General features: G+C 48.2%; 1 protein-coding gene across 3 annotated transcripts; it reads left to right on the top strand.

Annotated features, from left to right (window-relative positions):
- The first annotated feature begins 61,389 nt into the window (after window positions 1–61,389).
- On the top strand, window positions 61,390–126,260 carry NECTIN1 (nectin cell adhesion molecule 1). 3 transcript variants are annotated; one of them, XM_016139407.2, is made up of 7 exons: window positions 61,390–61,484; window positions 61,582–62,345; window positions 110,694–111,044; window positions 111,605–111,907; window positions 112,332–112,449; window positions 113,935–114,086; window positions 122,054–126,260. In XM_016139407.2, exons 2-7 carry the CDS (start codon window positions 62,267–62,269, stop codon window positions 122,599–122,601), a joined length of 1,551 nt encoding a protein of 516 aa, XP_015994893.1. In that variant the 5' UTR covers window positions 61,390–61,484; window positions 61,582–62,266; the 3' UTR covers window positions 122,602–126,260. The 3 variants fall into 3 exon arrangements, with proteins under 3 accessions (XP_015994893.1, XP_015994892.1, XP_036076824.1); XM_016139406.2 differs by having other exon boundaries at window positions 61,394–62,345; XM_036220931.1 differs by lacking the exons at window positions 61,390–61,484; window positions 61,582–62,345 and adding an exon at window positions 65,290–65,454.
- Window positions 126,261–144,179: the final 17,919 nt, after the last annotated feature.

The following is a 144,179-nucleotide window of genomic DNA, read 5'->3' as shown; positions in this document are numbered from 1 at the left end:
ACCAGAATCAGGGCATGCTGACTTTCCACCCAGAGCATTATGAACAGAGGGAAGAGAGATCTTTCCAAGCAGCAGCCATTTTGACTAGTCACAGTTCATCAGCTGTGCAGTGGAGAGGTCCCTGGGGCTGCTACAGCCAGCAAAGACTTCCTGGACAAGGTGCCCTCTGGAACTCCTGGCTCTTCCATTTATGTCTTGTCTCCCCTTCTCTATGTCTCTCTTCAGCCCACCCTGTGAGCAGCCCAACAGAGGGAGAGTGGACAGCACTTGGTGCTGGCAGATTCTACCCAGGGCTGGGGCATTCCAGGTCCCAGCCTATCCACTCCTGTACACCTCAGTCTTACATGTGTTGTCAAGCAGAAAGCTGTGTGCTGCAATATAAGAGGCGAGGTCTTTATGGTACTTACTATGTAACCTCAGAAAAGACACTAGACATCTCTGAGCCTCTGTTCCTTATCTGTGAATGAAATAGAGATGTAATGATTGCCCTGTTGCATTGTTATAAGAATTAGAGATAGTGCATGTAAAGAACCTGGAATACCCCAGGCCCTCCATAAATAGTTTTTATTATTATCGTTGTTGTAACTTTCAGGGGAGAAGGGGAGAAAGCACCATGTGCTCCCAACCAGGCAACCAGTGTGGAGAGAGAGGCCTTCAGGGATGAAACCTTTCAGAGAAGACAGGACACCTCATTCACTCAGGTAAACCCTCCATCAGCACTGGGCCTTGTGCTTCTGCCCAGCTTCCTCCAGCATAGCCTAACATGAAGAATGGAAAGTTAACCTGGCCAGGGACTGTGAAATGGGGAGAGTCTGAGAAGTGGGCTGGTCCCTAAAATTCCTTTTCCATTTGTCTTGATCTAAGCCATAGAACATGATGGCTGAGAGAGTCCTCAGAAACCACTCAGTTCCATGTCCCCCTCCTCATTTAACAGAGGAGGAAACTGAGACCCAGAGAGGAACAGTGTCTTGTCTAAGGTCACCCAATGGTTGAGACCAGAGCCCCTGGCCCCTGGTTCTGTGTTCTGTCCACCACTCAAAGCTAGCTGCCATCCTGATCCCACCCAGGGGCATACCACTGCCTCCTTACCCACTTCCTTAGAAGCCTGGATATTTCTAATATAAAAGACTACCTGTTTACAAGTGAGACCTCTGGGAGGAGACAGAGTGAATCAGGAAACAGAACAGGACAAAGGCATCTTCACCCAAGAGCTGCAGTACAGGAAGGGTGCCTGATCCCCTTTCCCCAGGCCCTGAATCACCCTCCAATTCAGAAACACAGCCAGGCTTCCTGACTTGCCCCACACAGAAGCCATCACCAAGGGATTCAGGAGGCAGGTGTGTCTAAGTGCAACAGATGCCTGGTGAGTCTCAGGGGCTATAGGACGGGTAGATACTCATACCAGGAGGGATGAAGATGGACTATGGAAACACAACCCTGAGACAGATACCCTCAGACAGTACGCAGTAAAAGAGAGGGTCTTAGAGTCCAGCATGTCTCACCCTCAGCCCAGGAAGGCTCTAGGCTTCTCTTCTCCTAGTACTGGCTCATTTCCAGCTGCCCTGGCACCAGAGGGAATGTCTGAATCAGCCTCAGGTAGGCCTTCAGATGGTCATCTGAATCCTGGGCCCAGGCACAGCACAAGTCTAGTCAGAATTCCAAGCAGGGCCTCCCAACCTCTTCCTTGGCGAGGTGCACTTAGAAAATGACAACTTGGTCCCCTCGTAAAGGCAAATGAACAAAGACCTGCCAGCTCACCCTGGGAGGAGGCTACTGAGGGCATCAGCATAAGAAGGCCTGTGACCTACCCCCACACCTTTGGGGAGCCTTGGTGTGAGGTGAGTTTTAGTCCTGCCTCTGCCACTGACTCTCTGTGATGACCAAGTCACCTCTCTGTGTCTGTTTGGACCAAACAGGTGAATTTTAAACTTTTTTTAGAATTGGAACTCTTTTATTTTCTAAAAAAGATGATTGTATTAGATTCCTAACCATAACAAATTACTACAAAGTAGGTGATAACAACAGAAATGTATTCCTCATAGTTTCTGAGACCAGAAATACAAAATCAGGGTATCAGCAGACCAGTGCTCTCTCCTAGGGGAGAATCCTTCCTGATTTCCTCCTGTTTCTGGTGGCTCCAGGCTTTTCTTGGCTTGGTGCGATGTAACTCCATCTTCTGCCACCATCTTCAAATGGCCTTTTCCATGTCTTTTCTCACTCTGTATGTCTCTTATAAAGACACTAGTGATTGAATTTAGGGCCCTCCCAGATAATCCAGGATGATTTCACCTCAAAGTACTTTAGCTTGATCTTTTTTCCAAATAAGGTCACATTCATAGGTTCTGGTAACTAGGACATGGGCACATCTTTTAGGGGGCCACCCATTCAAATCCAACACATAATCTTATTGAAAATTCTATTATATTATTCAGTGTGCTAAGGAAGGGAGTTAGAAACAATGGTGAAACTTGGAGAAACTTGGAGCATTAACCCCTTGCCTTCCTCTCCCACTTCCTCTCTTCCTTCCTCACCTCGCCCCTCCCCTCCACCCTCCTATCCACCCCTCCCCCCAAAGAAACACTATATATCCAGATCTCCTCTGCCTGCCATTTGGCTGTACCCCTTCTGTGGCTTCACTCTCCACACAGCTCCACCTACTGCAGTCTAGGGTCCTCTCCTGACACTAGCCACCACACAGTTCCTGGGCTGGTTGGTAGCCCTCCCTGCACCCACCATAGAGCTGAGGTAGCTAATGTCCTGATGCCTGAATTTCAAATCCTGGCCTTGCATCTGCCTCTTGAGCAGCAGGAGGTGTGATGAGATAGGGAAGGGTGAAGTCCAGGTACAGGAGGTACTCATGGGCGTGGCAGAAGCATGACTAGGAACAGTGGGTGTGAGATGCTGGAGAAGGGGAGGGAGTCTGGAAGCAGTCCTTGACCCAGGCCAGACCTCCAGCCAGTGGGCAAGAGAGGCTCAGCCTTGGGGGATGAAGAGGGGTTCCTTGGTAGTATCTCTGCCAGAAGCATCAGGCACAGAGATGATCCCACAGCATCTCCTGTCCAGACTACTATAATGCTTGTATAACCTTGAATAGGTAATTTCACCTCCCAGAACCTCACTTTTCTCATCTGTAAAATAAAGATATAAACAATACTTTTATCAAAGGATTGTATAGGGACCCAAATAAGATAAAGACTATAAAGACCATTCTGAAAATCCATCTGGAGGTAACAGTAGACAAGGGAGAGCAAGCCACCTCTCCTACTACAGCTGACCTCTGGACAAAGCACAAGGGTCCCAGAGCAGGCACAAGTAGAGCCTGGGGACACATATGGCAAGCTGCTGGGAGGAGGTAGGTCTGGGCCAGGGCAGAAAGGAAGGGTTGGGCAGGGAGCGACAGAGGAGAGAGTGGAGATGAATGTCAGTTAGTGATTGGAGCGCTCTCCAAAGACAACAGCCCAGGTGCCCTGCTGTTGGCAGTTGGACTTCCTCACCCAACAGCCAGAATGTTCAGGGCAGGACATTCGCCATCCCCTCTGCTCCTGCTATTGTCCCTAGCTCAGGGTTGGCATATAGGCTGAGCCCACTTGACAGAGGCTGGATAGGCACTGAGCTGATGCTCACCCAGAAGGTGCTAATTGAGCTGATTAATTGAGCCAATTACCTCAGCCTCCTAGGAGGGCTGGGAGTGGGCCTGGCTGCTGGGAACCAGGTGTGAGGTTGCAAGATGGGCTGAGAGAGGAAGCCAGGCTCCAGAGGGGTGGAGGCTGTGCTCTGCACTCCCAGGCCTGCCAGCCTACAGGGGCACAGGATGGATGATCAGTGATTCCCATTCCAACAAGGTGAGGTCGGGCTCCTGGGCAGGTCCAGGAGAGAGCCAGCAGAAGGGAAGGTGGGGCTGGAACTGATTTAGGAACCCCAGGACAGAAAAGAGACACATTGAGCAAATGAACAATTCCATAGAGAAATGAATTATTCTTTCTTGCCCCACCGTCTTCTAATTCTGGAGTGTTGAATGGAAATGAGAGCGAATGTGAAATACAAACCATCACCACCAGGCATTTAGAATGGTGCAGAAACAGTGCAAAACTCCTTCCATCTTTTATTTCAGCCAATCTTCACAGCCACCTGGGAGGCAGGCACCATTCTTATTGCCAGTTTACAGATGAGGAAAATGAGGCTCAGGGGCTGCCACCAGGCTGAGGTCACACAGCAGACAGGTGCAGAAAGCAGGATTCAAACCTGAGTCTTCCAAGCTACCAAAGCTCTGTGGTATACACCCTGAGATGTGTGTGTGGGTCAAGGGGGTTTGGGAGTCAATGAGTGTGAGTCTGAATGTGAGTTCACACAAGTGTGCCAACAGGAGGGAATGCAACACCTGAGTATAAGAATGTGAAGATGGAGTGACTGTGAGCTGTCCTGGCTCACATGTATGTATGCCAGGGCAGGGACTGTGGGAGCGTGTCTGCCCAAAGGTGTGCACCTCAGAGAATGCTGTTCCTCTCACCTGGGACCACTGTTTCCACCACGATGGTTCCCACCAACATCCTGGCTTGCCTAAACTCATGAAATAACTTCACATTTCCACACTCACTGCCTTCCAAGTCTGTTTGCATACAGAAGCCAGAGAACTTAAAAAAAAAAAAAAAAAAAACACAGATCTAATCATAACCTATTTTTGTCTTATTTTGTTTCTGTAAATGGTATGTCTCTTTATTTGGGTAATAGATATTATACTAAGGGCAAAAAAAAAGTGCTTTTTTCAAAAATCGATTTTATTGATATATGGTTTAGATAAAACAAGTATTTTAGGTAATGAATTTTGACAAATATATACACCTATTGTAACCACCACAATCATATTTCCATCATCTCAGAAAATTCCTTCATACCCCTATTCAGTCAACACCCCATACTCCCTACCAGATATCTCCCACCCCGAGCAATCACTGATCTGATTTTTATCACTGCAAATTCATTTTACCTATTCTAGAATTTCACATAAATGGAATCATATAGTATGTACATTTCATATCTGGCTTCTTTCACTTAAAGTAACATTTTTGGAATTCACCCATGTTCCTGAGTTTATAATGCGTATGTCAGTGGTTTGTTCTTTCCGTTACTCTATAGCGTTCCATTGTGTATGGCTATGCCACCATCTACCAGTTAATGGGTATTTGGGTTGCTTCCAGTTTGGGAGCCATTATGAATAAAGCTGCTTTAGCACACAAGTCATTTTGTGTACATGCATTTTTATTTCTTTTGGATAAATATTGCAATTGAAAGAGAATTGCTGGATATCAAAGTATATATTTTAACGTTATAAGAAACTGTAAAACCAATTGTTAGGATGAATTTTAGAATTCTTTAGCCTAACCAACCCCCTTCCCATGCCCTGGCCCTTCCTTCCTTTTCAGCCCCATCTTTCCTCCCTTTCTCCTTGCTTACCGTATGTAAACCACACTCTTTCTTGCTGTTCTTTTAAAAAGCCAAGCTTCTTCTTACCACAGAACCTTTGCATGTGCTGGTTCCTCTCCCCAGAGTGTTTTTCTCACTCTTCTGTTCTTCAGGTCTCATCTTAAGCCCCCTCAGAGGGGGCTTTCTAACCATCCTCCACCCCATCAATATGTAGCACACCCCATGCCTTCTCAAAGCTTTCTATACTTTTTTTCTTTATAACATACATCATGGTATTAATTATATATGATTATGTGGATGTTGTATAATTTTGTGTTTAACATTCCTCTCCTTCACTAGGCCCTATGAGTGCAGGAACCATGCCCCTCATCTCCTGTGTGCCTAGCACAGTACCTGGCACATAGGAGCTGCTCAATAGATACTTAGGAGATTAAATGAAGGATGCTGAGCCCATGTTCCACAAGCCTAGAATGGGGTTTGCGGGCCCTGCTGAGGAACCTGGGAGCCCACCCTTCCAGAGAAGCCCAGGCAGCCAGATCCAATGACTGGGCGGAATAGGGAGGGAGGGAGGCTGGGAAGGCAAGAGAGGAAAGAGAATGACTCATTTTCTGAGACACAGTGTGAAGGGAGAGGAAAGTGCAATTCAGTAGTATCTTGACCTTTCCTTTGTTTGGGGACAAATATTCCAGCCCCAGTGAGAAGGAGTAGCAATTAGGTGCTACCAGATCCAAGGAAAAACACTTCCCTGGGCCTGTGAGCAATAAATAACTCAGAGAAAAGGCCTATTCCCCACTGCTCTTTGCCCCTGTCATTGTTCCTTCATCTCTGAGTTCCCCAGCAGTGGCTATCCCCACCCCATCCCATAAGTTCTATGCAGTTCTGAGGCTGGGAGAGAAAAACACCCTGAAGAGAATGATTTCCTTCCAGGACAATGCAAAAACAAAGGAAACTTTCTTTTCCAAAGGCAAAGGGCCAGAATAGCCCAGATCAGGTGACATGGACTCACTGACCCAAGCCCAAAAAACCACGATGAGGCCAAAGGTAGGGCCTGAGAAAACCTCACCAGGGGAAATTTTTCAGAAGTCCTTTTTCATATATGTGGCAGTCAGGCCCACAAAGCAGAGAGAGGGTGGGCACAGGAGCAAATCTTGACCAAGGGAGGGCTCACCAAGGGATGGCACTTGTCTGGAAGGGATGAACTGAGGCAGCATAAACATCTTAGCTCTGGGAAGTGAGGCCTGACTAACTGAAGCAATTCACCTGTATCTAAACAAGAAACCTGGAGGGGAGGGGCAGGCTCTCAGCCTGATGGAAAAATAACCCATTGTCTCTGAAGGACCACAGTGCTAATGGATGTGGACCTCCCTCCAGTCATCACCCTTAGCTGATCTATAGCAAATCCGCCTTTTAACTTCTCACTGACCAGATCTCCCTCTGTGGTTCTATAACTTTTTCTCCTTCACATGGGGCTTGGCTTGTAGTTCCTGAGAGGATCTGAGTCAATTTGCTACCCAGATTCCTTGCTCTCACCCTCTAGTACATACCCAAGACAAAGCCCATTGGACTAGGTCATGCTGCAAAGGAGGGAATCAGTTTCTTGATCCTCTGAGCTGCCAGAAACTCTGAGGAGCAGCTGAACAGATGGATGAGGCAGTGACAGAGACTCTGGAGCTAGAGCTCAGGGCTACTCATGGATCTTGCCATTCCTCTGGCTTCTTCACTGCATAGTCATTCACATCAGGGCCAGGATTAAGAATGATGGCAATGAGGAATGTGAAAGTGCTGACTTCAGGAAAGGTGGTTCTCCTCATTGAACCTTCGTTTCCAAATCCCCAATGGGAACAGAAAGACCAACATCAGTAGTACTATGTCAGGATTAAATAAGGTAAGAACTCCCTCCCCCCCCCCAAAAAAATTGTAGTTCATATTATGAATAAACCTTAAATTTTATCATAGTTTGTTTTTAATTCTCACATTTATAATGTGTTTTATTACTTATGAAACACTTCCACATTTATGATCTCATTTAGTCCTTATAACAATCTTAAAAATACATAGGGCCAATTTTACAGATGAGATAGTAGAAGCCCAAAAGAGTAAAAAAATATGCGATTTCCACAGGACTTCATGAGTATGTAAAACCAGTTGTTCCAACTGAAGGAAAGGGTTTGAGGTGAACACAGCTGAGAGTCTTAGGACAATGCTTGTGCCTGGGAGATGGGGGTGAGGCTGCAGCTGCTATTGGGGTTAAAACAAAAAAGTTTTCCCCAAAGAACTTTGTGAGGGAGGTTCACAGGAACAGAGAGGAGAACACTGATTGGAGGGGAAAGTAGTAACACTAGTCCATCCTCCCATCCTCCTAGGTGGGAGGGCCTTGTAAAAAAGATGAGTGTTGGGAGGACCCAAGGGTAATCTTTGGCATTGGATTTTCCCAAAGCAGAAATTGAAAAGTGAATTAAAATCCTTCCTGCAAAATGAGAGAAACAAACAGGTACAGGGTGCATTAGTTATCTACTGCTATGTAACAAATAATTCTAAAACATAGTGACTTAAACAAAGAAATATTTATTATTTCACAGTTTGTGCAGCTTAGGAATTTGAGAAAAGCTTGGTGGAGCAGTTCTGGCTAAAGTTCCCTCACATGGTTACAGTCAAAATGTTGGCCAGGGTACACGCATCTGAAGCCTTGACTAGGGCCAGAGATCCACTTGCAAGGTGGCTCACTCATGTGGCTGTGGGCAGGAGGCCTCACTTCCTCTCTACACAGGCTTCTTACAGGGCTGTTTGAATGTCTCAATGACATGGCAGCTGCTTCCCTAGAGCCAGGAAAAATCCACAATACTTTTTATGACCTAGTCTCAGGAGTCACACACCATCACTTCTACCTTATTCTATTTGTTAGAAGTGAATTTCTAAGTCACTCAAGGGAGGAGAATTGGGCTCCACCATTTAAAGAAAGCATCAAAGAATTTATGGACATATTTTAAGCCACCACAATGATTAAATAGCTTCAGATAGGCAGAGTATATTCAGAACAGACCCAGGAGAGAATGTACAGATCAGGACAGTGTGCTGGAGGCCCTCCCAGCAGCACCAGAAAGGCCCCCACGCCTTAACCAGAGTCCCTGACTCCTGCCCTCACTACTGCAACAACTTGGGCTACCCTCGATCATGGGACCAGGCACCCCAAGGCAGTAGCTGAGATAGAGGAAGGAGAAAGTTGTCAGGGTATGGTGGAGGCTGCTTTCAACTCAAGCTTGAGCATATGCAGGAAGGAGAAATTAGGGTTCTTGATCCTGAGAAAGAAGATTCCTACCAAGAAAGGCTCCTGGTGGCTGGCTAACTTGGCTCAAATTTAAAAGCAGAGCCTAGCAGCTTTTTTTAAACAGAGTACTCTTAAACAAGCAGAGCTTCAATGAGAAGCCTGCTCTAACCTACCTGCCTCCCTCACTGAACACTGCCTGCCTGTGCTGTTTCTGCAGCTTGAGCCAGCCCTTATAGAGTTCCTAGAATCCTATTTCAACCAATAAAATTGAGGTTTTCCCCATCTAACTGGAGCTGCACAGCTACATCCCCATTAGCATCTTCACCAACAAATTGGAGTAGCTCCATTTCGATGAATCAGGACAGTGTTTTTTGGACCAATCAAACGATGAGGATTTGGAGTCCTCATTTACATGAGGACGGACAAATCAGGGCCCAGAGGCAGGGACTTATCTCTATATAAGTCAGCTCCTTTCCAGGGAAGAGGGGAGACTGTGTTTCTCTGGAGCAAATCAGACTGGAGCAGAGGAGGGAAGAGTGAGTGGAGCAGACCTGAGCAAGCAGAGCTGCTTTGCCCCAGGGCCACCTCGCAGTCACGCTGTTTCTAATTGAGGGGTGAGCTGCTCCACAGCCGTGCTGTTCCACAGCCACACTGTATCATGATTGAGCTGTTGGCACTAAATAAAGTTTTTTTCTTCACTGCACCTCAAATTGGGGATTCCTATTGGCAATGAATTGGCACCAATGACAAATGATTGACAGGGTGCTGCACACTCCTGGTCCTGTGCTGCCCTATCTGCATTTAAGGGGAAGAGGGCTCCATCCCTGCTCTGCATGGGTTACAGGAACATGTCTGGGTATACCCTCGACCACACTCATGGGTCTGGAAAAGAAACTGTCTTTCACTGGATCTTGGATGGCCTAGGGGCAAAACTCAAGTTGTAGAGGTTAAGGCCGCCTTGCCCAGCTTCACTGAACAACCAAAGTGACTCCATCTTAGGTATAAGACTCCATCTTAAGCACAGGCCAGTTCCCAGAAAAGCCGCAGATAGCGAGACGATCATCCCACCCTAGACTCAGCCAATCAGAGCAACTATGGAAAGTAACTCTCCAAATTCCCCGCCTTGTTCCTTGGCGCCATCACCCAGCCAATCCTGCTAAGCGACAAGTTCGTTGTACCAATCCTGTAACACCAAGACATCACTCCCCATGCTTAACGATTTTTCCCTTCAAATACTCCTGAAGCCCCATGTTCGGGACCGCCTCCTACTCACTGCTGCGTCAGTGTGCGGACTGCGGTCCGGACTCGAGTCTGAAATAAACTCCCTCTTGCTCTTGCATCGGTGTCGGCTTTTTGGTGGTTCGTGGAGATACAAGTCGGGGCATAACATCACTTTCTAACAAAACTACTCACTCATTATCCTGAGAAGATAACACCAGTTACCACCTACCCCTGCCTGCTGGCCCTATACAGTTGGATCAAAAGTAGACACCTGACCCCATAAGAGACAAGTCATTGGCTGACCAACAACCATTCAGATACTCTCTCAAGATTTGAGCATGGAGGGGTCCAGAGCCTGGGAGTCATTCTGGGGCTTGGCCAGGAGTTGGAGGTCAGGCAGTCAGAGCAGTCTTAGGGAGGCTAAAGCAGCTATTTTAGAACAATATGTTGAAGAGCAACCAAAGAAAGCTGATCAGCAGAATAAGGCAGGAAAATAGAGCACAGAGAGCAACAGGAATGAGACGTAGCATGGCATTAAAACAAGCGGGCAGGAAGGGTAGTTTTCTGGGTTCCAAGGTACCTCTCAGCTCTCCCGAGACCTGGATGTTCTTCTGGCTGCAGGTTCCAAGAGGCAGTCTTGCATCCTTATAATAAATTGCCAGTTCCTGAAGCAAGCCCGAGTGGTTTCTTTCTAGGTGGTCAGACAATCCTGCCTAAAACCTGAAGGAAGTGGAGGAGATAGGGGGACCATGGTCTCTTTTTGTAACACCACCAGGAAGAACCTTTCAGTAAGAGTATTATATTCATACACACACCCTTTAAGTTCAGTGAATCCTGAGAAACCAATGTGACACTTAACTCTTGCATTGATGTTTTCTTCCAGCACCACCATCACCATCCCTCCTTCCTCTCTTTGTGGCTGGGTTCTAGCAGCAACAAGAAATAAGTCTGACACCATGGTAGATGATTCTCCCTCTCAATTGCTCTGGGAAAAGGTGACCAGGAAAGATAATGTGTTTACAGAAAGGGCAGCCTCAGTAAGCTGGCAATGGCATTGGCCTGGGCAGTGATGCTAACAGCCAATGTGAATGAGAGGGGAAGCAGAGAGCTGGATGGAGAGTATAACACTGCTCCATTTGTTTGTGGGCTCCTCTGGCCCTATGAGATTGTCACTTGGCTTTAAAGCAATGTGAATTCCTACAACAGAAACCACACCTATCTTCCAATGTAAGTTCAGTAGAATGGATTTTGAATTATTTGTCAGTTCATTCAACAAACATTTGTTGAGTAACTTCTATATGCTAAGCCCTGAACTGTGTACAAACTTGAAACCAATGCAACCCCTCTCCTTGGAGGACTCACAATCCATAGCTGTGATGAGATATGGGGAGCACTCATTAAATGATATACAGGGAAGGGCCTTAGTAACTTACGGAGAAGACGGGTCAGGCCTTGAAGTATGAGCAGGATTTCACATGAGAAAGAAGGACATTCTAGATGAGTGAATGGAGGAGGCAGCAGGCCTTGAAGTATGAGCAGGATTTCACATGAGAGAGAAGGACATTCTAGATGAGTGAATGGAGGAGGCAGAGTGTAGGGGTGTGGGGAACACTTGACAAGGATCCAGAAGGCCTGGGTTGTAGTCTTCATTCTGTCATTAACTCAGAAAATCTTCTTTCCCTCTCTAAGCCTCAGTTTCCAATCCGTCAATGAGGGAGACTGACTTAGTAGCTTTGGTATTTGACAGTCTATGGTGGCAGGTGCTGGGAGGAGGGGAAGGTAGGGGAGTGGAGTGTTTGCACCGTTTGATAACATTCAGTGGCTTCCCAAAAAGTTTACCTAGGCCAGATGGGCAACTGCCCCTAGACCAGGCCTGGGAGCCCCATCTGGTAATACTTGGTCTCATCCTTCTCTCTGTGAATGCATTGTTAATCCAACAAGGGAAGGATCCTCGGTGCCAACCCCTCAGACAAGGATCCAGGAATGAAGTTGCAGCCTGACCCATACCAAATACCTTGGCAAGGTCAGAGTGCCCTCAGGAAGAACATCCTTGTTTCCAAACATTCAGTGAAGTCATCACATGAGTGCAAAAGCGAGACACCAGTAGGCTGCTTTATCACATTCCAACCTGGAAAGCAGGCTCCCAAGACAGGCTTTACTGTTCTGTTACAAAGCTCACTTCTCAGCAAATGGGCCAATAAACTTTGTGATTATGTTAATCTGAAATGGTTTGGCTGACTGACCACAAAGGCAAGATGATCCTGGGACTTGTACCAGGATCAGAGAATAGCCCAGCATGACTGGTACTGAAGATGCCTTGGAAGGAAATAAGACTAGAGCAATCCATCAAGGTCAGATCATGGAGGATCTTATATACTGGGCTGAGGAGTTAGGTTTCAGAGCAGAGGAGTGGCTGATGCCAGATGAGTTTAGTAAAATATCCTGACAGAAATGAGTGCTAGGAAGGAGCTCCCAGCAGCTAAGAGAACAGCTCAGATTTCTGCTCCAGGCAGAGTGAGAATGAAAGGAAGCAGATGCATGCAAATGGGAGAGATTATGCAGGAATGGGCACCCACAGGACTTAGCCATTGAAGTGGGAAGCCAAGAGGGAGGAAAGGAGAAGAGTCCTGGGAAAGTTCCAGCCTCCCTCCCCAGCACAGATCCAGCAAGTCACACCCAGAATCACAAAACACCATAAGACTGTGTCTACACAGCACAATATACCAATGACTCGAAGCATTCAGAAAGCCCCCAGATGCCATCGGGTTTCCACATATCTGAAAAACCATTCTGCTTTTTTATGTAGATGATTGCAAAGGACATAAGACCTCTATTCTCTAAGGTCCCCCCAAAGTACTCTGCAGAAAGGCAGCAAAGATGCTGGCCAAGGTGCTGGGCAAAGGGAGAGCCTAGCCCCCAGCTCTCATCCAAAGCCAGAGCTGTATTTTTAGCACTGCAATCAAGAACAGGGCACACCTCTGGATGGGTTCGGGCAGTCTAGGCCAAGCAGGACTGTTAAAAATGGAACAGCACACACTGCAATCAGTTGTGGCAGGAGAAGGACAGCCAGTGGAGCAGCAGCTGTGGCATCTGAAGCTATTGGCCCTCGAGGTGGCAGAGAGGACCCTGGCAGGGAAACGGGGGAGCAGCCTTTCAAAGCATGCTGTCCCATACCAAGATGCCCCAAAGTGCTGCTTCTGTGGCTGCTCTTTACTGCTCCAGAAGCCCCTCTAGTAGCACCCACACCCTGCCCTGCCCAGGCCAAATCAAGGGGCCTGGGGTTCCTCCAGTCAAAAGGGGATACCAGCTGGTGCTGGCCTGGGCTGGAGGACAGTGAGCACAAAGACAGCTGGACAAAGTAGGATGTAAAAGGCCTATCCTGCCTGCTGAAGTGGGTGACTGACTGCTGCTACCTTTGTTGCCCACCACTTCCCTGCACTAAGAACACCCTCCCAAGATGTGTCCCTTCCAGGATGGGAGATACAGTAGGCAGCCTGGGTGTGCAAATGTACCATGCTGAAACCCAAAAATCCTGGGTTTTGAGTCATTTGTATCACTCTGTAACAGTTCTAGGGCCTCCCAAAAGGGCCTCCCTTCTCTGGCCTTCACAGCTTTATCTATAAAATGACAAGGCTGAAATAGAGAACAGACATCACAGATTCTCTGAGCCAGAGGCAGGCTAGGTGCACAGTGATGGGTGCTTCAGAAGCCCTGGTCACACACACTCTCCCCTCCATCCCAGAGCATAGGACTCTTGACTACAGTAGAGCTTGGCCCCACAGGAAGAACTGCTTAGGGCTCCCTTCCAGAACAGAAGTTCCAGACACTCTCCAGAAAATGGGCTAAACTGGGATGGTTCTGGCATCATTATTCTGCCCAGCTGAGAGCTGAGAAGACTCTGTGGGAGATGAGGAGAGGACAAAGAAATAGGTAGGGAACCCAGGACATCCAAGTTACCAAAGTAGAAGGGACTCTGAAAGCCATGCTGCCTCACACCCCCATTTGACAAACACAGTAGCTAAAGTAAGTAAGAGGCAGTGACCCAGCTGACATGTGTCTGTATGGTGACACACATGGACATCTGGAGGCAGGGGCCAAGTCAGCTTTCTTAGACCTTCCCCTGGATCCTGGTCCTTCAACAGCACCTTCCATCAGGGTCTCCATAACCCCAATTCACTCCACTTGAGACCTCAGTCTCACATATGGGCTGTGAAGCTTTACAGCCATCTGACAGCCTGCATGTGGGAGGGTGGGGGCTGTCGTGTTTATTGAATCCGTGGAGGAGCAGAAATCTGAGCTGACCTGCCTCAGAACCATGTTCAGCTGGCAGACATCTTAGTAGGATACTTCGCTGCCTGTTCCTGAAATCTTTCTGACCCCCAAGGGGACAGATTCAGGCCCGACCAGCTAGGTGCCTCACGTGAGAAGGCACTTTGATATGTCATTCCTTCCATCCCCCTGCCCCACTCCCCTGGCCACAACAATGGCAAGTCAGTGCCTCCTTAACAAAATGCCCTGGACAGATGTGCTCCATAGCTGGTTGGCCTTGCAGATGTGCAACAGCTGGATGAGTCCCTGATAAGCTTGGGAAGTACCCTGCTGCCTTCCCCACCATGGCCAAGCTGAGCACATGCTCCTGGAGCTAGTGACAGAAGGAAATACTCCTGTTCCCCCAACTGTTTCTGGCTGCCCTTCAGGCATTATGCCCTCTCACCTGGAAAGTGGGCACCCATACCCAGGGTGTGTAGCCTAGAGCACCCCAAGGCTAGCATATGGCAGAGCCATGTATTACATCACCATGGTGTGGGCTGATGGTACATCTCATGTCTCCTCAGCACCTCAGAAGGTAGAATGAGAATCTTACATCTGACAGCCTCAGGCCCCACAGACTGCTGAAGGCTCAGTTGAACTCCTAGCACTACAGGTGGCTGGACTGAGGTAGTGGGGAAAAGGTGATTGACTTTCTCACTGCTGCTGCTGTTGCTCGACCTAAAAGATCCAGCAATGCCTGCCTCCCAGAGAAGCAAAGGAAGAGCAGAGCCTCTCCTCTACACCAGGGTGGCCTGCTAGGCAGCAGTGGGTTTGACCACTGCCCTCTCTCACTCTGGGGAGACTCTCTGCTAAAGTCTCAAAGCCCCAAGAGAGGGGCTGGTTGGGACTCGGCAGAAGGTGGAAAGAAGAAAACTGCATGAAGGAAAGGAGCAAGAGGAAGGGCATCTCTCCAAAACAGCTAAGGGAAGAATCACTTTTACTAGAAGGCAGGAAGAGTGTCCATACTTCAAGCCAAGGATGTATTTACAGCTGAAAATAAAACAGACCCTGGGAGGGCCAGAGCAACAAAAAGGGGTGGAAGGATAAAGTGAGAAAGTTGGAAATGCTTGCCCAGCTCCTCTTTTCTACAGCAATGTATAAACTACACGTACTCTCACTTTGTCTCATTATTGTCCCCACTAATAGAAAGAAAGTATTTCTGCTTGATTGATGAGAAAACTGAGGCTCAGAGAAGTTGAGTGTCTGGGCCACCATCACACAGCTAACACTCAGACCCAGAAGGAAACCCCATTCCTAGTGTGAACATGAAACTATCTATCCCCCACAGTCCCTGAGTTCATACTATATATTCCCCAACCATCCTTGAACAGTGACCGCCCACAGTCCAGGCTCATAGACAGAAGAGTAAGCAGTCTCATGTGGTTCCTGTGGGTTAAAGATTGCACCTTCATTGGGACTCTTTCCCTGTAGTGAAATGTCAACCCCTTGGGCTGCTAGTCCCCAGTGTGAAGGCAACTTGGAAAGTCTATAGGTCTAAGACAGAAGGAGGAAATCCTGGGTCACATCTGGGAGGCACCCCCTAAAATAAACTTCATCAATGTATTATCTTTCTAGGACAATGCCAGTGGGAAGACCCAGTTGCTTGGCCTGATGTCACCTGATCCCTACCCCACCTATAAAATGAGGGGACCAGACTAGGAGATCCTTGAGGTCCATCTCAGCTCTGGCTCTATGATTCTGGAAAGGAAGAAATGCTAGTCAGTGACTCCATCCCCAACCTCTCCCTCTATCACTCTCTCTTGCTCTCTCTATCCATTTGAGCATCTCTCAGTGTCGGCCTCTGAGACCAGTGTTCCTCTCCATATATTTCTCAAAGACTCTCTGTCTTCCTCTGCATCTCCCTGCTTATGTCCGCCTTCCTCTAGTGGTGTCACTCCAACTGAAGGTCCTGTGTAGGGAAACCCTTCCTGGACTTGAGGAAGGGAGCATCCACAATCCTGTGACATTGGCTAATGAATAATAACCAGCTCAGAAGAGGAGATAAAGCTGGTAACTGGAGCTGTGCAGAAACAGTGGTAGAGAGAAGAGCCCTCAGGGAGCTCCCTTTTTAATGGCAGGGACAAAGGCCATCTGGAAAACAAAGAAGGAGCTCAGACTGATGTCAGGCCCAGGAGCAAGGCCCAGTCTCTGGGAAGAGGAAAGGTAGACAAGCAGAGGGGACAAATGTGCCTGCTGTAAAGACTTGGAGGAGACCAGGAATGCTAACGAGTACACTTGAGGGCCACCTATCCCTGGAACAAGATCCACGAGTAATGTACAGCCTTTTAGCAAAGGCTTCTGGCAAGGGCCAAGGAAAGATTCAGACCACCAAGGCCAAAGGGAAGTGTAAGAGCCAGGTCTATTTTCTCAGCATCACACCATCCCAGAGTTCTCTCCCTGTCAGAAACAGTGAGCACAGTTGGATTATATGCTCCTGAGCAGAAAGGCACCATCCATATGGCCAACATAAGGACCCAAATCCTGAAAAGATCTGAATAGTTTGGGGCAGTAGGTTCCACTTCCCACGGTAGCAAACAGAGGGGAAAGGGACAGTTCTGTTCTCAGAGTTTGGCTGTACAAGTACAGAATGGGGTAGAAGTCATTTCTTAGCAGTGTATGGAAAACAGACTCAGGGTTTAGCTGAAAACCAGCTTGAAATGAGATGAGAATATGATGAGACCACTGAAATGTCTAAATGTATGTATCGTGGGTTGGGCGGCATTAATAGAACAATAGCCAGAAGGAGTGAGGCCAGGGTCCAGTGCTCCTGAAGTTCTGTGCTCAGTACTGGGTCTTATATCATAAAGGGGACACTGACAAACAAGGCACCTCCAAAGGACAATAAGAGAGGAGGGAGGAGAGGTGAAGCCATATCATCTATTTAATTTCACAAATGCTTATATAAAGCTGTATCTCAGCACTCTTTTAAGTCCCAGCACAACTCCTTATAGCCTCATGATGACCCTGTGAGGCAGGCACTATTATCAGCCCGCTTGTGGGGATGAGAAAACTCAAGCACAAAGAGCTTAATTAACTTGCTCAAGGTCATCCCCAGGTTAGTTGTGCAGTCAGGTATCTCACCCAGGAGATATGGCTCCAGAATTTATGCTCCTGACCCCTATACTTTGCCACCTCCCTCACATGAAATGCTGTGAATGAAGAGGGAGTCTTTATCCTACACAAGAGACTGGAGAGCAGCAAGTAGGCAACAGCATTGCCTGTCATGCAGGATCAGTGCTAGGCAACTCAAGACAGCAGCAAGGGCATCAGGAAATGTAGAAAGGGGAAGAATCCAGCTCTGTAGAAGGAAAGATGGATCCTCCTCACTCTTGCTTCCACTTCATGCTGTTTCCAGGGCTCCCATGCTCTCCCACTGTCCAAGTCCTCTAGGGCACTTGTGCCAACTCCTAATTTTTTTTAGAGATTTCCTGTGTATCTTTTTATTTCTACAACTGTACTATATATACTCTTTTGAAGCCAGAGATAGCATTTTATGTCTCTTTGGATCTTTCCATTGTCACTTCCTCTCTAGGTACTTGATGAAATCATGGAATCTCATAGTGGGAAGTGACTCCCTGAGGTTCTCCTGCTCAACTTCTCACTCATGAAGAATTACCCTTTGTGCTGTCCAGCTGCAAGAGTACATTAGCCTTGGTCACCTCCAGTAATGGAGAGATCAGTACCACTCAAGGCACCTGCCTACTCCAGCTGTGGGTGCACAATTCCATTAGAATGACAGCTTCTTAATATTCTAAGTCAGCTTGTTGGGGGTGGGGAGGAAAAGGTGATGCAAAGTAGAATGTGTGGCCATATAGGCTGAAATCTTTTATGCAAAAGAAAATATAGCACCTTTTACTTGTGGGGAACCTGAGACAGCAGGTTAGAAGCTTCTGATGCTATAGAGAGGAAGCCAAAATGACCCCCACTAGTTACAAGGGCAGGTGACAGAAACACAGAGAACCAGTTCCAGGTGATAGAAAGTTACAGAGTGAGGAACAGGCAAGATAGAGGAGGAACCCAAGATTCTGGCTCTCAGGGGCTTTCTAACCTGTTGACACCCAAACAAAAGGCCAAGGGTGATGCTTTGTGCTCATCGTACTCAGGCGACCTGTTCTCAGCATTAAAAGCTGTTTAAACACACTGTTCACCCTACCTGGGACTACTAAGCACTGGAAATCTGACTAGTGTGAAATGAGATTCACTCAAAATATAAAACATACCATGGGTTTTTGAAAATAAAACTGTGAAATATCTCAATATTTTTTAATATTAAGCACATGTTGAAATGATGTTATTGTGTTACATAAAATATAGTATGAAATTTTTTAAAAACTGTCTAAGCTATGGCACCCCAACATGGACCTGAGATACATATACATAAAGAATAAAATTCTTATCCCTGTTAAGGGGTCCAGAGAGTCAGGGCCTCGGGAGTTTAGGAGAGAGAAAGCTCTCTGCAGTGTGAGGTCAGGTCAGGGAGAGGTGTGCTGGCAGCCTTGGGAAAAGCCTGGAAGGACAGGTTGGATGTGGACAAATACCAAAAGGAGAGTACACACTGTGCAGAGAAGTGGGGCACATGAGGGGGACTGGTGTGGTTAGGGAAGGAGGTTTCTGGTGAGGGCAGTAGAAAGTGAATCAGGGAGGGAAGATATCTCTCCATAGAGGCCTACCCAAGGTCCTGTCTCTGCTTCCATCAAGCTCCCAATCCATACTTCACTCTCTGCAGTCTCTTTCCTCAAATTCCATCAATAATTAATCATCAAAGAGCACCTACCATGTGCCAGTCATTCTGTTAGGTGTCAAGGGCATAACAGTGAACAAGATCTGCTTGATTTCTAGCCTCGAGGAGCTTATACTTGGGTAGTCAAATAGACAGAATATGACAATGCTTGTTCACTGACCTCCTCAAACCCAGTTCCAGCAACTGCAGTCTTGACAGCATATCCATGAGTCCTCCCCAAAGGAACAGCTCTACCTCATGTTCACTGACCAGTCCTAGGCAGTCTTCTGAGAGTCCAGTCATGAAACCCCAGTTTGCCTACTAGCTTGGGGGCCCAGATATGGATATATTGGAAACTCTGAGTAGGCACCCATGACTACATGGCCCACAGGCCCAGTGGGGGCACCAAAAGCCATGACAGGCCATGTCGTGAATCCTGTCCATGATGCTGAAGCCACTGAGAGTGCTGGCTTCTCCAAAAGGGGCAAATACTGCTCAGACTTGCAAGACCTGAGTTCTTAGTTATGTCTCCTCTGATCTAATTTCTCTCTCAGCCAACAGAGGCAGGAAAAGCATGCTGGGGCTTCCTAAATTGGACTCTTTCACCCATTTGTATGAATCTTTGGGTCTCATACAAAAACCTAACCCACTGTCATATCCCACATCAGAAACAAGGTTTGGAGTTCTTCATGCATATTAGTACTAAAGCCTTAAACAGTCTGCAGCCCTCCTTCACCCCACCTCACCACCCACACACAAATGGACAAACTGAAAAAGACTAAGGAAACAGTCAATTGTATGGAGATCCTTTGTATAAGAGGCTCTGTCACATCCCAGGCCCTGTCAGTAGGCTGGCAGCCCATTGTAGTCATTGTGAAAACAAGGCCCAATCACTTAAGGAAGGTGAAGGTACTCAGATGTGGGTGTTGGGAGAGACCATCCTCACACCTTAAATTTCCTTTACTAAAGACCTTTACCCTCTTTACCCTTTGCCCTGTAGCTCTGAACCTCTCAGTGACCACGCCCCTGTTTCCAGAGGAGAATTAAAGTGCAGCAGGAGCTGGACACAAAAGCAAACTCTAGAATGAGAATCAGGAGAGGCAAATTTTGTGTGACCTTGAGCAGGTCATTTTTCCTCTGGGTCTCCATCTCAGCCTTCTAGGGAAGTGAATGATTGCTAAGGCCACTGACAGCCTTGACACTGAAGGCTCTGGGGTTACATGGGTTTGTCCTCTAGAGCCTGGCACACTAACAACATATACATCAGAGCCAACAGTAGCAACATATATGCCAAAGGATAGAAAATGTGTCTGCAGAAAATCAGCCTGGCATTGCTCTCTGTGGGAACATGGTAAGAACATGGCCTTCCCCTGCATCCCAGGATCACTGAAGCATCTTTGTATGTACATTCTTAATGATAACAAATGAAAGGCCCTAGCACAGTGCCTGCCCATAGTATCTACTTCAGAAGGGCCCAATTGTCCTCTTTTCCTTTCCTCTCTCATGCCTTGAATGTGTTTTTTTTTTTTTCCTTAGAGGATGGTAAAGACAGCGAGAACTGGAAATAGGAAGGGAAAGAACAAGGTCAGGGAAGCTGGGAAAGTGGGAGGACCACAGCTGCTAACATTAATCACCTTCTTTAGCAACCTACATCTTGTGAATCAGCATCTGTGATACTGATAAAGGTTGCTGAAGGGATGCAGGTGACACAGTCACAGGCAGGATGTGAGTGTATGGGGGAAGAGGAGGCAAGGTTGATTCCTGCTTTCAGGGTTTAATCTCAGTTGGATACACACACATATACACACATGTGCACATGAATATTGCCATTCCACAGGCTGCAGAGCCACTCCTCCTGCTGTCACCCCATCTGTGCTCAGGCTACAGCCCCCTCTGTCTACTCCACATAGCCAAGCAGGACAAAGAAAGGCAACTGCTATTTAATATCTTACACATTAAAAATTCTATAAAGCCAGTCCCATTAGTGGGGCAGGGACTGTGTGATGAGGCAAACTGATCTAGTGGGAAGTACATGAGATTGTCTAGGACACATCTTCCCTTTCTCAGTCCTCACACAGGACATGCTTGTTGAATGAGGGGCATTGGTTGGACCCCTGTAAACCTTGCTACCAACTAGCCATGTGAACTCACACAACTCTCATCTCCCTAGGCCTCAGTCCCATAATCTGTGCAATGACTGAGTTGACTTACAAGATCTCCAAAGCCCCAGCTGGCTCCCACAGTCTGTGATTTTCTGATTCTATAAGCTATTTGCAAGTCCCAGCAGATGGCCAATAGCAGTAGTCATTGGTTGAGCTAGTTCCCACCAATTTTCTGTAAGAAATGAGCACAGACAGCAAATGCTCTTTTTGGTTCTTATCCATGCAACAGCCACTGTTTATAATTAAAATTCTGATTTATCAATTGTTTCCATTATAAGCAAGAAAGAGTAGAGTAGAACAGAACAGAATGACAGGTGAGCTCTTTACATACAACTCTTATGTTCTGTACCCACAACTCCCTCTTATCTGTAAACATCCAAATCTCAATATCTCTCTCCGCCCCCCCTCTTTCCCTCTCTCCCTCTCTGTTAAATATTGTAATGGGCAGAATTCCGAGGTGGTCTCAAGATTCTTGTCTTCTGAATCTACCCTGTATAATTCTCCTCCCGTTAGTGTGGGTAGGCTCATGAATAGGATGAAGTGGGTGAGGTCATTAAGGTCTACGATCAGTTTATTTTGAGTTAATTAAAAGAAATGTTATCCTGGGTGGGCCTGACTTAATTAAGTGAAATTCCGTAAAAGAGAGACTGGCCCTTCCTGGGGAGAGAGAGAGTCTCTTGGTGACCGGAAAGAAGTAAGCTGCCATGATGTGAGTGAGCTGATGAGAGCGCTCTAGGGCAGGAAATTGAGCAGCATGTTGAAGCCAAGAGGGGCCTTTGAATGACAGCCAGCAGGAAATTGAGACTTTAGTCCTCAACTGCAAAGAACTGAATTCTGCCAACACCACATGAGCTTGGAAGAGGATCCCTAGAAAAGGAACACACACCAGCAAACACCTAGACTTCAGCTTTGTGAAACCCTTAGCAAAAGATCCAGTTAGGCTGTACTTGTATTCTTGACCCACAGAAACTGACAGATGATAAAATGTATGTTGTTTTAAGCTGGTAAGTTTGTGGCAATTTGTTACCCAGCACTAGAAAAGAAATACAAATATGGAACCAGATGTAATATTATGCAATAGCACCTCCTAATAGGATTTTGCCTGTTTCCCACTCTAATTCCAAGCACAAGTGACTTGCCTTCTTTGTTGTTTGGGAATTGACCAAAACCCTTCCCCCTGACATCAGTTGCTGAGACTAAGCCATAAAGATAAATAGCTCCTCCATCTTCTCCCACAAGAAGGCAATGACATCTGTCCAGTCTTGTGCCAACACAGGATGGCAGAGACCACTCCAGGGAACAAGTGCCCTTCTATTTCTCCCAGCCAATCTGGTAATGGCATGCAAATGACTCTATTAGCTTCCAGACCAATTGACAGCCAAGCCTTGCTTTATGTAAAATGCCTCCAGAAGGGTATCCACTCCCACCTCCATAACACCTTAGCAGCCAGTGTAGATGTCTGCTCTCTGCCCTTCCTCCCTCTGTCTTCTCCCTCCTGTCCTTCCCTCTGCATGCCCCCATGGAACACCAGCCCTCACTGCCTCTGCCTGTCACTTCTACCTTACTACAACAGAAGCTTCATCCAATGCGACACCAGAGGGCACGGGGACAGGGAATCAAGCTGAGGCTTTGGAATGTGCCATACCAAGGCCTAGGGAATAAATATGGAGCGCAGGCCCTATCCCCTCATCCAAGCACCTCTCAACCCCCTTTCATTCCACTACATATACTCTACTCCTTCCTTGATCCACACAAGTCGAAGTTGATCCAGGAGAACTTCCAGAGATACATAAACCCTGTGGCCAGTCCAAAGGCCTAGAGTCTCTTCATCACCCCACATTCCTCCCCGGAATATGCCAAAAAGGCAGCTATCCCCAACTCCCTGAGCAGAGCTTTCCCTAATAAGTTGTTCAGGACTTCTATTTCCCTGTCTTCCTTCCCATCCATCCTGGTCCCAACATCCCCATGGACCAGGCAGGAAGTTAAGAATTGGGCTAGATGGGGCAGTGAGGTTTCTAGGACCTTATCCAAGGAGAGCTTGAAAGACTTTCATGGTTTATCCTTTTATTAAAAGCAAGGAATAGCACTAGCCCTCTTTGTGGGCACTTGAAAAACACAGGAGTAGAGGAGAAAGGATTTGGCTCATTAATAAGCCACTGGCCTTGAAAAAAGGACTTGCTGGGATTGATTTAGTGCTCAGGATTTACAACCATCCCCTCCAGTGCTTCTAAATCCATCCACACCAAGTACCCCATCCTTCTCTGAACAGAGCAGATCTTTCAATTCTCTTGCATTTACACAGAGCCTTTTGCAGTGTGGTCTTTTGATGATGCACACCAGAATATCCAAGTGAGTTTGATAAAGGTACATTCCTGACCCATTTAATAAGTTATCCAAGTGAGGCTCCTGCACACTGAAGTTTGAGACTCACTAATTGAGACTATCTAATTTCTCTATAGGCATTACTCTGACACTTTGCTACCAAGTGTCAAATACTTGGTATTTGTACCAAATACTTATCCAGAGAGAAAACCATGTAAGAGCAAGGTCATTTGTATGATCCACTTATCAGGTTACATGGTACTTACAAGGCAGTTGACTTAACTCCTCTAAGATTCAGTTTCACAAGTATAAAATGCTGCAGCTTTCTTATAAAGATTAAAATAACATCTATTCATTCCACAATTATTAACTGAGCTCATACTCAATCTTTATCCACAGACAACTTAATTATCTATGCAGAAAAGCCAATAGAATCTACAAAAAAAAGGAGTTAGAGCTAATAAATGAGTTTAGCAAGGTTGCAGGATACAAGCTCAATATACAAAATCAATTGTATTTCTATATAACATCATTGATCATTTGGAAATTAACCTTTAAAATGCTTTTTGCAATAGCATTATAAAATACAAAATATTTAGAGATAAATCTAACCAAAAATGTATGAGACTGATACACATAAAATTACAAACTATTACTGTATTATTGAGAGAAAGTAAAGAAAACCTACATAAATGCAGAAATATACCCTGCTAATAGACTGAAAGAGATAATATTGTTAAGATCTCAATTCAATGCAATCCCAATCAAAATCACAGCAGGGTTTTTTAATACAAAAATTGGTGTGCCAGTTCTAAAATTTATGTGGAAATGTAAAAGACCTAGAAGAGCCAAAACAACTTTGAAAAGGAACAAAATTGGAAGGGCTCAGACTACCTGACTTCAAGTCTCATTATAAAGCTACAGTAACTAAGATACTGTGGTATTGGCATCTAGACAGGCAAATAGATCATGAAACAAATAGAAAGACTTGAAATAGACTCACACACATCTGGTCAATTGAAGTTTTACAAAAGTGTAGAGGCAGTTCAGTGGAGAAAGGAGAGTTTTGCAACAACAGGTGCTTGAACAAAGGGATAGCATATGCAGAGAGGGGGAGTGAGGGAGAAAGAGAGAAAGAGAAAGAATAAGAGAAGAATTATATCTATACCTCATACTTAATACTCAAGATGCAAAATTATTCTGTAAAATAATGCAAAATACAAAAATTAATTCAAAATAGATCACAGACCTAAATGCAAAACTTAAAACTAAACAACATCTAAGAGAAAACCTTTCTAACCATGGCTTAGGCAAAGATGTCTCAAATATAATACCAAAAGCATGATCCATAAGATAAAAAAATGATAAATTTGACCAGCAAGTTAATAACTTCTGTTCTTTGAAAGACACTAAAAGAATGAAAAAAGACAAAGACCGAGAAAAAAATATTTATGAATCACATAACTGATAAAGGACTTGTATCCAGAATATAAAAAGTATATCTCATAACTCAATAATAAAACAAACAACCCAATTTAAAAGGGGTAGTATAAATTATTTAAACAGTTCCCAAAGAAGATCTACAAATGGCAAAGAAAAGATGCTTAACATTATTAACCATCAGAGAAATGCGAATTAAAACCACAATGAGAAACCACTACATAGCTATTAGAGTAGCTAAAAAATAAAAATACTGACCCTACCAATTTTTGCCAAGGATATGGAGGAACTGGAATTCTCATACACTATTTCTGGGAATGTAAAATTTTATAATCGCTTTGGAAAACATTTTGAACAGTTTCTTAAAAAGTTAAATATGATCCAGCCTTTCCATACAATGAAATGCTACTTAGCAATGTAAAGCAATAAGCTATTGATACATATGACATGGATAAATCTCCAAATAATTATGCTGAGTGAAAAAAAAAAACAGACTCTGAAAAAAAAAGAGAGTGTGTTCTTTCAAATGAAATTCTAGAAAATGTAAACAAATTTATAGTAACAGAAAGCAAGTCAGGGGATGGGAAGAGATAGGTGGGAAGGGCAGGAGACAGGAATTACAAAGGTGCATGAAGAAACGTTTTGGGGTGATGAATATATTTACTATCTTGATTACGATGATGATTTCACAGGTATATGCATATGTCAAAATTTATTCAACTGAACATTTTAAATATGTGCAGTTTATTAATAAAGCTGTTTTTTTTAAATACAGTGGTAGGATAGAGTGTCTCATGGCTACTCTAATAATCAGGGAAGGTCTCTCTAAGGAAATGACATTAAGCTGAGATCCAGTTGACAGGAGAAAGCAGCTAAGTGGAAGTCTGGAAGAACATTGTAGGCAGAGGAAAAAGCACGTGCAAAGGCCTCAGGAGACAAGAAGGAGACTGGCATGTTTGAGGAACAGACTCATTCACTGTTGGTGGACCAGCACAAAGTGAGATTAGAGAAGGAAGAAGACCCCAGATCAGGAAGAGCTTAGTAGCCAGGAAGGGATTTAGGTTTTATTCTAAGTAAATTAGAAGTCATTGGATAGATCCTAAAAAAAAAAAAAAGAGTGACATGATCTGACCCTTGTATTTTTAAGTCATTCTTTTTTGTACCAAGGGCACATATTACCTCTAAAAAAATAAAATATATATTTAGAACAAAATTATTTTTCTTTTTTTCCAGCGTTATTAAAAAATAATAGACAATTAGTTGCTCTATTTACATTGAACAATTTGATGAATTTTCAATTAGAGTTGGCATACAATATATATTAGTTTCAGTTGTATAGCATAGTAATTAAAGATTTATATAACTCACAAAGTGATCACCCCACTAAATCTAGTATCCCTCTTCCCCTTACATATTTATTACACCATTATTAACTATTTTCCTTATGCTACACTTTATATCTCCATGTCTATCTTGTAACTATCCATTTGTACTTCTTAATCCCCTTGCCCTTTTTCACCATCTCCCCCAATCCTCCTCCCATCTGGTAGCCCTCAAAATATTTTCTGTGTCTATGAGTTTATTTCCATTTTTGCTGTTGTTGTTTATTTTGTTCTTTAGATTCCACACGTATGTGAAATCATGCAATATTTGTCTTTCTCTATTTGACTTATTTCATTCAGCACAATACCCTCTAAGTCCATCAACCCAATATCTTTTCCCATCCCCTTCATTTTAGTCTGTGCATGTCTTTTAATCTGAAGTGAGCTTCTTACAGGTAGCATATGTAGGGGTCTCGTTTTCTTATCCATTCTATCTTTTGGACAGAGCATTTAATTTTTTTCCATTTGAGGTACTTGATAGAAATGTAGTTATTACCATTCTTTATTCATATTTTTGATACTTGTTTTTTCTTCTTAAAGAAGTCCCTCCAACATTTTCTGTAATATTAGTTTGGTGTTGATAAATTCCTTTAGCTTATTTTTATTTGGGAAGCTCTTTATTGGTCCTTCAATCTAAATGATAGCTGCACTGGATAAAGTAGTCTTGAATGTAGATCCTGGGTTTTCACCACATTGAATATTTTGTGCCAAGCTCTTCTGTCCTGCATAGTTTCTTTTGAGAAATCAGCTACCAGTCTTATGGGTGCTCCCTTGTAGGTAGCTAATTGCTTTTCTCTTGCTGCTTTTAAGATTCTCTCTTTGTATTTAACCTTTGGCATTTTAATTATAATGTGTCTTGGTGTGGGCCTCTTTGGGCTCCTCTTTCTTAGGATTAGGACTCTCTGAGCTGTCTGGGATTGTATGTCTATTTCCTTCACCAGGTTAGAGAAGTTTTCCATCATGATTTCTTCAAATAGCTCTTCAACTTCTTGTTTTCCTTCAGGTACCCCATGACATGGATATTTTTACATTTAACTGTGTCCCATGGCTCCTTAAATAATTACTGCAGTCTTGGATTTTTTCCCCTTGCTGTTCTGATTGTGTCCTTGACTTCACCATGCTCTATATCAGTGGTTCTATCCTCTTCTTTATCCACTCTGTTTATTCCCTCCGATATCCACTGTATCTCAGATTATGTGTTCTTCATTTCTGACTGGTTCCCTTTTATAATTTCTATTTCCATTTTTATGTTTTTTATCTCTTTGTTCTCACTGAATTCATCTACACTTCCCCTAAGTTCATTGAGCATCTTTATAACCAGTGTTTTGAACTCTGCATCTATTAGATTGCTTGACTTCATTATTCTTGGATCTCTGTTCTGTTCTCTCATATGGTTTCTGCTTCTTTGTCTTCCCATTTTGGCTGCATTTCTGTATCCGTTTCTATTTATTAAGCAAAGCTCTTAAGTCTCCCAGTCTTATTAGTGTGGTTTTGTGTAGTAGGTGTCCAGTGGCACAGTCCTGAGAGGGGTTCAGCTGCAGGCCAAGCTTAGCCCCAACCTGTGCCCTCCAGGGACACCTGTTAAGATTTAGTAAGCAATCCATAGATGCTGTGTTTATAGTTGCCTCAAGAAACCACACTAGAAACCAAGACCAGCTGCCACCAGTGTGAATCTTGGTGCTGTTCAGAAAGGAGCACCGGACTAGCCAAGGACACACCTAGATGTGGCTTAGGGGGGGGGCCACAAATTAGGAGAAGCAGAGTTTCAGGGAATCCTGTAGCAGAGCGACCTCTGTTATCCAGTGTGATGATGTCTCAGGTATGGTGGCACTGCATCTACACATTGGAAGGTAGCTCTCTCATCTCTACCTCTCTCAACTGTCCTTTCCCTGGACAGTCCAGGGCATCCAGTATGAACACTGGCATCACTCTAGCTTATCTACCTGTGGTTGGTTATGCATCTGCTTCTCTCCCTCTGGCCAAAGATCTCTTTTCACTACCCCAGCACCTAGTACACTGCCTGGCACAAGGCAAGCATGCGATAAACGTTCATTGAATAAATAAGTGAAAGAATGAATGGAAAAATCACTAATTAATTCATGAAGTAGAGCAAGGGAAAGATTTCAACCTGCCTTAACCTCAGTGTCAGATTTTCTCCTCTACCCTCTGCCCCACTGCACCCCCAGATACTACCCCTGACTTCATCAGCCTTCCTGCTCTCACTACCCAGAAGAGGCAACCACATGGCCAAGCTGCAGGGCAGTCATTGCTGGCTGACTCCAGCCAGCAAGGACCTGACTTAGTTTGGACCTGGCCGAGGTTTACGACTATAGTGAAAGGAGGTCCTGAGACAGGCTTAGTGTGCTGGGCTCTGAGGCTGGATTCAGCTTTGAATATCAGGAATTTGGTAGAGTGCTATCCAGGAGGATATCTAAGAACGAGTGGAGGAAAGGTCGAGATAGGCTTTTTGGAGATTCTGCTCTTTTCCTGGGAGCCTAGCAATTGGTTTCCTTTCGTGGGTACCCTGGACTGTGGGCACCAAGCCCTGTCTCCCCCTGCCCTGTTGGGAGGTGCAAGGAATATTGGGAAGGAACAGAGGATGGGAAGGACTCTCCCTGGACAGTCCAGGGCATCCTAGACATTGATTTGCTTATTAATTCAAGCATTTTACAAACACCAATGTGGGCCAGCACAGAGCTATTGCTGAGGGTCCTGAGGTGATTAAGATATTGTCTCAACACCCAGTTGTTCACTGTCAAGAGTCAGGGAGGAATAGCAAATGACCAAAATATAAGCAGATAATATGAGCAGATAATAGTTACAATGGAAACTGTGTGGCATTTCATGTGCCAGGAGAGACCTCACAGTGAGATAGATCTTCAGAAGAGACATGAAGGATGAGTCGAATCTTTCTAGATGGTGAAGGAGTAACAAACAGTCAATCCTACAGTGGGTCAGCATGCGCCAAGGTCCAAAATGAGAGCGAGTGTGGTATGTCTGGGGCTGTGCTGGTTCACGCAGCCAGGGCACAGCCTTAGCATAGGGGCTAGGGAGAAGGAAGGTGTCAGAGGGCAGCAAGGCTGAACTATGATGAGCCATGAGTGCAATGCTCAATAGTTCAATATGATCCTGTTAGCAGTGGGGAGCTATTGAAGGATATGGAGCAGGGAGGAGATACGGTCAGCATTTAGGGTGTCAGCACCCTAGTGGATACAGTGGGGACACCATGGGGAATAAGGCTGTAGGCAGTCAGGGCCTTGGGAAGACTAGTGTCTGGGTGGGCAAAGAGGAAGTATGGAGTAATAGAGCTGGAAAGGCTCAGGCCAGGCCCTGAGGATTAATTAGGAAGGCTTTGGGAGGATAGAAAGGGACACAGATAGCTTCTGTGCTCTGGGGCTTAGCTTGTGCCCAGCTCATGCTCTCTATCCACTCCCCCACTCTTGATTCCTCATGCTGAGTACCCCACAGAACCATGTGCCCCCTCCAAAAAGTATTCTTCCTCTAAAGAGTAGGCATGTTTCCTTTCTGTTATGCCTTGCTATTCACCCTGCCATCCTCAAACAAATGCTGTGTACAAAGGGAGTAGAGGAGAGCTACAGAGACAAAGTTGAAGATATACAAGGCAGAAAGGGTACCACGCTGGTGTGTCAGGGGCTCCCTAGGTCACCATCAGCCTAACAGGGTCTTCTCTTTTGGGAGGCAAGGCCTGAGATTCTTCCACATTAAAATCTACCCCTGCATCCAGGGTCTGCTGGGCACCACCTCTGAGCCAAGCATCACCTATAGAGAGAGACTGATGAGTCCTTGAAGCCTGGACTCTCTCCAACAAACTAGGAAACAGGAGCCTGGCCCTTTGGGGAGCCCAGATGGAACTGTTGAAGGGTCAAGTCTTCCTGCCCCCAGTTGAACACAAAGTTCCTAGGAAGTGGCATCTTCCAAAAGTCAAGCACTCAGGAGACCCTAACTGCATCCTCAGGGGTCAGGAATGCCACTGAGTATGGCATCCAGCAGGGGAAAAGGGAGAGCAGGCCAGGCAGCTGATCTCTTGGCCAGAAGGAGTAGGTCCTAAGTGCCTGCTTAATGCAGTATGACATCCAGGCCCCCATGGCAGCAGAAGTATTCTTCATGATAACTGAATCTGACATTTCCTCCCTGGCACCCATGGCATGCACTTTCCCCAGCCATCTCTAGCCCCAGACCCAGGAGGTCTGGACAAGTCAAGGAAGGGCCCCCAAGCTCCACTGCTGTCACAGCAGGTTTCCATTGCAGGAACAGGCCTGTCCCTACACCAGCACAAGGAGGAAGGATAAGGGGATTCTCCTAAGGCTGTGAGTCAACCATGGCAAAGGGAAGGGCAACGGAGGAGTGAGAGAGAAGCTAGGAAAGACAGATTCATTGGTACAACTGAGGCAGGTGAAGAAAGACAATTTGGTGTAATAGAAAGAGCCTGGAAGTCAGAAATCCAGATCTCATCCCAACTCTATTTGGGCAAGTCACTTAACTTCCCAGAACCTCAGTATCTTCATGTATAAAAGCGGGGAATCACATCCCTACTACATAGGGTTCTTGTGGAAAAGAAAGTGGATATGATTGGAGAATTCATTTAAAAGAAAATGCTAAACAAAGATCAGTCAAAGATATGGAGAGATGAAGCTAGAGCCTGTGGCAGTACGAGTGGGGGGGGGGGGTGGGAGGCGGTGTGGTATGTGGTTGGGCTAGGCAGAAAAACCCAATTCTCCCTCCTGGTGAACAGAGGCAATGGTGAGGCCAGTGCTGAGACTGCTGTGTGGGTCTGGCTCCAACTTCTGCCCTGGGGAATGGTCGCAGAATCAAGACTGGGGATTTGCTAACTCCAAGCCTTAATAAACTGTCCCTTCCCACAGTCTTTATCAGCCTTCACAACTGAAGGAGCAGGCAGAGATTAGGCAGGGGGTATCCAAAGACCACAGGTACCCCATCACTGAGCCCACTCACCCTGGGTCTTTCTGATAGGCAGCTTTACAATCTGCTTTGATCCTCAAGAACAAAACCATCCTTCTTACAGAACCCACCCTCTGAGTTAAATTGTATCAGGTGGAACTAAGCAACAAAGCTAAGCACCTATAATATGTCCAGTAATAACAGTAACAACAGTTACTAGCATTTGCACAGCCACTGTAGAATTTACAAAGCACCTCCACCTCTAATTATCTCTTTTAATTCTTACTGCAATCCCAGGAAATAGGTGTTCAGGTGAAGAAACTAAGGCTCAGAGGGTTAAACTACTTGCCTAAGCTCACTGCTGTGCAGCAACAAAGCCAAGCTCTGAGCTCTCTCTTGTCCAACCAGAGCGCTACCCAGCCAACATCACCTGAGCACCTGCTAGATGCAGGCATTGTGGAGACAGATAATGACACAAGAATCAGTGCAACATGGACCCTCAAGGACAGAGACAAGAACTATTGGATGCAGAATCACATTATTTCAAACCATGAAAGAACTTTTGTGGTATCTAACTCAGGCTCTGCACTTCATAGATGAGGAGAGCTAGATGCAGACAGGGGATTCTAGACCAGGGGTCAGCAAACATTTTCTGTAAAACATCAGAGAGTAAAGATTTTAATCTTTGCAGCCACATGTCTCTACAGCATATTATTCTTGGATTATTATTTTCACAATCCACTCCTTTAAAAATGTAGAAACCATTCTTAGCCTGAGGCCTACACAAAGGCAGCTAGCCACAGGTAGGGTTGGGCCACAAGCTATAGTTTTCTATCCCTGTTCTAGGGGACCATGCAGGCAGTTTCTTCCTGAGCTGGGGTTCATTCAACCAACCAACCAATTTATTGAGCAGCTGCTATGTTCTAAGCACTGTGCCAAGAGCTGGAGCCTTCAGGAAATGATGTCACATCGTCCATGCCCTTGGGTTTCCTACAGTTGGTAGGCAAGAGACAAGAAAGGAAATAATGTCACCTCAACATGTGATGGGAGGCTATGCAGGGTAGGATACCCAGGACATGGAGAAGCCAGCTCTTCTTGGGATCTCCTGTGTGCTGCCCCTCCTTGTGACAGACATCACAGTATATTGTAATCATAATTTACTTCTCCATGCCCCCAAGTCTGTATGTTACATGGGAGCAATGACCTATGTCCACTGTTCACTACACCATCTACGCACCTAAGACAAGGCCTGACAGTGGTAATATGTGCAAGCAATATGTGCAGGATAAATGAATAACAGTAACTATGGAGCTCTGAGTGCTAGGGTAGAGTAGCTAATAAGGCCTACTAGAGGAATTTGGGGGAACTGACGCATTATTCACCCTGTCCCTCTCAGTTGCTGAATGAAGTGGGCTGACTGAGCCTAGAAATACTGCCCCAGGCATCATAAGCATTCTGCCCCTTTCTCTCTATACCCCTCTCCAGTTGTTTCCCAACCCTGGCCCTCAGCTGACTCACAGCAGCTGTTAATCGCACCCTAGTCAAGCATGCTTAATTAAGCCCCAGTTACCCACAGCTTCCTAACAAGAGGAAAAGACGGGCCTCTGGTCATGTCAGGCCCCAAGAGGTGTGGGATCTGGTGGGGAAATGCATACAAGTGACAGACAATAAGGCATTCACTGAGAACCTGCAGCAGAAATGGTGATGATGATGATGATGATGATGATGATAGTGCAGATTTACAGAGCACCTACTGGATGCCAGGCATGGCTTTAACACTTTCCGTGTATTAACTTAAGCTACCTTGTAACAAACTGATGTAATAATAGTAGATACTATTATTACATCCATTTACAGGTGAGGAAATTGAGCTGAGGCTACATGACTTGGCCAAGGTCACACAGCTAGTAAATAACAGACTTGAAAGAACTTTGCTTTTCCTGTTGCATGGCCACAGGATAAGAAGTATTTAGGGAGAAGAAGGGCTGCCAGTGGCCTGGACTCCTCCAGATAGTAAGGCCACCTCGACTCACACACAGGGATACAATTCCATTTTTAACTCAACCCATATTTATCATACACCTGCTATGTGCCAGGCTCTGGATACACAAGTTAAAGAGACAGAGTCCCTTTCATAGGGAGCTTGCAGATCAGGACATGAGCCAACATGTCCACTGTGAGAGTAGCACTATAAATACAGCAATAAATACACATCCTGGTGCTGGGCTGGGGCAGGAGTAGAAAAGTAGAATTTATTGAATACCTACTAGTACAAGACACCAAGGATAGCAAACTCTTTACCTTTCCTTCATAATCCATAATTAAATATTTATTGGTGTGCTCCATTACTGTTATGTTATGGTGTGATTGATTCTTTTACACTAGACCACATACTCCATGACACGAACCAAGTATCTCGGGGTCTGGCGCAGCACTGAGCATAAAGTTAGTGCTCAATAAGCATTCTTAAATAAATGTATGAGTGAAACATAGTTCCTGCCATCAAAGAACTAGTGGTTCAGCAGGAACAGGGCGGGGATAAAGACGTGAACAGGTGGTTGCAATACAGTGTGATAAGCACAACAGGAACAAGAAGACAACGTGTGCATGGAAGCAGGAAGAAGGGACCCACCTGGAGCAAGAAAGCTGGGACAGGTGTTCTACCAGAGGGAGGTGCTGAAACCAGGTCTTGAAGAAAGAGCAAAAATTTTCCCAGGGAGATGGGAGGGTGCTCAGAGCTCACAGCACAGCTTTGGAAAAGGCACAGAGCTATGACCCACCAGCTGTGTTGAAGAAACTCTAAGTGGCTTCATTAGGCTGAATTATTGGTAGTGTGTGAGTATGGACGGAGACGAGATACAGCTGGAAGGGATACTGGACCAGATCCCACAGAGCCTTGACTGCCATGCCAAGGACATTGAACCTCATTCTTTAAGCAATAATGAGTTATGGCGGGGTTTTAAGCAGAGTGGTATGTGGTTTGACTTATGTTTTAGAAAATGGCTCTAGCAGGGATGTGGAGAATACATTGGAAGAAGGTGAACTTGGGGGCAGACAGACCAGTCAGAGACTGGTGAAGGACTGTGAGTGTTTAAAGTGAGAAGAAACAGTGAGGATGGGCAGGTAGGCAAAAAGAGGCATGAAAGTGAGACCAAATGCACAGAACTGAGTGACCCTTTGTGAAAGAGCAAAGAGGTCACTTAATTCTTAGAGTCTCAGTCTCCTCCTTAAAATGAAGATAGCAGAGTCCTTGTGAGCCTTCACAAAGACAAGGACTAGAAGGGCCACACAGGGTCAGGCAGGCAGTAGATGGCTTTTTCCTCTTTGCACCTTGCTGTTCCTTTGTGCTTGTGTTATACTCTCGCTCATGCAGCACAGTCAGGCTCAGAAAGAATAAACAATACTGGGCTAGGCGGAAGATGGTTCCTGGGCTACAGCAGCACCTGCATGCCAGAAGCATGGACCTTGGGGGTGAGGTGGGGTGTTCTGCCCAGAACAAGACTGCCACATCTGTAGGACTCCAGGTCCCAGGCAGATCAAACCTGCTCAGATCTGTTGCTCATACAGTCTTCTTTCTGAAGAACATAAGCAGAACATTCATTCATTTATCCCACTGAGTCTACTGAGAAAACAGAAACCACTCTATGCCTTTGAGCAGAAGGATTTAAATCAGAGGTTTGGTTGTACAGGTGACAGAAGAGGTAGGACAATTCAGAGATTCGCAACAGCAGGAAGCAGCCACCTTCCTGGGGCTGCAGAGAGGAGGTAGTGTTCCAGGAGCTCAGGAGCTGAGGCTACCAGACTGAAGCTGAAAACACTGCGGATCTGCCAGAGGGAGCTTAGCTATGCAGGAAGGGGCTCTTCAGCAGGAGCCAGAGGAGATCTAGGTGCTGCAGAAACCTGGCTAGAAACAGAGAGAGGGAGAAATATCCTGGGTTTCCCCACGCTTTACCTTCTTCCTATTACTCTGATTGGCTGAACATATTCGGAAGCCTGTAGGCAAGGGAGCCTGGGAAATGTAGTCCCAAATGCCACAAAACAGGGCAGAGGAAGGCAGGACATAGATCTGGGAGCAACAGACAAATAACAGCACATTCATTCAGTCTTTCATTCTCATTCAGTAAACATTTATTGAGCACTTAGATGCCAGAGAGATAAGGACAAACAATAATTTTAAGTCTTGTCCTCACTGAGCTTAAAGTCCAGCAGTACCTGGACTGAACCTCTCAATTCCTATCCCCCAGCCAGCCATGGGCACCTACTCAACTAGCCTTGGGGGAGGGAGTTGGTGCAGAGCCTCTGGGGGGCCCTGGACAGTTTCCAGTGTGCCGAGAGGATGGAGCCAGGCTCTGCTTGGGCTGTGGATTTGGAGGAACAAGGAGCTCAGCCAGCTCTGCCTCCTCCCCAGCTGAAAGCTCACAGCTCAAAATGAAATGTCTCCAAAGAAGGAAAAAAACCCTTAAATCTCTCTGTTTGTCTTTGGAGACTGGGAAGAGAGGATCTAATGAACATGAAACATGCGGGCTGCTCAGAAGTTGTCTTTGAAACTGCCCAGACCGGTTTTGTCAAGGAGCAACAAGGCCTTTCAAAGCTGCCTAGCTCCAGACTTCCTCTCTTCCTTCATAGGTAGCAGGCAATGGCTAGTTACCTGGAGATGTTAAATACACCCTAACTCATTGGAGAAGTCCCAGGCTTCTGGAGAACTGGTAGCAGGGCTGGTGCATGAGTACTTGCACTCCTTTACCTACCCATCCATCCCCCAGCCTGTGTCACCCTGCCAGCCTGGGCCCTCTGAGATCTCCTCCTCAATGCCTAGCTTGCCCTCCCCACTCCCTCACACAGGTCTATGCTCAAACACTGCTGTTTTCTCAAGTCTTATCTTCTGGAATCTGCCTCTTCCATAGTACCAGCTACACCCCAAGTCTCTGCCTTCAATGGGGCCTTTATACACTACCCTCTTCATGTATAGGCTAGGGACTGCCTTCAGTGGCCGCCACTCAGTGCAGAGACTTTCTGCCTGAAAATGGTCCCAACCTAGCCTGCTAAGTGTTCATGCCAGTCCAGGGGAAGCAGGGGAACCAGGGCAGGAACACTCGACACTTCACACATAGACTCTTACAGACAGGTGATCTGGCCTTGAAACAAAGCCTGACAATAATACCACTATCTGAGACCTTGGGTAAACACATCCCATTCTAGGCCTTAGTTCCTCATATGTAAAGCAAGGGGGTTGTACTACCCCAGAGCTTCTCAACCTGTAGCTTGCATCAGAGTCATCTGGAGAACCTAAGCATAGATTGCTGGGCCCACCCGCAGAGTTCTGATTCAACAGGTCTGGGGTGGGGCCTGAGAATCTACATTTCTAACAAGTCTGCAGGCAATACTATGGCTTCTCATCCAGGCACCATACTGGAGAAGCAATAGGCCAGATGGATGGATTTTAAGCTTTATTTGCCAAAGCACTGAGGGGCTGCAGGAAGCTCACTCACTCAAGGGGCAAGTAGGAGTGGCAATGGGGAACCAGGGGATGCTGAGTAGGTGGCCACCAGTCCCCACCCATCTTAGTTGGGCTTTAATTAATTTTATTTGTTTGTATGTCCAAGTAAGAGTTGGTCAGAACCAAGGTCCCATGCTCCAGTGAAATGTTTGGAAATCTGTCAACTAGACTAGCACTCAAAGTTATCCCTGCCAGTTCTGACATTCCAGGGTCCTGAGCTCATTCCATACCCCTTCTTGGGCTTCTACCTCCCTTTTCTTCTTTATAGTCAAGAAGGGGGTGGTAGGGAGAAGCAAGAACAAGCCTGAGGAGTCAGGTCTTTTATCATAGGGAATGAGTACAGAAGCTCGTGAGTTCCTGAGTCATTGTCATGTGGAGGCACATTTCAATCCAGAGATGTACCTCAAAATGGTGTGGAATGTGTGTGTCTGTGTGTGCATGCACACACGCACATACACCCTCTCTAGTTGCCGCCCTCACCCTGAGAAGGAGTCTGAAGCCTAGATGAGTTGAAAAGTTCCTGGAAAACATAGAGTAGCTAAACTGCAGTTGGATGAGGTAAGGGGTGCTGCATGTGTGTGTGTGGACATTTGCATGTATGATGTCTGTACATACAAATACATAACAGAGAGAGAGATTTTAATTGGAACAGTCAGGGGTACAGATAGATTCTAAATAAAGTAAAAGTCTCCTAAAGATCATAAGTTCCAAACCTCTCAGATATCTGATGAGGAAACCAGAGTTCCTCTGGAGCTTGCACCAAGATTTCCTGACTCCTAGGTCCATGATCTGCTCCTGCTCCACCTGATGTCAAAGCCCCCGCCACATACCAATGACCAGCTGAAATCAATGAAATATCATAGCAAATGGGGAAAAAAATGTTCACAGAAAGAAATCTAAGACAAACAGATCCCTTCACAGTCCTGCCTGTCCCACCCACACAGCCATCCCCAGCCAGCTGTTCCTGGGTGCCACTTCCAGGAGTGGCCTGCCAGGCTGCAGCCAGGCTGAGAGAACATGCAAAAAAGCAGTGAGGAGAAAAACAAGAGGAGAAATAGCCTAGATCCTTTAAATATTAATGGGGTTCTCTAGGACCCTGAGTTGTACATGGGTTGAAGAGAAAGAAAGACCAGCAGACAAGAAGTTGAGAAGCAAAGAGATAGACTCTGTGTGTGTATGTGTGCATGCGTGTGTGTGTGTGTGCGCACGTGTGTAAAGGAGACAAACAACAGATTATCAGATTGTGGGTATGTTTGTACAAACCCAAGATAGGCCAATAGAGCATTATGCAGGCCAAGGGAAGAAACATACACACTTGAATGTGGATGGGGCTGGAAACAGGAAAATGACAGGAGGTAAAGTGCTGTCAGAGTAAGTAAGCCAGGGTGCAGCCATGTTTGCATCTGTGGTCAGGTATGTGACAGAGGACAACAGAGCATGTCTGTGTATGTGTGTAGTATGGGGTATGCCCCAGGGACCTGGAGAGAGAGTGAGGGCAGGCAAGCCATAGACTTTATTACAGTCAGCAACCCACAGGACAAGACACCCCTCACAGACATGCTTTCACACTTCTGGGGGCCAGGCAGCCACCTTCCCTTGTTCCCTTTCTTGAGCCCCCTTCTGAGAGCCTCCCTCAGCTGCTTTCAAGGTCCTCTCCTGTCTTCACCTCCCACATTCACCACTCCACCCCTCTGCAGGAGTTTCCTCCTTCCTCCCCAAGAGTTAATGTCCATGGAATATGCCAGTCTCCAGTCTCCATCCCTGGACAAGTCTCTCTGCTCTCTGCTCTCTGCTCTCAGTATGGCAACCACCAAATACCTGCCCACCCCACACCCGCTTCTGTCTCCAAGCAGTGCACTAAGTTCAGACCTTGAGTTATACAACCCATCATCATATTTTGTCTCTGCCTCATACTGTGTGACCTTGAGCAATACTTAGGCCTTTCTAAGCCCTAGTTTCTTCTGTTAAAAGAAAAAGAAAGAATAGAATTCTTGTGAGGATTAAATGAGATAACATATGTGAAGTCCCTGGCATTGTGCCCACCACAAAGGAGGTACTTTCCTTTCTAACCTTTTTAATTCATGTTCTCAGAGGTAAGTTTTTGTTTTAAAGCTCCAGGGGCTTCCCAAATAGCTCTATATTCTTGAAATCCTAAAGTGGAAGTGCCTTTAGGAGACACATGGACCAAGCTTCATCTCACCCCATTTTAAGTGAAGACATGAGACTTGTACACACATAACATGTATTAATAATAAAACTAAGAGCAGAACACTACCATTAGCCTTCAGCTTTCTGCCTTCAGCCAGAGCCAGAGGATATTCACAGAGATATTCTTGGAAGGTTTGTTCCACATTGGTTTGGAGGTGAGACTGAGCCCCGAGGTGTGGGCTGGGGCAGAGGTCAGAGAAGGACAGAGCCAGGCCTCCTTCCAGAACCCTGAACAATTCAGCTCTGACCCCAAACTTGCATTCCCACTTAACAAAGCCAAAGCTCTACAGAAAAACAATCCCATCTCCACTCTCCCCACTGCCACTTAGAAGGCAGTTTAGTGCCCTAGTGCATCATCTCTCTTACATGTCCCTTGAAGGTTAGCCCCCACCCATAGTAAGTGAACATAAAATTTCTCCCAACCACATGCCATACTCTCCCTGAAAGAAAGATCTCAAGTCATTGAAGGCTTTTGCATCACATAATACTTCTGTAGCACAGACGAGTGCCTATAAATCTGGCTCTTCATCTTGGCTCTGTGTCTTTCGCACACTCCAATCATGGCCAACAGAATCTACAGTGCTAAGGACTGCAGGACTATGCTGAAATATGCCCCTCCCTGGAGGACAAGAATCCCAGAGGAGGAGCTAAAGCTGACTGCCAAGAAGACAGCAGAAGTCATATTCCTTGTATTTTCTCACCACACACAATTGGAAGGCTCCTGGGAAAGCAGGCTAGTGCATGAGCAGGAGGTGACTGCAGCAGGGGGAGGTCTGGCTGCAAGAGAGAGCGGGACACGCCAGGCACCAAACAGTTGGGAAAAGAAATGCTGAAGGGGCGCAGGAATATCAAGCAGTAAGGGAACAGGGAACATAGCTGGGGGTCCAATGTGGCAGGAACCAGGGACCAGATGATTAGAAGCATTTCCAGGTTCCCCTTCCTCAAACCCTCCTGCAATGACAAAGCAAACCCCCCCACTCCCACCCAACCTTCAGGTGCTTCCAGAGTCACAGGAGGCCAGGAGGGAGGCAGGGACCAGCACAGAGAATTCAGGAATTCCTGTGCCCATGTGTTTCCTTAGTCCTAGAAAGAAGGAGCCAGGAACCACAACAAGTTAGAGAACACTTCAATACCTGATTGAGGAGGAGGAGTGCAATGAGAAAGAGACTTCCTCTTAAAGTCCTGTCCTCGGTTCCCTATTCCTCTCCAGATAAGCAGGGGCCAGTTGTATCCTGCTCATCTGTACCATGTCACCTAATATTTAGGAGTCATGTCATTCGCTCCCTCCTCAAAACTCATTTATCCAAATACATTATACATTATGAATATCTAATGTGGTTTATGCATTCATTTCTTTAGAGAGCCAGTATAGCATTGCAGTTAAAAGCAAGGACTCTGGTGCCAAACTGCCTGTTTTGAATCCCAACTCTAACTGCTGATGGCTGTGTGACCTTGGGCAAGTTACTTAACCTCTCTGTAGCTCAATTTCCACATCTGTAAAAAAGGGATAACATTAGTAACTACCTCATAGGACTATTGTGAGGGTTAAATGAGTTAATATATGTCAAAAGCCTAAAATACTGTCTAATACATAACAGAAGCTAAATAAGCTCTAGCCACTACTATTATTATTCGGTCATCAAGAAGTTATTGAGCACTGACGACATGCTAAGTACTGTTTCAAGTCCTAGGATCCCATGGTGAGCTATTCAGACATGGCCTATACTCTCAGGGAGCTTATATTTTAGTGGGGGAGACAAACATCCAATAATCACTTAAAAGTTACATATTTATAAATTATGATGAGCTAAAAAGGCAAGGAATAGAGAGTACTGAGAGTGTATAACATGGAACTTAACAGATTTGCAGGTCAGGGAAGGCTCTATGAGTATGATGTTTATCTCGCTCTTCCCCCACACCCTGCTGTGTCCGGCCACCCCGAGTGTGGTATTACCAGAAGCAGGTGCCCACCAGTGACAAAGTCCATCTGTGCCCTTCACAGGTCTGGCAGTGTGTCTACTTCCTCTCAGTATGAGAAGCCCAGGAAGGGCTCAGTTCCCACCATCTCCACTGCCACTACTACCACCCCACTTCTGGTCCTGCAGTAGCCTGGGAATAGAACCAGGAGTCCTGCTCTGAGTCTTTCCATTGTCCAATCAAGAGTGGACACTCTTCCTATGAAATTTTCTGGCATAATTTGGTTATTCTGAAAATTATGACTATTCATCGGAGTCCCACCTACTCCCTTAGAGACTGTCTTAAATCTGATCTCCAGTCAGGATGATAAAGCAATTGTATGTTAGGTAATTTACAGCTAACTTAGCAACTTTATTCAGTTGTTTCATTTAATCATCACAATAGCTTTAGGACATTGGCATTATCATTATTATTATACCTATTTTACATATAAAGAAACTGAGGCTCCAAAAGGTAAAGCCACTTTCCCAGATCTTTTGCCACCTACAGGTCACTTAGCTTATTAGTGGAACAGCTAGGACTCTAATCAACTTAGGTTTGCCTGACTCTAGACCCTGCAATCTTAAAACAACATAATATGTTTTTTTTAATAACCTGAATAATAAATAATTATAATAACTATACTGTATAACACTTTCTAGCTGGCAGGTACCATTTTAAACACTTTACATGTTTAAATTATTTACTCCCATAACAATCCTATGAGATAGATGTTATTGTTATTCTCCATTTACATGTGAGGAAACTGAGGCACAGAGAGGTTAAGCCATGAACCCAAGGCCAGTTAGATGAGTCACAAGGTAGAGATGCCATGATGAGTCATAGAATGGTAGAACTGGGAATGACCTTAGGATTAAAGGTAAAGGACCTGGAAAACTGGAGAATTATTTCTGTTTTTGTCCTTGCACCTATCGCACCATTCTGCCACCATCACCAACACACCATGGTTTGCATATCAAGAGTTTAGCCTCCTTTCCCCTAGAAAAAAAAAATAAGGAGATGGGTTCATTTAGGAGTTGCCCCTCGTGGGAAGCAGGAAGCTCTTTCAGCAGCTGAGTGATATAGGAGCACAGAAGAAGAGGCAAGAGCAAGGGCAGGCCAGTGGTGACTTGTCATTGTTTTTCTTCCTCCTCTGGCTCTGTGGGCTCCATCCTCCAGAGGTTTGTGCGAAGGACAGAGCAGAACATGAAGTGAAAGGAGCCCACAGTGTGAGGCTGAGGAGGCCCCACAGGCAGACTGGATGCTGACGTTAGTGATCCCTGGGTTTGGGAAAGCAGGACCAGTGGAGGGTTGGGGAGGGCACTGAGAATCCTGCAGAGGTGGTGCCCTCCCTCCTACTTAGAAGCATCTAGCAGAGGCCTTGTGCTGAGCTAGCATGTTTTTGCCTCCTAGCTGGACCACAAAATTGGAGGAAACATCCATAAAATTCCTGAGCCTCCTTGATGGCCAGAAGCCCTGCCAGGGGGGCTGCTGGTTCCCCCTCTATTTGGTCTTAATTTCTGTGATTTGCAGGTCCCAGGCTCACTAAGGGCCATTCCCCATTGTAATGGATGGACAGAAGAATCAGCCTGGTGAGTCAGTCCCCACAGGCTCTGGACTGATCAAACAGGGTCTTATGGGGTGCAGGGCAATCTAGACCTCCACCAAGGCCCATCCAGAGCCCTAGGTCCTAAACTCACAATAGCACAGTCCTTTCTCCCAGTTAACCTCTGCAGTTTAACCTTCCCATCCCTTCATAAAGAAATAGGACATGAAAAGAGAAAGACCTTAGTACAAGGGCTCAAGCTGGAGCTCTGTCACATCCTTCTGAAAGCCCCTCCCAGGGCCTGACACATAGTAGGTGCTCGATAAACACATATTGCTACACTGCTTTGCTGATCTAGAGAAACTTGGCCTTATACTACATGAAACTTGGACATTGTCTGCCTCCTGCTCTCTGATTCCACTTTTGTCACAGTGACTAAGGTACAATGCTATAGGGTCAGGTTGCTTCAATTTAAATCCCAAATAGAGCCTGCCCACCTCTCCTTGGCTTCCAGAAAAACTTTGCCTCGAGTTTTCCTTATCAGTGACACTTCCATCCTCCCTGGATACTGGAGGGGGTAGGGCTCAAAAATCTGTCTTCACTAAATCTTGCACTTTTCAAGAGCCAATGAGGCTCAAATTGGTAGCCTCTCATAGTCCTTACTATTGGCAAGGTAATCTTGGGTAAGATATTTGGCTTCTCTGTGCCTGTTTTCTTATCTTTAAAAAGAGGGAAATAAGACTACATACCTCACTGGTCTATTAGATGAAAAAATTCAAGTATGAATGGTGTTGAGAAAACTGGATAGATATGTGCAAAAAAAAAAAAAGATGGAGTTAGACTACTTTCTTTGACCATACAAAAATAAATTCAAAATGGATTAAAGATTTAAATGCAAGACCTGAAACCGTAAAACTCCTAAAGAAAACATAGGCAATAAACTCTCTGACATTGCTTTTAGTAATATTTTTTTGTATATGTCTCCTCAGGCAAAGACAATAAAAGCAAAAATAAATAGGACTACATCAAACTAAAAGGCTTTTGTACCCCAAAGGAAACTATCAACAAAGCTAAAAGGCAAACTAATGAATGGAAGGAGATATTTACAAATGATACATCTGATAAAGTGTTAATATTTAAAATATATAAAGAAATCATACAGCTCAAAAAAAATCCAATTGAAAAATGGTCAGAGGACATAAATAGACATTTCTCCAAAAAGAACATACAGATGGCCAACAGACACATTAAAAGATACTCAACATCACTAATCATCAGGGAAATGCAAATCAAAACCACAATGAGATATCACTTCACACCTGTCAGAATGGCTATCATCAATAAATCAACAAACAACAAGGACATGGAGAAATGGGAACCCTTGTGCACTATTGGTGGAATTATAAATTGGTGCTATGGAAAACAGTATGAAGATTCCTCCAATAGTTAAAATAGAACTATCATATGACCCAGGAATTCTAACTCTGGGTTTTTATCTGAAGAAATCAAAACTTTAATTCAAAAAGCTATGTTCATTACAGCATTATGTACAACAGCCAAGATATGAAAGCAACCTAAGTGTCCATTGATAGACAAATGCATAAAGATGTGGTGCATATATAAAATAGAATATTATTCAGCCATAAAAAGAATGAAATCTTGCCATTTGCAGCAACATGGATGGAACTATTATGCTAACTGAAATAAGTCAGACAAAGACAAATACCATATGATTTCACTTATATGTGGAATCTAAAAAACAAATGAACAAATAAAACAGAAACAAATTCATAGATATAAAGAACAAATTGATGATCACCAGATGGGAGGGGTGTTGGGGGCTGAGCAAAAAAGTGATAGGGATTAAGAAGTACAAATTGCCAGTTATAGAATGCAGCACAGGAAATATAGTCAATAACATTGTAATAAGTACGTATATAGTGTCGGGGGGGGGTGGATACCAGATTTATTGGGGGGATCAGTTTCTAAGTTATACAAATGTCTAACCACTATGCTACATACCTGAAACCAAAATAATATTGCATGTCAACCATAATTGAAAAATAAAAACTATGTATATCTCAAAGAATAAACTGATAGTTGCCAGGTGGGAGGGGTAGTAGGGGGCTGGGTGGAAAAGGAGAAGGGATTAAGAAATACAAATTGGAAGTTACGAAATAATCACAGGGATGTAAAATACAGAATAAGGAATATAGTTAATAATATTGTAACAACTATGTATAGTGTCAGGAAGGTACTAGGCTTACCAGGAGGTTTATTTCATGAATTATATAAATGTCTAATCACTATTCTATATACCTGAAACTAATACAATAATGAATGTCAACTGTAATTTAAATTAATTTAATTTTTTTTTTAATTTTAAGAAAAAAAAAAGAAATCAAACCTTGGAAAAAATACATATGTATATCTAATTTTATATGTTCGAAAATGGAAATTTATTGTTTGCATTAAATATCGCCAAGTTAAAAAAAAAAGTTCAAGTTTGTTGTGGTAGCAAAATAATGGGCCTTAAAAAATGTCCATGCCCTAACCCCTAGGACCTGTGACTATGTTACCTTACATAGCAAAGGGACTTTGTAGATGTGTTTAAAGTATGGCCCTTGAGATGGAGAGATTGTCCTGGATTGTCTAGGTGGATTCAACCTAATTACATGAGTCCTTCAAAGCAGAGAACCTTTCCCAGCTGGATTACAGAGAGAGGTGACTACAGAAGACGCATCAGAGATACAATGTTGCTGGCTTCAAAAATGGAAGAAAAGGCCACAAGACAAGGAATGCAGGCCTCAGAAAGTTATAAAATAAATGTAAGGAGAAGGAATCACCCCTAGAATCACCAGAAAAAAATGCAGCCCCTCCTACACCTTGATTTTTAGCCCAGTGAGACCTTTGTCAGACTTCTAACCCACATAACTATGAGATAATAAATTTGTATTGCTTTAAACCACTAAGTGTGTGGTCAGTTGTCACAACAGCAATAAAAAACTATTACATAAATATAAGCACTTAGAATAGTGTCTGGCACATAGTAGGAGCTCAATAAACGTTAGCTCTTTAATAATAATAACATCATCATCATCATCATCATCATCATCATCATCATTGTCATAATACAGAGTAGAATATACAGACACACTGTTGCCTCCACCCCAGGGCAGCTGCCTCTCCAGAATGAGCTGCTCAGAGCATATATCTCACTTCACTGGATATTGGAGTCTGAGTGCAAGGCAGCCAGGGGGTGGAGAACATCCTCAAAACAAAATGTCACTTGGCACAGCCACCCTGCGAGCAAGAGACAGATGATCAGCTTCTCCGTAGTCCCTTTCTTTTAAAGAATAGGCATGGTGGGCACCTTGGGAGGGTGGGGTGTGCCTGTCTGGCCCAGGCAGAAGGGCATGCCTGTAGTTGTCACTGCAGAGACGACAGCTCCGGGGCTTAATCATGCTTCATTCCAAACCTACACCACTGAACTGCTGAGGAAACAGAGTGGCCAGGAAAAGCTTGGCCATTCTAATGGTTTGACATCCAAAACTTGTACCTGATATGCTGTGTGGGAATGAGCAGGACCTACAGTAGGAAGAACTTTGAGTTAGACAAGAGGTAACTTTCTCTGGTGAAAGAACATCAAATGCCAGATAATATAGGATTTACTGAGAAGATACAAAAGAATGAGAAGGGGTACCTCTTCTGAACAGCTATGTACTGGGCTGGGAGTGGAGAGGGAGATCAAACGATCTCCAGAGACCCAGCCTTTGATCAGCAGTAGGTCGCCTCACAGAATAAGCTCATCAGTGCCTGGTCCCACACCAGCTCATTTTCAGTCCCTCCCCTGACCAAGTGAAAGTGAAGCTTTTCTCCCATAGAAATTACCCAGCCTGCCCACCTCACCTTCCTTCCTTCCAGAAGTACTTTGCCCCCAGTTTTCCTCCTCAGTGACCCCACATCCTCCCTCAGAAATTTATCCCCACAATATCTTTTACTTCTCAAGAGCCAATAAGGCCCACACTGGTAGCCTCCCGTAGCCTCCCGTAGCCTCAGTTCTAAGGTAAAACCCTTTGCCTCAGACTAAGCCCAGTGTAAACACCAAACTATCTAACAGTGCCCTCAGATCTCCCCCATCTCAGATGACAAGGACCATATCCCTTTAGACCCGTGACAAGGGCACAATTAGATTTCAAGTTCCCCGAGAGCAGGGTTCATGCCTGTCTATTCACCAATGAGCCTGGCACAGATTAGGCCTCCAGAATCATTTGTTGAATAAGGGAACACCCTCTAAAAGAGTCTACAAGCCTTCTCAGAAGGCCCAGGAAAAATCCCAAGTCCTTCCCATCTTCCCCTAAATGGAAGTTTAGCAGAAAGAGCTGCTCCAAAGAGACCAGCTGCTCAGGAGTGACTGGAGACAGGAGTGAGCTAGACCTCCCAGGGGAGCCCTGACCTCAGCCCAAGGGCTCATTCCAAGTAGATCACCTACTGTCAGCTCAGACCTGCCTCCCTTCCTTCCCTATCCCCAACCTCCCTCTCTATCCCAGGTTGAGTCCTAAGCATATGTTTTCCCACTGCTCCCTGATTGACCAGCATTCTTGGGCAGTTCATGGACAGTAGAACCTCACCTTATTCCTCTCTCCATAGTCGTCACGCTTCATTCCCCCAACCCAACATCTCACTCTCTGATAAAGAAACTCTTCTTATCACACCGCACAACTTGGATTCCAACAACAAGGAGGCAGTCTGCATGGAGACCTTGCAGGTTCACTGTTTCTTGAGGTGCCCCTGCACAAATTAGAATACACACACACACACACACACACACACACACACACACACACACATAATATGCCTAGTGAGAAGTGCATAGGTTAGATTATCAGCCCCCATCCACCTCTTGGCCAAGTGTCTTTGCACAGTGCACAGTCTGCCCACCTGCACACAGCAGTCTTATTTGACAAACTTCAGGAAGTATACCCATTGAAGGGGCCTGATAAACCAACAAGGCTTAACCTCTCATTTTACAAATGAGGAAGTAGAGACCCAAAAGGGCAGGATTATTTATCAAGGTCACACACCAAGCTGGTGGCAGATCCAAGGCCAAAGATCCCATTGTCCTGACTTCAATCTAGTGTTTATTCCCTTGCCCTACTCTACCCTACTTACTCTTGAGGACAGATGACAAAGCCAGGATGGCAGGAGAGCTCCTGAAAGCCGCACCTGGAGAAGCCTTCTTGCACTGATCAGAAGTGAAAACCTTACCCCCAAACTCTGTCTAGACATAAAATTGAACATAAACACCCTGAACCATATACTGCCTAACCCTCGGCTGATGTAGAATGGAAATATAGATCTTCCCCATTTATTTCCCACCAACCAATCATATTTATCCTATGCTACATCACTATGAGTATGTCCCCTAGTGTCTATCTAGGCCAACACATCTGTCTTGGCCTGGAAACTCCCAAAGTATCTTGCTTCAGAACCTCTGAATACATAACTACTCAGAAGGTGACTTTAAATTCAGATGGTGAGGCAATGGTGATGGAAGAGGAGGGGAGGAAGGGGAGGGACAGGGGAAGGGAAAGGGGAGGAAGAGAAAGAAGAAAAGGGCAATTTCTGGTGTCCTAATTCCTTGTCCAGGGTTCCCAATTAATTACCTATAACACCACTGAGGTCTGCTTCCCAGAAAAAGTAGTGAAGATACACCCTCACACACACACATGCTCACTCTCTCACTCTCTGGGTACTGCCTGCAATATAACATGGTGACTAAGCTCAGGCAGAGTCAGAGCTCCTGGTTTTGAATCCTGGCTTTGCCACTTTTGGCTGTGAAATTTCAGGGACACACCTTAACTTCTGTGTGCTTCAGCTCTTCTCAATATAATGGACTAACAACAAACATGACTTTATAGAGTTTTATAAAGGTTATGCGATTGACTATATGGGCTACACCTAGTGCAGTGCCTGACTGATAGCAAGTACTCAGTAAACATTGGCTGTGACTATATCAAGGTGCTGTTTCTTGACACTTTGTCCTGGCTCTGCTTTTCTGTAGTGGCGGACAGGAGGAATGTCTAGGCTGCCCAGCACAGTTTCTAATTCAGTATTCCAATTGTCAGAGTAGATCCCAGAGTCCTGCCAGTAAACTGCCTTGGGAAGTAGTGAGCTCTCTGTCACCAAGAGCAAGTGAGCAGAATCCAGGTGTGCATTTGGCATGAATGTGGCAAAAGCAGGGTGGGAGTCAGGGATCTCTTCTCAAGTCCCTTCTAATCGCAAGACTGTGAATATGTGAATAAAACTACATCTCCCAGCACCCATGTGGGCACAAATGGGGACATACATACAAGGGCACGCTCTCCACAATGGCTTTGGGAATCAGGAAGGAGTGTTTTAAACCACGCAAGCTATCAGCCCCACCCAAACCCTCCCCTAGCACCCAGCAATTCCTGTGTACACATAGCCATCCAGGTGGCAAGCAGAAGCTTCAACGCAGGCACCAAGTGGAATTTCAAGTAGCCTGTTTCCTACCACTCCCAGCTGTCTTTTTATGAGAACCAACTGTCAGCCACCATCCCACCACCCTTACTTCAGCCTACCTGTAAGAAAAGAGTGGTACAGGAACCAGGACTGGGGCAAGGTAGTAGGGTGTTGGGTCTACCTCAGATGTAGGTGGACTGGTAGGAAACCTGGGGCAGTTCTGGTAGCCCTGGACTCTAAAGGGTCAGAGTGCCCGGAATTTGGATGCTGTGAGAGGTAAGGACTTCCCTATCACAGAAGCAATGACGCAGGAATTTGTAGAAAGCTCAGAAGTGCCACCTCTAGCCAAAGGTCAAATCCAACTACACCTCTAGGTGTAAGATAAGAGAGATTCAGGGAATCCTTGCTGCCAAAACTGTTCCTGCCCCCCACTTCTCCACCTCCCATCCCCCTTCACATAGACCCCTCATACTTCTTCCTCTGGCTGTTGTGAGTCACCTATTAGCTCTTCTATGAAGAGGACTAGGCACTGATAAACCAGAGCAGCAACATATTCAAACCTTCTCATCAGCCCGGAATGCATTACTACATATATTTGTCTTTGCAGCAGCTGTAACATCAGTTCTTCCTTCCTAACAATATTGGCCTTGCCTGGCATTTAAAAGGGCCCCTAAGTGCCACCAACATCTTTGCTGGGAGAGGAGACCACACACTGGGGCGGGTATATAGGCCAGCCTGTGATGAACCATTTGTTTCGGATTCACACAAAGGTGGATGCAAAACTTAGACGGCGGTGGCAGGCAAGGAGCTGGCCTGACGGAAGCAGAGCTTTTCCCTAGGACCAGTCCCAGTCCCATACCTCTGGGCCCCCCTCAGAGTGCTACCGGCTGCGGGGAGGTGGGGGGCAGCGTATCCATAAGCCCCCTTCAGCTTTCCTACCACAACTGGGCTACTCTTCCTCTTTGCGGCTGAGGAAGGATGAGAACTACACGAAGTATGTGTGGGGGAGGAGGGGGGCACCTCTTGGGTATTTGCTGCCATCAGGCCCAGGGCTCCCGGGAACCCGAGAGCAGTAACGCTCTCTCTGGAAGGTCTCCACACTCTCTGGACATAGACAGGGGCAGTGTCTTGGGCCTCCTGGACTCTGTAACGCCGAGCAGTCGCCAGTTGCAGTCCGGGGAAGACTGGGACGCGCTCTTACCCGGCCCCAGCCCGCTAGGTGGCGCTGAGCACTCGTGCACCTGCGGGCAGCCCCAGCAGCATGGAGGTGCCTAGGGCACCTGGAGGTGGGCTGGGCTGGGGTGGCAGGTGCCTAATAAAGGGCCAACAGAGGCAGGGGAGGGGGAGAGATAGAAGCAGCACTCCCTCCTTCAGTTATTCACCAACACTGAATTACAGGGCCTCAGCACTCCTTCACCTCCCTGAGTTATAGTCTCCTCTTCTGTAAAACGGGCTTAACATCCACTCTAGAGTGAAGATTGAGAAGTCATCAATCATGCCTGGCACATAGAACAGTTACATGTCCTTCTCTTGAAGGTCTAAATGCCCTCCCCGTCCTCGAGGAGCCCACACTTAGAGAGACAAGAGATATTCACAGGAAGAGTTAATCCAAGATAATCTACATAAAGGCCAAGTGAGAAGTACAGACAGTGCTCTGAGTTCAGGAACAACGTGAAATAAGACACCATAGTACTCTGAGGGGGCCAAGGAGGGGGAGTATCTTGACCATTCTACTCTAGACCAATCAGGCACTCAGCTAGGCTCTGAGCATTCAACTGTAAACAGGTTAACACAGCCCCTCTCCTCAGAGTGTTTTTAGACTAGCAAGGGAAAAACACATCAAGCAGATAACTACACAAATAATTAACTACAGCTGTCATAAGTGCACAGGTATATAAAGATTTAGGGAGGAAGCTACATATACCCTGGGTCCTGCTGTAGTCCTAAGCCGGGTTGAAAGTGGGTAAATTTGCATTATAAAGAACATGAGCCTACTTCCTCTGGGTGCAAAGGAGACCTAAGAAAGTGTTGCTAACATTCAAAGCACAGTGGAGGCTAGGGTGACCTTTTTCCTCCAGGTAAACTAGAAAAGAACCAACATTTACTGGGCGCTTAGTTCTATGCACCAGGCATGGTTGATGTCTTCTCAATCTTCACTCTGTGGAGTGGATGTTAAACCTGGTTTACAAAAGAGGAGACTAAGGCTCAGTGAGGTGAAAGGACAGGCCCAAGGTGCAAAGAACATTCAGATAGAGCTAGGACTGGAATCCGTAACTGGAATCCAAGCTCCACACCTCTTCTGCTATAATACGCTGCCTCTGGGGCCATGTCTGGATTTCCTGCTGAGGGCCAAAGCATGGAGTATAGGGGAGGAGAGAGATAAAGAAAGGGGCAAGCAGGCTAAGAAGTTGCCAGATTGGGGCCCTCATTATCACCTTCTGTTCATCACAGTCAGCCCTTTCTCAGCATGTCCTGACCAAGCCACCAAACGCTTAACATTCTGCTCAGTTTCCACTGTGCTCCAACTCCAAATGTTTATCAACACATGTTATAATGTAATCAGCTCCTGGGAAAACACATGCCAGGTAATGGATGCTGACAAGAGTGTCAAACAGATGTCCCCAGCCTAGACAGAGAAGAGAGGAAGTGCATGGAGTTGGGCAGATCCCAGATGGGACATGACACCCCCACCCCAGGACCTCAGGATCAGCTTCTGAGGCTGGGCAATCCTAAAGGAAATTGGAATATTTTTTCCCCTCCAAAGCCATCATTTGGTCCTTTCATCTGATGAGAGTTACAAATGAAGCTTTATGAGATTTCTAATGATGGCAGTTTCCCTTTATCAGCCTCCAATTCCCACTTCTCAGCCAGGGTTGACTCCGGGACATGTTTTGACCAGGAGAATCCAAAAAAGCAGGCCCCTGTCCTGGTTCCTGCTTTCCATAGTAAGAGCTAGAAGTTGTCAAACAGGCATAAGGGCTATGGGACATTCACACAGAGAAAGAAGATCTGGGTTCCAGGCTGCCTCCCAGATGGTGTATTTACCCTCTCTGGCTTCTCCTTTTTCAACCGTAAACCTGGGGTAAAAATGCCTGCTCCACTCACCTACTTCACTAGGCTGCTATGAGGATCAAATGAGATTACGAGCCTGAAAGCCCTTTGAAAAATATCAAGCAATCACCTAACCTTTTTTTGCTATTATTATTATTATTACTATTGTGATTGTGTGTAGGTGCAACTGGGAGAGTAAATTATGGCAATCTATGTCTATGAGAGTGAGCTTATTGGTGTACATGGGAGTATATGTACCAGTTTCATGGAAGGATGGAGTTCTTGTGATTGCACCTGTCTTTAAAGGATAGTATGGGCAATGTATGTGTCTATGAGTATATTGGTACATGTACACACATTTGAGTGTCTTAATACAATATATTAAACTATAATAATCCTATGTGCCAGGCATTTTGCTAAACACTTAATGTAGGCATATGGTCCAGCTTGGGTGTACAGTATCTATATAGAACATTTGCAACATATGCATGTGTGCCGAATGAATGTAAGAAAATGTATGCCTATTCTTCTCATAGAGGTAGCAGGGAATCTCTCCATGTGCTTGCCTGAGTTTCGATGAAAGTGTGAACATAAATGTCAGTGAATCTGAGTGTGTGCACACATTCATGTGTGTGCACGTGTATGCATGTGGGTGTACACCCACCTCCTTATAGCTGGGCCAACTGATGTAAATTGTTATTTATCAGCTGCCTGGGCTTTGTGAGCTCCCAGCATGCCCTGAGCCCATTGCCATACAGCTATCAAGCCCACACACACACTGTAGTGACAGCTGCATGCTTGGCAGAGGGGTGCCACTCTGCTCTCTGGAGCCACAGTCTGTGCCAGGAAGCAGGGCCCCTGCCAGGGAGAAGGTACAGATTGACTACATCAGTCATAATGCCACAGGAGTGCCCAGTAGATGGGCCAGCTTCAGAGGCCCTGGGAGCAGGACAGAGCTGGCACCTTCAGGTCCAGAGGACTTGGCCATAATAGGCTAAACCCTGTTCCTGGTCTAGGAGCACCACCTCAGCACAGTAGAGTGGCCAGGTGTGAAACATCTTTGTCTCTTCGCTGCCCTCAGGATTAAGTCCAAAGTCCCTAACCACGTGCAAGGCCTACATAACCTGGGCACACACCTCCCCAGCCACCTCTCCACCACAACCACCACCACTCTCTTCTTATTGCACCAAACAGACTGAACTACTCTTAGTTTTTGATACACACAGCCTCCTGAGCCTTCTTGCTGCTTTTCCCGCTGCCTGATTTCTCCACATGACATCCCTTGGGGCTCAACTCACCTCTTCAGAAATGCTTTCCTGACCCTTCCTGACCTCTGAGGTTAAAGAAGAGTCCCCACACACCTGAAGCTCCTATAGGCCCCTAGATTTCACTACTGTCCTAGTTCCTGGTAGATCCTTTCTTCTCTATTAGACTTTGGCCCCAGGAAGGAAGGGAGCATGTCTCAGTAGTTCATGGCTTTATCCCAATGCCTGACATGGTGTCTGGTCAAAGGTGGTCCATAAAAATTCATTGAATATATTATTGTTAAAAGCTTGTTGTGAGAGAGTAGTTAAACTCTCCATATTTAAATCATGGTGTGCATCTGAACAGGCTCTTCTCTCAGATCTCAAGGCTGGGAAGAACAACCACTTCCCCCACTCACTCTCCTCTGTCCCATGTCACCAAAGTAATCATCAACCCCGACAGATGTGAAAATGGTAGAGTTTACAAAGCGCTTTTACAAAGGTCCTGGGAGTCACCAATACCATTTTACAAGAGGAAACTAGGCACACAGAAAAGTTAAAGTAGCTCATTAATAGAATGACCAACTCATTCTAGTTTGTCCAGAATCTTCCCAGTTTCAGCACTAAAAGTCCCATGTCCTGGGAACCCTCAGTTCCAGGCCAACCAGGACAGTTGGTTGCCATTCTTTTCCATAGTTAGTAATGGCAGACCCAAGACACAAACCTCGGACTCCTGACTTCAAATCACATATGCTCTCCTTTGCTCAATGGCCTCCTGAACTTTCTCAAAATTCAATGACCTGCGTAGGTAGGCATTGTCTACCCTTTGGGTGTCACCTCTGGGCCATTTGGCACCCTCCTTGAGTACAATTCCCCAGAAGCATGAGCTCAAGGAATATGAGGTATTCAAATTAACCTAAGTCAAATATAATTCAGAGGTTCATTTATAGAGGAAAAGCACTTTACATAATATAGGAAAAAATTAAATCTATTATTAAAGTAACTTTATAATGATGATATTAAATTTCGACATAAAAAACTTCACCCACAAATTGTTTTCATTTCTCTATATTGCCTTGAATTTTTCTCTTTATAGGTGCTTTTTTCCCTACAGAATTGTAATGCAGTGTATGCATCATGCTTGTTCTTCTTTGCACTTCACATTATAAAAATCTGGTTTATATTTTTGTCATTCTGGATCTCTACATCACTAACATCCCTCATTAGCCCAGGTCACAGGGGGTCTAGATTCAGGGCTACCTGCTTCCCAAAGGACAAAGGATTCCCTCCTCAACAGGGATTGCTAACTCAGGGCCCCAGCCAGTATTCTGTAGGTTGCCATGTAAACACTATCTTGCACGTGTGTGCTGTTTGCAGGGCAGAGGAACAAAGCTTTCATCAGATCCTGAACAGGTCTGAGGCCCCCTAGAGAAGGACATGCAGACTTATCTCCGTACTCCCAGGGCTACTTTCTCTACTGGGCTTGGGCTGACCCAGGAACTCTGTTCCTCCCTTACAATAAATTCCACTTCTTGGCCTCTATATGGCTCTCAAAAAAAAATCCAGTTTGTCTAGATGAGTAGTCCATCCTGATAATTATTCAGACCACAACACCCCCTTGTCCTGGATCTAAAAGCACCATCTAAAGAAAGAGTGTGTGGGAAGTTGAGTGCCTTCTTCCTCTCTCTCAGTTCTTTTCCCTTTTGCCTCTTTCTATATTAGGCATGCTCCAGATGAAGCCCTACCCAGCCTTTTCCATCTCCTGGTCCAAGCTTCCTGGTCCACGTGGCTCCTCACTGAAAACTTCTTAGTACCACTGTTGAGTATTAAGTATTCCCACCCCAAATCAGGAATACTGCCTCCAGTCACATCCAAAATTCCTTAGGATTTTGGATATAGCAGTTCACAGGAATGTACTGAGGGCCTTCTGACCTGAGGCCAGGTGTAGACAAATTTACTTTCCAGAATCCCTTATTTTTGGAGAATTGGTGGTTCAAGATGGAACTGGGGCCTTTCTATCATTGCTTAGAGCTCCAGCTTCCAAAGCCAAGGAGATCCCTGGGACACCAAGGCCTGTAAGGGAGAGGGTAGTTGCCTGTTAGCCATTGCAGTACCACTTTGACATGGTAGATCATTGGACCTGAGGGGCAGCTGTGTTCAGCTACACCATTGTCCCCAAGGGCAATGGCAGCCATAGCAGTAGGGAGGCTCTCCAGTGATCTCTGTAAGAATAACAATAATTAAATGTTGCTAAGCACTGTGGGATACAGAGGCAACATCATAATCACCACAGCTACCAGATGATGATAACAGTAATTAGGTGCTGTGGTTTCCCAGCTACCCCAAGGAACACTGCTGGGATGAGGCTGGCCTGTCAGAGAAGGGGGTACCCATGCCAGTGGGTCCTCTCTGGAGCTGGTTAGGACTTTGGCCATACTTCTTCCATAGGATTCCTCTTCCTCCTTTCCTCCTTCCATGCCCTCAGCCTCAACTGACCCAGAATTGGGGACACAAAAGTGGATGATCCCCATTCAGCATACTACTCTAAAATATGTTCAAGTTTACCTTATCAAGAGATTTCAGGGGGTTGGGGAATCTTGAGGACTTAATAGGATTCTCCTCACATCAAAATGAGCTTTATTAGCCATGACACAGAGGGGCCTCAGATATGGCCTAGAGGGGAAGACATTATTGTATTGATTTGGGGACTTTTACAAGCACCACAGCTACCTCTCTAAAAGAGCCCATAGAAGCTGAGGAAGGCTCTGAGGACAGTTTTCTGAGGATGGCATCTTCAAAAGAGCTCATCTCTCTTTGGTCATTGCCCTCAACTGTGGGGTAGGTGAAAAAGGTGAGTCTAGTGCCTGTCCTTTGAATGGGCTGTCATTTCTGCAGTCATCCAGTCTCAGAGCCAGGAAGGAATGCGGAATTCATCTGGTTTGCTCTTCATACCAGGGCAAAAATCCCATCTACGGCATCCCTGATAAATGGACTTGGGACCTTACTCTGAAAAGGGGCATGAAGTTCATTCCATTGTCAGTTCCCTAAATAGCCTTCCCTAGACTAAATTAAAATCTACTTCCCCAACACACATGCCCATTGGTTCTCATCCTTCTTTATGAAGGCAGGCAGATTACACTAGTTCCTTCTTCCTTTGGATTTTGGAAGATTGCTAAGCATACCTCCTGTCCACCTTCTTTGGCTTTGAGATCTGAAGCTATCTTCTATCCTGTCTCTACAGGTAACTTCAACTCCTACTTCATGACTTCATTATTAATTCCCCCACTTTCCAACCCGAAACTTCCACCTTAACAGTTCTCTTGATCTTTTCTCTAGGCTCAAAAGATGAGTCCTCTCCTTTCTAAGGCTGACCACACTCCCACCCTAGTTTCACCATCCATGCCTCCTCCAGGGCCTGCTCCATGATGTACAGTCTTTCATATCTGACACTATTTCCCCATCTTTCACTGTCCAGTACCTCCTTTCCCTCTGCCTACAAGATGCTCAGTAGTTTTTGATTTTCCACCAAAAAAAGAAAAAATAAGCGCATTGGTCTATGTCGTGCTAACCCTCTCCAAGCTTCTGACCCATGTTGTTCATTTCATCCACTATCGAAACTCTCAAAAGCAGGGTGGACACTTGCTGCCTCTAATTTTTCACCTTCTGTTTGCTCCTTCTCCCACTTCAATCTGGGTTCTGCCCCTGTGTGGCCATCTCTTAAAGGCAGCTCTCTTAAAGGTCACTAATGTTCGTATACTGGTTCCAAAGATCCCTTCTGATCCTCACCTGCTTTCTGCAGTATCAGACACTGTTGGCAAGTTCCTCCTCCATTAAATTCTCTCCTCATTTGGCTTCCATGACAACCCTCTCTCCTCACTCCCCTTTTCCCTTACTGACCAATCCTCATCTGTCCGTCCTACCATGCTATGCCAAATTCATCTCCCGAAAGCTCCCAACAAGTGTTTCTCTGTTTAGAAACTGTCAATGGCTCACCACCGCCTGCAGAAAAAAAAATCATGGAGTTATAAAATAATGCAACTATATGCAATGCATAAAATATTATGCAATAATATGTCAGAAGGGTTCAAACATTTTTAAGCAGCAGAATCCATTAAAAAGAATCTTTCTCAGAAGCCCAATGTTTAAAGAGCATAAAAACAATGTATTCTTTAAATATGGATCCTATAGCAGTGAGGAGTGAGGAACCCAGGAAATTTTAAGGGCTCTCATAACACTATTGGGAAAACACTGAACCAATTAAATTCTTCAGTCTGCAGATGAGAAAACAGGCCCAGAGAGGAAACATGATTGGTAGAAAGTAGCACACCATTTGAGGTAGTCAATCAACACATTTCAGTAAGTGCCTACCTGAGTCTCAGGCCCATTCTAGGTGCTAGGGATAAAGCAGGAAACAAGATGGACGTGGTCCTGCCCTAGAGGGGCTGACAGCCCAGTGGGAAATGAATCAAGAATTAAGAATAACTACTGAAGTGGTTTCAAGTATGCAAAGGGAGCTGTGAACACATGTAAGATGAGACTCATTTGATCTGAAGGGCAGAGTGGGCCACCCTGGGGAAATGACACATGTAAACTGAGCTCTAAAGGATAGATAAGTAAGTAGCTGGCCAAAAATAGGGGGAAGAACATTGGTGCAGACAAAACAGGTTGGGTAAAGGTTGACATAGTTAGTTTGATGGCTGGAACCTCTGGAAAGCCCAGCAACTCCTTCTCAAAGCCCTGGGGCTGGATGAGACAAGTTGAAGAAGCAGGCAGCCCCATAAGCCTAGCTGAGGACACTGGCTTCAGAAGCTGGAAGGCCAAGAAAAGGTTCTCAGGTGTTAGACCCTAGTCATTGAATTAGAAGACAATCCACTGCTAAATGCAATGTGGAATCACGGATTGGATCCTGGAACATAAAACGGACATTAGTGGGAAAACAAGAAATATGAATAAGTTCTTTAGTTCAGTTCAATAGTGTTATATACCATGCGAATTTCTTAGTTTTGACAAATGTACCATAATTCTATAAGATGTTAACATTAGGGGAAGCTGGATGAAGGACAAACAGAAACTCTGTATCATCTTCTCATTTCTTCTGTAAATCAAAAACTATTTCAAAATAAAGAGTTTTAAAAATCCATATTCCTTCTGGTACCAAGGCAGAGAGAAGCAAAACTGGAGGTGGAGAAAGAGATTACAGTAATAATGATGACTAACACTTAAACTGTTCTTCCTGTATACCAGGCATTTTTCCAGACACTTAATGTGTTTAACTCATTCGATTCTCACAACTCCATGAGATTGGTGTTATTATTTCCCTTCATTATGCAGATGAAGAATCTAAGCACAGAGAGGTTAAGTCACTTGTCTAAGGACAACATAGCTACTGACTGGCAGTGCTGGGGCTGAAAGATTTGAATATCAGCTGTCTAGCTCCAGAGTCCCAAGTACCTGACCATTACATTTTATTCCCACCTCTCAGTGTGCATAGGCTATATTGCCTGTGGATGTTGCAAGAGGATATTGCAAGAATCTGGCAGAAATCATGAGCGCATGGACTAGGGTAATAATACTATAGAAATAATGCTATAGAAGTGAAGCAATATCGCTAGAATTAAAATATATATTAGAAGCAGAATCAACAGTGCTTGCCTTTGAACTAGAACATGGTGGTTGAAGAAGAGGGAGGAAGCAAGAAATGACTCCTGGACTTCCAGCTTAAGAGTAGAGACCAGAACCTAGTCTCATGCTTGGTCCTGTGCTTCCTCCTGCCAATGAAGGAATCCTAGACAGTTCAAAATCTGGCTGTCCCTTTATTTTACACATTCCCAGAATGCAAAACAAACTGGATCACCTGCTGTTCCCACACAGGCCCTGCCCTATCCCATCTCTATGTCCTTGTATAAGCTGTTCCCTCCACTGAAATTCTCTCCTCCATCTCTCTTGGTCCAAATTTGATCCACCCTTCAGGGCTCAGTCAAATGTCACCTTTTCCAGAGGCTTTCTCTGCCCTCCACAATGAGAAGCACTCACTCTCTCTTCTAGATGCTAGAATGGTTTGGCTCCCTTTGGCAGTGACCTTCCATCCTATAATAATATAGTTATTTCAGTAAGTCTTGGTCATTGCTCACTTTTGTATCCTTAGCACCTAGCACAGTAAATACACAAAAAGACTGAGTAAATCTACAAGCTCTATCTTATTTTCCTTTGCCTTCTTTCTGGTTCCTTTTTCTGTCCTCTGCAACCCAGTATGTACACACACACACACACACACACACACACACACACACACACACACACCACCTGGCACCTATGCTGGTGATTTGCATATTTTAAGGGCTTGTTTAAGGATGATGAGTTGGTACCATGCTATCTCATTAATTGCTTCCATCTTCTCCAATCCCCAGGCAGCCATGCCAACCCCCCAGACACAGCCTCTCTGAAAGCCCATTTACAAGCAGATCAAAGAAGCCTTACCCAAAGATGAAGAGGTGGGAGATCATGAGAAGGAAATGAGCAGGCATTGGTGCATCTGAAATTGCCCCCTCAAACCCATCCAGTCAGCTCCTACAACATGCCTGACAGAGTCTGAGACCTCAATGAATCCAATTCAGCCTTGGCCCTTAAAGTACTTAGAGACCAGTGGGGAGGTGCCTGGCTATCAGACTGGGCTACCACAAATCATGATAAGGTAGTCATTCCCCAGCATAAAAACCTCCTAGTGGCTGCTCAACATTCATGGATCTGCAGGACTCTCTTTTCCCCAAGTCTTAGGCTCAGGCTGCAACCAATAATTTTGGGGCCCTACTCACCCAAGTTGTTGCTGGCCTTTGTGCCTTTCATTCTGACAGAGCTACCTTAAACTAGTCTCCTTAATGACACCCCCCCCACCAGTATATCCCATAGATGTCTCACACAGATACCTCCATTTCCCCCACAAACTGAATGAGCACTTTTCTCTGAGACCTACCAAATCCTATGTGCACATCTCTGGGACACAACACATATTAGATGCTTGTTTATAACATCCGTTTCTATGTCTGTCACTCTCCCCAACCCCCCAACTAGACTGAGTGCCTTTAGGACAATGACTATGTCTCTGTATCTCCAAGCCTGGCACAATGTTTGGTACTAAGAATGCTGGGTTACATTTGTTAAAGGTAAGTTCATGAGTGTGGTAGTGAGTGACCCAGTGAGTGCTGAATTAGACTGCTTCAGCCAGAAACCAAGAGATGCTCCAGGGCCAGATCTCAAATATTGGGAAATTAGTGGCCTGCTTGCTCCCCCTCTGCTCCTCCCCTCCCAGAAACTAGAATTTAATTTTAGCAGGAAGGGCCACTTCCCCTTTGCTCCTGCCCGTGGGCAAAAGGTAGCAATGGGCAAAAGGCAGCAATAGGCAAAGGGAGCATCTCTAGTTAGGCATCTGGAGAGAGAACTCTCTCCTTAGTGGAAAATCCTGTCTGTCTGCCTCCTCCTGAGAGAGAAGATGGGGGTAAGAGGTCCAGGGGGAAGGAGGAGAGGGCAGGCTTTGGGCTGCCAAGGGCTCGGAGGGCCCAGCCACCTTGCCAGGAAGATGACCACACCAAATGTGGTGGGTGGTAAACGGGATGGGGCAGAGAGTGCCTGCCGTGCCACAGACACTGACTTGATGCGTCATTTTCGCGGGAATCCCGCAAATCACTCAACACAAAAGGTGCTGACAAAAGAAGCAGAGTTCCATTTCACACGCTATTTGGAGAAGGGAAGGGAGCTTCAGTTTTTAGAAAAGGAACCCCTGAAGGGAGCAGAGATGAGAAAAGACCAGAAACCTCAGTGGCCCTAGCTCACCCACTAATGCTCACCACCGACTTCTCTAGCAGCTTCCAGTAGGGCCGGCCTAGCTGCCTCTCCATTGAGCGCCCCAGATGCTGCAGAGACGGAACTCTGGCTACTCGGAGCTCTGCCACTGTCTGCTCTTGAACCCCTGAGCCTTACCCTTCTTTGGGTCTTTGTTTCCTCACCTGTAAAATGGGGCCAGGATTGTAGTAGAGGGCCTGTGGAAGCCCTTTCAGCTCGGACATTACTAGATCCAGAAGTCTGCACAGTGCAACACTCTTTCTTCCACAGCCCACCCCGCCCCCCGTCTTAACTCCACCCCCACCGAGCGGCATCTCCCCCGACGCCGGCCGCTAGAGGTCACTGCCTCCCTTTGTCAGCTGCGGAGGAGGGCAGGTAGCCCTCCCGCCCTCTGGCGGGCTGAAAGGCGACGGAAGGGGCACCTCCTCAGCCAGTGGGCCACAGAGCTGGACCCCGCCGCCGTCGCTTGGGGTCTAACTCCGCCTGAGGCCGGAAGGTGTGTGCGATTGGGCGGAGGCTGGGCCTGGCGCGGGCTGGGCCGCCGATTCAGGAGCGGGTTAACTCTGACCCCTCCCCTCTGCCTGACATCACAGGACGAGCTGGGGAGAGGCTGGTGCTCCGTGAGTGAGAGAAAGCGAGAGGAGCGAACGAGGCTACACTCGGCACCCGGGCAGCTAGCTCCACATTGTTGCCGACCCCGGGACGCGGCCGAGCGGTGGCGGCGCACCCAGCTGGCTCTCCTCGAGCAGAGCTTTCCGGCGGGAGTCGCCCGGGCAGTTGGCCGCTGAGCAGCGCGCCTACCTCCTGGGCCCCGAGCCCACCGCGCCGCCCGCCCGCCGCCTCGACTCGTCCCGCCACCCTCGGAGGACGGCCGGCCATGGACGCCTGCGAGTTGGAGCCGAGCGGGAGGGCGTGAGAGCGCCGGAGCTGGGAGCCCGCGCAGCGGCGCAGCGGGTCGCGCCGGGGGTGGGTCTCTCCCTCCAGCCTGCTCTGCGCGGAAAAGAGGGCAGACACCGGTGCCGGGCAGCAGAGCGGAGGAGAAGGGGGCATGACTCGGGCGACTTGTAGCGGGCATCTGCCCAACCTCTGAGCTGCCGGCGGCCCAGGGCCCGGATTGCGGCCGCGCGGAGCCTACCCGGCCCACCCCGCCCCGGCCCACGGCTGCGGCTGACCTGGATCCTCCGAGCGCTTGCCGGCCAGCAGTGATCTGCCTTCGTCTTCGGCTGGTATTGGGAGCACGAGGAGCGCTTTCTTCGCAGCCCCTCTCGCCGGACCCCGATGGCTCGGATGGGGCTTGCGAGTACCGCTGGACGCTGGTGGGGACTAGCTCTCAGCTTGACCGCATTCTTCCTTCCAGGTAAGAGCTTTCTGCCTTTGCCTTTTTATTTATTTTTATTTTTTCCATCCAATTCCTCCCCCGGGCTAGGAGCTGAATGGCGGGCACGTCTGGGTTGTAGGGAGTGAAAAGATCTAGAAAAGTTGGGTCACGGCTTAAGGAAGGGGGTGTGGGAGGTGGCACAGCGGAGAGATTGAGAAGCTGAACAGCCTGCCCTGCAGGGAAGCAATCTGATGCACGTCTCTGTGTAGCAAGAGAGCACTTTCTCCGCTGTTTCTCACAAAAATAATAATATGTAATAGCGTTCTATTTATTTAATAACCAGCTCTCAACTGAGGAAGCAGTTTGGAAACACTGCATGTTACATAAATGTAGAATAATCACCGTAATCACCGTCTCGGGGAATGAGACAACAGCCTCGGGGGGAGGGCGTCAGTCTTGGAACTGGTGGGCTGTGGGTTTGGAGAATGGCAGGGGGACTTCGTTTCTTTCTCAGGCCCTTTTGCCAGGCGGTTTCGGGCGATCGGGCCCCTCCCGTACCATGTCGCTTCAAAGCAGGCGCGCAAAGCCCGCTCCTGCAGCAGAGGCGGCTCGGCTCGTCGCTCACCTGACGTTCCTTTCCCGGAGGGTGAGGCCCGGCCGGCGCGGGAGTGCTACCTCCCTACCTTGGCGGGGCTGGGCTTCTTGGAACTCTGTTCTCAGTTTGGGGACTCTCTCCCGAGGAGGCGCCGCTGGCTTCGTGCCAGCCAGGTGACTGCATGACCCACTTTCCCGAGGGCGCCCTTCCTCGAAGTGCCAGCGGCCAAGGGGTTAACCTGCCACATGACCCCTGGGGTGGCCCGCGGTGGCCCCTGCGACGGGTGAGATGGGGACGGAGGCTGGGGCTGGCCCAGGCGTATTGTGCTGGGGAATGAACTGGAAAATGCGTTTAGGAGGCAAATCCGACCGAGTCCCCTTGCCTGGATTTAACCTTTTGTGTCCCTGGGGAAGCTTCCTGGCTCCCACGGTAGCTGATTTCACGGTGGCTGGTGACACCATCGCAGGTCGGGGTGAGGGCGGGGTTCCTCCAGCCCTCCGGTAAGAAACCTGAGACCACCTCCCACTCTAGCTAGGTAGGGGTTTGCGTTGGGGGTGGGGAGGAAGCTTGGCTGGAGCACGTGGTCGTGGCCTTAGGGTGAAAGAATAAGGGGTCAGAGTAGAGAGAGACCAGCTCCGCATGGGGCAAGAATGTTAGATCTACGGCGCTGGGGCAGCGATCCGGCGGCGATGCCTGTGATGCTGCAGGCTCGCTGGGCAGTTTGTTCCAAGGGGCCAGCTTGGCTGCAGAATTGCAGGACTGGAGTGCACTCCTGGAAGGCAAGAACCTGTCCTCATTCACGTCTAAACCTTGTCTGCCTCCAGGGTTCCGCAAATCTCGGGGAGTGGCCAAGGGTATGGAAAGCACTTTGAGGAAGCCTGCACTGTGGTGCCCCCGCCCCTGCAGCCTGTGGGGTGCTGCCCTGCTAGGTGTGTGGAGGAGGGGGCAAATTTCAGGGTACACAGTCCTCACTGCCCATTTCAAAGAGGCTTGACTGAGTCCCTCTGGCTGGATGGTCACCGTGAAATGGTGAAATCGACAGGTCTAGCACACTGGACCTCTTTGGAAGCCAACGGGAAATACTTCTGATTGGGTGGGGGACGGGGTCGGCTTCTGGGAACCTTTCAAATCTATATTGCCCACAGCCAGAACCCAGCTAAGGGAGAGCTCTCCTGGAGCTCTAGTTGGTCCAGCACATTAGGGGTTAAACTAATCCTGGGTCAGACAAAGTGGGGGAAGGTTTGAGGGAGGGGAAACAACTCACCCCCATTCTCTCTTCTTTTGGTTTTCCTTTTCATCCAGATTTGAGATATGTAGTGGTTAATTCCACCCAACTCAGGAAGTAAGGACAAGGAGATGACGATCTCACCTGGCTCTAGTGTGGACTCTCCCACTCATAAAAATCCAGATGGAGTGGGTGAGATGCTGAGAAGGATCCACAGCTCAGAAAGGCACTTAATAAGTGCTAGCTGGCTCCTAGATTGATCATAATTGTTATGACTGGGTAGCATCAGGAACTTCCAGAGTTCCTGGACCCACCAAGCTCCTGCACCCAGTAACTGTGCCCCTGGGTGCCTCTAAAGGAGGCAGGTGGATATTGTGGTGCCTTATCTGACACTTGGACAGAGGCTGGTAAGCCCAGAGTTGCCCCACCACCCCACCACCACCACCACCAGCAGCCTCCCTCCTGATTGCCAGGCTGATGCTCTTTTCTGGGTTCTCCTGGGCTGTGGCAAGGAGCATGGAGGGGTGAGGATCACACACATCAGGGGCTTCCTGACCCCTCAAACCCCCTTTCCCTACTGCATGGAGCTTGCAGTAGGGAAAGGGGGTTTGAGGGGTCAGGAAGCCCCTAATGTGTGTGATCGCCTGGACTTCAAAATACTCCTATTCTGGCCATCGAAGTGTAAACACAGAAGTATATTTTCAACAACACAGACTTTATTAGACAGGATGGTGAAGACCCACAGGCCTCTGAGATGACAGTCTCCCTCCCTCCTGTTAGCTCAGAGGAGAGGACCAGTAAGGCATAGGGGCTACATGCCACTGAGGGACAGGAAGAGCCCAGGGAGGAGGCGGAAAATCTGCCTTAGAAGCAAGTGCACTGAGCTGGTGTCCCACCTACACCACACCCTCCCTAATTGGCTTCCTCAAACCTTTTGTCTGGAAAGAGAACACACACCCCAGAAGAGCTGTCTAGTCAAAGCATACCCCTTCTCTGCAACCTTTGGTGGCTTCCTTCGAAACTTGAGTGTCAGGGCAGTTGGCTTATTTTCCTCTCCCCACTTCTCACAGACAGTTGTGTGCTCAGTCTTGCTGGGCAGGATGTTATGGCAAAAACAATTCTGTTGGCCTGGGGTTTGCAGCATGTATAAATGGGATTCTCAGTGCCTGTTTCAGAGTCAGTGCTGCGGAGTGTCTCAGAATCAGATTCAAGACCTAATAGTCAAGGCTGGAAGGGATGAGGAGATACTACAGAGCCTGGACCCAGCACCCCTAGCCGAGTGGCCTAAAAGACATCTCTGAGCCTCAACTTCTGCGCTTATGAAACAGGTAGCCCCTTCTTGCCTGATGCTGGCTAAGACTGTGATATCACTTCCCTTGTTGACCACTCAGCTCTGTACAGCGAACACAGTTTGTTGGCCGCTGTCTGCCTCAGGACTGTGTTGTATGTTGCCAGGATGGTTACGCAGGCCAGAAACCTTATGCTGATGGCTGAGCAAGTAGGCCAGGCTGAGGGGCAGAGGGTCAGCCACAGTTGCTGTGTTTATGATTCTGCCATTGTTTAGCAACTAATGTTCATTGTTTCAGAAAACACTCGAGGGATGCATAAGTGTCCCTTCATTTTTTTCTGATTCTTTCCTGGTTAACCTGGTAAATCGAATGGCTCCTACAGTAGGGGGGAGGGGGGAGGGAAGGACAGAGAGAGTGTCTGTTGTGTTCACCTGTTTTGCTGATTTTTTTTTCCCTTTGAATATTAGCAAGTATGCCAGGCTAGAATGGACACTAATCAGCTGTGGGGATTAGGCTATGATGTTTCCAACAGTCTCTGTATAGTCTCACCTTCAGTATAGAGTGGGTGCATGCACACACTTGCAAGGCTTTGTTTGCTTGTGTTACCAATACATCATTACGTACGTGCAGGCCCATGGGGACTAGGACAAGGAGGTGTATGCACTGTTCACTGTGGGTCACCATGGGACTGTGGCCATAAATATATATCAAATGTATATTCTCATAACCAAATTCCTGTGTCTTTCCAACTAGGATTTTGTAAGTGGCTTTGAGCCTTAATAATGCCCATGTTTATGTCAGCGTTGGTGAGGGTGGCTTTAGAAGGAGACTTAGGATATGCCATTAGCCAGCTCCTTCCATGATGGGCTTCCAGGTCATTAGGGAGTGGGAGGCCTGAGCACCGCTTTTCTTTTTGTGCTCTGCTCTTGGCTTGAGACTGAGCCTCTGCATCCTCACAGGGAGATGCTAACCTGGAGAGACTTTCCTCTCTTGTCAGCCTCCTTGACAAATGAACTGTGTTAGAACCTGGTGTTAACTGGAGCCTAGCTTGCCCCAAGGCTTCTCAGGACCCCTGAGTGGCTGGGAGGGACCTCGGGAGATAGGTTTTCAGCTACAAATTCGACATCTTTGCTTCCTTCACAAATACTCGGGAAAACCTTCATCTGAGGAGAAAGTGGCATAATCTGGGCATTTAAAAATGGATGTGAGTGTGGGCTTTGGTCTTCCATGGACAGCCCTGCAGAACCATATGTATGCCTAGGCGGGCAATCTACATGTGCCTGGAAGCATCCCTGGTCCCTGCAGCAGAAAATGGGGGCCCTTTTGTTGGAATGGGAAGTGGGAATGAGGGTCAAGGAGTGGGGAAGAGAGCCATCCTGAGAGCCCAGCACCCTGTGCCAAGTCCAGCTGGCAAGTGTTTCTTCTCCATGATGCCCAACCCCTCCATAGAGTCCAGGTCTGCAGAGCCAGCAGCAGATGTGCTGGCTGTGGCAGGAGGTAACTTAAGATCTGAGCTGAGATCACCTTGCAAAGGGAATGCCCTGAGCTGTAGATAACACCCCTTAGTTCAGTTAACGCTTTAGACTCTGGATTCTATTGTGTTGTTAGGGACAGGGAGATGGGGAAAGGGAAGAGATAGGAAAAAACACATCGAATCTTATATCTGATCCCCAACTCATTCCTCAATGAAAGATGAACTCAGTGCAACAGGAGAGACCCAAGAAGGACACAAAAACTTCCTGATAGCAGACTGGAGCCTCTTCAGGGCAATGGATAGGGTGGAGGAGGGGGCAATAGTTATGTACTCAGGGGTGCATGGCATCTGTTCCTTTCATAGTCTTCCAGGGTAGAGCAGCAGTGGACCTAGGCCCTCGTCAAAGGGAGCTCGGTTCCTCTCCCTACAACCTGGTGATTACCCCATCTTGGCTGCCCACTATAGTGAGACAGCAAAGTGAGGCCAGGTGGACTCTGTTTGAATCCCAGCTATACCAATATCTAGTTGAGTGAACTTGGTTAAGTCACTTTGTAGGCCTCCATAGTCCCATCTGTAAAATGAGTTTATTTTAATACGATTTCAAAAGAGATTTTTGAAGACTAGATCGACAGTAATGTATGAAAAGTGCTTAGCACATCACCAAACATGCAACAAATGTACAGTAAAGGGGTAGCTACTCTATTCCCTATGCTTTTTCTCTAAGTGGTCCTGGCCTCCTCTGTGTCTGCCAGTTAGGCAGTGCCAGCTTTGCACTCCCTTGAGAAAAAGCTGCTCAGCTGCCTGCTCACTGCTGACCTCACTTCTTGTCTTTAGTCAGGAGCTGTTTTAGGCAGTGAGCCCCTGTCCCCACCTGGAAATGATGGCAGAGGCTGCAGCAGCCCTGGGACTTGGTTGGCCTGGCTGGCTGCAGGCATCTACCCTGGTGGTCAGGTACTGCACGAGCAGCAGGTGTTGTGCAGCCTTTGTTCTGCGCATGTCACCAAGGGCTCTCCAGCACTCAGCTCACTCAGAGGCTGTGGCCCAGCTGGGTGCCATTGTATATCTAGAGGGCTCACTATGGCAGCAGCCTGGGGCAAGCAGGGAGGGCTGGGGACCAGCCCCTGCCTTCCCTCAAACTTCCATGTTTTGGGGAGGGGTAGGCAACAGGACTCTCTCTCCAGCAGTCTGTTGTACCATCTTACTCATTTCAAGGTGATATAGTCAGATAGGTAGAGAATCCTCCTGAGGTCACTTCCTGCTCACGAGCAGAAAGTCCTCTCACTTTCTCCTATTGCAGATTGAATCCTTTCACCAGTAATAATAAAAATGTTTGTGCCATTCCTTATAGCTCCTAGTTTTAGCTGACCCTCTCAGTGACTCCAGGTGAATGATATCGGTATTTCTTCCATTTCACAGAAGAGGAAGGTAAGACAGGTTTAGTAATTTGCCGACCATCTCATACCAATTTAACCAACTTGGGTGCTGGGTCTTCTGACTCTAAATCCAGTAGAGGAAATGAAATAGGCTGGGATGGACAGATACAGAACAGGTTGAGCCAGGTCATGATAAAACATGTCTGGTAAGATGGTCATTTACTTTGACAGCCACCACTACTCCCCCAACTCTCCATAACAAGCAAGAGCATGGGGGTTCCTTGGGGAAGTGGGCAAGTTGAAGAGATGTAGGTTGGAGGGTGGCCCAGCCAGAGCTGACCATGGAGCCCAGGTGGACAGAGTATAGAATGCCCAACAACAGAATGGCAGGGGGGCCAAAGGGGAAGTTTATCCTTCCAGAAGTTAGAACATCACTCTCTGGGGATCCGGCCTGAGACAAGAGCAGGGCCCCTGAGGTATGACCACAGAGCCCCAGGGCATAGGCTGGCACAGGCCCAGGGTGTATCCCTGGCTCAGGGGCAAAGAGCAGTGCTTAGAAAGCACTGTGGCCTGGATGGAGCAACAGAGAAGGAAAGAGGGATGCAGGCAAAGTCAACTCCCTTCCCTGGGCCACTCCCCACTCCCTCTGCTTTATGCAGACCCCAGTTTATGAGGAGTCTCATTACCAAGCCACAGACAATAAAACCCGCCTGGCCACTCTGGCCTGGATCTCATTAGAGAACATTAGTTCCACTGGCTGGTGGCTCCGTTGGGACACAGCTGCAGGCATGGCCCAGGCAGCAAAGCAGGCCAGTGGCCATGAGCACAAGAATGTCCCATCGGAAGTTTGAGTCTGATCTATGGGCTCGAATGGAGTCTTCCCTCTTTTCACCCTGACCCCACGGTCCTGGAATTCAAGCTTCAGAGCTGGAAACACAGGTCCCTCTATCCACTCGGACCCTCAGTTCTGCCCCTGCCTGAACACAACAAGGAACACAGCCTCCTCCAGGGCTGCTCATAGGAGTCCACCTTCTCTGGAAGGAGCTGGCTGAAAAGCTCAGCAAATCACCATTCCATGGAGGATCGCCTTTGAGTATAGGAGACAGCATGTCCACCCAAACCCACAGGTCTGGAGAGACTCTGAGAGAGACATGTTCTAGCAGCAGAGATGGAGTCTGGCCTCGATATTGATTCATCTTTCTATTCAAAAATTGGGGGTTCAAAATTGGGGGTCCAGTCCTATTCAAAAATTGGAAATGAAACTAGGGTCTATATAAAACAGAGGAAAGTAGAGGTGGCCCAGGAAAGGGAGTCGACTCTGCCTGCATCCCTCTTTCCCTCTCTGCTACTCCATCTAGTCCATAGTGCTTTCTGAGCACTGCTCTTTGCCCTGGGCCAGGCCTACATCCTAGGGTAGGCCTACACATGGAAGAATCCCATGGTGGATACATTATCCCTCTCCTGTAGATATAATTTCACAAGCTGGCAGACTTGGCAAGGGCTTCCTGGTCCTACCGCCTTTCTGGAGGTGTAACAACTTGCCCATAATCACTATAATGGAACCTTGGGTTCCATCTTGGGGTTCTTCCCACCAAAGACAATTATTTTTTCTTAGCAGATTCTGGTGCCTGTTGATAGCCAGGCAACTCTCTGCCTGTATCCTTCCCTCTCTGTTTTACCTTTCTTCTGCTGCAGTCCTGCATACCTGCTGGTCACCAAAATACCGCCAGGGTTCAGTGGACGTCACCACGAAAAAGCAAGGCAAGAACGAAGGAAAACTAGCCCCTTCTCAATGTCTCAGTGTTGGGGGAGGAAAGTAAATATCAGGCCCAAATAACTGGTTCTTAGCACACACAGGCTAACTTGGTGTACTCTCATGGAGGGATCATACAGACCAGCCCACATACACTTTGGCACATGAGCTGGTGTTCCAGCCAAATGGACCAGCAGAGATGGGAGCACTGATCTGCAGACACAAGTCTAACTCTGCTCTGGAAGAAAGGGGACTGGAGAGCTGTACTGGCCCCTGGCACTCCCCTGTGAGGCCCTTGTCTGCAGCTGGTCTGGAGTGCAAGTACCAAGTGGGATGAGTGAGGCAGCCTCCATGGGCTCCATTCTCTGACCCCTGAGCAGCACCCCACGTGCCCCCTCCCTTACTTCTAGTGTCTTGTGGGCAAATGCTGTCAGCTGCTAGGACATAGGAAGTAGAGGTGGTACCTCTGAGCCAAGTCAATCTTGCTGCCACTTGATGTGGCTCCCACTGCAGGAGGGGTTGGTAGCAACATCCTCATTTATGGGACTATATTGCAGCAGCCCCTGGCTCTCTTCTCTCCCTGATTCCCGGCTCTCTGGCTCCAATCTGCCCATACTATTTGTTGGATGAATATAAAGCACACCTAAAAAAGACACAGGCCCAGAAGTATTTGCTGGCTGCCCCTCCCTGACTCGTCTCCCACCACCCTCCCCAGCATGCCAGGCCTAGGTAGCCACACACCCCTCTATTCATGCCCCATGATTTCCTCCCTCAGTGCCTTTGCACGTGCCATTTTCCCCAAAGTTCTCCCTTATTTCTGTTATCTAAATACTGAGGTTACAAGCCAATTCTGGCATGAGCCTTCATGAACTCCCAGCTGGGGATAATACCTCTCATCCCAAAGCCCAACCCCCTTCCCCCATCCCAGCATCTCATCCATGCCACCCTGTGGAAATACAGTTCTGAATCTCCACAAGACAGAGCTCCAGAAGGAAAAGGTCCATTGCTGACAGGGCTTGGTATCCTCAGGACCTAGTATAGGGTCAGCCTATCATGGGCTAGTAGTAGTACATGCTAGGTGGTGATATGGTTGCTTATTTAGACAGTCGATAATGATAATAATATGGCAAACTTTTATCAAGAGTTCTTGGACAGTCACTTTTGTAAACACCTTACATATTATAACTTATTTAATCTTCATTAATGACTCATGTGGAAGATACTTCTGTTCTCCCTGTTTTTACATATGGAAAAACAAGGCCAAGACAGAGGTTAGATAACTTGCCCAGGGTCACACAGCTAGTAAGTGGCAGAGACAGGATTCAGATCTAGGAAGTCAGGTTCAGTGTCCATGATCATACCACTTAACTAAGCTGCCTCTCTTCTAAGTGGGCGATAGAGGAAGATGGCTTACTAAGCCTGGAGTAACATCAGATTACTTGCCTCCAGAATGCCCACCACTTTATTGCTTACCCTCCTAACTCCCTTTCACGGTGCAGATATAACCTGGTGCATCCCTGGGAGCACTGGGGAGTTATTAGTACTTATCATCAGAGAGTCTCAGCAGTCATTACTGCTGTTTTCTGTATACTACAGGTACCATCATCCTGTCAGTATATCTTGGGAGCATAAATACTGGAGGAAAATGTCTCAATATTATCACTCTTTCATCTCCTGAGTCTTTGGGCATCACTGATGCCATTTGGGGGCCTCCTACCATGTTTCACTGTGAGACTAGAGGCAGGTATAATAACTTTTCTCACAGAATCTGCCTGAAACTGCCCCCAGCAGATGTTCCCAGGCTGGCCCCAGATCCTGGGTGGGTCCATGGCTCAGTGAGGTAATCCTACGCCAGGGCCTGTTCTAAGTCTCTGGAAGGTCCCAGTCTCTCTTGCCCTCACCCAGAATCCAAAAAAAAAAAAAAAGGGCAAGAGAGAAGTCCCCCTCCCTGGGGAGGGGGCAGGGAGAGGATTTAGGGTGTCCACCAGTGCTATATCTACTTTGATCTTAAGGGATGAAAGGGCTAACGGCAGGTTCAGGTTCAGGGCGGGGAGCTGCCGACAGAGACATCTGCAGCCTTACAGCAGGGGTAGAGAACTGTCCCAGGAAAGAGGATCATGGAAGGAGAAAAATCAAAACTGTTTCCCAGTGTTGTGGCTGAGGACTGAGAGTGGACTCCAGATGGCCCTGCAGGTCACCACGTGGGCTCAGTTCTCACAAACTCCCTTGCTTAATTAGGAAGGTAACTCAGCTACAAAATAGTCATCTGATATGTTTCGACGCCAAAGAGAAATTCCTCCTAGACCCTCCGCTGTTCTAGATTATCCATGCTCCATTAGCTTGAATTACGGTGCAGCCTCTGTACCGTGCAGACACAGGCCAGAGCTCTGCAGTCGGCTCCTGGGGCCAGAATGTGCCCTGCACCTTGGAAGCAATAGGGGGAAGGAGGGCTTAAGACCCACCTGACCTCCATCCAAACCTAAAGATAGCCCAGTCAGCACAAAGAGACCAGCTTTATCCAGAGCCCAGCAGGACCTGCGGACACCCATGTTCTTGAGCTAAGTCACTTTCATTCCCTTCTCTGCCATTTGGGCCAGGCCTTCTTTAAGGGTTTTCAGGCAATAGCAGAGGCTTCTACAGCAGCTCCTGGGTGAAATTGCAGCAGAAGCAGGGACAGGCTTCTTTCTGATTATAAATAAGATCAGAGCTGAGCAGCCACATTGCACTGGATTATTTTATTATGATTGCCCACCTCCCCCCGCCCCCTTCCCCCACCAGAACTGTCCTGATCTCATTGGCCTAGATTGCTGCATCTCTCAGAATGATGGATGGGCCTCCTCTCCCTTCCCAGGCAGGATGGCTGGCCCTGCTACCAAGACACCCTCCTACCCAGCCCCTTTGCAGATTTATTTCTGTGTTTATGGTACCCAGAGAGTAATCAGTGTCCTGGGCCAGCTGAGCATTCTGATTATCCTCACTCGGTTGATGCATAGGTCTTTGGGAAACTTAGGCGATGGCCTCCTGGCCCCACTGTGCCTGCCCATACCAGGATCTAGCACCCTTTCCACCCTTGTTTCCTACTAGGAGTCACATAATGGGCTTTGGGGTTGAGGTCAATTCTGAAGGGGATAGTAATGGAGGAGGGGAGGCAGTGACAATCCTTGACACCCACCTCCTAGCACTGCTGCAGGGATGGCTGGTATAGGTTTCTGTGGCTCCTACTTCCTGGCAGGAAGCCTGGGGCAGGGTGCAGTGCTACCAGACAGCTTCTCTGGAGACCAGCCCTCCAGCTCTACTCAGAAGCAACTTTCCCAGGCAATGGTCCCATTCTCCTCTCCCATTCCCCATCTCTTTATTACACCTGTCCCTCAGCACCTGTGTACAGTTCATGCAGTAATGATAATTCGTGCTGGTTTATATGTTTCTTTACAAGTATTTTTATGTGTTCTGTGTTTGTATGAGAGAAGTTTATGGTTTCTATGTGTATGTGTGTGCAAATGAGGTCATATGCTGTGTGTGTGCACAAAGTCACATACTCTGTGTGTGGCGGTATACCTGCTCCTGATTAGACTCACCATCTTCTCCCCCATGGAGGTGGGGGGAATCTCACCCAGCTCCCTGGGGAGGGGGGAGACAGGCAATCAAAGATGATGACTATCTAAGACAGAGTCTGTACTGCCCCCAGCAGCCAGTTAGAAAATGGAGAAGGTCAATCTAAGATAATTGTTTTGTCTATAAGATCACAAACAACTGGTTTGACTATTTTTTCCCCAGAAAATTAACTGAACCCACTGGTTTTGGAGCCAATGCTCTTTACCTTTTGTTACTAACATGTGCCCACATATATAGCTATGTCTTATCTTCTCTAAACTTGAGTTCCCCTCACTATAAAATGGGAATGTGATAATTGGAGGTTTCAGGGGTAAATAATGCAAGTAGCATCATTAGCACAGTGCCTAATATGAGCAAGTCTTCATACCATTTGGCTGTTATTAGCTACTGTGTACCCAAGGACCCTGCATCTAGAGGTGGGTCAGTTCCCTGGGGCTGGGAAGCTGGGCCTGGGAGCCCTCGTGCAGTTCATGACCCACGTGCAGTTCATGACCCAGCATGCTGTGGGGGCGGGGGTGGGGGGTGTCCCTCACCTGGGCTCCTCTGACTTCTCCAGGGCGATCAACTTGGGCAGGATACATAAGAAGATCAAGCCCATGGGCTCCTGGAAAACCATCCCCATGCCCGGAGGGTCACCTGGGAAGGTACCTGGTGGCCCTTTAGAGCCATCCCATGTTCCCTCAACCAAGGAACACCAGGTTCAGGATTCTGGCTGCACTAAGTGCCCAGTGCCAGGCCTTGTGGGAAGCCCACTGCCCTGGTGTGGTGCAGTGGGAAAGGGCAGACAGTTTCAATCTTGCATTCACTTGACAGTTTGGGCCTCCCATGGGCCTGGCTCTGAGTGGGGAGCCTGGACTGAGCAGTAAACATGATGTCTCTGTCCTCATGGGATGGCATCGGTCCTCTGACAGAGCAGGTGACATCTGAGGGTGCTACCTCTTAATGGCCAAGGGCAGCGGTCTGGCTGGGAGTTGGAGGAAGAGATGGGGCCTTGTGGGATAATACCCCCATAAGCCTGTCACTCTTCCCAAAGCCCTTTGTGCTTGGACACTAAAGGGCAGGTGAGGCTAGGCAGGGGGCTGCATTGTCCTTTACCCTAAAGGTGGTTTAAATATCTGAGCCCACTTGTTTTCCTCCCAGCTGGGTCCCCAGCTGTGTGCACCTCCCTGCCCTGCAGGGAAAAGTGGGAGAGGATAGAAAGGATAAGTCAGAGAACCCTAGAGTCTCAGCATTGGCAGGCTAGTCAAATAGTGTAACACCAATTCATTTCTTAAAACACCTCAACCACTTCCCTACGATTTGATCATCCAGCTTTAACATTAATACCTCCAGTGACAGAGAACTCAACACCCTACATGGGAGCCTATACAGCTCTGACTGCCCCAAATTCTTCCTTGCACTGAGCTGAAATCTGTATCTCTGAAATCTGACCCATTAGTCATGTTTCTGTGCCCTTACATCGGATTTTGTACATGATGTCCTTCAGGCATTTAAAGATGGCCTCTGGCTGCCAGGGTCTTCTTTTCCATTAGCTCATTCAACCAAGTCTGACACACCTGGCCATCTCAAGTGCTCTCCGCAGAACTAGGAAGGGTTAGCTAGATCCCAGTCACAAGTGTGCTGCTCCAACATGGGCTGATGGGCCCAGGGATTTTGATCTAAGATTCCCTCGCTGCCACAACTGCCAGAGGATCCAGGGGGAGGCAGTGTGGGTTGGCTGCCTTCCCACTTCCTCACCTCCACCTTACCCCTTCCCAACCCTGTTTTCGTTTGGATTAACAATAAATTACAGTGAAAGACTCATTTATCTCCCGTGGGAATTAAGGAATTAAGTTGGTGATAGGCAGAGAGGGACCTGAGATAGGGGAGCATATTGTAGAAATTCAGGGCATAGAGAAGATAGTAGGGAGGGCAAGGGACAGTGAGGTGAAGGGGAGGCTGAGGAGCATGACCTCCTGTAGTCACTTCACCTGGAGGCAGTGGGGGCAGCCCCGTAATTCTCCCAGGAGCCTGTGCCCCAGTAGGGATGCTTGAGGGCCAACTGGAACAGATGTAGTCACCTGGTGGGAGGCCATATATGGGGTGATCTGGCAGCCTCTCCCCTGGTGCTTTATGACATGGTCCAGCAGCTCTGTGACATGTCATGGCACTGGGTGAGGGAGCCAGAGCATGTGGCAGGGTAAAGCACCCCACTGTCTGATGTTGTGATAGAGATTCTGCATTTGAAAGTTCACCACCTGCATGTATTTTATTACTGTCCCAGCACTAGTAACCCCCAGACAGAGCCCCGTGGCCCCTTCTCTTCTTTGGTGAGACTGACTTAGCCATAGATTCCTGTGGCCAGTGGTTAAATGAGTCTTTCACTCCTGGAGAGTTTAGGCTTCCTTTTATTCTAAGGGTAACCCAGAAGCCTCCTTCCTGAACCCCAAGAGAGAATTACTCAGGATCTGCCCTCTAAAGTGCATCTTCCCCCAAAGCCCAGGAGGATTTTGACCTTAGAACTCCTTCTCCCATGTCCCCCAGGCTTGCTACTTCTTGCCACCCTCCCTAGCTGGGAATCCAGGACCCAGCAGGGTGGCGTACTTCACTGTCTCCTCTTACCTCCTCCAGGCACCTCCATCCTCCCCTTAACAAACCCTGAGGCTGAGCAGGAAGAGATAAGGAGCTAAGCTACCTCAAGGGGAAGAGGGTGTAGGAGGTCCCTAGGACTACCTCCAGGTCACTCAGACCAAACAAGCATGGGGACATACCCGAAATAATAGTTTTCAATCATTGTCATCCCAGTCTCTCTCTCCTGACGCCACCACCAAAGGCTGGGAGTAGGGGCTGATATTCAATAGCAGCAGTGCTGGGAAGTACACCAGGAGATAAAGAGCAAGGCCAGGCTGGAGATAGTGTGTAGGGAGGGGGAGGGGCAGGAAGACATGGTTGGGGTTGGGGAGTTCCAGAGGTGCTTGGGATTCAACACTGGTGAAGGACGAAGCCAGAAATTCGGCCTGCAAGTCCAAGAGTGTAGCTGGTTAATAATTAGTAACTCTGGTTAATAAATCAGTGATGTTTTTTCCCCAATCTCGTCTCCTCCCCCCCCAACCCTAGAGATACTTTTAGGCTCTTCCCAAGCCTCTAAAAAAGACCGTCTGCCTCCACCCCTGCCCCAGGCTGCCCCCTCCTTCTTCCCCCCGTCCCCCATCTGGTTTCTGGCCTCCAGAGCAGCCTGGTATTTAATCTCCAAGAGAGATTAGTGGCCTACTTTCACTGGCCTCCCGCTATAGGCTGTTGGATGCCCCTAAATATTTCCTGCTAGGAAGGCAGGCCTTATGATGACCCCAGAGGGTGTCTCTAGGTACTCTCCTTGGCAATGCCAGCAGCCTCATTGACTCACTTGGCTGGGTCCTTTCTGCTGGCCAGAGGGGTCCTGGGTGACCCTGTGGGTAACTCTTCTGTAATCCTTTAGAGAAAGTCAGTTATTCAGTCAAAAGATGTTCCTTGAACATCTGTTATGTGCTAGGTACTGCCCGTAAAGAAAAAGTACTTTAAGAAATGCAAATGTAGATTAGAGGCTTTATTCACAGGCTGATGTGCCTCAGGGAGCACCTAAAGATAGGTAATGCCCAAAGTTAAAGCAAGATTGGAGATTTAGAATGAGGAGGAGATGGGGGACACCTTTCTTTGAGGTCTGGCCTTCTAGTGGAGTTTTTCATTTCTAACTGCTGGACCACTTCCCAGTGGAGGTTATCAGGTTTCCATGCTTCTTCTTCAGGGTCCTTGGTACAATCTCAACCTGACAGCTGTCAGAACAGTTCTTTCTAAAGCTGTTTTTGTAAGCCATGTGGTCAGGGAGAGGGAGGTGACAAAGAAAGGTCAAAAGAGAAAGGAGGCAAGGGTTAAGGAGAGGGAAACAGGAACCTTTCTTGCCCGTTTTAATCCTCTGCATGAGCTGGGGCTGAGCCAAGTAGTGATGTCCTGTACTCAGATCAGATGTCACCCTTGTTCCCTGGGTGATGCACAGAGCAGTCCAGAGAATTACCCAAGTGATTGAATTATGCTCAGAGCTGTGAAGGAGTCCCCGGCCCTTACCTGGGGGAGGAGTCCCTGAGGGAGTGACCTTGATACTGAGACCTGGAGGCTGAGTAGGAATGTCTGGAGAGTGCCACAGAGGAGAGTGACTAGGGCAGCCTGAGGGAGGCTAGTAGATATGGGCACACGTAGAAGACGACTAGCATCTTCTGGAGTGTCTTCTGGATGGGGGTGCTGGACTATGTGGCAGTGGGAGTTCTGGGAAAGCCATGTGGAGGATTTGGGACTCAAGAGAACAATTCCCCAATCTGTTCTGTCTGATTCCAACCTAACCTGCACCCCAGGCCACCAGCTGGACACTACACTTCATACTCTGTGTGCAGTCCAAAGCTGCCTCATCCTTGATGGGTTCTCATTTCTATGCTCGAAACCCCAATTCTGCCATTCTCTGGAGCTGTGACTCCTTCTTCATCCTCCACATCTGATTTGTTATCATTCTTTATCGGTTCCATTACTGCAGGACCCCTCCCCACCCCACACCCCACCCTAAGACATCTTGGGCTCTCTTCTCTTCCTGTATAGTCCACGCACTGCTATCAGAGCACAAAGTTTAAGCATGTTATACTCCTTGTATGGACCCCGTGCTTTAGGCCAAGGTTTCTCAGTTCCAGCCAGCACTGACAACATTTGGGCCAGATAATTCTTTGCCGTGTGGGGCTGCCCCTGTGCATTGGAGGATGTTTAGTGTCACCCTTGACCTCTACTCACTAGATGCCAGTAGTATCCTTTGCCCCACCTCCACCATGTGAGAATAAGAAATGTCTTTATACATCACTGAATGTCTCCTGAGGAGCAAAGTCACCTGCATTGAGAACCACTGGTCTAGACTCTTCCTGTGCCCAGAGCCAAGTTTTCCAAAAATGTCTCCCACTGCTTGCCATGGGCATATTCTAGGTTCCAGCCAAAGTTAGCTGTTCCTAGCTCCTCCACTCATTTCTTCCCCTGGTCCTTGGCTTCTACTGCTGGCTGAGCCTGGAGCCCCAACATATCTATCTAGTTCCCAAAGGGTCCCTTCCCATGAGGCCTCCCCCTGTCTCCTGGTACTGTGTTGTCTGGTACTTTCTTTCTCTCCTCCATTTACCCTAGACCCTGAACTCTTTGAAGGAGAGGACTCAGCCTTAAAATCTCTGCAGGCTCTGGCTCAGTGCCTTGTACACAGTAGGTGCTCTATAACTGTGTAGTAAACTGATGGGAGCTGGCTGGCTTCCCTTCCTTCTCAACCCAAGTAAGCTATGAGGTTTCCTTCTTCTGTACACCTCTCTATTTTCTTGGCATAGCCCAGATGGGGAAACTTTTGACACTTCCCTTTCTCCTGACACCTCCCATACCCACTTCATTTTGTTTGCAGCAAACAAAAGCATCTTTTTTCCATTTAGTCAATATACCTCCTATGCATCAAGCCCTAGGGACCAGGGGCTCTGTGGTCATGTGTGTAAAGTCATGCATAGATGTGTGTCTTCTCAGGCAGATGTGTGCTGTCACATTTCTATGTGTGGGTGTTTGTGTTTGAGTCAGAAATTATGTCATCCACACCAGGCATCATTCTGGAGTCTTCCCTTCACCAGCTACTTTATATTCCAAACCCCACTCATGCTGGGCTTGTCCCCTGTACACACCATCTCTCACCTTTCATTCTACCAGGCCTGTCCCCTCTGTCTGGAGAACCCTATATCACTGCCTGGCATACCCCACTCTGCTTTCAAGGCCCTTGCTTCTCTAACCCCCCTTCCCAAATTCATCATTCCCTCTTGACATTGTCATTGCACTTGTATACATTCCTGCTGTAGCACAGTGATCATATTATTAGTTAATTTATCCTGTGTCCTTGAGCCTGGGACCATGTCGTGTGTGTGTGTGTGTGTGTGTGTGTGTGTGTGTGTGTTTATAATCCCTATTTTCAGGCACTAGATTCTTAATATTTGTTTATTAAGTAAATTAAATTAAATTACTTTGTTTTCCAAAGCATTTTCTTTGTACTGTTCTAAGAGTGTGTCTCTGATTAATGGTTTTGCTTCACCTTTCTGCACATGGTCCCATGTGTTTCTGTGCATATAAACATGCACACACATGTACATACCTTGGGTGTACATGTGTGCATGCAGGTGTCTTTGTTTCAGTGTTTCTGTAGATCTAGATGTGTGCGTCTCCAACGTTGCCCCTTTCCAAGGTGGCATTCCTTCAACCTCCATCCCCCCACCTTTGAGATTCGAAGAGGTCAGGGTACGGGTGACTGGGTGGTGGTTCCTCCCACCCCTGAATCTTTCTCCACCTATGAGATTCCTCACTCCCAGAATTTCCTACTGACTCAGCCCATGCCCTGCTAGAAGTGACCAGAGATTTCCTGTCTACCTTGGTGTAAGCCAGGGTGGGCAGGTGTAGTTGGGGGCCAGAGTCCTCTGTGGCCTAGTCATATCACACCTCCTTTCTGATCTATCTCTGCCCTGTTTAATTGGAATTTGGCTAGTGGAGACCATCTGTTCTATTCAGTCCTGTTTCCATGACAACCAAGTGGCTTGAGACTGAGGTTTGTGGTGAGAGAAATGGCCTAGGGGATGCTGGGAAAAATCAGTGAGGTCCTCCCCCTCAAAACTGCTCCGCCTCATCTTCTCCTTTCTGTCCTGCCTTCACTCCTAAGCCCAGAATAAAAATAAAGTGATTGCCTTCCAGGGAGTTGGGAGTCCCCCAGCATCACTCTACCATCCCAGCCCCAGCCCTGATCTCTCCCAGGCTCCTTTGGGCTTCTCACATATGACTTCCATCTCCTCCATTTATAAGCTTCTGCCACCACACAGACTGGAAAGCTAGCCTGGCCCTTCTGCCTGCACCTGGGACTAGAGGGGAACCTGGAAGCATGAAAGCCTGCAGTTGTACCTATACTTTTTGAGCCTCAGCCACCCCTGCCTCCAAATTACTTCCTCACCCCAGCTGGGCATCTCAAAATCTCCTTCAACCAGGAATCACACGTATACACATACATACCACTTTACAAGTATCAGAAATTTCAACCCACTATGACTAATGTCTTCTCCTGACCCAACCCCACTCTGACCCCAGCCCTTGTCCAGGGAACCCCAGTCCCCACAGACCTTCTAGGTGACAGGCCTTGGGGAGTGTGGTCCTTTGCTCCCCACCTCCACCCCGGGAATGAACACCCCTTCCTCAGCCCCACTCAGAGGAGCACCTTGCCCCAGGACTCTCCCCTCCTACCCCTAGTGAACAGTGGGCCCCTGGCAAGTGGCAAGTGTATAGCACATAGAAAAGCTCTGAGCCTGGCAGAGAGAATGTGGCAGCTGTGCAACTGGATGGTTTCTGGATTCCCAGGAGCTCTGAAAGGCCCTGACACCCTTGGATGCAAAAGAGCCTCTTTCTCTATTTCTGGACAGACAGTTCTGTTTTTATGGTGTTAATTTCTTCCCTAATTTCCCCATATATAGCAAAGCCTCTTCCGTGACTACTGTATTACCAGGGGACCTGCCTGTCTTCAAAAATAAGTGGTGTAGCTTGTCCGGTGACCTCTCTGTCACTCTGGTCTTAAGCATAATGTGCTGCCACACCTCCTGCATGTGGGGGAAGAGGGGAGCCTGCCTCCAGTGCCCCCGGCCCCAGCAGAATTAGTCCAGGGCAGGGGAAGGAGGCAGATAGCAGCCTTAGGCCTCAGAAGGTCATTGCTCACATCAGTTGTGCTGAACAAGGGATCCCCCCACACACACATGGGGAGGGGGTGCTGTGGACTTGCAGAGGTCTCCTGGTGACCTGCTCGCTTCCATGAGGGGTGGGATCTAGCTCCCCCGACCATCTATCCTACTTCTTGTGCCTCTTCTTTTTTTATTGCAATGTAATTCACATACCATAAAATCCACCCTTTTAGAGTGTACAATGCAATGGGTTGTAGTGTATTTACAAAGTTGTTTGGCCATTACTACTTCCTAATATAGAACATTTTCATCACCCCTCAAGGAAACCCTATACCAATTAGCAGTCACTGCCCATTTTTCCCTCTTCCCAATGCTGGCAACCACTAATCTGCTTCTGTGTCTATGTATTTGCCTATTCCGGGCATTTCAGGTAAATGGACTCATTTTGTGGCCTTTTGTTGACTGGCATCTTTCACTGAGCATTCCATGTGGCTCTTTCCATGTCATTACCCTGCTTAAAGAGCATCAGTGACTCCCAGTTACTACAGGGTAAAGTACAGACCCTTGTCTAATACAAAGCCCTTTTTAAGCTGGTGCCCACCTTTCTTGCCATTCTCCTCTGTACTAATAGCCACTGCTTTATCTGCATCCATGCTGTTAAAGACTTTGTTCCTTTTCCTGTTTCCTTCTCCCTCTGAGGGACTCCTGCTTGTTCTGCAAGACCCAGCTAAAAATCTAATTCTTCTGTGATCCTTCTGTCACCCTCAGAATCATACCCCCTTCTAAACTCTCATTGGTTTTTGTTCATACTTTAAAAAAACAAACAAACAAAACACAGCACTTATTACTCAGTAATTATTTGTTTTCATGTCTAGGTCCCATGTTAGACTGAGCTAGAGAAAAAGAAAAAAATGCCTTATTCTTTTTTATTCTTCTAACTTCCAACCTCTTGCCACTGCTATTATCACCTCTACCCAAATGAAGCTAGAACGGTGTTTGGCACATATTATGTGCTCAGTGATGCCATAGGTCAAAACGAAAGGAAGAGAAGAACCAGAGCCAGCGGATTTCATCTGGGAGATGTGGCCTGGGGAATGGCCTGGAAGGAGGCAAGGCTAGGGCAATCTGGCCTGGGCATGGCTGGGTCTGGGAGCTGTCTAATGGATGCTCAAAGACGAGGAAAGGTGGGGAGGGTTGTTCCCTCAGACAGTCTTCATGGAGCACTTAGGTGCTCATTGGCATGAGAGATGGGGTGGAAGATTTGGCAAAGGGAGTAGCAGGGGTAGGAGCAGAATGGAGGAAGGGCAGCAAAAGAGTGAGCGAGGGGTGACTTTTAGCCAGAAAAGGAGCAGTGGGCACAGGAGAGGAGGTGCTTCCAAAGGCAGGGGAGAGCCAGTGCCTAAAACATCCTTGAGAAAAGAACCCAGCAGCGGAGTAGGAGGGACAGTGTAAGGCTTAGGCTGGTGGGATAAGTAGGAGCTCAGTTGCCCATGGAGCTTTATGGCATCATAAGGGTAATGGCCTTTACACCTGCGTCTGACGAAAACTCTTCCCAACCTTCTAAGTTCACTTAAAAGGAGGGATGGACCTTCCCTGTCCAATCAGCCAGCAGGGGTGTAAGTGGTCCTACTGTCCTTACCAAACTACTAGAAGGCAAATGATGGATTCTAAAACCCTCTCCTTCCTCACCCAGCCCCATGGGGAAGAATTGAGGGATGTGGATATATTTGGGTTCCCTGCCATAAACTAGCTTTGTGCTTTGGGCTATCTATTCCAGCTCTGACCCTCAGTTTCTCCTATAAGTATTAGCCAACTGCATATAAAAACAGGATTATACTTACTCTGAGAGTTTTCATGAGGATTAAATGAGATACAGATGCTCTGAAAGGGCTGTGTGAGCATTTATTCTCACGTGTGCTATCAGGATGAATTAACTGAGTGAAGGAAGCAGAGGCACCTGGTCTCTGGTTTGAAGGAATCACCAAGGTCCCTCCCCATTTCTTGTCTTTTATGTCATTTATAAGAGATTAGAAACCCTTATGGGGAGAATTTTATGCTGTTTATTTGAAATAGGCTTGAAAGCAATCAGTACTGTATTTCCTGGGAGGTAGAGGACAAATTTAGCCACCATTCTTACTTCAAGGGTAAAGTATGTAGAGAAAATATATAGTGGTGCCCAGTTGTGAGAGGATCCTTCCCTATTCTTGAACACCCAGCAGTTCTGGCTGGAGTGGAGGGAAGCCTCGGACCTTCCTGTTGCTAGGGAGTTGGTGAGGTGCTGGGATGGACCTAGGTGAGACAGTCAGTCTTCTCCACAGGGGGTGTCACCAGAGCCTCTGGCTCTCTCCACAGTGGGACCCAGTCCCCAAGGAGAGTGCCAAGCAGACTTTCTGCCTCTTCAAAAACAAAGTCAGCTAATTGCCTTTTAATCTGGGGATGTCAGTCTGCTGATATTGGTGCTGAATTGTAAGGAGATAACACCTTTCTCTCTGAGTGAAAAGTTATTTGATCTTTGTGTGTCAGAGGAAAGCCTATGGCCAGGGAGGGAAAAGGCAGGAAAGAGGAACGGCCTTGGCTCCTAGCCAACCAAGTGGAGGGGTGCTGCGGAGACCTTTATTTACCTCCAAAACAATTGTATATAAAGGGGAACAAGCATCTCTCTTGTCTTAGCTCCAGGCCATTGTTCTATGCAGGGCTTCTGCCTCAACACCCCCCACCTCTACTTCTCATTCAAGCCAAGGATGCGGAAGACAGGCAGCTTGTCTGCAGGGAGAGGGAATGGGCTGCCAGCTGTCCCACCTGGAGAGGTGGGCTTTTAATACCTGAATGCACTCTCCCTCACCCTGTTTCTGGTCTTGGCTTTCTCTCCCCAACCTTGCAGAGGAAGCTAAGATGCCCCAGATGATTCCAACAGCCTCTTAACTAGCCCCCTGCCCCAACTCCCTACAGTGTATTCTCAATACTCATCAACAATTGGATGTGTTCCTCATCTGCTCACATTCTCCAGTGGCTCCCATCTTTCTCAAAGGAGAAGCCTGAGTCTCAGTCTGGCCCCTGTATCTGTCCCCTTCAGCTATGCTGGCCACACTTAACAGGCATACTCCCACCTTCTGGCCTTGGCACTTTCTACTCTCTCTGTCTGGAATGTTCTTCTCCCAGACAGCCATGTGGTTGGCAATTGGTTCTTGGCTTAAACGGCCCCTCTCTCAGTGAGGCCTTCTTGGCCACCTTTGATCTTATATTAAATAGTCCTCTGTATGAGCATGCGAGCGTACACACACACACACACACACACACACACACACGGCTTCCTTCAATTCTGCTCTGTCCCTGATCAGCACACTACGGTTCCTAACTGTGCCCCCCTTCCTGCAAGGGTTATCGTATCCACAGAATACCCTCAGCTTGTCCTCCTAGCAACCTCCAAGGTCATAGTGGTTATCCCTGTTTTACATTTAAGGAAAGTTTACACAGGCTCGGGACTTGCTGGAAAATTTCATATGAGAATGGCAGGCTCTTAGCCAGAGCTATCCACATTTCCACAGAAGCTCTCCCTGGACTGTGAGTGGAAGAATGTCCAAGCCCTCCCCAAGCCTGATGATACCCACAGCCAAGGGCTGTCTGGGTCTAGCCCATGTCACTGCTCATCCGTGTCCCCTCCCACATCCCTCCTCTCCCCACTTGACATGTTCACAGAAGGCGCCTCTTTCTGCCTTCGTCCACCTAGCTGGAGAGAACCTCCTGGTAGTGCCAGAGCATTCTCATTGCCTCAGTGGCCTGTCTTTACCCCAGGGAGAGTCAGATCAGCTCTGAGCCCTCACAACACTTAGTTATAGATGGGGAGGTGGAAGCTGGGAGGGCCCAGGGGACCCTCTTACTATGTTCTGGGTGGCCCTCTGTCTCCAGAAGCCCTTCTATCACAGTTTTGGGCTCTCTGCATCTTGAGAAACACTGGGGTAGTTACAGGAAAGATTCAGAGGGAGAAGGAAGACAGCCCTGCCCTCAGGTGCATGTGCCAGAATGTAATGGTTACCAGGGAATACCAGCTGTGTGGCCTTAGGTATGCCACCAGGGTGCTCCTTTTGCCCCATATTTATGTCCCTGGATGCTAAAGCAAGGTCCCTGAGCCAAGAGCTAGTGAGCCTCACTGGAGCAGTCTTCCTGGAGGATCAGTGACTGGTTCTGGAAGAGTGACGTAGTGGAGTGGACAGTCTGGAAGGGCCAAGAACGCATTTCATTGACCTAGCAGTGAGGACCTGTGCATTTACATGACTGATCATTTTGAGACCTCAATTGGAGTGTTGAAAAGGCAAGTTACTTTAACAGTAATCCAGGGTGATGAGAATCAAATGTAGGAGTCAGACAGGAGGCAGGTTGGCTACCATGGTCTAAGTATGCTTTGGGGAAAAAACATCAGCCTTGGAGTAAGGAGTCCTGCCTCAGCCATTTCCTGGGCAACTACCTTAGGCCCCCTGGCCTCAATGTCTCCATCTGTAAGGCAAAAGGGTGGATTAGTTGTTCTTATGCCTTCTCTTCTGGCCCATCCTTGGGTCTGATACTCTGGCCCCGGGTGCATGCTGTCTTTCCTGCTCTCTGTGCTTTGCATATAGAATTTCATGTGTAGTGGATGCGTACAGGACCAATGACTGTGCTCACCACTTGGTCAAGTCCATGGCACTCAGGGACCAAGAAAGGCACAAGAGAATGAGTGCTGTGACTTCCCAGGGACTAGCTGGTCTCTGAGCTCTGGAGATGTCTCAGTGCCCTTGCTATAAGACATTTCTTTGTCCCTTTGTCACCCTGCATGAGGCCCTTCCTAACTACCTTTGGGCCTCTAGAATGTGGGATGTGGAATGGAGTCAGGAGGCAGAACTTGTGGTTGGAATTAACCCCCTCTCTCCCTCCCCAGGAGCATTTGTCAAGTCTGCCTGTGTCCCAGACCCTTTCATTAGGTCCAGGAGAGCTTTGAAGCACCTTGGCCTCCCAGTCATGCTGGGCATCAGTGAAGTCTTAGTGATGGATCACCTGTGTGCAGGCCCTGGCAGGGTGCTGGGACCCTGCTTGAACAGGCAGGTGCCATCTGTGTTCTCATGGGGTTTATGGTCTAGTGGGGAACAGACATTGAACAAGTTATTATAGGGTATGACAATATCCAAAGGAGATGGCCCAGTGGGAACACATAGCAAGGGGGTTTAACCCAGTCTAGGGGGACCTAAAGGATGAGGGAGCACTGGAGAGAGGAAAAGAGAAGGGTAGGCCCTGCATCAACAGAAGGCACAGTGTCCTTAGAGATCGGGAAGGAATGGTGGCCAGCAGCACCACAAGCTAACATTTACTAAGCACTTCTACTGCTCCAAGTCCTGCTGTAATGCTTTGTTTATAGAAATATTTAGTCTTCCCAACAACTTACAAGGAAGTTACTATTATTGTTCCATTTTTATAGGTATAGAAAGTCTGAAGTCATTCAACTAGCCAGTGGCAGAGCTAGCCCCAGGAGCCTGGAGCCAGAGCCTCTCTACTGTACAACTAGAGAGAATGTGGGTCTCCAGCAAATGCCTTTGTTGAGGTCGGACCAGGTGAGGGGCAAGTGGTTGGACCAGGCCTGGCCCTGCTGAAATCAAAAGGGAAGAGACACTCTTCCAGCACCCGAGCTAGCCTGACAGTGCACAGACAGCCTCTTTCCCCAGACCCTGGACTGGCCCAGATGGCATTTGTTGATGGCTGACCCTCTCCTGGGCTCTGTGTCAAAAGGCATGGGGAAATGCACTTACACTTCAGCAAAAGGGATCAAGATTAAACAGCGGGAAGAATTTCTCAGCTGTCATGACCATACGCTATTAAAATAGGCAGCCAAGGGAGGTGGAGGCCCTGCTGGAGAAGGTCAATGCCTTTGTTGCTCAGAGCTGCAGAAGGGGTGAATGGAGCCAGAGGAAGTTATAGGATGACCCCTTTTGCTGGGTCCTAACTTGGCACTGAAGGTGAGATAATGTCAGACAGATCAAATGCATTGTCCCACAGAAGGAGGAAACTATCAGCCATTCCCAAGCTTGTGCCACCCTCTTCCTGGGACCCTGCCCCAAACCTGCCATCAGACTTCATTAAATGTGTTTTCCCAGAGCAGGGCAGGCTGGTGACAGAATGACTCAATGCCAGCTTGCTACAACTATCGCCCCTGGAGCCAACAGGCATAGAGGGAGATAATTGGGAGTGGTTTGACAACTTAATGTCTGGGGTTGGCTTCCTAGAGCAGTGGCAGGGTGGGGTGGGCGCGGGTAGCCAGCAACGAGGAGGCACATTGATTTGGGCTGTGCCTATCTTCAGACTGACCCACCGTCACCACCTTTCCCCTCCATTTCCCTAGCAGCAGCAGCTTGATGGGCAGGAAAATAAAGCACAGGGAAGGAAATTAGATCCAGAGAATAAATTAGGCTCTCCTTATTAATTTGTCAGAACTAATTAACATCTCCCCCAGATTCATCTCCTCTCCAGGTACCCCCCCTGAGCAAGGAGAAGGGAGGATTCTGGAAGAAAACAGACTTTTGGCTTTGGGGCCCCCATTCTAGGGACTGAAAACTGAGAGGGACCCCAAAAAGCCACCTTGTTCACTTACTGGGGTGCCAAATCCCATCATGGATGACACACCTTGAAAGTGGAGCCCCAGAAAACTTCTAGCACCAAGTCTCGACTACTTCACCTCTCTGAGCTGCCACCACTTTATCAGTGAAACCAAGGTAGTGCCTGCCTCATCCAGGGGTGTTGGAAGAATGTGAAGAACAACTACCTGCCTGGGACAGGACTTTATTTTGAGGATGAAACTTAAGTAAAGCACTGGAAAGTTCTTAGAGTTCCTTTGGTTCGACCCTAACAATCATCTCAGGAGGTATTAAAAAGCAGTCAGTGGTATTGCCATTTTACAGATGACAGAAAGGAAACAAAGTGGTTAGTACCTTACTGAGACTACACAGCGAATCCTTGCAGAGGCAGGATTGGAACTCAGCTGGACAAGTGCTGTGCTCCTTGGCCTTGCCTGTCCTACCCCCCATCCCTGAACTCTGCAGAGACCTGACTCACTGCCGGAGTCTCTCTTACTAACAGATGCCTCACTTCCTGGGTGTGAGTTCAAGGTCTCCAGCCAAGGAGCCTCCCCTAGCTACCAAAGCTTGAGCGCTTCTGCAGGCTGCCCCTTGACTTGGGCAAGAGCCTGGATTCGTTTGGTAAAGTTCTATACCCCACTCCCTCAGAACAGGGCCCAGCCCTGCCATTTCACAGAATTGCCAGCTCTGAGAAAAACGCCTCTCCACGCCAGGCACATGAGAAGCTCTTGAGAATCAGCCACACCTTATTCGTAAGCCTTGGAGTATTGCAAAATCTAGTGTGTACTCTGTCCTGCCATGCTGTGATAGCAACTCAGAGGGTTCGTTTCTGGCAACACGGACCCCTGAGAACACATGCAGGTGAACACCCCCCAACACTAGCAGCATCCCCCTGAGGTCCAAGAGCTTGTTGCCTTCTGCACCTAGAGCCTGTTGGGGTCTGGCTAGAGAGCAGCGAATTCCCAAACTGGCCAAGCTAAGAGAACCTGAAGGAAGCATTAACTGACCAGTTCCTGTATTTTAAATGAGGAAACAAGCCTAGAAAGAGAAAGTCACACACTTCACTGGCTTATGACAGTATTGGAATTAGAACCAGGGTCTCCTAACTCCAAGCCCAGACCCCTTTCATGAAGTAGATGTTAGTACTTAGTAAATAACATTATAACAAAATGAATTTGTCACATCAGGGACCTCAGAACCAAGAACAGACTGAGAGGCTGGTGGCAACCAGACAGTGCAATGTCCTGCAGGGGTGGGACATATGCCCATTGGAGTGAGACCACAGGCCGTAGTCCAGGGGCAAGATCACTACCCTTACCCCCTCCAGGCCTCCTGGCAAAGCTCTCAGGAGGGGCCTCGCCTCCATGGGGGCATATAGTCCTATTCCATGCCTTCAGATCATGAAACAGTAACAGCTAGGTACCTCTTCTCCAGTAACAGTTCTCTTCTCTGAGCTTGTCTCAGTCGATGCCCCCACAAACCTGACTGTGCAAATGTGGTGGTGGTTATACTTCCCACTGTACAGATGGGAAATAGAGACCCAGACAGGCTCTTGGTTTTCCTATCTTTGTGTGCCTGAAAAGCAATCTCGTTGGAGAAGGGGAGTGAGCCAGTGGGCAGACCTGGGTTTTCATCTGGCTCCACTGCTAACTTGACTTTGTTAGTCCCCAGTGCCACAGAGCCTCAGTTTTCTCAGCTGTCTCCTAATGCTTGCTCTGGAAGGTCATACTAAGAGGCCTTATGAGCCAGGTGAGCCAATGCCCAATGAGTCTACCCAGTGTCTTTCAAAAGGCCCTACCCCAGGCTTCTGCCACTCTCCCTTGCACATTTGTAAATGAAGAGAGAGCAGGGACAGATGTTGGAATGGGGCCCTCCCAGCCATCTGTGACTCCAGCCAGGCCCAGAGGCCCAGCCAGGCCTGCTCGCCTGAGGTGCCAGAGTGCAGGGGTGTGGCAGGCAGCTGAGACAGAGGCCTCCGCTCTCCAGGACTCGGGGCTGGGCACTGGCAGAGCTGGGTGTGGCTGGGCTGGGATGGCAGAGAGAGGATACAGGGAGAGGAAAGAGCTTTCATAGCTGGCTGATAGACTTGGGAAAGAGTCCCACCGTTCCTGTGAGGACACCCAGAACTTTCTTATACTCCCAGAACTGGGGAAGGAGGTTGGGGGAACCCCTCAGCCCATATCAAACCTCTGGTACTTCTGGTCCTTCTTTTCTCTGCATCTTCAGGGTCCATGATATGAATACAGGTCTGTGCTGGCATCCATCCAGGAAATCGGCTGGTAGAAACACATGGCACTGCCCCTTACTCTCTGTAGGGAGCATACCGCAGCTTTTTGTGGAGCTCTGCTGGGTCCCCAGTCCACTTGTCATAGGACTCCTGGACCAGGCCAGGCAGTGAGGGTACTGATTTGGGGGGCAGGGGGAACAATCAAGCTATCTGAAAACTATTGTGGAGCTTTGAGGCTGTCCATCCTCCTGCAGGAGGGCACAGGGCAGCTTCTAGAATCCAGATGAAGAGGAGTAGCCTTGGCTTTTGGAGAGGGCCTGGAGCCCATTTTGGGGTGCTAGAAAGGGCCTGTTCCATCCTTAAGGGATTGTCGCAGCTTGTTGGTTCTGTCCACAAACTCCAAGTACCTATATACCAACACCCACTTTCTGAACAATTACTCTATGTCATACTTACCACAGACATACGTTATTTTATTGAATTCTTATAGCCATTTTGTGATACAATGCCATTTTATAGATAAAGAAACTGAGGCTCTCTGGGGCTCACTGCCAGTGGGTGCAATTGACCATCCCAGGTCTGTCTGCCACCCAAGTCTCCTCCCTACCCCTCCTGTTCTCTCCTTAAAAGGAGGACCTGCCATGCCTGATCTCCAGCTCTGGTACTTAACTTGATCCAACAGGCCCAAGCACACACCACAGGACAGAGTGTGCTTCCATTGCAGCAAGAATTGAGGACAGGAGGCATCAGGAAGGATTCTGTCAGTGAAGGATATAGAACACTTTAGCAGTTTCCCAGGGAAAATGATAGGATCTCCTACTACGAAGACCTTGAAAGAAGGGGAAGAGATTGTTAAAATATTACCTGGGTGGAGTTGTTTGAGTTAAACCTTGCAAGAGGCAGAGGGTAGTATATGACAGCTCCTCTCTCTAACCTCTGGTTGACAGTTTAGAGGCTTAGGCCCCCAACTCTGGCTGAGCATAACATCCCTCTGCTGCTACCACCTGGCCCAGACGGTCAAATGTAGATGTCACCTTTCCAAGGACATGCTTTCTTGCCCAAGTCCACCTGGGAGTCCTTGCCAACTGATGCCTGGGGCAGCATGTCAGGAAGGGAAGGGCCTGGGCAGGTATGGTTCCCAGCTACCTGTTGGGCACCAGCTGACTACATGCCCAGAGCTCAGCTACTCCAAAACCCTAGTCTTTGCTCCCTTTCCCTTCTCTGCTCCCAGAATGGGGCTGGGAGGAGATCAGACTGAGCAGGTCACCAAGGACTTCAACCTCTAATACCCACCCTGTCCACTGGGGAAATTCTTTGTACTCACTTCAGCAAATCTGCAGAGAACCTATGAATGTCAGCCAGTGAGTTAGGCATTGCCTGCCTTGGAAAGCTGGAGTCTGGTCTTAGGAGAACTAATTGAGCAGACAGAAAAACAGAAGGTGGTCTCATTCAGAAAGTGAGTAGAGTGCACAGAAGCCATAAGACTGCAGCTGAAGTTCTAGACCCACCATGTTTTAGCTAGGTAACCTGGAAAATTTCTCAACCACTGGGCCTCAGTTTCCTCCTCTCTAAAATAGGAATATCAATACTTGCTCCAAAGGATGGAAGTGGAAATGATATAGGCCCTAAATGAGAGATACATCCCAGTGCCTGTTACACAGGAGGTGTTCAATCAATATTGGCGGAAATAAAAACTTGCTGCTAGAATTCTAGGAGGCAGAAAGCACAAATGCTGTATACCAGTATTTATTTTTAGGGATGAGGGAGCCTAAAAGGAGGCTGAGCCTTGTAAGAATTTAGGGACACACTCAATCTGTTTAATCACTTTGAAGATGAAAAAGTTGCTGTGAAATACCAACCATTCTGATGGAACCAGGGCTGGAGCAAAGATGAAGGGGCACAGCAGGGTAGATTTTTAAAAATAAAATGCGTATTTTAATTGCTCGAGTTCACATCTCATAAAAGAAAAAAACACACACACAAGCACTAGCCATCCCCCTTTCCTCTGCCATGAGTCAAGAACCAGTTTCCACCAGTCATTTTTGGATTCAAAGCATCTCCCTGCCCTAATTCTCACCCCAACCTTTCCTCCCCTCCCTTCCCCTCCCCTCCAAGGACATGCTTCCTTGCCAGAGTCCACTTAGAAACTACTGTGGCTGAAAGGGCCTTCACCTGAGCACTGCCCCTCCCCAGGCTGGCCTCTTACTGTGGTGGGCAGCACCCAGAGTTGTTAGGCCTGATGGGAACCAGGGAGGGGCTGGGAGATGGGAGATAAAGACTGCCTCCCCACCCACCTCTGCCTGCCAGACCTCCTGTTGATTGTAGTTTATTGTCAGGGTGAAGTGGTGTTGTTATCTTACTATCATCAGGCCTCACCAAGGTTCTGCCTCAGACAGTAGAAGCTAGATACTGCTTCCCACCTTGCCTCCTCTATCTGCAGCCAGCAGCCCTGCTTCCGGGACCTGTGTGAGCCTGTAACCAGGGAGGCAGGGGTCTTGGGCCAAAGACCTGCTGAGCCAACACCACTTCATTCCCACCCTGGGAGCCCACCCTCCTTCCGTGGTTCTTGCCAGCCCCAGTCTCCATGACCTCTGAGGTGGAACGGACCTCTCAGCCCCCTGCCTGTCCCTTCCTGACCTTCCCTTTGCTCCCCTGCCCCCCAGCCCTGACTCACTCTTACTTCCCACTCAAGCTGTTCTCTGGGACATGCCGGGACTGGGTGCCTGAGTTCTGGTCCTGCAGGCTCCGGCTCTGCCTGCTCTCAGTGGGGGTGGGGCACGTGGGAGGATTTGCTCTGACCTGCTTCTTTAGGCTTCCCTCCCTCCTCCACCTCAACCCCACGGGGCAGGTTGGGGGTGAACTCTAGCACCTCCTGATTACACGTACAAGGGGCCTAGCCTGGGCTGCTGAGGTTGAGTAGGGGGCAGTGTGTGTATGTGTGTGGGTGGGGGGGTGCTCATCTTCCCCTTGATCTAGGCCAGTCTGAGTCTCCAAGCACTGGGCATGGGACACCAACCTGCAGTCCACAGACTCCTACCCAGAAGCCTTCACTCAGCCAGAGGCTGTTTCTGCCCCCAACTTCTTCCTCATCCCTTTGAGACCAGCAAAGAAAAAGAAAGTAAGGAGACCCAGATTCTTTTTAGTTAATTTATTGTGTAACCTCAAGTAAATCACCTCAACCTTCTAGGTCTCAATTTCAACATCTACAAAAGGAGTAGTACCTTCCTCTAGATCATTCCAGAAGCTAGGATTATCAGGGTAAATGGGGCTAGAAAAGCAGAGTGATAGGATTAGCTTCAGCAGGCTGGACTGGATAGCAAAGGAAGGTACTACCCACCTCCCACTAGGGACTAGAATTGGATGCATGTCCTACATATCTCAGCCTTTCTCTTATAAAGAATCCTCCCTTTTTATAAATAATCATGGCATTCTCCCTAGAGTCTGGTCCTCCTTTGATTGTGAGCTTCCTAAGAATTCTTGATTAAAAGATCTCGATAACCCAGAGAAGAAGACAGACTAGACTCGCATATCCCTAAGTCTGTTCTCTGATACTTGACTCTCTAGCCTGGCTTCTGATTTCTTGAGCAAACATGAATTGAGGTCCTACCATGTGCCAGGTACTGGGGCTTCAGAGATAATGTGTCTCCTGGCAGAGCTCAGCGCTGTGCACTCAGGGAGAGCTAATGCTATGGGAATTCGAGCACAGAGCTGGTGGCAGTGTGGGACCTAAATGTTGAATGTGGGTAGTTTTCCATGGGGGCTGGTGTGGAGAGTAGGGACATGGGAGAGACATAAGAGGCTGGGAATACAGAAAGGGACAGATCTTAAGGCTGATAAATAGCCTAGATTTACTCCAAGGCGCTAGAGAGCTGGGCCTTGTATGACAAGATCTGATTTGTATTCTAATCCACTTATTAGCAGTGTGACTTGGACAGGCCACCTCACCTCTCCGAGCCTCAGTTTCCCAGCATTACCTGTGGGACCTCTCTTGAAGAATTTTTGTGAGGATGAAATGAGATCCCTCATAACAACTCTTAGACAGTGAGTGTTAATTACAGGTTTGCTATTTTTACTGTTATTGATCCCAGGGTTCCAGATAAGAAGTGGTGGGGCCCTAAACTCCTAGCTGAGCTTCAGTAAGGATTAGGAGATCGAAGGGCTATATTCTAGAAATTCGGAGGAAGGAGAATCAAATGGATATGATGGTGTGATTGGGCCCTGGGAAGGATGGGGGTGAGAGAACAGCTGGAAAGTGAAGGGTTCAGTGTGGACACATGCAGGGTGAGATGCCCATTTGGCAGCTAGACACATGGATTTGTGGCCCTCAGCATGGAGGAATCATCAAGGCCATGGGGGCATGTGGAACCACCCAGGAATGGACCAAACATTCATCCCCAGGCAGCCAGTCCTCTCTCACCCCCTTCTCATTTCGTATTTCTTCCCCCAGTCTCCTCCCTCAGAAGAGTACAAACCTATAGGTCATGAAATTTAAGGGGCAGATGTCATATCCGCCTTTACCCTCCCCGACCTCCATCACTTCAGGAGGGTGGTAGGTGTGAGCCAAGCAGGAAAGATACAGGAGATACCTTAAGACTCCCTTTATATGGACTGGAGGAGAGAGATCTGCAGTTAGAGGAGGTGGTGGACTTCCACTATCCGCCCACCACACTTTCTACACCTGTCTGCCTCCTAGCTTGTTGAGCTACTTGCTTATCTACTGACCCAGAGGCTGGTCTTTTGTCACCACAAGAGAAACCAGCACAGTACATTTCTATGGGCTGGCATTTGACTGCAAACCTTCCACAGGTGTTCTTGTGTTCATTATCACATTATTGAGCCATCAATAAGCTAAAGTCACACATTCCCACCCCTGTTCTCCCAGTGCCCATCTCTACCAGCTCCTCCTTCCCTATTCCCACAAACTTCTTGGCAGCTTTGGATGAATTGCTTTTGTCTGCACCGCCTTTTCCTCATCTGTAAACAGGAGCTTAGCCCAGCTGAAGGATTCTCAGCCTGTTCCCACCCCTGGCTCTCCCTGGGTCTCTGATTCTCTGTCCCTTTGACTTTCTTATCTATTTACACACAAAATTCACCCACAACATTTCAGCTTTCCAGTAGTATCATTAATTATCCCAGTAATTAAACCCAATTAGCAGTTGTAGGGGCCCTTTCTGAACGAAGAGCCCTTAGCCAGGGCGAAATTGCACTGAAGCGAGAGAAAGAAAACTCACCCTTTCCCCGCATAAGAATGAAAGCTGGAGACAGTGCTACAAACCAGAGGGCCCCAATTAAAGCTCACTCATTAAGCTAATTTGACATGCTATCCCAGCATCCTCTGGTGAGAAGCCCGCTGGTGGAGCTGGCTAGAGGTGTGTTGAAGCTCCCTGCTCACCTTGGGGCTGAGCCGGGCCCCAAAGTACCCCCTCCAGGTCTCTATCCCCTGTTCAGGGTGGAGGCATGAAGAATCTCTGCTGATTTTTTTTATTAGCACCTGCTGCCTACTTCCTGAACTTCAGAGCAGCTAATAACCTAGAGTAGGTGGGGCTGGATTGGGCTGTGGGGAGGTAAGCAGTGCATGCCAGGTGGGAAGAGCAGGATGAAAAATCAGAAGGAAAAGAATAACAGAACCTCACATTTCTGTGGCCTTGGGAAAGGACAGTTTGGCAGTCACTCTTCTCTGGGCCTAAGGCTGAGGGGACTCCCCTTATGATGTGATTGTGAAGATTAAGTGAGATTATATATTTAAATGTCTGAAACATTATAGATGCTTAATCAGTGGTAGCCCTCATCAGCACTTTGCAGATTCCAGAAGTGCTTCAGTATACCTGGTCCTTCCAGTCCCACAGCCCCAGAGGCGATGGGGGAAGATGTGACCACCAGCATTTCATAGCTGGAAAGTCTTAGGGACAGAAGGCAGAAGATCCATAGCTGGATTGGCAGAGTTTGCACTGGAAGTTGTTTATTAACTCCTGGACTGGGAGGGAAAGAAAGAAAGAAAAGAATGGAGCTTTCATGTGTTTGGAGTGTCCTGTACTATCCCCTTGGCCAGGGCTGCCCTGGGCCCAGCTGGGCAAGAGTGGGGTATAGGGCTCAGCCTCATCTAGAGCCAGGATGAGAGGCATAGGGATATGGTGTCTACACTCCCCACAAAGGACCCTTCACAGCCTCATTGCCATGGCTGCCAACAGGCAAGGGTCCATGTATGATGTGCACCCTCACCACGATTCTGGGGCTTGGTAGGTGTGTGCCTGCCACTCATCTCCCCAGGAAAGGGAGAAGGGAGGCCATGGGCAGCTGTTTGGTAGTGAAGAGCACTAGCCTCTTGAGCCGAATTGCCCCATATTGAATCAGCTTCGCAGACTGTGTGACCTCAGGCAGGTTACTTGACCTTTCTGTTTTCCTTATCTCCAAGGTGGAAACAATAATTGTACTGGAGCTCTCAGAGTTGTGAGGATTAACTGAGTTAATATATGTAAACATTCAAACCTGGGCTTAGCACAGATAAGTAATACACATATGTTAACTATTCATGCTATCCATTAGCAAGGGCCAGAAAAGAATGTCATCCTTTCTTACTTCTCTTCTAGGAAGAGAGGGGAGCATGTGAGACCCCTGGCTTATGTGCTAAGAGCATGGGCCCAATCCTGAGGTGGTTGAAAGAAGCAGGCAACACCCTTCTCAGATTTGGCAAAACATGGGGTCTGCTCTTTCTCACACTCACACACACATACATCCCTGCCACCGGCCACTCCTGGGCTTTCAGAGGCCACTCTGGGCAGGGTGGTGGGCAAGGAGGGCATGGGAATGGGACTGAGAGGATCAGAAGGGAAGGAAAGGAGGTAGGTGGCCCCAGAGGCTGGGCTGCATCCATGCAGCTGGGCTCTGTGCCCTATCGCCTACGTGCTTGCTGTCTCTGCAGGGCAGGACAAGAAGCAGGTCCTGGCATGCCGGGCCCCTACCCAGTGACTCCTGAAACCCCAACAAGTCTGAGCTGGAAGAAGGGCTGGGCGAGGCTCCTGACAGACTCGTGTTGGACAAAGGGATGGCGGGGAGGAGGAGATGGGGAGGATGGGAAAGACTCACACTGGAAACTTTGACACTGCCAGTGACAGGGGAAACTGGGAGAGAGCGGGTAAGGCTGGGAAAGTGACCGGGACTCAGGGTTTTCACCTCCTGCTTCTTGGATCCCTTCAACCCACATGTCCCTGCCCAATAGGGTGGGAAGAAGACAGGCTGTGACAATGGCAGAGACTGCTCTTCTCAGCATTTTGCCAAGTAGAGAGTAATAATTTCAGTGCTGCTGAGAAAAGGAGAGGAGGAGAAGGTAGGGAGAGGAAGGAAGGATGGCAGCTGGGTACTGGGAGCACAGTGGGGCCAGGCAGGTAACCCAGGAAACACCATGGAGATCACTGTGTGCAGATGCCCTCTCTCCATCCTCACCCCAGCAAATGAGGTGACTGATCTCAGCCCATTTTACAGGTGAAAAGGCTCGGTTTCAGGAAGGTTTGGGACTTGTTTGTGGGTCCTACCACTAGTAAGCACTAAAGCAGAACTAGAAAAACTAGGAAGTGCTATGGCCTCCCACTACCCCTTTCAGCCTCCTGGGTGCTAGGAAAAGGGCCAGGCCAGAGTGGGCTTTCCAGGGACTGGATGTGTCCACAAGGCCCTGCCACGGTGTGGTATGGGGAGGAAGCAGGAGAACATGGAAAGCAGAGTCAGGCAGTACCTCCCCACACACGCCCAGGTGCAGCCTTCAAGCTCAGCCATCCTCTCCCTGCAACACGATGTGAGTACCCTCTGAAGACCCCACCTTCTCTGGCCATCCCAAAGGTAAAAAGAAAACTGAGCCATGACTACCTTCCTTCTAGGTTGCCACCAACCTGAGGGTGAGTTCAGACCTGAAGTGAGTTAAGATTAAAACTAAAATGATGGTCACACATAGAGTTTTCACCTGGTGGTTAAAACCAGGAAGTGGTCAACACTAGGATTAGGGTCACATAACCCAGGTCTTTTGGTCTAGGTTGGCATTGACATTGAGACTGGGCTGGGGCTGGTATTGGGGTTTATACTGGTAGTTGTGGAGGATGCTTTTCAGGGTTAATATTGGGGGCGTAGAGTGAACTGGGGATATTACAGCTAAGGTTGGTATTATCAGAGAGGTTGGAGAGTTTGTGGGATCCAGCACCAATTGCTTGTATTTGGAGGAGAAATGATCATTTTCCACTTGAGTTTTGGACTACATGGAGAATCAAAGTTGGGGGTAGTAGCCAAGCCAAAGCAGGTTGAGTATGGGAATATGAAAAAAAGGTGAATTCTGAATGTGATAGAAGGACCATTAATAGACTTTCCCTCCCCTTTTCCCTATCTTGTCATATCCTGTCATCCAGTCCATCCCAGGCCCCACTCAAATGCTACCTAGACATTACTCAAAATTTCAGAGGCATCAGGAGGTATTTCTGTGAAGTTTGGGTTCTCTCATCAGCCAAGGGACAATGAGGACTAAGGGTTTGTGTCTTCCTCTCCACTTCAGCAGGCCTAAGACCCAAATCTACTGGCATCTGAGAGACCTGCTCTCCTAGCCCACCTCCAGCCTCCCTGCTGGAGATCCTTTGTAAAGGGGGCTGATGAGGTGGTACCAGCTGAGGAAGGCCACTCAAAGAGGAAATGTGACCCCAAGCCTTTGCCAGTTCCTCTTCCTGCCTCCTTCTCTTATCTGTTCACTCGACTCTGCCCATTAAAGAGGTTTAATGCTGCTCAGAGTGCAGAGACCACTACCCTCCCACCTGTCCAGGAGCAGAGCTCATAGGGTGGCAAGAAAGACTTTTGGGGGATGGAGACAGTCCTGATCCAGGTGGTGTGGAAAGAGAGACTTAACTGCTAGAGTTTGGGACTAGGTTGTGGCAACTAAGACATTCCAGGAGGGGCTTCACCGAGGAAGAGCTGTGCATCACTGCTCCCTTTCCCAGCACCTCATGAGTCCAGGGCCAGAGGGGGTCCTCTCTGCAGGCCCCAGAGCACCCTATTGCACTGCCCTCTGCAGAGTCTATAGAAAGGGTCTGAGGGGCTAATCCCCAAGGCCTGGTTCAGTTCTTGTACCATGTGTACAGTGAGTGACTCACGAAAGAGCTGGGCCTTCCAGCCCTGCCTGGAAGTCTTATGTGTAACGCAGCCTTGGGCTGCATTTTGACCATAGTGTCAAACATTGGATCCAAACCAATGGGCAAAACAGCAGTTCGGGTGTCCACAGCAGGCACCTTCTCCCTCTCAGGCAGCTTCTTAAGCTGCTTCAGAAACAGATGGAGGGGAGGAGATTGCCTTGGGCCCTAATCACTGACCTAATCTCCCTGTCCAAGAGTCCAGGGTCACCACTGTGCTGTGACTACAAAGCATTTTAGCACTTGCAACTGGCGAGACCAAAGGCCTTCCTAGAGGGTAGGATCAAGAGGCAGTCTCTACCACCCCATCCCAGTACCCTTCCAGGGACCCTCAACACTACCCCAGCAAATGCAAGTTGAGTGCTTAGTCCTACTGCTTTGTTGGACTATGTGGACATGACGTCCTGAGTTGTGGAGTTGACTTGTCTTCATCATTTCATTGGTAGCAGTGCCCCAGCCCAAACCCTGAAACCTACATGGTCCCTCCCACTCCAGCCCTAGAGTCCCTCCTAGCAGGAAGAATTCTGACCAGCGAGCCTTGCCTAGGAGGAGCCCCTAGGGGCAGGAGGTGGTAGGACAGGAGGCAGTGCTGCTAGCCCAGGTGGAGGAGGCTGGCATGGACAGAGGTGCTAGGAGCCACAAATGCCAGCCCAGGGTGGGACAGGCTCAAGGGCTGGTGCTATAGGGTTCAAATGGCCCAGGGAGTGGGTGGTGGTATGTGTGTGAGGCTGGAACCTGCTGTATGCTGCCTGCATTAAAAGGAAAGACAGAAGAGGAGAGCCAGGCCTGGGGTGAGAAGAGCAAACAGCAAAACTTAATGACTTTAATATGAAAGAATTTGCCACTAATTAAGCACAAACACTCCACTAATGCAAAGAACACATGTTGTGGATTTCACTTAAGTAGGAACCAAATGAGGTGAAAATCCTTCCAAAATGATAACAGTTTACCAGGCAAAGGAAGACAACCAGACCTCGTTTCTGCTCTTAGTAACACAGCCTCCTCATCATTGCACCCTCCTGTTTCCCTGACCAAGTGTTCCAGCCACACTTCCACTGAGTGTCTGTGTCTTTTCTCCCAGCTTCCCCTTCCCCATGCTCTGAGTCCTCTAAGGACATACATGCCACAACATAACCCACAAAAACAGTAGTCAGTCCAAACTCCCGAGAACCTCCAGTCCTCTCCACCTGTCTCCACCAAACGCACACCTTGCCACCCATTATCCTACAAAGCCTAGAGCAGGCGCTCCAGACAGGAAGTCCTGCAGCCCTGCCTTGACCCACCTCTGTGCCCTTTTCCCCTCCCACCCTGTTCCCCAATCCCCTCCTGCACTCACCTTGCTCAGGTCTTCCCCGCAATCCATTATGCACTCCAGCACCCCTGCCTGAGCTTCATGCCCCTTTCTCAGGTCAGGGGTCCTAAAGGGAGGCACTTTTGCTCCACAGGGAACATTTGGCAATGTCTAGAGATGTTTTTGGTTGTCACAACTGAGAGAGGGTGCTTGCTATTGGCAGGGAGTGGGTAGAGGCCAGCGATGCTGCTGCACATCCCACAATGCACAGGACAGCCCCACAAGGATTATCCAGCCCCAGATGTCAACAGTGCTGAGGTTGAAGACCTCTGCTCTGGGAAATAGTTTCCCAAGATCACCTGTTGCATTGGTAGAGCCTGGATGAAGACCAGCTTACCTGATTCCTAGGCAGCTTCTTTCCCAGAGACTATAATAACAGTAATACAGCCACTTGTGTAACATATCTATGTGCCAAGCACTCACTATGCTAAGAGCTTATATGAATTCTCATTTAATCCTCATATCAGTCCTTGGAGGTAGTACTATAATTGTCCCCATTTTATACATGGGAAAACTGAGGTGCAGAGATGTTGATGCAACTTGCTCAGTCACCCAACTAATAAGTAGCAGGTACAACCCCAGGTCTGTCTTAGTCAAAGTCAGTGCTCATGGATGAATTATCTTATTCACCCCCACCATATTCCTCTGAACCCCTTTCCTGAAGCAGGTACCATATACCCACCTGTCTGCCTTCCCCTCCTGCACAGGCCCAGCCCCCAGCCATCATGCAGGCGGCTTCCTGGAGCTGGACAGGGCATTGGCAGAGCTGGGCACTGGGTTGGTTGGACAGGCCCTTCCTGGTAAGAGGCAGATCAGACTGCCACTTCCAAACAGGTGGTGAACATCAGCACAGAACCCACAGGGCTGAAACAATGCATATGTCAATACTGAGCTTTTAAAAGGTTTTTCTGGGGAGGCCTAGGGAATTCTCTCTCTGCTTTCTCCAAAGCCCCCAGCCTCTCCCACCCCCACACAGGCCTTCTAAAGAGGTTGCTGCCTACACTTCCCAAAATGTGTCATTAAAAACACACCCTCGGCGGGGAATCCAGACTTCCGTGTGAGACAGTGTCATCTGCTGCAGCTGGGGTAGAGAGTATTGGCATCAGCTAGAGATGGGACCTACCTAAATCCTGGCCTTAGAGCCAGGCAGTTTCAGGCCTTCAAGGCCTCAAAAGGCCAGGACACAAGAAACCCAGGATGTGTGGGAGGGGTGTGGAGGTGGGGAGTATGCAGGCTTTACAGTGCTAAAACCTTGGGAGCAGGTCCTCGGGGCTATAGCTTGCTTGGGTGAGAAGAATATTTTTCACCTTGTGATGTGTTGTGAGGAAGTGGGCAGGGCTGGGTGCTAGGAATTGGGGCAGCAGAAAGAGAAATAGAATCAAGAAGTGGAGAGTAGGAAGTGAGCAGAGAATGTGGGGTTGGGGTGCAGGCAAGAGGTCCGGCAGACCTACACCCTTTGGGGGTATAGCTTCTGGTTTCAGTCAAGAAGATTCGGGTTCTGACGTTCTTCCCTTCCATGCAGATGTGAGGCCTCTCACTCTGTCTCTGTCTTCCAACCTTACCTGCCCACACTGTGCTATGTTCTCCTGTATAGGCCCTGCCCTTTGGCTAATGTGCAATTTCCAGGAAGCTGCAGTCAGATCTGAGGAACAGCTAACCCTGACCCAGGATCTGAACTGGCTCACAGCCTTCTCCACCAATCATTTGGGGCCTCCTTATGCTTACTATATTCCAGGCACTGGGCTGAAGTCCCGGCCTTTTCCCCTCAGTAGTGGAAATGCTATGACAAATGCATGGGGCCCTCAGGGTACAAGAACACCTCACTAGGGGGAAGGAAGAGGCTCCAGGAAGCTCAAAATCAAGGATAAGTTCATTCAAGACTGAGAAGAGGACCTCAGCAGGTAATGGGGTATGAATTTTAGTGGAGGGAGTAATATGTCAGGGAATTGATGACATTATTCCATGTGGCAGGAGAGAGAGAGCAGGGAGACGAGGTAGCTGGAGCCTGGGATACCCCAGATGAGGTCTAGAGCCCAAAAGGACTTGGGACTTAATCCTGAAAGCTGCAGGAAGCCATGAGAGAATTTTGAATAGAGAATGATTTCTATTTTAGAGAGTGGAGAATGGATTAGAGGAGGGAACAAGTATGTGCACTTGGAATTATGCTCCAGTATGCTGGTTAAGAGATGACTGTAGCCTGCACCAGGGGTGAAGTGTGGAAAGAAGGAGGGGACAAGGTGGGAAGGATGAGCTGGTAAGTGCTACGGTTCAAAGGAGAGGGGTTAGAATTGACTCATCTGAGGTAGAGTCCCAGCCCAGGAGTGTTGAGAAAATACAGAAGTGAGACTCTGCTAGGAGGAAGAGGGACTCAGCTGCTGAGAGGAGGCTTAGAAGGAGTCTGGATTAGGGCCAGTGGAGATGGAGAACAAAGATGAATTCAAACGGATTTAGTAGCTAGCATCAGCTACACTTAGTGATTGTGTGGCTTTGGAAGAGTCATGTGTACCCCAGTTCTGCCATGTGGAGCCTGGATTTTCCTAGCATTCCACTTAATCTGAGAGGTCTTCCTGGAGTTGCCGGGCACCATACAGAGGTAGAGAAGCCACTTGATAAAGAAGTTCCAGAGCCTAATCTAGGGAAGGGGCAGAGCTGGGGCAGAGAAAGAGCTAGACAAATGACATCCATAGTATAGCCCTCCAGGGTCATGGGGTCCAACACTCTCATTTACAGAAAAGGAAACAGGCCAAAGAGGGAAAAACTTCCCTACCTAAGGCCATACAGAAGAAAGTGACCAAGTATCAGGGACGAGATCCCAGTTCTCCCTTCTTCCCCACCACCTGACCAGAGAAAAGGTGACTTGTTCAGGATGAGCAGCATTGAGAGGACCAAGAGGTAGAGCCTGAAGCCCAGAGATAGGAAGGGGCAGAGCCAAGGGGCTGTGTCTTCTGGGGTGAGAGGTAGAGTGGGCTGCCCAGGACCTGTCCTGCCCTGGGCCTTGGAAATGGCATAGCCAGTGTGAACAGTCCAGGTGTCCCTGGTCACTCGCTCCTCAATGAAAAAAGGCAAAACCCAGTCCCCTGATTCATCCCTGTCTCCCAACCTGTCCTGCCAGGTTTCAGAGAGAGATGGGACTTGCCAGAGCAGTCCCCACTGTCACCGCCACCCTGGAACCTCTATACTGCTGGAGAGCAGGGCTGGCGCAGCCTGTCTGGAAGATGCTGGGCTCCCACTCCCGTTCCTTCTTGGGTTAGGGCTTTTCCCAGGCTGCCACACCCCCTCCTCTCCCACGTACTTCACTCATCCTCCCAAGGCGCCGGGCGCCAGTCCCACAGCCCATCATTAACCAGCTCTATGTGGGGATTTGGGGGGAAGGGTGTAATCAGCTAAGAGGAATACATCCTCAGTTTCTGTGACCCCCCATGAGGGACGGAGGCACCTGGGTTTGAACTGTGACAATTTGCCCCTGACTCTGGGATTATGGAATGTACCACTTCTGCTGGTGAGGTGGATGTGGAAGAGATTCAAGACCCAAGGATAGCTGGAGCAATCCAGTGGGCACTGCTCCCAGAGAGAATCCCCCAGGCCCCACTTCCACCAAGCAAAGCACCTGCATTGCAGGAGGCAGGGGAAACAGTACCACTGGGCTAACAGTGGCACAGGGCAGGGCACTCAATCCAGACTCAGCCCTCATGCCCTGTTGCTGTATCCAGCCCCAGTGAGGGGTGGTGGCTGGGAGTGAAGGGCAAGAATTGGGTCAACTGCTCTGCTGCCTCTCTATTTCCTTACTGAGCCCTCTGACCTGGGTTGCCTCAGACCCTCTGCTGAATACAGAGGTGGGGCTCACAATGCAGCCTCGGCACTTGAGGAGCTCCTGGTTAATGGGGAGACATATCCCCGGGGCGTAGAGATGAGACAGGACAAGTTCAAAGGACTTCAGTGAGAGCTCGACTCATGTAGGTTCTTGCTGACAGAACAGTTGGGTTTAGGCAACACCAACAAAACGTTTCCAAAGGAGGGGACCCTAGAAAGGGGATTCCCTCTTGATCTCACTCTTTCTTTGCTAGCCAGCCTCTTCCCTAGGTGGATTGGCCTTGATCTCTGAAAGTGGAAGGGGTAGCCAGCCCTGGGAGTTGACATTTGCAAAGAAGCTACACTGAGAGAGGGACCTATAATCTTTAGGTCATTGTGCTGACTCAGCAGGGTTTCAACTGGAACCCTGCCCCCCACCCCCCATGAGTCATTCCTACTTACCACTTAGCTGATTTCTCACCGGATGTCCTTTTTCTTTCTGCCAGTTTGCAAGGCGGTGGGGATGAAGGGGGGAGTGTAGTATCCCAAAGGATTTTGGTTTCATAGAGGCCCGTGTTGGGGAGCCTGCACAAGCGGGGAGGGAGGGGTTAGGCCAGCTTAAGCCTAGTGTGCTCCCTCTTTCTCCAGACTATACCTGCCACTTCTGCCCACCCAGCTGAGGGCACCCAAGCAGAGTCAAGAAAGGCATGGGGGACAGAAAAAAAGCGGTCCTTGTCAGAAATCCCTGAGTACCCCTTCCCCTGGGCCCTCCTTTTTCCCACCCACAGAGGCCCAGTCCCAGTGTGCTTGTCCAGGGATAGGGGTTTGAAAGAATGGGAAGAGAAACTGCTCAAGTGCATATGGCTGCACTCCGCTGCCGCTGCGTGGGAACCCTGTGGCCCCAGCCTAGGATTAGCTCCACAGCGGGCAGGGCAGGAGGGCAGGGCCCTGGGGAGCAGGTTTGACGGCCACAACTGAGACGCCTTTGTGTTTGGTTGCTGAGCTCAGGCTTTTGCAGGTCTCTGATGGCTGGGGGTGGGGGGGCAGCTCAACTCCTGCCTTGTCAGCTCAGCGGTTCTGGGAAGCCATGAAGGCAGCCAAAACTGCCTAACCCAGCTCTAATGGGGAAACTGAGGCACTACACACCGGCCCCAGGGGCCTGAGTCCCAGACCCTGGAGCTCATAGAATGGTCAGCAAGAATAAAGGCAGTGCTTAAGATCAGGAAACAAAGAGACTAATTCTTCGATATCCCTGGGATGCAAGAACCCTTCTGCTGAGGATACAGGTTCCCACGGATCTCTTCACCCTTTATTCCTCACCTCTCTAGCTCCTTCCTGCTCTGCACATAGCAGCTTCATGTAGGTACTCCCCACCTGGGTTCCCGAAAGTCACTGTTTCTGACCCACTACCTGACACCCAGTTACTAGACTCCAGATGTGGCTCCATCCCTAGCCTGCAGGCACTATGGCTACAGTATTGTAACTAATATTTATGCCATTTTTTGAAAAGGGTGATAAAGGTACTGAGATTACATTCCAGGAGGGATGCTGCCCAGAATGAGGCTGTGGAAAGTTAGATTGAGAAACTGAGTCTATTTTTATGGTAGAGTAGGAAGAGCACTGGGCTAGATTCTGCTCTTCTGTGTCCCTGACCAAGTGACCCAACCCCTCTGGACCTTGGTCTCCTCTGTAAAATGATGGATTACATTGTCTATTGAGCTCCAATATGCTTCCATTTGAGTGGTCCCATTCCCACATCTGAGATAGCCTCTGCTCCTCATGTAAGAAGGAGCCTGCAGGCAAGGAGAGACTGACCAGTGCTGACTGATCAGGGAACCAGAGAAAGTCCACATGGTACTCTTCAATCTCTGGATCCTGCCAATGTTAGCTGTGACATGATCAACTCAAGTGAAGGCCAAGCCTACTCTTTTCCCTCTCCCACAGGAGCTTGCAGTCTGTTGGGAAATAGCAGGGAGATGCACAACAGGAAACACTAAACACACATGCCAGGAAACAAAAAATAACAAGGTACATGTTATATGTACCTTGTATAAATATAGATATCAGCTAAGTAGGAAGGGATAAGAACTATGGAGGGTTTCCTTGAAGAGGGAGCCTAGAAGCATCTAGTGCGGCACCTACTACTAGCTAGATGCTCAATAAGTATTTGTCGAATGAAGTTCCAGGAAGGGAAGGCTACTGCTTCATAGATGAGAGATCATTATGACAATGATGGTGATGATGATGACAGTGATGATGATGGTGGTGGTGATGACTGTGATGGTGTTGATGATGCGATGATGGTTGTAGTGATGGTGGTGGTGGCAATAATGGTAATGATGATGTTGACGATGACAGCAACTAACTTTTGTTGAGTAATTTGTATTAAATGCTGCTTCTCTAAGTTTCACATGTACTCATTCATTTAATCCTTATAACAATTTTATGAGATATGTATTATTATAATCCCACATGCTACCTTAGTGCAAACTGAGACATTGAGAGGTTAAGTCATTTGCCCAAGGTTTCACAGCTCAGAGGCAGCAGAGGGAGGGAGACTACAGACTCATACTGTTTGGCTCCTCACAACCCCACCATACTGCCTGAAGGGGATAGTGACCAAACAGCCCTTCAGAGGTAGGGGAAGCTTGAGTAATGTAGACAAGACACAGCATCTGTTTTGCATTGTCAGAGCCAGAGTGGTTGGTGGAGAGGCTTCAACTACCATGAAGAGGGGCTAACGGGGCCTCCATGGGGACTCCCTCAATCCCCACCCCTTCTCCCAGGCTTCCAGATGAGGCTGATGGCCCACTGCCTTTTGCACAGAGACGGGCCTTGTTCCTGAGTTCCTGCCCCCATCGACCCTTTCTCTCCCTTTTCACTGGTGAGCCCTGTTCCTTGATTGACTAGCATTCTGACCCTGCCTGTCTAGAGTAATCACAGGTCTGCCCCACTCTCTGAAAGCCTCCCAATTTTACCAATGTAAAGAACGAGGGACAGTCTCTCTGACCCTGCATCCTTAGAGCAAGACGGACACCCCAAGCCAGAAGCTTGGGTTCTGGGTTCCTAAGTCTGGAGTGAGGTGAGGGGAGAAAGGGTGGGTCTTCAGACTTTTCCAGAGTTCCCAGCCTATCCCATCTCTGGAACTCTGGATCCCCATCCTTAATAACACCAAACCCCATACTCCAAGAGCTTCCTTATGCCACCCCCAGGGCTATCTCCCCTGACTCTTCTAAACAGTGGGCTCTGGACACAGAGGCCGACATCCAAATGAGTCTGCTTGCTCCTTAGAGGTCTTCCTGCCTGCTCCTTCCCTGCCCTCTCCATTAGTGTGGCAAAGGGGGAAAGAGCCAGGAGAACTCACTTTGTATGCAGTGAGCAGGCACACCAAGTACTTTCATCACTGCCTCATGCTATGGGGTTGCTTCAAAGAGAACCACACCAAAGAGAAGGAAGCAGTCTCATGTTAAAACAGACATGGGGGTGGGGAGGGCTACTTCTGCCTGGTGAGCATTAATGGATGAGAGGTGCTCTCTAGGGTACCTGAGCCCCTTGAAGTGCCCTCCCCACCCCATGCCCAGGCTGCTATCATTGATCTCCTCTCCTGGTACTCACAGCTCTGAGAGTGAGGTCACTACTGAAGATGCCACAAATGGATGTCAGTCTGTATACCAGGCACTGAACCCTGTCTGTCCCTGTACCTATGAGGTATAAAAGAGATGAGGTTACATCAGACTGGATGGCCTTGTCCCACTGCAGGCTCCACCATGCTCTGACACCAATCCCAAGATGGCTCCTGGTGCCCACACCTCTCCTCTACTCCCCAACCCGTACCCATGACCCAAAGCCCTCCTCCCAAATGACTTTACCTGGCTTTGTGTGTTGAAAGTTCTCTAAATATACCCACATTATTTCAGCTGCTGGGAAAGCTTGATAAATGTAGACTGAGGGCAGAGAGCACCCACTTACTCTGCTGAGAGGGCCTAAGGCTTACCTTCTTGTCACCTGGCCAGTCAGCTAAAGTACTGGGTTATTTGGCCCACTGCCATCACCGTAGGACTGTATCTGGGTTGGAGCCACAGCTGGGCTGGGCTGCAGTTCAGGAAATCAGAGCCATTGAAATTGGGGAATCCAGCCTATTCCCTCATGGAGTAAGAAAATAAGGTTCAGAGGGGGAAGTTCCTAGCTAAGGTCCCCAGGCAAGCTCAAGACAGAGTATGGCTAGAATCCAAGCCTCCTCACTTCCTGGTAGGTGTTCCATCACCAGTGCATCTGCCCAGGGACATGTCAAAACCCATAGACTGGCCAAAGGGACAGCTGGAGAAGTGGGGGTGTGGATATCCCAGGTGAGCCTTGAAGGGCTGTGTGGATATGAGTAGGTGTAGAGAAGGGGAACATAAGGAAGTTTTTAAAGCATGGCAAGGGCTTGGCTAGAAAGGAACAAAGAGATATTTATTCAGCAAGCATTTCTTGAGTACCTACTATGCATCAAGCACAGGGGATACCACAGTGAACTAGAGAGACCTGGCCTGCACCCTCTTGAGGGGAGGAGTAGAGGGCAGCCTGCTTCACTGATCATGGGCTTTGGAGTCCTCAGAGGAATGTGTCCTGATCCCGTGTCTCCACCATGCAGAGGCAAGTGCAAGCCCCAAGTTTCCACTCTTGAACCCCAGACTCACTTGGGGAGCCATTTGATCCATCCTCCTACCTCTGGGTTAGTACAGGACCTGGCATTGGTATTATTGATGGCACTCAGTAGATTGACTGAGTCAAGTAAGGATGCAAGGACATGACATGTGCAAATGCATGGCCAGTGACGGAGCTCAGGAATGAATTCAAGCCATAGAGAGCTGAAGATACTGCTGGAGGAGATGGCTGCCCCAATTTAAGGGGGCTGAGACAAGTTCAGAATCAAGGAAGCTGAAACAAAACCATTCTAGATGGGATAAGACAACTGGTAGGGAGACTTGAGTGAATTTATTCATTTGATTCTATTGATTGCTCCCTCCATCTTGCTTTCATTGCAATTTATAAATGTTTTTGAAACAAATATTTACTGAATACTTACTGTGTGTTAGATGCTGGGCTAAGCACTAGGGATACAATAATGTTAAAGACACAGACCCTGCCCTGGACAAGATCAGTCTCTAGAGGAGTCATAGGTGTGAACAACCTCATTCAAAGGCAGAAAACAGCTGTAATCTAGGTGGCTGCCTTAACACAGCTGTGAGAATCAGGAAAACTCCTAGAGGAAGTGGCCAGAGTAGACTGTCCACAGGTGGAGAAAGAGAAAAGCCTTCTAGGGAACTGCATCGTCCAGAATCTGGAAGTGTTCCGTCAGTTGACTCTGTGCTCCTTGGGTGCTGGGACTGAATCACTCAGTCCCAGCTGAGAAATAGACTCATCAAACAGTAGTTGAATAAATGGGAGGAATAAAGGGGGGAAGGGTGGGGGAGAAGGGAAACACAGAAACATGGCATATTCTGAGGGGTTGCTCAGTCAGCCATGATTGGGAGGCATGGTGTGTGGAGAGATGTGGGCAAAAAGACAGGGCCCAGATGATGAGGACATCAAATCCCAAGTGAAGGCATTTAGACTTGATTATGAAGGCCACTGGGAGCCAGAGGAGGCTGAGCTTTATGCAGTACCTACTTCTTTCTGCTTGACTAGGTTAAAGGGGGCAAGCCACTGCACCCCAGGGCACAGGACTCAGCTGTGAAGGAGAAAACAGCAGGGGTGGCCACAATGATGGCCAGTGTGAGCCATTGTGCTCCCCTGGTGCTTCTTGCCTGCTGACACACTTTTGTATCCATCATACCATTTGGTTCTCCTAGCAACCCTGGGAGGTAGAGACCACTGGATTACCCACCCCATTTGTCAGAAGAGGGAACGAGTCCCTGGAAGGCGAGGCAGCTGAGTGGTTCCTCAGCTGGGGCTGTACTCGAAAAGCAGTACATTCAACCTTCCTCATCAAAAATGAGGATGTGGATGCATATTTTCTGCAACAGAGCAATATTGATGATATATCACTAGATGAAAGGCAGCGTATGGAACATATATACAGTATGATTCTGATTTTGTACAAAAAAAATAATAATTAAACAGATGGTTACATAGATGTAGACATAAAGGTAAAAGAATATTTCTAACGACTGCTAGGAAAGACAGACCATGCAGAAGGAATTTGGGTGGGAGCTAGTGCCTGTTGCTGACTGCCCCCTGCCATCTCCCTTGACCAGGCACCCGCACACAGGTGGTCCAGGTGAACGACTCCATGTATGGTTTCATTGGCACGGATGTGGTGCTGCACTGCAGTTTTGCCAACCCACTGCCCGGTGTGAAGATCACCCAGGTCACGTGGCAGAAGGCCACCAATGGCTCCAAGCAGAACGTGGCCATCTACAACCCAGCTATGGGTGTCTCTGTGCTGGCTCCCTACCGTGAGCGTGTGGAATTCCTGCGGCCCTCCTTCACGGATGGCACCATCCGCCTCTCCCGCCTGGAGCTGGAAGATGAGGGTGTCTACATTTGCGAGTTTGCCACCTTTCCTGCTGGCAATCGAGAGAGCCAGCTCAATCTCACTGTGATGGGTAAGCTGGACCAACCCCTCCCTCCCTGCCTGTGCAGAGGCTTGTGGTCTAGGGGCTGGCCATCCTTAGTTAGCATGTGCCTCAGTGACCCAGACGTTCTTGGGTCGGCATGCTCCCAAAGCTCCAGGCATGACACTTTCAGTCCCTTCTAGCCAAGGTGACCCATAGTTCACTAAGTACTAGGGTCAGGACCTCAGCTATGGACAGAGCTGAGGAGCACTGTTCAAGTTGGGGCACTTTATGGGTGGCCAGGAGGCAGACAGAAGCATCAGACATTATGGTAAAGAAAAGGGCTGCTTGAACCATTTGCCTTGATCATGACAAGACTCCAAGAAGCCCTGCCAATGACAAAAGGGGATACAAATAGTAGAGCAGGAAGGGCAGAGGTTAGACATGAAGACATCCCTGTGAAAAGTGCTGGGAGGGGCTTTGGCAAAGCACAACTGAGAGGTAAGGATGGGCATGGTGACCTGAAGCAAAGCCTGGCAGGTGCATACCCTTCTGGGCCTGTGCATCTTTGACCAAGCACTAGAGCCGATTCCATGGCTCTCTCCCCACAGCCAAACCCACCAACTGGATAGAGGGCACTCAGGCAGTGCTTCGAGCCAAGAAGGGGCACGATGATAAGATCCTGGTGGCCACGTGTACTTCTGCCAATGGGAAGCCACCTAGTGTAGTGTCCTGGGAAACACGGCTGAAGGGCGAGGCCGAGTATCAGGAGATCCGGAACCCCAATGGCACAGTGACTGTCATCAGCCGCTACCGCCTGGTGCCCAGCAGGGAAGCCCACCAGCAGTCTCTGGCCTGCATAGTCAACTACCACATGGACCGCTTCCGGGAGAGCATCACCATCAATGTGCAGTGTGAGTGGGGGCAGAGTGCAGGGGGGTGGGCCTCCTGGTGTGGGCACCACTGTTTTTGCCTACTGCACCTCCCTTGCCAATCCTTTCTTCTCCTTCACTTCTCCTCTCCTGTCACTCTCCCACCCCCTTTCTTCCCTCAGCCTCTCTATCCTTCCTACTCTCCTCTTTTTTCTTCTTCCTCTCTCTTGCCGGAAATGCTTTGTCCTCCCCTCCTCTCTTCTCTATCACTTCTCTTTACTCATCTTTTCTCTCTTTGTTTTTCCCCTCACTGTTTCTGTACTGAGAGTTCATGATCTTTACCTTCCCTCTCATTCTTCTCCCTCTTCTGGCTGTTTCCATGTCACTGCCACGTTGATCCCTTCACTCCCCGAGGTTCCCTTGCCCCAAGTTCTGCACTACTGACCTCCCCCTTTTCAAACATCAGATGAGCCTGAGGTGACCATAGAGGGGTTTGATGGGAACTGGTACCTGCAGCGGATGGATGTGAAGCTCACATGCAAAGCTGATGCTAACCCCCCAGCCACCGAGTACCACTGGACCACGTAAGTGCTATGGGGCTGGCTGGTCACCTTACAAGGCTACCCACCCCACCTCCAGGAGCCTTAGGTAGGGAGGAAATTAGAATTGAGGCTCAGGTTTCTCAGTGAACCATTAGAGACACACTCTCAGCATGCACATGCATCGCGCGTGTGCGCACGCGCACACACACACGCATACACCCTTGTTTGACAGCATCAGGGTCACTGGGACAAACCATTCCACCAAAGGGGGCGTCCCTTGTGATCTACCTCCCTTCTTCTCCCTAATAATTTTGTCATTTTCCTTTGTTGATTCAGTCTGAGTCACTGCCACCACAGCCCCCAGTGTTTATTTTTATCAAGGTGTCCCCAGGAAAGCTGGCTTTCTGGAGAATTCCAGATCTTTCTTTGTTCCTATTCCTTCTCTTCAGTACCCCCAGATTCTCAGGGAGGAAGCAGCCATCAGCCTAGAATGCCTGTGTTCATGGAGTGCTTATCTCATATGCGATCATCACATTCTTGGCTTCCTGGTCTCCAAGCCTGGCTCTTGAAGGGTCCTGTTCCCCTTCAGCCAGCACTGATGGCTTGAACCGGAGTTCTTTGCAAAGAAGGGTGGATTGAACAGAGAGAGAGAGAGAGAGGGGTATAGGGGAAGCCAAGAAGAAGGTTGACACAAGTAGCTGGAAGACAGCTGTGCAGATTGTATCTACACTCCTTTATCCAGGAAGTAGAAAGCACTGGATACCCTAACTATTACCTTCTACCTCTTAGAACAAAAAGTGCTTCTGAAGATGTGACTAGGCAAGGCCTGCATGCCAATTTCAGCTCTGGACCAAAGATTTACTAGGTCCCACAGCATAATAGCTTTGTGACATTGGGGATCAGGAGGAAGAAAGAAGGTCCCCTATGTTCTGGAAACTTCCAAGATGCTCCCAACATGAAAAAGGCCTGTGACATGTCCAGTAAGAACATAAGATGGTGAAATGGACATAATTCCTAAGCATGGGTCACATTTCATTACTTGGGTAGCTTTTTAAAATACAGACTCCCAGGCTATGGCCTTAGTGGTCCAGCTTCAGTAGATCTGGGATTAAAACCCAGACATCCATATTGTTAATCAACTACCCAGGAAACCAAGGACCAACAACCAGGAGCCATGAGTATTAGAACGAGCACTGTGCCAGGAGTCCAAAAATCTGGCTAAACCTCTAGCTCTGCCGCTTACTAGCTGTGTTTCCTTGGACTTGAAACTCAGGTTTCTTATCTGTTAAATGGGACCTGTAGCTGTCTACACTTTGGTGCTATGATGATTAAATGTGAACTGCTGAATACTATAAAACTGTCAAGTACAAGAGATTATTGTTGTTGTTGTTTTTATTCTTTCCAAGACAGACCCTACCTATGAACTCAGCTGAAGGGCTGGTAGGCTTAAAGCCAAGTGGGTGACATTGGGCAACCTCCTGGGGCTAGAGAGTCATAATCCTGTGCCATGTCTCCCAATCCCTGCAGGCTGAATGGCTCTCTCCCCAAGGGTGTAGAAGCCCAGAACAGAACCCTCTTCTTCAGGGGACCTATCAACTATAGCCTGGCAGGGACCTACATCTGCGAGGCTACCAACCCCATTGGTACCCGCTCGGGCCAGGTGGAAGTCAATATCACAGGTAGGAAGCTGCACCCCTTCCCTTCCTCTTCGCACCCACTGCTTCCTCCATTTCCTACATCCCCCACCTTTGGGTTGTTTCACTGCACGAAGCTCGTGTCTCCTCTTCCTACTTCTCATTCTCCCTTGAACTCTGGCCATTGGTCCAGCTTTGCCTTTCTCTTTCCTCTGTTTAAGGCTATGTGTGAGACAGTCAGGGTGACCGCCAATCAGGAGAAGGAAGTAAGTACTGTTTAAAGCAATGCTGTTGGTGGTGGGGGTATTGTTAGAGCCTGCACATGGGTCTGCCAGCAGAAGTCACCATGTGTTGCTGGCTTGGTGGGGATGGGTTTGCAGGTGGAGCTCATCTCCTCCAAGCTCTGCTCCTGCAGTTCAGGAAACCCACTTCGGTGCGGTTGCCTCAGCAGGGATGCTGGAAGGAAAGCAAAGATATAGTACAAAGCCATGGCGATTGGTGTGCCCTTCCTCTGAATTGCTGTTTTCCCTGCATTTTTCTCTCCATCAATGCAGATGAGGAGATTCAGTCACCTGAGCTTCCAGGGCATAGGGGAGACATAGGCTAGAATGTTCTGGGGGAGACTTCACATGGGACATGAAAAGAGCATGGGCTTCAGTGTCAGGCAGGTGAGGCTCTAGACAAGCCCTCATCTTAAAATGAGGATAATATAAGGTGCCGTGAAGGGTTAATTATCAGACTTATACATAATGTAGGCCAAGTACTTAGCATAGACCTGTCTGCCAATAAATAGCCTATGTGCTATGATTATCTTGACCTCTGTTGTGATCACTATTAATGGAAAGGTCAAAACGAGCCAACATTGGGGTAAATTGCCACCATAGGCTTGCAACTAGAAAAGGGACTGTCTTTAACATTGTACTTAAGCTAGGCTCAGGGTGAGATAGTGACAGAAAGAGCCTCCTAGAATGGAAAATAGCATCATGCTGCTGCTGAGATGGGCAGAGACTGACATCAGAGGGTACATTTCCTACTCAGGAAGTAACCTCAGAAAGTTGGGCCAGGTTTAGGGATAGGAAGTTGGGCAGGGGTTACTGTGCTCCAGGTGCAGGACTTGGGCAAACCCTGAGGCTTCATGAGCTCTGAGCAGGATGACTTATCAGGAAGTCACACGAGGTCTAGGAGCAGGGAGGAAGACAAGGGGATACTTCCCAGGCCCTGGCTACAGAGAAGAGAGGAAAGGAAGGGAGACTGGCTGTGGAGGTGACTATCTCCTTGGGGATGATTACAGCAGTGGTGCCCTCCAAGCGGTCAGTAGTCAGGACTAGGCAGCTTTGCACATAGGTAGCCCGGGGCCAACCAAGGCACACAGCATGCCTTCCTGTGCTCCCTGGAATTACAGAGTGGGACATGAGTGGTAACCAAAGACACACACACATGGGCCTTAAATAAGGGTCCTCTGTTGTTGGCAGGCAGGAGCCATGGAAACATGGACACTCACTGAATCATTGATGGCCCCAGGAGCTGTTTAGCTGGCCATCCCAAGGGAAGGTCTTTCAGCCCCCTCAGGATTCAGCCAGGAGGCCTGAGCCTTTTCATAACTGTTTGTTCTTGTGCTCATGGGCAATTTCCAAGCAGCAGCCAACCCCACCAGGCTTCACCCCGTATTGGCTAGTTCTTGTCACATTCTCTAGGGGCTTACTCTGAGGGGCACAGCCATGCCCTGTGCTCCAAACTTCACTGGTATGGAGGGAATAATGAGTGAGACAGTTAAGTGGAAATTTAATTTTTCATTCTGGCTATCCATTCAGGTAATAGCACTGCCCCGGGCTCATGTAGAGGGAAATGAAGGGCAATTGGGGCAGGGGCAGAAGGAGTGCAGCAGGGAGTGTGCCAGAGACACATGTGTCCTGGACCACTGCACCACTGACACAGGCACACTTTGGCACAGACTTCTCCAGATCCCAGATCCTGGAGGAGGTGGTATTTAAGTTGTTTCTGCGAGGATGGGTAAGTGGGCAATGATGGAGAGTGGGAGGAAAATGGAAGTAGCAGAATGTTCTCTCTGGTGGCCAAGGGGAGACTCTGAAAGGTTCTCAGCAGAGAAGCAGTGTAGCAAGGTGGGTTAATTTAGACCAAGTATTCGGGAGGCTTTGTGAATGGCACTGGGGAACCAGTTAGGGGCTGTATAGTAAGGGGTTCCCTAGTGGAAAACGAGAGGCTTGGGCTGTGGCCAGGGGGATGAGAGAGCAGTAGAGACAAACGCACCAAGTTTCCACAGGGTCCTGGGGCCCTCCTGATGAGGAGCAATTTCATGGGATTTGCCAAGTAGTCGTAAAACAAACCAGTAGAGGTAATGCCAGGGGTGAGTAGGAGTACCCAGGTTGCAGCTTTGACCAAACTAAAGAGGCTAAGTTAGATAGCAGCTGTCCCTGGGTGGGGGTGTCAGGAGGGGTGTGTCCAGGCCATTTCCAAAGCTGGACAGGAAGGCTTTCCTGTCCAGGAAAAGGGTATAGGATGTCTATCCCAATTTCTATTTCCAGTGACATCCCTGGCTCACCTATTGGGGGTGATCACTTGGGAGTGAAGATAACAGTGTTTGCACTTTAGGCTGGGAGTTCTTCAGACCAAGGGTTGGTGGGGCTTCAAGGTCCATCTAGAGGGAGTGGAGGGCTTGTGAATGTGTATGCCTGGGCATGAGCGTGGGTGTGTTTCTCTGAGTGTGTAAATGTATACCAGCAGGATAGCGGGCAACTGTCTGCATGCTGAATGTGCAAATGGGAGACCATGGCTTTCCTGTGGGCAGATGTGCCTTTCACAAATGGCAGTGTGCTGGAGAGTCAATGAAAAGGCAGCTGCGCCCTCACCCTGGGAGGATTCAGTTCTCCTCAGCTCTATGAGGCCCTGTCCAATAGTCTGACAGATGCACAGCTACTGCAACTGCTGGAGGAGGAGAAGGGCTTCCCAGAGTTTGACCTCAGGCCTTCCCATTCTCCCTGCAGCTTACTGCAGTGCACGCTGGGAGGTGTAGTTCTCACAGCTTCCTAGTTTAATCTGATGCGCCTGCCTGTGTTGGTTTTAGAAGCTAGCCCAAATATTCTTTTTGACCCCAAGTCTCCTCCAGATTCTAGATTCAGATTATAAACCCTAACTCTTCACTCTACCTCAAATCTATCCAAAGCCCCTGCACCAGCCAACCTACGTGTCAGGAAACCAGGACCCCAAAGGAATGCAGAGTCCCCACTGCCCCAGATGGGAGGCTGAAACCCTTCAGGAATGGGGGCCCGAGCTGCTCCCTTTGTAAGAGGATGTAAGGGATGCAGGCTGGACCCCTGCCAGGACACCACCACTCAGCTCCTCCCAGCTGCAGCTCTTAAGGCTCTGCTTCTGACACAAAGACAAGAGCTACTGGCTGAATGTGACAGCTGGAGGGATGGAGGGGGAGGGGCATGTGTGCTCCAATCTACCCTAAACAGCCCTCTGCTTACGAATTAATTAGGTCCCTGTATCTACTCCTTTATTCTGCACCCTCACTTGGCATCTTCACTCTGAAGTCTGCAATGCCGGAGGGTCATCTTAGCCATTCTTCTACTTCTACACAAGCCTGGCCCTAAAGTGGCCAACAATCTCTGATCCTAAAAATTCCCCACGGTAGAATAAACTTCCTAGGACTAGAAAAAAAAGGTTAAACAGAAAGGCCTAGAAGGGAAAGAGACCCAATATCATCCATTCCCAAGCGACCATTCCACTCCTCCTGTCCCTTGCTCCAATGAAATGAGATCCCCAATGCATGCATTTATTTGAATGTCTCCTGAATATTTGCTCTGCTTAGAGCAAGGCTCACCTCTAAAACATAACCTTGGCTTAGTAGAATTCATTCAACTAATTTTTGAACTCTGGCCATGTGCCAGGCAGTCTAGGTACTTGGGGATACATCAGTGAGCCAAAGGCTCTGGAGCTTATGTTTTAGCACAGGAGGCCAAACAATAAGAAATACATAAAATATGTTTTTAAAATTACATGGTCATTTTGAAGGTGACGTGGAGAAAAGAAGCGGAGGAGGGTAGAGTCTCAAGTGCTGTGGGTGGGGGTTTGTGAGCTGCTATTTTAAATAGGGTAGTCAGGGGAGGCCTCAGTGAGAAGGGAACATTTGTGCCAAGCCTTGGAGGACGTGAAGGAGTGACCATAGGGCACCCAGAGGAAGAGCCTTTTTTCCAGGGTTGCAGAGCAGCACTGCAAAGGTCCTGAGAGTGACTGGAATGGAAAAGTATAAGAGAGGAGCATTTAAGCTCCCCAGATTTACCACAATCTCAGGCTATTGTGTTGAAATAGTCAATAGAGGAAAAGAATGGAATCAGGGAAGCCAGTTAGGTGGCTATTGCAATAATCCAGGTGAGAGATAGTGACTTGGATCAGGGTGGTGGAGATGGAGATGGTGAGAAGTGGTCAGGTTCTAGATCTACTTGGAAGTTGAATGTACAGACTAGTTTGGAAAACCAGCCTGTCTCATGAAACAGGTAATACTTAAACTCCACCATACTGTCATTAGTGACGTCCAAGAAATTCAATCTAGTTGAATGAAATGTAAGAAAGCTTTATTTTTCATTGGGTTTCTGCTACCACACAAAGCATAAAAGTACATGCAATAGAACTTACACTATATATTATTATAACACACTAAATTGAGTCAATCCAAATCATCACAAGGCTGCCATTCCTTCAACCCATGTCATCATTTCTGCAGAAAAGAACTTTAGCCACATGAACACTGGCAGAAGGACCAGATCCAATCATGGCTAATTTGCATTTTTTTACAGGATATTTTATCATAGGCTCTACTGTAATATGTCAGTATATGATTAATGGAATAGAATTAACTATTATTTATACCAGAATGAAAGATACAGACCATCAGTATGTAAAAATTCTACAGAAATTTGTGAGCTGGAGAAGAGAAGGCTGCACAAAGAAGGGACTGAAGAACTGAAATAGGCAGAAGTTCATCCGGTTAGGATGAACATGAGCAAAGGACTGCAATAAAGAATCAACTTGGACAGCAAGGACAATACGTTAGCCAAACCTAAGATCAATTTGCATGATGGAAGCTTTGAAGGCCAGACTGGTATGTCTAACAGGCAGTGGGGAAGCTATTGCTAGTGTTGAGAAATGGAGTGTGTAGTGTACGCAGTGAATTAAACCTGGTGACTGTGGATAGAGTGGCTAATAGGGGACAGAAACCAAATGAAGGTGGGAGATTCAGAAATCTACAAGGCATTGAATAGGAAGAGCCAACAAGATTTGATGGCAGATTTTGACCCAAGAGATGAAAAAGGAAGAGTCAAAAAAGAAAATGAGGTTCTAAGCTGGAAAAGTAGACAAAGCGTGATGGAAGTTGTGGTACTGAATGGAGAGGGTTTGGAGGGAAGATACTGAACCAGGTTAGAACAGATGGATTTGGGTTAGTGGAGAGAATTCCAGATGAAGATGTGTACTCAAATGCTAGTCCTGTGAATGGCCCTTGAGTCAGGAAGGGTAGGGTTCATGCTTCAATAGACTGGGAACACTGCATCCTGCACGTTCCTCTTAGAGGTCACAATGTTTGGGAAAAGGTGAAGGGCTCTGATGCTTTGTCTAAACCAACGTTTCCTGAAGTGTTTGACCCCAGTATTTTTGTTGACCCTCTGAGCCAATGGCTTGAGGTTCCGTGGGCCACAGTTTGGGAAATATTGTCCAAGATGCCTTTGGAGATAAACTCCCAGAGTTGGTGAGAGCTAGTTACCTGACATGGTTTGGAGAGCCAGCACAATAAAGGAAATTAATGATACTGAAACCAGGTCTGTCACTAGAAAAGAAAGCAAAGAGTAAGGGCTGAAGGTCTAAGAATGGAGCCTTCAGCCAAGTGGCTAGAGCAGAGAGAGATGGCCTAGCAGTACAGCCAGACAGAACACTCAGAGAAGAAAGCCAAGGATCAAGGAATTGTTGTACTGGAAGTAAGAGAAGCCTTTTCTAACTCCATGCCACAGTGCTCTCCTTCCCCTGTACTCCTGAGGCACTTCTCTGCTAATGCCCTTGATTTCTGCATGGTGCTCTGTCGCTAAGAATGTTACTTGGTTCCCCAGCTATGCTGTGAGTTTCTTGTATCCTGTTACTAGCAAAGTAGATGCTCGTACATGTTTGCTGAGTGGGTGGGTGAATGGATGGAGCAGGTGAAGAGAGGAGAGACCATTCTAATATGGGTGAGAACTGAAGAGGTAGCACACAAATCACAAGTACAGAAGAGTATGGCTGCCTCGGGTAATTCTTATAGAGGCAGCTCCCACCTCATGAGAAGTAGGCAGTAAACAGATAGAACCTGGTAAATCAGGAAAATCTGGAGATGCCAAAGAAACTGTTCTGAAAGTAGGCAGTGAGGACAAATATTCCATAAATATTTATTGAGCAGCCACTCGGGGACCTGCGCTAAGGACACAGTGGTAACAAGTGAGGAGCTGAGTCTTCAGTGGTTGAGCTTCTCTCTGCCAACTCCTGCATGTGGAGAGGCCAGGAACAGGAGCATCTGGGTGGTCCCAGCTCAGCCATGTGACTGGAAAAATTGCCTCCCTTTCTTTGGCCCCAGTGTTTTCATTAGCCCTTCCATCCTTATGTGCTGGAAGGTCTTTCCTCTTCTCTAAAATCACTGCCATGCTTCTGCATTCTGCAGACAGCACCACACACACACATAGACAGGCCCCACCTCTGGGAGAAGAGAATGTCTCAGGAGGAGCAAGATTCCCATGGAGTGAATGAGGCTGAATCAGGGAGTGAGCTGACAGAAACCAAGTCACAGAGGCTGGAACATATACTCAAATTGACCCTTTACCTTGGCCTGAAGAGAGGAGAGGTAAGAGGAGGGAGGTCAGCCTCTAGGCTTGCCCTGTACCTGCCCACCAGCTGCTCCTGACCAAGGCCATCTGTGGTCTCCAGTGCCACCCTGTGGTGGTGCTGGGAACCACCTCCTTCAGCCTCACCTTGGCCCTGCCTTGGCCTCTGGCAGGCCCCTCCCCCTCCCCCACCCCATAAGGAAAGAAGAGGGGCAGCATTGCCCAGAGCAATGCTTCCTTTCTCTTCTTTTCACCTTTCCTGCCTTCTTGTTTCCACTTTGTCCTCAATGGGAACGTATTTGTACAGACACACTCATCACAGGAGCACAGGCGTATAGCACAGGCATATAGGCTCACACGACAAGGCATATGTGCCTGCACATGTGCCCTCTGTGTGTACTCACCATCTTTACTCCATACTCCCATACTCTTGTGCCCCTTTTCTGCATGGCAATGCTGAGCATCTTATGTTCGTGTCTTAGGCTGGCAGCACCCTTGGCCCCCACCTTGCCCTGCAGGGTCAGACTACATCCAAGAACCACAGCCCTGGTTTCTGGCCTCACTGGGTCAGCACCTGGGAACCCATCCTCTTCCCTGTACCCTACGAGCAGAAGAAATCAAACGGGCACCCAGTGACCAGCAAGTGTCAGGCAGAGAGGCAACTTTTGCACAGGCTTGACATGCAGGAGAGCCAGCATTACATCATTGGCTGGTGGTCTTGGGCAAGTTATTTAACCTCTCTGAGCCACAACTCCCTGTGTGTTAAATGGAAATTAATAGCACACATACTTTACAGGATGTAATAACAGTGACTGCATCTAGTGGACACTAAGTCAAGGACACTAAGGGTGGCTAGCACCTGTGCTTCTTAGCACTTCTATTCGGAGGGAGTGGGGCTGCCACCACATCTAAGGAGAAAGTCAGTGTGGAGATTCTGGGCTGCATGATTGTCTCTGCCTCTGCGCTCTCACTCCACCTACCAACACTGCCGCAAGTTCGATTCCTGGAGGGGTGGGGTACTGAAGGTCCCTGGAATTAGAGCTGTCCTTGGGCCTTGGTGCCACTTACTAGCCTTTCCCTCCCCTGCCTCCCTCACTTCCTGTCACTGACCAGACACTGACACTGTCCCCTCCATCTCTTTTCTTCACCCAGAGTTTCCCTACACCCCATCTCCTCCTGACCACGGGCGGCGCACCGGGCCAGTACCCACGGCCATCATTGGGGGCGTGGCAGGGAGTGTCTTGCTGGTGCTGATCGTGGTTGGCGGGATTGTGGTGGCCCTGCGCCGGCGACGTCACACCTTTAAGGGCGACTACAGCACCAAGAAGCACGTGTACGGCAACGGCTACAGCAAGGCGGGAATCCCCCAACACCACCCACCCATGACCCAGAACCTGCAGTACCCTGATGACTCAGACGATGAGAAGAAGGCTGGCCCACTAGGAGGAAGCAGCTATGAGGAGGAAGAAGAGGAGGAGGGTCGTGGAGGGGCTGAGCGCAAGGTGGGCGGCCCCCACCCCAAATATGATGAGGATGCCAAGCGGCCCTATTTCACAGTGGATGAAGCAGAAGCCTGTCAGGACAGCTACGGGGACCGGACTCTGGGCTACCAGTATGACCCTGAGCAGCTGGACTTGGCTGAGAACATGGTTTCTCAGAACGACGGGTCTTTCATTTCCAAGAAGGAATGGTATGTGTAGTTCCCTCTCCAGAGCCTCTGTCTGCTTCCTTTCTCCCCAGCCCCCACCTGCACGCCCCCTGCCCATCCCGGACTGCGCCAACCTCCAGGAGCTCACAGAGACTCACCCAGCTGCCCAAAGCCAGCCTCATGCTCCCAGGGAGCCTGGGAGGCCAGGGCAGATGCGACTTGACTTTGTTTTGATTTCCTCCCTGTCCCCAGTCCTACCCATGGTGTCGTGTTCACTGTGGCTTTGGTGTTGCTGTACCTCTCCTCCCCAGCCACAGCTCCCTGCTCTCTGTGCAGGGAGCCCTGTCCTTGTCTTGTGTACCTGGGCATCCCTCCAGGGTTTGGGGAGCCAGCCCTCCCCTACCCCCCAACACTGGAATTTGTTTGTATTCTCTCCATTGGGGATGGGATGCTGAAGGGCCTCCATGAGAGAAAGCCCCACCCCACCCCCAGATGCTGCTCCTCTTCCCAGGAAGAGGGAACCTAACACCCCCTACATGAGCTGACACAGCCGGGAGTTTGGACCCTGGCCTAGACAGCAGTCGTACCCAAGAAGTAGGGGGTGGGTTGTGGCTTCTCCAAAGCACCCAGGGTTATCTAGTTTGTTAACTGAATCAAGTTGAGGTCCCACCTGGGGCCTTAGGCAATGTGTTTTCCTGGTTGAGTTGTTTTTACATTTTCTCTCATCATTGGCCTGCAGAGTGAAGCTGGCCCAGCTCTGGCATGGCCCTCCTCTTTACCCCTGTCTGCTCTCCACAGAGTGGGACTCCAGGTGGACTCTGGCCCACACTTCTCACACACCTCGACCAACACAGACACATACCCACATGCACACAGACATACTGATCATATGTGCCCCTGCATGCTCCCTGGGGTCACATGTCTTACCCAGGCTGGACAGTCCCGAGGCCTGCCCCATCATGCTCCACTCTTCCCTTTCCATCTGACAGTGGGGCAGCCTTCAGAAGCTTCCAGGAGAGCTGAGACCAGGCTCCCAAGGATCTCAGGCTGACCCTAAACTACTTCTTACAACATAGAAGTATCTCATATTTCTCCTTTTCCATCAAGTACTGAATTCTTTTGGGGAGTCAGAGCTGAGATCCCAGAACAGATATGCCTCCAGGAGTTAGAGGTGTAGTAGTAAAAGCTCTGCAAATACAGTCACAGACTCTGAAGGGTGCAGGTGGCACCTCGCCCACAAAGGCCAGAAGTGCAAGGGGCGTGGGGGAGCCAGGGCTCCTGAGTCAGCCTATCCTGCTTGCCACTCTCCATTCCCTGCTCAGCTCTCCCTGGTCTCCATTCTGGATGAGGGGGACCTTGAGAAGCTTTCCCTATGAGGTACGGATCCCCCCTTGAATAGGGCTTTTGTTTCCTCTGAGTCACCCACGGCTCAGTCTTCCCATCTTTACAATGGAGGAAGGCCCCTCCCAGCCCTCTCAGTTACCCCAGCTCGAAGTGCCTCAGTTCCTCCATCTGCCTACCAGCCCCCTCCCAGCACTATAGATGGGAAAGACCCTGGGATGGGAGAGGCAGCTTCCTGCCCATTAGGCTTTCTAGTTAACTCAGCCCAAGGTGTCAGGGGCTCTACAGGATGGCAAGCGTGGAGGGGGATGGGCAGACCACTCTGTGCCCTATGGGCACTACCCTATCCCACCAGAGTCTTCTCAAGGGAGTTCTCTGCCTTCTGCCCTATTCCTGCCCTCCCTGGTGCTGCTATGGGACCCCCAGCCAGCTCCATCTCTGCCCTGGCAACCCTGAACCCACCAGCTGGGCTGCCCTCGCCTAGCCACCCCACCCTAGCCCCAGCCCAGGCCACCCAGTAGCCACGTAGCAGAAGTCCGAAGCCATGCCAGCCCTGGGGCAGCTTTCCCCTCCTGGCATTGGGGGTACTGGATAGAGGAGAGTCAGGAGAGAAAATTCTGGGGTCTTTCTAGCCGTAGGACAGAGGAGCATGGAGGAGCTGGGCTCCTTTTCCCAGCAGTATTAGTATCCCCCCAGGGCATAGAAACTTTTCCATGTTACATCACTGCCCCATCCCACCTCATGCCACTCTGACCTGTCTGCCTGGTCCTCTTGCACCCAGGCAGGAAGAAATCCGAGGGGTCTGCCTAATAGAGGCATTCTCTGTCCTCTTGAAACCACAAGACTGAAAGGACTCCTCCGTGTTTCCCTTACCCTGTATTGCCGCCTCCTAGTCCTCAGTTTATGATGTACTTAGGAGGTCTCCAGGTCCAACCAAAGCACTAAGTCCCCCTTAAGACACCTCCACACCCTCCCCCCAAGCAAAGCACAAATTGTGGTGCTCGTGCCACATGCATGGGCCCCATAGGAGCTCCTGCCTTGCCAGGAGCCCAGCAACAACATGCCCAACAGGGTAGCTGCTACTCAAGACCTAGAATGGGCATGAGGCAAGGGGAGGCACTTGGGCCTGATGAGACGGGGTTTTCTGTGCAAGTTTGTGGGGAGGTAGGCATTGCTGCTGGGCCCACAGACACAGCCAGCTGTCAAAGGGGAGATCTGGCCCAGCAGAAGGATGAAGATGTTTTGCTTCTCTTCCATGACACCAGCCTGAGCTAAGTTTCTGCCCTTGCTGGAAATGAAATAAACTTGGTATTCATTGTGCCAAGACTTCTCCTGGTGTCATCCTGCCTCTTGTTGCCCTCCTCATCCTTGCCTGCCCCCTACTCCACCTACCCTTATTTCCTTAAGCTTTTAATAGTGTTCTAATGTGTAACAGAACTGTCTGAGTCCCTTTTATCAGAAGTATCTGAAAACAACACAGAATCAGTGAACACAAGCATGCAGTGCAGCCACCTCATGCCCAGCACATGCACACACGGGGTTGGAGGGTACTCACACCTCCCACAGACCGAAGCACAGGACCCTCAGCACAAGCACAGGCATACACTCACAGACACACAGACACAGCAGAGGAATGGGCTGGTCCTGCTGAAAGCCCTTGAGGAGAAACGATTTCCCAGAGCTCAGGCCATAAGAGAGACGCACAGGAGCCCTGTCTCCTGGGCATGTGCTCCCTCTGTCAGTCCCCTCCCATGTGCCCAAGTTACTGGTGCAATAATTTTTCTGCCATCCTCTAAGCAGAGGAACCAGGGATTAGGTAGGTGTAGGCAGCTCACCTGGGACAGAGAGCTCCCAAGCCTCCAGGGAGCCAGACAGGAAGTCTGACTGCCACAGTCGCACTCTTCTAGGGAGCAGCAGGTGGGTCTCCCATACTGCACACACCCACAGGGAGGTGTGCTCAGGGCCCAGGGGGCCCAGGCTGCAAGGGTTGCTGTGGCCTGGCTGCTGCGCTGCCCACAGTAGCCCGTGCACCACTGGTGCTGCTCCTGCAACTCGTGCTAAGGAATGGAACTTTCAACTGAAAAAAATTTTTCTTGTTTTTTTGTTTTTGTTTTTGTTTTTTGTATAAATGGAAACAAAATCCAGCAGAAGCTGCCACCCTTCCCCTCTGAGTATGAGGCACAAACTTTACTTCAGTTTCTTTGTCACTGGTTTCTTTGTTGGTCCCAGGGATGGCCCAGCAGACTCTCCTGGTTCTGATCCAGGGGGTGTTTGCATCACCCTCTTTTACTTGTTAAAAAAACTGATGGGTTGACATATGTACTGAGGGAAAAAAATGTACTTTTTTATAAATAAAGTGTTTAAAACAACGCCGGTTGCGTCGTTCCACTCGTCTCATCTCCCTGGAGTGCTATGCCCTTCCTTCTCCACAGCCATGGGGTGGGAACAGGGCAAAGCTGGAGATGTGGCCAGCACTGTAGCGGAGGGAAGGGAGCCTCCACCCCATGCCCAGATTCCACGGTTCTGGGACAGTGATGCAGACCCCTGCAGGAGCCCCAACTCACCATCTTGCAAGAGCCCCAAGGGAGAATGTGAGGGTCCAGCCTGAGTCCTCACCCATGACTTACAGTTTGCCACACAAGAGGGAAGAGTGGACAGCAGCATTGAGAGGACTTAACCTCTGCAGGCACAGACAGGGAAGCCTCTGAGGATGCACATCCTGAGAGGCTGGGGGCTGACAGTGGAGACGGAGGGCCCTGTGCTGGGTGGAGTCCTCCCTCCTGAGTTGAGGCCCCTCCTGCCCCCAGAGCTGCAGAGCTTCCACTCAGAGCTTCTCCAGTTTCCCTTTCTCACCCCACTCCCCCTGTCCTCACTGTCCTGCTCCTTCCTACCAAGTCCCCTCCTGTGGTGTTTGGAGAAGAAAACCAGCATTATCACACCTGTTGTTTTAGACAGATCCCTGGCAACAGGTAAGAGATGGTGAGCTTTATCCTTTCATCTTCTATTTGGAGGATGTTGTCAGACCCCATCCCCTGCAAGCTCTCTCTGAGACCCGGCACCCCGTCTCTCCAGGGGGCTGGTTGGAGTTTTCCTGGTTATTTAGTTGACTCTCCTCTCTTCACTCCTGTACCATCTGTTTCCCATCTCCTAGGCTGGAATGCAGGACAAATCCATCCTGGGATGGGAGTGGCAGGGGTTCCAGTGACTGCTCCCTCCCAACCACTCCTAGTAACATCTCCTTTCTCTGAAATTTACACCACACACCCTTGAGAAAAGGGGGTAGAGATGCTGGAAGCCAAGGTGGCTGCCTAGCAGAAAGCCCTCCTGCCCATCCGGGACAAGGCCACATCCTCTACACCTGTGAATGGAGCAGGATGGAGAACCTGGGGCAGATGGAACCAGGAATGGAGGTGAAGCCAGCAGCTGTTGGCAGCTGTCTGGGCCCCTCACTGGAAGGCCAAACCCAGCGCCCTAGACTGTGTTTAGATGTTGATGCAAATTGGTTAAGCGGTTACTTCCTCAGTTTTCCAGCCTGTCCATTTAAGTTAATTTTTAATTTGCACAGGCAATAAATGCTAACTACATTATTAATATATTGGAAGAGAGTAGTGGACATAACATCCTAATTGGCATTTAACTAGAGCGTTCCAGCAAATTAGCTAAGACTTTCTCCAGCAGTGGAAGGAGGACAAAACAATTAGTCCCGGGCACAGCCTCTCTGGGCTGGAGAAGCTAGACCTGGCCCTGCACCCCAAGATACCAGGAGTTCAGGGCACACTTAGCTTCTAGTTGAGCTAGGCTGAGGAAGAAGTTTCTGCATGTTAGGCTCCTTCCACTCAAACCTCAACCCTTGCTCCTTGGCCCCCATCCAATCCTCAGCAGAGCAGAGGACCAAACACTGGATGGCCTGGAGATAGGACTCTCCTGAATGGCTAAGGTCTCCCTGGAGTGTGCCCACCATTGCCTTACTTTGGCTGTGGGTCCAGGACAGTTAGGCAGTCAGAGCTCCTCTGGATACCATGGAAGCCTCTCTCCCATCCTCCTTACCTTACCCACTCTGCTTGCAGATTGTTAAGGGAATGAACTTGATGGATTTAGGGGTTCATTTATTCACTTATGCATTTATTTGTTCATTTGGTCACCTTGGGCCAGGCACCGTACCATACTATGATAGTCTCACTCAGAGTCCCTGCTCTCAAAGAATTCAGATCTTCCAAGAGTCTCAAATTCCAGAACAGCCAGTGTCATGCCGGCCACCAGCTAAAGCAAAGCTATATGTAAAACGCTAAGGTAGCATGGAATGGGAATGGCTAGTCTTGTTTGGGTAGGTCTGAGAGACTTGATGGATGAGGTAACACTTCCCATGTGCCCTGAGGTATATTGAGTATTCCATGCCAACTTGAGAATTTAGCATCTTATATTTGTTGTTCTGAAAAAGATCACACTCATTCAGCACGTGGAGAACTGAAGCCTAGAGAAGAAACTAAAGTTTGGCAATCAGACCATCAGAAAGTATATGCTAAACATGCTCAAGGCAGGTCCCTGTCCTGAGAGCAGTAGGAGAGGAAGGAGTCCAGGGGATGGGGATGGCACCAGCCCAACTCCTAGGGAATACTAGATCTGACACAAGTTGCAGTTCATCCACAGAGCAGTGCAAACCCCATGGGCTAAACTGACCTTGTGGGAGCCATATTTGATGTTAAGTGGAGCTATCAGTCAGACAGGGTTGGCAGTGAAGGGAAGACTTCCCATAAAATGAGGTATGATTCTTATACCAATTCCAATGTGTGTTTTTTTGCCCGCGCAACCAAGCATTTAGCTCAATTTTGACACTACCTACCCAGAGGTAACATCAGATCCCACAGGCTAAGGGCTTAGTCCCATAAGACTGCCCCACTTCAGATGTCAGCCACAAGTACTTCTGATTGTCTGACTATAAATCAGAGATTCCCACAACCCCTTTCTTAGGTTCAATTAATTTGGTAGAGTGCTTCATAGAATTTAGGAAACTAGTTTACTCACTAGATTACCTGTTTATTATAAAAGGATATAACTCAAGAACAGTCAGATGGAAGAGATACATAGGGCAAGGTTTGTGGGAAGGGGCTTAGAGTCCATGTTCTCTCTGAGCAGGCACTCTCTCAGCACCTCCATATGTTCAACCCAGAAGCTCTATGAACTCTGCCCTTTGGGGCTTTTATAGAGGTTTCATTACATAGGCATGATAGATTAAATAATTGGCCATTGGTAAATTAACTCAATCTCCAGTCCTTCTCACATCCCTGGAGCTCAGAGGGGGGCCTGAAAGTTCCAACCTTCCAATCACATGGTTGGCTCCTCTGGCAGCCAGCCCCATCCTTAGGTGCTTTCCAAAAGTCAAGTCATAAACTCATATGCAGTTAAAAGGGATTTCTTATGACTATTATAACACCTTTATCATTCATTGCTGAGGAAATTTCCAGAGTTTTAGGAGCTCTGTGCCAGGAACCAGGACAAAAACCAGATATATACTTCCTATTGTAAATCACAATATCACGGGTGGTATCTGCAATGATTTTGAAGGATGGAAGGCAGGTAGGTTGGGGGTAAATTGGAGAAGGAAAGGCCTCTATAAAATCTGGAAGAGAGATCCTGATCCTGGAACCACCACTGTCCTGCCCCCACAGCTAGATATTTCTGGGAAGTAGTCCTAGGGTCCCACCTTGGTACTGGATTCTGTGGTCCCCAAATGCTATTTTTTCTCCAGGTTTACAGGCTTGCTTGCTGAGCCAGGCCAATTCCCACTTCTTATTACCACCAACTCCCAGAGGGGAATCTGTGAGCATTGCCCTCTTCGCTCTTTCCTCTCTGCCAACCACTCCTTCCCCAAGACACACAAACGCACGCACACACACACAGTCCATTGCCTGGGGCCACATCCACTGGTCCCACTGGTCCTGTTGTGTTCAAGCTCCTCTCGAGTTCCTCCGTAGGCAGGGCACAAGAATAGTCTCACTTGGCTCAAGAACCAGCCCCAGGGCATCATTAACATAGAGTGCAGACTCCGATGAACCAGAAAACTAAACCATGGGCACATACCAGAATCACCTGGTGGTTAAAAAATCAAACGTCTCAACCAATAGGATCAGAGCCTACAGAGTTGGGGCCCAGACAGGTGTATTTTGAACAAGGTCTCCAGAAGATTCTAATAGACAGACAGAATCAGAGACCCTGGTGTGGAGGTAGAGGTCGTCCCAGGTGTTAATCATGAGGAAGAGGCAGATCCTGAGATAGGAAACTGGGACTGTGGGGTAGTTGGGTGATTCAGTGAATTAATGCATATAAGAGCTCAGGTGCCAAATCTGCTATTTATTGTCATTATCATCAAACATCATCATCACCATCATTGTCAACTCTGAGACTTGGGACCCTGTAAGATAGTGATTGCAATGGAGACCAATACCTAGAGGCGAGTAGGGAGCCAGGATGAGCCATACTTGGAGTCCTAAAGAAGCTGGCCTTCTGGTTTTAGACCATTCCTAGGAGCTTGGTCTCTGGCACATGTTGGAAGGGAAAGTGGGATTCTGAGTTAAAAGCCCAGACAGGCGGTCCTGCGGGCCCTCCCTGAATGAAGATTCTTGCTCCACAGTGTTACCACCAAGGAAAAAGTGAATGTGCTCTATGGACAGTGACCATCCCCTTAGAGCCCTGTTAAGCAAATGAGGGAGGATCATCTGAGAAAGGCAGAGAGCAGGGTGGCAGTCGTGGTAAGGTGGTAAGTTCTTTACTTTTTGCCCAAAGACTGGCCAGAGGGCCCCTAGAGAGCCTTCTCTGAAGGTGTCTATTCCACGGGGAGCAAAGACCTTTTGGGGGATGACTGGCTCAGAGGCCAGCAGGCTGGGATCCCTTCTTCATACCCACTCCTCCCAGTAGCCAGCTCCTTTCCATTTTACAGTGCTCCTAGGACCCTCAGCCCTGAAAGAGCCTCCATGGGTAAGAAGAGTCAACAAGTAATAGAACCACACCAGCTGTCTTTCACACTAGGCTGTGAGCCCTCGTATCTTATTCCCAGCATTTAGCCCTGGTTGGGCACAGAGTGGGTGCTCAATAAAGGTTAAACCAAATTGAATTTATCAAAGTGAGAGTCAAGAGACCTTGCAGGTGGTGTGGCCCAACCTCCCCAAAACGAGGCTTTTTTTTCCAAGCACCCCAGCTGCCCCTGGTGATGGGCTACTCACTATCTCTCCAGTTAAGTTCTATCATCAATAAAGAAGTTACTTATTCAGACAAAATTTCCCTCCACTAAGTTTCACCCATTGGTCTAGGTAGTTCCCTGAGAAGCTACACAGTCCTTCAGATATCTGGAGATGGTTACTCCTGGCCAAACCTCTTTTTCATATGCTTATCTCTCCATTCTAGTTCTCAGGTACTTAACAACACACCTGTTAGGAGCCTGGACTTAGGAGTCAGGCAAACATGGGTTCAAGTCTTGGCTCAGTTGACTGGTAGCTGTGGAAAAACATTAGCACAATTACCAGTACAGAGCAAGCTCTCAAACCCACATAAAAAATCCTGGTTATCTGTGGACTTTGGGCAGTCATAATGTATCAATAGAGGTTCATTGATTGTAACAAATGTACCACTCTGGTGTGGAATTTTGGTAGGAGGGGAGACTGTGTATACATGAGGCAATGAGTATATGGGAAATATCTGTATGTTGCACCCAATTTTGCTGTGAACCTAAAAATGCTTTAAAAAATAGTCTTTTTTTACACTTCTTTATTAATGTATCTGGGATCTCAGAAGAACCCTGACACAGAGAATGAGTTCCTTAGCCCCAGGAAGGACACCAATGGTCATGAAAGAAAAAACCTTTAACATTTGTTCTTGAGAAGGATTTGAAGTAGAGAAAACTTGCTTTCTTTATTTAAGCATTAATACTAGTCTTTTCTTTAGCCTTCTAAGTGTAGGGCAAAAAAAAAAAATCAATTTCAAGAATAACTCTGATTTCCACTGATAAAAAGGATATCTTAACATAATAATAATATAAAAAATCCCATTTAGGAAAACAGCCTTCCTTTGTAAATAAATTGCCCATCCTAGATTATGAAACATCATTGGTGGCCAAAGGGAAGTTATACTAGACTTGTAGACCCACAAAAGACTTCAGAGTTCACTTACTTTCACATTCTGCCCCACACCAGAACCCTGACTACTTCATCCCTGACATTTGTCATCTACTGTCTCCTTGAATAGCTTTACCAGTGGAGAACTCCTCATTCATACGCCAGTCTTTTTCATTGTTGACACCTCTGGTTACTAAGAAGGTCATTGTTCTATTAAAATTCAATTACCAGTTTAAAAATATATATATAGTCTTTGTTTAAATCCCATTTATTCCAGCTATTCTGAAAAACAAAAACAAAAACATTACCATCTCCCTTTCATTCTAAGGGCCGGGGATAAAACACTGTTCCCTGGAACTGATCTGACTATCAGAGGATGGGAAAGTGAAAGGGTAGGGGATTATCTGCATGTCCTCCCTGAATCTGGCCTACTTCTTCTTACACTGTGGGCACAGCAAACCCAGCTTACCTCATGGTAGAGACATGGAACATAGAGGGGTTCAATCCTGGTAGTTAAATTTCTGGGTGGTGGATGGATGAATGAGTCTTTTTCATGAGTGCTACCTCTAAGCAAATTTCTCTTGCCGTATCTCTTTTTCCCCTAAATATGATGGTTTTCATGTATCTCTGCTATATTTTCTTTTAATCATTGGGGTCCTTTTAGATGCTGATTCTATCATTAGTTTAATTCACAACACACGTTTATTGAAGACCTGATAAAAGGAAAGGGCCAGGGCTTCAGGGTCGAACCGACCTTGCTTCAATCTCTGGTTCTACTACTTACAAGCTGTGTAGACCTCAATCAAGTTGCTTGCTATTCTTGGGCTTTATTTCTCAATGTTAGACTACTGGGATGAATAAAGATAGTTGTGCATAGAGAAAGTTATTTGTAAAGCAGATAATAGTGGTACCTACCACAGAGGGCTGCTGTAAGGATTAAAGGAAAATTATCCTTTTGTAAAGTACTTAACAATACCTGGAACACAGTGAGCACTCAGTCATGTTAAGCTAGGATAGTATTACTATAATTTTCATCACTGTCTCTCTGCCCTAAGCAGAAAACTGCAGCAGCCAAATGGTACCTGTCATGGAAATAACATCAGGTATTGGGGCTGAGGTAGCAGGTCTTCAGATCTCCTTGGCAGACCTGACAGTGATGAAACACTATGCCCCATCTATCTACGGCAATTGATACTGAGACCAGGTGCCTGTAGTGATAGTGGCCAAGGGCAACTTCCAAAAGAGTCTGGCTTGCTTCAGAAATGGGAGGGCTGGGGGTTTGGGGGCAACAGCCAGACAGGCTGTTTTCCCCTCATCACTGATGAAAACCCCTCATGCTGCCCATCTCTGCAGAGAAGTGAAGGATCTGCCCTGCTAACAAAGATCCAAGCCCCATATGAGCTGAGCAGAGAAAAAGTCTCCACTGGGGAAACCATAGTGGGAGTGAACTCCCCATGTCTCTTCTGACAGCCCACTTAAGGAGTGGTGGGGCCAAAGAGGAGGCCAGACCCCCAGAAAAGGCTGTGTCTGCTATCTATCTCCAGGACTTTCCTTCGGAGAGGTTCACGCTAAGATTTTGAGGTTCGATCAATGAAAAGTGTAAGTCTCTTACATATAGCTGTTTCAGGACACCCCAAGCCCACATGGGAACTGGGCCCCCAGCTGGTTTGGTCCTCTGGGAAAAGAGCACACAGGCCTCCCTGACTGGGAAGTCTTGCCCTCTAACAGCTGCTGCTTCCTCTTGGGTGTTTTCTGCCATCACCTCCCAGCGATCAGGTTTTCCTTTCCAAAGCCTGGGCCCTTCTGTGTCACACTCAACACCCTATTCTTTTGCCCCTACAGCACAACACATGTAGATCCCAAGCAAGATGTTTACCTACTAATTTTAGAATTACAGATCATTAGAACCTCAAAGATCATTTGCTCCAACCCTCAAATGGGGAAACAGTCCCAAGAAGGCTAACAACAGCAAAAATTTCTTATATATTTCTTATATTTATATGATTTTGGAAATTACAAGTGGCCCAAGATCTTTTAATAATAGCAAAGACTTACAATATCATTTACTAAGTGTCAGGCACTGTTCAAAGTACTTTATGATATTCAGTCTTCATCCCAAGACCCAGGAAAAGGAAGTAATGAAGAGAGTTACCCAAAGTCACAGCATTAACTGGTAGGGATTCAAACCCAGGTAGTCTGGCCTCAAAGGCCATGCCGCCAACCACTGTACTACCCTGCCCACCACCTGCAACCCCAGAGATCCTAAAGTGCAGAGCCATGTCCTGGCAATAGGGTGGGAGGAGAGCCATGAAAAGAGGCTGCACCAGCCAAGCTCATGAGGGAATCCTGAGCCTGGTACATGTTTCAATACCTACAAAGCAGCAAGTGTCTCTGCAAGTTCCATATCAGAGCTTGTGGGAACTACGTTCAGTACCAGGTGGAGTCACCAAAGGCAGGCAGTGCTCGTGGGAAAAGACTTTTCTAGAAAAGATGATATCAGAGATGACTTTGTAAAACAGAAGTGATCTGGAAAAGTCATAGAATACCCAGCACTGGTGAGGACCTCCAAGCAAATGTCTGTGGCAGATATCAACTAGACTAAGCCAGGGCCTGGGGCTTCAGGAAGGGAACCTTGGTGCCCAGAATCCTCACAGCCAGGTGGGGAGGTAAGCAGGAGTCAGGTCTTTCAAGTCCCATTTAGCTGATGATTAAACAGAGGTTCAGGGATATTAAATGTCATACCCGAAGTCACACAGGTGGTGAGAAATAAACTCATAACTTGGACCCAAGCCTTCTGCCTTCAAGCCAAATACTCTTTACACTGTACCAAACCTCCTATGAAAAAGAAACAAAATGCCACCATGGCTCGCAGTTTTGTAATGGCTTGTAACTTATAACTTCGAATCTTAAAGCACAGACTAGACATGTGCAAACCTTGGTGGGTGGGCCCAGTTTTGGAATCATACAGGTCTCGGTCAGTCACCGAATCTCTCTCTTATTAGTGTCCTGATTTGCGGGAAGGACTGTAAAATGGAGATGATAATGCCTACTTCAAGGGCTGCATGCAGTCAGGGGTAAGTGAGATGTGATGTGCAAGGCTTGTGCACAGGAAATTCCATCTCTACACTGGCCGCCCCAGACCAATTCCCCCTAAATGCCCACCCTAAATTCAAACCAGACCTCTTCCAGCATTTCTCCCAAGAAGGACCTAGAGTTCAGGTATTCCCATTTCTCTTCTTGAGAATGTTTTCCCCTCAACTTGAGAGGGGCAAACTAATCAAATCATCTGAGGTTTCCCATGGTGCTACTCCTAGAACTTACCAGAACTAAACTGCCCGCTCCTCCTCACCTTCCTAAATGTGTCCAAAGCCTGAAGTCCTCTATATTTCTTGAGATTTCTGCACCCCCCACCCCAGAGCTTTGGCACTTGTTCCTGACCTGCCCCAATGCACCCTATCTTAAAACCAGAGCTCCTCCAGAGGAAGCTGGATTTGCTCTTTCTACCTTGTCAAGGCCCAAAGAAATGCCATTGAATTCAATTGCATTCTAACATAAACATTTTATATTCTAAATCCTTCTCATTTCAATTACTCCAGGTTACTATAAATATATACTTGATTTGTCAGGCTTTCTACAAGGAGAGGCCATGGCCCCTGCCCAGGATGGACAGATATCAACACTCATCACTCCCAAAGAGATAGCCCCTCAGCTTCAGGCCCTTGCTTTAGGAAGTCTAGCTTTTTAGGTCTCTTTCCCTGCCCAGCCCCTCCTGGAAGCCTCAATAGTCTGTCCTGCTAATGTGTCCATGTAGGAGGGTAATACTTCCACTCAATCTGCTGAGGCCCCATTAACTCCAGAATCACCTCTGACTACCTCCTAATTACCCTGCAAATGTGAGCCAACCTGGAAGAGATAAGATGGTGGGGATGGTCTCCCACCCTAGATTGAGTAAGAAAAGGACCAACGTACTGAAATAGGAGCAGCTCTGCCCAGGGGGCTCAGACGTAAATCCCAGCAAGCGTAGTTACTACCTCTCGATGACTTTGGAAAAGCTACTTCTCTCTTGTGCCTCAGTTTTCTCATCTGTAAAAAAGTGATATTAATACGTGCTCTGCCTACTTGGTAGGATTTTACCAAAGACTGAGAAAGCAAGCAAAAGCCCTTTGTTAACCCTAACGTTCTGTGTCAGTGTAAAGGATCATCATTATATAATGACCTTTCAAGGTCATTCCCTACCAAGAATACTTCAAGGCTCTGCTAGGATATCTCTAATAACAGGAACCTCACTTCTTTCCAGGGCAGCCCAAGTTTTCTGCTGACAGTGCCAACCTTTAAAGATTTATAGCAAGTTTGTGGCTGAATGGTAATTACATTAGAAGAACTAAGTTCTCCATGAACTCAGCCTCTCCTGTGTTTTTACATTTCCTGGTCTTATTTGCCTATTAATGTTCCTTTTGAAAAATATGCATCTTGTTCCAGATGAAATAAAACAGAAGAATGACTTGTCTCTATGGGTAGTGACTGTCACAGCAAGAAGTTCAGGCTGGCAAGGGTAGGGTGGAGCTGGAGAATTGAGAACCCCTCAGAATCAGAGCTTGTTGAGAGGGAGGCCAGTAGCAAAAAAGCCTGATAGAACTATAAGTACAGCCCCTCCCCCCAGGTTACCCCTCAAACCATGCAGGAGAAGTCCCGGGGCTTGTGGGGTGGATGAGGGTTTCCTTGGCCACTGCCATGACTAGAAGAGAGTGATGGGCCCCTATAATAGGGAGCAGACCTCAGGAGACAGGCTGTTTTTGAGATTTGGGGCAGTGTGTATGTTGGGGTATGGAGAGGGATAGGTAGACTACTACTTCCTCCTCCCACCCACCACTTACACCCAAACAGCTCCAGATCATCCTGGGTGGGTGCAGCCTGCTCTCAAATCCACTGGCTATTGCAGCCTTCTGTCCAACTCCCTAGGGTTTGTCTCAATTGGACTTGACCCCACTTCTTTCTGCTCCACATGTAGTGCTGATACCCCCATGTGAAGCAGGGTCAGATTTGACTGCTTTAATGCCATTGTAGTTCATACTGCCTTCATATCCCCAACCTTGCACCCCAGCCCCAGAAAGGTAGGCTATGGGTATAAGAGCCCCAACCAGGTTAGAAGAGAGAGGAGGCTCCTTCAGGGCCACAAGACCCATTGGCATTCCCTCCTGCAGGGGACAACAGGCTCCATCATTGTGGGGAGTCCTTGCACAGTGCCTGGCAATTGAGAGTGGGAAGGTTACTGGAGAAACCTGGCTGAGATGTCAGGAGACACTGACCCCAGCCTGTGAGGTTTGGTTTCTGCAGGGACAGAGTCTGGGGCCTCTTGCTCTGCCCAGCTTTCCCGCTGGGTCCTGGACAGTGGCTCCAGGGGCAGCCGTGAGGGTGATGAAGGAGGACCCTACTGTGCTGGAAAAATCTGGAGCTGTACACATGCTGCTGGCCCCACCACCACTATCCAGGCAAAGAGAAATCGCCCCGCCCCCACCAATGCTGTACTTTACTGTTAGAATACTAATAATACCAGTACTAATAATAGTACTAATGTTAAAGTGCTGCTGCTGCTGCTGCTGCTGCTTCTGCTGCTGCTGCTGCCTGCTCAGATTTGGTCCTTCTTTCCTACTTCAAAGCAGTACTTTGTGAGAAGGAGATGGGGAAGAATAATTTAGGAGCTGGCAGGGTGAGGAAAGAGGGCACCCGGAAGGGTTGAGTGGGAGTGCCCGGCCCACAGTGGGTATGACAGATAAATGGCTTCCCTGTGCCCCTCAGCCCTCTCCACCTGGCTAGACAATATCCTCGCTCATCTCCTTCCCTCAGAGAAGCCTGGGGGTCAAATCCCTGCCTGGCAGGGTCCCCAACAGGGAGATAGTCCCTCTCCCCTCAGGAATGTGTGAAATCCCAGTAACTCCCTCCAGCTGGGCCTGATCTTGGATGGGGCTGGAGAACAAACTGTAGCAAGGGGTGGACTTCTGGGAAAGCCAGGCTCCATCCTGTTCCTTTTTCCTCCTAATGACAACTCAAAGTGTGAAGGTCTGGGTGAGAGGGGCTTGGAAGCCTGGGGACATTGGGGAGAGTCCTAGATGATGGAATGCTTTGTGCAAAGTGGGAAGTGACTGCCATCAACCCTCCCAGAGTGTCTCTCTCTCTCTCTCTTTCTCTCTCTCTGTCTCTCTGTGTGTCTCTGTCTCTGTCTCTCTGTCTCTCTCTCTCTCTGTCTCTGTGTGTGTGTGTGTGTGTGTGTCTCTCTCTCTCTCTCTCTCTCTCTCTCTCTCTCACACACACACACACACACGTATACACACGGATGTCTGACCCCTGACCCTGATACTGAGGCCTGTGCAGACCTAGACAAGTTGAGGTTTGTGGACTGTGAACAGCAAAGGTCTAAGGAGAGCTGAGGGCAGGGATCAGATAGGCTAACAGGCAGGATTAAAGCAGAGGTCCCAGCCCCAGATGCCTGACATTTGCCTAAGGAGCAGACATTTCCCCCCTATACTAGAACCAACACTTACTAAGCACTGACTAGGCGCTGGTGCTATGTTAAGCACTCTAACGTTTGTTACCTCATTTACACCTAATGCAAACCTTGTTGTTATTCCAATTTTATATATGAGGAAGGACTCTGAGGCCTAGAGGGGTTGAATGACTTTCCCAAGATTATAGAGCTAAATAAGTGGCAAATTCTAGAGTGAGCTTGCCTGTCTTTCTCTGCAGATGAACTGAGAGATGGAGGCAGCAGGGAGCATGAAAAGGGATCCAGGTGGGATCCTCATGGAGGCCACTCAGTGCTCTACACTAAGGATCTTGATGCCTTCTATCTTCTGTGAGCTGTGACCCTGAGCATTTTACTAACCTTCTCTGAGTCCCCAGTCACCCATCTGTTAACAGAACAAAGGGGTGGTAGCATCAAATGAGGTAACTTAAGTAAAAACACATGTAAGATATAATTGATATCACATTAATATGGCCACAGGTGTAATTTGGCCCAGAGTGCTAGCTTAGGTGAACGAGCTTAGCTTCCAGGGAGGGGAGAAGCACCAACATAATCATCATCGTCAATATCATCACCGCCATCAATAAGCATTTACTGAGTAACTAATATAAAAAATAGTAACCATTTATTACATATTGAGTATGTGCCAGGTACCATGCTAAGCACTTTTCATAATTTACATCTGCTCCAGAAAATTAAATGAAAGTCAGGGCAAGGAAGAAAAGAGGGTAGGCTGTAGAGCCCAGAACCTCCATCCTCCATCCAGGAGGCCTGAAAACAATGATTGCAAAGTGACCTCCACCTGAGTTTAGAACCAGAGCAAATTCTGTGACCAAAGAGAAAAGGCTTTTTGCACTAATATTAATACAGCAGGGCAGATATAAGGCTGAAGTGTAACCCAGGTCAGGGCAGAGTTGTTGACCAGGAACCCACCCCAGAGAAGAAGCAGGTGAAGGCTCCCAGCAGCTTCAGTCCCTAGGGTCAGTCTTCCTAGCCCTGTAGCAAGGGAAGGAGAAAGCAATGGCCTGCCCAAGTGTGAGTCATGTTGGCTGGGTAGTCCCTGGCTGGCTGCATCCAGCTGAGTAAAGGGCTCTGTGTCTCCTTAAGTTCCAGGCTCTGGATATGTTCCCTTGCCACCCAGGGTCGGAGGAAAGTGCCTGAAAGAGTTCCCTCTTGTTGGACTGAGCTGGGGAGGAGAGGGGTGTGTCCAACTCCTAGACAAGGAGAGAAGAGATTGCCACACCCCCAAGTATGATGGTGCATCATCTACCCTGCTGGGAGTCCTGGGAAGAGAGAATTGAAATGAGAGAGAGACAGACAGACAGACAGAGAGCGAGCACGCGAGCTGGAGCAAGCCCTGACACACAATCAAATGCTTGCAAGAAAATGCGTGGGCCGAACCAGGGGCACATGCTGGGCCTTGGAGGGCAGGCTGGGAGTTTAATCTTTATGCTGTGGCCAGAGGGCTAGGGGGACACCACTGGTGGTCCACAAGCACAGAGGGTCATGATAAAAGCCACTGCCCTTCACTGTCCCCAGCTCCAACTCCAGCGTTGCTCTGGCCTATGCACTCAGGAGCTCCCTATCACTTGTAGATCAGGTCCTGGGTACTCACAACTGTGCTTAGATATAACAATGAGATTAAAACAGGTCTTGAGAGCCCTACCTCCATCTGGCTCTTAGAGATATAGGGAACCCAGTGAAACTGCTGGACTCTACCTTCCAGAAGGAGGAGAATTTGCCCAGAGCACCCCTACTCAAATCCTTTCTGTCTGCTTCTGGCCAACAAGAAGAGGTCAGTCCTGCATACCTGGGCTGGAAAAATAGCCAGGTGGACTCTGACTCACTGGATGGGCTCTGGCCAGTGAAATCATCCCCTCTCCCAGCCAGTCCTCCCTCCAAGCATCAATGCCAAGTCCAGACACCCAGCCTCCTCTGAGCTCCTGGTCCCCCAGAAACACCTGTTCTGCCTGCACCACGTGAGACAAGCAAGGGGTAGACCAATCCAGGATGGTTTCATGGGCAGAAGAGTCAAGTGCTGCCCCTAGAAACTGTGGAAGAGACAGCCACAGGAGAGCTCTAGTCAGTCCAGCTCCTGAGAAAGCAGTGTCTCTGTCCCCAGGCAAGGGCCACAGGAGAGAGGGTGTTCAATTACTTATGAATAAAATCTAAACCTCTATCTCCCCTGCACCCCCACTCCCCAGCCATATCCAATACCTGGAATTTCCCTCATGCACCCTGCAACACTCCTCATTCTACCTGCAATGCTCTTCTCCCTTTATTCTCTTGATGAACTACTATTATGTTTTCAAATAGGCCCTTTTCTGTGAAGCCATGAATCCCCAGAGCTAATCTCTATACTCTCTTCTCTCTACTCATCCTGGGCCTTGGACAGACTTCTGTCTAGGCATGAGTCACAAAATGGGTACTTACTTTTGTACATATCTCACTCCCCCATTAACAAGGGGGCAAGACCTGGCATAGTGCCTGGCACACAGTAGGTGCTCAGAATATGTTTATTGAACTGAGTGGGGGACAACAGCTAGAGCAAGAACATGTTGTAAAGCAGGATGTCTGGGTTCACTTTCTGCCACAGACCTAAGGCTGGGTTTCAGGACAAAAGAGGTCCAGCGGAGAGTGGGGGTCGGTGACAGGGAACGGCAGACTGAGATTGTTGGCTATCTGAATGGGATCCAGGTTCTCGCACTCCCCACCATGTGGTCTCGGTGCAGCTGGCAGGTGTGTTTCAAGGACAAGCCAAGAAGTCCCTGACTGTGTCCCTGGCCTGCAACACCCCCACCCCACTGCCAAGACTGGAACCCAAATCTGTTTACCTCCTAACTGGAGATTTTACTTCCTCAGTCTGAGGAACAGGAAAACAGACTTGTTGTTCCCATGTGACAGATAAGAGCCCTGAGGCTTAGGAGATGTCACTGCTATGACCCTAGAGACAGATAGGAGGGAGCTAGTCAGAGGCCATCCTTGAGGCCTGAGCCAGAACAGATGGGAGTTCCTGGGACCCAGAGAGGCCAAACCCTGCTGACACAGTAAGGAAAAGAGAGACTTCAGAAACTGACCTGGATCCAATTCCAGCTGTGCTGTTCCTGGCTGTGGGACTCTAAACAGCTGGTTTTACCTCTCTGAGCCTTCTCAGCAGAATAAGACCAACATGACCAAGCTCAACCCAGCAGCCAGCCTGGCTCATAGGAGGTGCTCTCTGGAGGCCCCTTGCCCCTTCACACACTGATGTCCAGCTCTCCCAGCCCTGGCTAGGTCTGGCTGCCTGCAGGTGACCAGTCCTATCCTAAAGCCTGTGGAGCTGGGGCCAAGGGAACAGATTCGTCCCGGTGTAACCAGAGAGTGTCTGGGGGCTCAATGCCAGAGCTCCAGCTGGGGCCAGCACTTGGCCCCTTCCTTACAGCTGTCAAGGGGAGGCTGAGACAAAGCAACCAGTGATGGGGTGGGGCGTAGGTAGGGATGTGCCTGAGAAGGGTGAAAGGAGATGGTGGCTCTATGTCATATGAGGGACTGAGACTAAGAAGAAGACCCCACAGCCTGACTGGGGAACATCACAAAGATGCACATTCCATTGCCCACTGTGCCACTCACCGTTACAAACTGTAAGTACTTGAGGCTGCTGCACATGACAGGCAGTGGAAAGCACTGATCACTTACTCCACAATGAGCAGGCCCCAGGTCCTGAAGGGCCTCAAACCTTCTGAGCTTAGATACTTTACTGAGGACCACAAGAATCTCTTGGAAGATTTTAAGCAGGGATATGGTCTGATCAGATTTGTTTTCAAAAAGATCACTCAGGCTTAAGGGTGGAGAACAGCTTGGAGGAGATAAGACTTGGGGAAGAGAGTATAGTTAGGCTGTTCCAGCAGTTCAGGTGGTGCTAGTGGGTTGGACTAGAGTGGTGGCAATGGAGACAGAGAGGAGCAGCCATACCTGAGAACTGTCCAGGAGGCAGAAGTTAGGCGAATAAGAAAAAGTGAAGTTCAGAGGCAGAGCTTCTATTGCCCAGTGCCAGAACAGTGCCTGAAATGCACTAGATGCTCAGTAAATGCTTGCTAAACCAAAGGAGAAGCAGAGTTGGAAGACTGCAGGCTTTAGAATAAAGAAAACAGGAAGAAGGTTATAGTGGGGCTAGCATGCTGTGGCTTAGAGAGGACAGGGTTTGTTTAACTAATTGAAGTATCTCAGCCCAAGAGGTCTGTGGAAGGAGAGAAGAGAAGGAGCTGGCAGAGCATCAACGGTCCAAGGAGTAGCCTGCGGTTTGTGGGTCCCTATGATACACACAGCTCAACCCCGGAGCTCATGACTCTCATACCAGGCCACCCCTCCCAGCAAACACTGTTCTCTCAATGGGGCCACAGCTCATCAGTTGTGTTTGGGTGGATGCTGAGATCAGAGTCTTTGCAGAGTCTTCCTTCTGATTACCTTTAAGAGGCACTCAGAGAAGGCTGAAGACTCACTAGGAGCCAGACATTCCCTCCTTCAGGTCATAGTGATGGAGCAGAGAGACAGGCAGGTGCTTGTCAATCCTGCTTTAGGAAAATTGGCTACATGATGTTTATTGCAAACATCAATTTAGCATCTCTATTCAGGTGCTTTCCGTGTTTAATTACATATAATATGGTGTGGGGAGAAAGGAGGAAAGGAAGTATGTATGATTTTCTCTCTAGTCCCTTCCTCCCTGGGTATTAGAAAGGTCAGGAGTGAGAAATGGAGCCCAGCACAGGGAGGGAATTAAAGACCTGTCACTGTCCCATGACCTTGCATGCCAAGCCTGGGCTAGCAGCGTCAGCCAGAAAGCAGTACGTGCTACTGGCCACAGGCTCAGTTCCAGCAGCCTCGTGGTATCCTTATCTTTAGGGATACCTGGTGGCTCCAGCTCAGACTGAGAAATCATTCAAAAAATCTTCAAAAACTTCTCAGGCTCTTGTATTTCTGAGGCACAGAGAGATGGAGTGACTTGCCCCACCCATCACAGAGCAAGTTGAGAGGGGCTACCCTAACCCCACTTCCCACCCATGGGACTAACACTCCTGGGCAATGGTAGGCAGGTCCAGAAAAATGTGGGCTGAGACCATGGCCCTCTGGGTTTTTCAGCTTCTCAATACTGGACTGACTCAGTTTCTCCCAGGATCCCCATCCAATCTCACAGTTCCCATCTTCCCCTCTCTGATCTTTACTCTCTCTCCAGAGCTAGAAGGGCAAAGCAACAATTAGTTCATTTGCTTGTTTAATTGGGTAGGGAGGGGAAGGAAATTAAGCTCCTTAACAGGAATCTTCCCAGCAGTGCCAGAGGTGGAATGAAAGGGTGGGGACCTCCATCTCTGAGCACCCCATTGCCTGCCACATGTTCCCATCCCCCACTCCCACCTCCATTCCCCAGATCCCAAGATGAGAGCAGAGTCTGGGATTTATAGGGCCCTGGGGACCCAGTGTATGAGGTCTGTCCCACCCTAACTGGGACAGCCTCTTCTAAACTGGAGACTGATAGGGAGGAGAGCTGCAGTGGAGGTGGAAGGACTTACACTGCCTCAGAGTCTGATCCCCTTACATTTTGCCCACCTCTCTGACTCCCTGAGTTCTTTCTCTCCCTCTTTCTCCCTCTCCTTTCCCTCTCATTCTCTGCCTTGATCTCTTGGATCTAGA

The sequence above is a fragment of the Rousettus aegyptiacus genome, unplaced genomic scaffold (genome assembly GCF_014176215.1).
Source record: "Rousettus aegyptiacus isolate mRouAeg1 unplaced genomic scaffold, mRouAeg1.p scaffold_m13_p_5, whole genome shotgun sequence".
Taxonomy (NCBI): Eukaryota; Metazoa; Chordata; class Mammalia; order Chiroptera; family Pteropodidae; genus Rousettus; species Rousettus aegyptiacus.
The sequence above is the reverse complement of the archived record's forward strand: the minus strand, read 5'-3'. Positions and strand labels throughout refer to the sequence as shown.

What these genes read in the sequence shown, in the direction of transcription:
- NECTIN1 (XM_016139407.2), top strand. Translation starts at nt 62,267, where the DNA reads ATGGCTCGGATGGGGCTTGCGAGTACCGCTGGACGCTGGTGGGGACTA. An exon ending in GCTCAATCTCACTGTGATGG is followed by an intron (nt 111,045 to 111,604) that starts GTAAGCTGGACC and finishes CTCTCCCCACAG; the next exon opens with CCAAACCCACCAACTGGATA. An exon ending in GGTGGAAGTCAATATCACAG is followed by an intron (nt 114,087 to 122,053) that starts GTAGGAAGCTGC and finishes TTCTTCACCCAG; the next exon opens with AGTTTCCCTACACCCCATCT.